The sequence below is a fragment of the Ostrinia nubilalis genome, chromosome 30 (genome assembly GCF_963855985.1).
Source record: "Ostrinia nubilalis chromosome 30, ilOstNubi1.1, whole genome shotgun sequence".
Taxonomy (NCBI): Eukaryota; Metazoa; Arthropoda; class Insecta; order Lepidoptera; family Crambidae; genus Ostrinia; species Ostrinia nubilalis.
In genome coordinates this window covers 1,036,814-1,166,669 of record NC_087117.1, presented here as the reverse complement: position 1 = coordinate 1,166,669, position 129,856 = coordinate 1,036,814, and the positions used below count along the sequence as shown (strand labels likewise).

Below are 129,856 nucleotides of genomic sequence, written 5' to 3'. Positions count from 1 at the left end.
TTTTTACATAGGCCGTTTCCACGTTCCAAAATACAGCTTGCCTTACCACCACTTCGAGCACGAAACCCCAAAAAAAAATTCCGTTTAATAAACTACATTATTTATCTTCCAGCCACCACTAGAAGCGGCGGTCTTAACATAACTGACACTCTGCTAGCCGCCATTAAAGACAACCATCTACTCCAAACCAAAGAACTACCCGCCATCTTGACATTAATACTCGAAACTGAAGACACTAGCGCCAAAAATACCTTCAAAACCGCATACAAAATATTATTGGACAACTATGAGTTGTACAACAAACAAATTATTCAAGAAATCATTGAGAAATTAATGAGAAATGTCCGAAAGAATAACACAGATCTGTCAAAATCCGTGAAGTTGTTCAAAGATAAAGTTAAAATGACTTTGGAATTCTTCAATAGTATGCCCAATTTTGATCGTGGTAAATTTTTTACGGTTATAAATACTCAAGAATGTAGTGAAAGAGAAATGTACTTTATAGCTGAAGCTGAGTTGTCTCTAACTGATGAAAAATTGGGAGAAATATTGAAACGTATTGATAGATTGGGAGTTAAATATGATGGCACTGATGAATTTGGTGTTGAAGCCATTTTGAAGTTCCTGTCTGTTTATGCTACTGAATTGATCGGGAAATTCAAAGAGGTTTGCTAACAGATTTTTTTTGTTTATTAGTAGCTTTTTTGGGAGAATAATGGTCGTGTAAAACCAGTGCTTACATATTTATTTGCTTATTCCATAATCCATTCTTACTATAAGGTCTGGCGCTTAACGCAGCCAGTGCTTGAGGAATGGGAGCGGCTCGGGAGGGGTGACATTGACACATTATGACGTGACAGGGCATACAAATTTAGTCTGAGCTTCTTGGCGGGAATCTGAATCGTCATGTTAGCGGTTTTGTTTTATTTTCTGAAATTCGTGTTTGGGCGACTAGTATTAATGTGTAATAATGGTGGATTATTAACCATTAAGTGTTCGTGAACGTGCATGAGTTTGGGCAAATGAAGCAAGACTGTGCATCGTGATTCTTCTGGTTCTCTCAAGTAGTTCATATGAGGTCTCAGTAAAGCACCACAACTTTACTGAGACTCAAAGGGTGGGAAGGGGTATCATCTATCATCCTTCATGAAATCATTACTTGATCTCATTTTGTAACTCGTATCACTTTAAACTTGAAAATGGCACAAATCAAGTCGACCTCGACGTGCATTGCCAACATCATCAAAAAAGAAGAAGAAGAAATCTAGTCTCACTGACTTTTGACCGTCACAAAGTCACCCTCCCGTGCCGCTTCCATACCTGAGGCATTGACCGAGTTTAGCATTATTTGTTTAAAATTTGAGTCTTACTTCTTAGAACATTTTAACAATTTCCTCTTTTTCAGCCATCTCTAAAACTAATAAAGAAAATCATCAGCAATATGCCACCAAAGTACATAATACACTTACAGAAACAATTCAACTCCTGTGTGAGCAAATACCACACAGTAATCGGAGAGCCGGACATTCTGATATCTTTCAAAGATTGGTACAAAAGATACGATATAAAAACCAAAACGGAAAATATAAATAAGGATAACATTCACAAAGAATATTCTTTAGACATAAAATCCTTAAAAATATACTCAGAATTGTTGAAAATACCAGCGTATATCTGCGATGATTCAATTTTGAATCTATGCGATACGGTTTTGGACATATACACCGAAAATGGAGAGAAATACATAGATATATACAAGGAATACCTGTCAGATATGTTAAATATATCTTTAAGACTGAAAATATTTGACGAAATAACGCAGCATATTGTCAAAAGTCACAACAAAACTGGTTTGAAGTTTATCAAGTATTTTGTAGATGTGTATTCTGTGTATTTTATAAAGAAACCGTATATTTTGATGGGGACTAGTAATGAAATATCGGCGGTTTTGGGAGATGTATTGAAAAGTTGTTTGAAAAAGAAAATGACTGTTGAAGACAGTGTTAAGGTGTTGGAGCTGATTGATACGGTAAGCATCATTTGTCATCAGGTAATTTAAGGTATAGTACGCAGAACTGACGGCCGATGGGGCAGCAAGGTTCTGGAGTGGAGGCCGCGTACCGGAAATAGCTGCGTGAGACGTCCACCCACAAGGTGGACCGACGACATCATAAAGGTAGCAGGAAGGCGCTGGACGCAGGCCGCTACCAATAGATCAACATGGAAAGCATTGGGGGAGGCCTATGTTCAGCAGTGGACGTCCTATGGCTGAGATGATGATGATGAATTTAAGGTCATAATACACTTATCAGGCCGGAAAGGGATCATCACGTTTCGCCTTTCGCCGTGACGCGAGGCGTTTACGTTACGATGCAGATAAGTGTGCTTTTAAGTACGGAGTTTCATACAAAGAATACTTACCGCCTTGAGTTGATACGGTTACGATCCGTTTCCGGGTTGATAAGTGTGTTTCGTCCTTTAGTCTCTACTACACAAGTACGTACCCTTCTAATTTACTAAAGGCAAATGGAGTATTTGGCTTACACTCCCCACGCTGGCAGGACACGTTTGTTAAACTTTAAAAGTGACGTTTCCCATACATTTTTTTGTCATTGACAGCACTTACCGCCAAAAGGACGCTATTTTACTAGCTAGTTTTCCGCCAAACACCCCCAATCTCTCTTAGATAATGCCCCCGAGTAACTTTCGCAGGATCAAAGGCCGAGCTACATGTTCATAAAACATAACAAAATTTTATTTTCATGTTTATTTAACCTTTAACATTTTTATATTTTATACATATTTAAACATTTAGTTAATAACGTTAAAAGCCATTTGAAAATCCTATGAGATCGTTTTCGACTTCTACGCGGACGAAGTCGCAGGCAAAAGCTAGTAATAAATCGTCGTGTTCCCAGATATGGCCCGTATACCAAGCGCAGTCCACCTTCGGGGACAAATGCTCTCTACTGTCCCATACAACCCGGCTGCCGGTGCGACTGGCCTGGGACACTGTCCCGATGCAGTTTGTGTCCCGGGCGATTGTGGGGGCGGGAGGAGAGAGACTGGTTGGGACGCTGCCAGGAGGGGACGAGTGCAGGTAAATATGAAGAATATGGACTACTAGATTTCCGCCCGCGGCTTCGCCCGCGTGGAATTTTGTCTGTCACAGAAAAACTTTGTCGCGCGCGTTCCTGTTTCAAAAACCGGAATAACATCTATCCTATGTCCTTTCCCGGGACTCAAACTATCTCTATGCCAAATTTAATCAAAATCGGTTCAGTGGTTTAGGCGTGAAAGAGACAGACAGACAGAGTTACTTTCGCATTTATAATATTAGTGTAGATTTCTAGGGTTAATTCAGGACATCCAAATGGCCAAAAAATCGACAACATAACGTTATTCCAACAAATGTAACACACAAAAAATTTTGGCTACTTTAGGTGTCACAAACTATTTGACGCTGTCTATACGATTACTTTGTTTTGTCGTCAATCTCACTGTAAACGAAAACCTCTGTAAATCGATGTTGTTATACGTATGTCATACAAAAATGATTTATTACGGCTACAAACTTATTTGCAGTAAAGCCTTGATCACACGTACCGAGTAAACGGGCGAGACAGTAAAATGTTTACTCGGTCGAGACAGTTGGGTGAGCGAGTCACATACTCGAGCGCTCGGTCGACCACTCATTAAAGCAATTAAAACTCATTAAAACTCATTTATTTCTGTAAATAGGCTTAAAAAAAGCACTTTTACACGTCCCAGTATTAACCCTACCACTGCTTCAGGACAATAAAATGTTCATACACACCGAGTACTCGGCCGAGAGCACTGTCTCGCCCGTTTTCTCGGTACGTGTGATCAAGGCTTTGCTTTTATTTTTCTGTCTTATTTTGAAATTCATCTTTTGACACATAAAATAATATAGTTATTGTACGTTTTGGAGGGCTCTTTGGGATTTCCAGTAGGCCTAGCGCTTAACTCAATCAGAGCCTGAGGTATGCGAGTGGCACGGGAGGATGTTGTTGTGACGTCAAACGTCAGCGAGATTTCAGATGTGCTTCAGATTTTTATGCTCTGTCACGTCATTATGTTATGTCACACCTCCCGTGCCGCTCCATAAATATGTTTGTACAGAATCCTCAACAAGCGAGTCTACCTCACACTTGGCTGGATGTATTTAAAACCCGGTTTATGATTCCCTTCCCAGTGCTGCCTACAAAACCTTCGCTTCCCGACTGCCTGCGAGACTGTCCGAGCTATCAGGCGCCTCGCAGTACGCCTTCCAAGCCATCCTGGACGCTTTCGCTTCGACCGCTGACGTCACGCTGCTGGACATCATAGCCAAGATGGCGGAATGTAAGTGTGACATCAAATGATAGACGAAGTGACGAAGACTTCTATTGTCTTCTATACATGGTGTTTAGATGTTGTTTCAGCAACCACCTGCTTCAGAAACCGCATCTGTGGTCTAGTGGTAAGACCACCTGCTTCAGACGCAGAGGTCCCGGGTTCGATTCCCAGTGGGGGCAGATTTTTCTGTTCGGTTTGGTTGGTGGTAGGGCTTGTTCTAAGTCCGACTGGCTAGCTACCACCATCTTACCTAAGTCTGTCGCCATAACAACAATGTTAACAGCATTGTTGTGTTCCGGCTGTTAGAGGTAAGATAGCCAGTTCCTCCGTGGTTGAGGATGATAAATGACAACAAATGGAGGTCTATTGCTCAATTAAGTCAGTGCTTGAGGTATGGGAACGGCACGGTAGGGTGTTTTTGTGACGTCATATTTACATCAGTGAGACTTCAGATGTGCCTTAGACTTGTATGTGTCACGTCATATATTATTAATTTATTTTTGGAAGACCAGGGTTTGCATAATTATCATAAATTAATTTACATGTTACCCCTCCCGTGCCACTCCGATACCTCAGGCACTGATTAGGTGACTAGACCAAAGGCTGGAGGTAAGGACTGGTAAATTAAGGGGTTGCACACTGGCCCATTTATTGTCCTGAAGCAATGGTAGTGTTAAGTAATACTGGGAAATCCAAGCGCTTTTTAAATGGCTCCTCACAATCATCATTTCAGTCATAGAACGGTTAGGACGTCCACCGCTGAACATAGGCCTCCCCCAATGATTTATATGTTGATCGATTGGTAGCGGCCTGCATTCAGCGCCTTCCTGCTACATTTATGAAGTCATAGAAGGTGGACCGACGACCTCAAAGTAATACTGGGACGAGTGAAGCCTATTTGCAGAGTAAATACAAATGAGTAGGTCATCTTCATAGAAACGCACCGAGCGCGGTTTGTATGTGAGCGCGCCAATACGTATGCGACGCGCACGCACACACTGACAAAATTCGGCGCAACTCCCCGCTAATCCCCGCAAAATTTTGTCAATGTGTGCGTGCGCGCCGCATACGTGTTGGCGCGCTCACATACAAACCGCGCCCGTGCGTTTCTATGAAGATGACCTACTCATTTGTATTTACTCTGCTATTTGTAGAAAATTAATGACTGATTGTACTGTCTTCAAGGCGACCAGTCCAAAGGCTGGTGGGAGGAGGAGATCGCATCCTCCTTGGCCTCCGTCGCGCGCCGCGGCGACTGTGGGTTACAGATGTGGCGCGACGGGCGTGTCATACACACGAGAGAGGTGAAGGTTATGACGTGAGTACACACACACAATAACTGCGAGTTGTTTCCAAACTATTAAGGCTATATTTCACCGGGACACCATGGCGGCGCAACCAGTCGCCGCTACCAACAAAATGTATACAGCTTTGCGCAACCAAACGGACACCAGGTGAGTAACTCTCTATAGAGCTGTATACATTTTGTTGGTAACGGCGACTGGTTGCGCCGCCATGGTGTCCCGGTGAAATATAGCCCTTAAGGTGAAGCGGAGCTGAGAAGTGTTTTGAATAACCATTATTTCCGCAAATTCTCTCCGCTCCGCTTCGGTGTCAATGGATCGCGCGGAGAAGAGTGAGACGGCGCAACGTGATGCGGAGCTGTGCGGAGCGGAGCAGAGCCGATCGTTGCGCAGCGGAGCCGTGCGCAGTTTGTTTACCTGTCTTAAATTGACAGCTACGCACAGCTTATACATCTCTTCGCTCCGCTTCGATGGAAATGGATCAAGCGGAGAAGAGAGGAGAAGTGTCGCGCGGACTAATTTTTGTCGAGCGGAGCTGTGCGGAGCGGAGCTGTGCCGAGTGTGTTTGCCTTTTATAGACACTAATAGACTGACAGCTGACAACTACGCACACCTCACACATTTCGTCTCGTCTCCGCTCCGCTTTAGCCTGCCAGCTTCGCCGCACGTCTCTCCTCTCCGCTCCGCTCCGCCTTGAGCCAAAGGCTGGTGGGAGGAGATCGCATCCTCCTTGGCCTCCGTCGCGCGCCGCGGCGACTGTGTGTTACAGATGTGGCGCGACGGGCGTGTCATACACACGAGGGCGGTGAAGGTTATGACGTGAGTACACACACACAATAACTGCGAGTTGTTTCCAAACTATTAAGGCTATATTTCGGAGAACCAAAGTAACCGACATAGCTCGCAGAATTTCTAAAATCAAGTGGCAGTGGGCGGGGCACATAGCTCGTAGAGACGATGGCCGTTGGGGCAGGAAAGTTCTCGAGTGGCGACCACGGGCTGGAAGACGTAGCGTGGGCAGGCCTCCTACTAGGTGGACCGACGATCTGGTGAAGGTCGCGGGAAGAGCCTGGATGCGGGCAGTGCAGGACCGTTCATTGTGGAAAACCTTGAGGGAGGCCTTTGTCCAGCAGTGGACGTCATTTGGCTGAAAACGAAGGCTATATTTCACCGGGACACCATGGCGGCGCAACCAGTCGCCGCTACCAACAAAATGTATAGAGCTTTGCGCAACCAAACGGACACCAGGTGAGTAACTCTCTATAGAGCTGTATACATTTTGTTGGTAGCCGGCGACTGGTTGCGCCGCCATGGTGTCCCGGTGAAATATAGCCCTTAAGGTGGAGCGGAGCTGAGAAGTGTTTCGAATAACCATTATTTCCGCAACTCCTCTCCGCTCCGCTTCAGTGTAAATGAATCGCGTGGAGAAGAGAGCGGGACGGCGCAACGTGATGCGGAGCTGTGCGGAGCGGAGCAGAGTAATGCGGAGCAGAGCCGATCGTTGCGCAGCGGAGCCGTTCGCAGTTTGTTTACCTGTCTTAAATTGACAGCTACGCACAGCTTATACATCTCTTCGCTCCGCTTCGATGGAAATGGATCAAGCGGAGAAGAGAGGAGAAGTGTCGCGCGGACTCATTTTTGTCGAGCGGAGCTGTGCGGAGCGGAGCGGTGCCGAGTGTGTTTGCCTTTTATAGACACTAATACACTGACAGCTGGCAACTACGCACAGCTCACACATTTCGTCTCGTCTCCGCTCCGCTTTGGCTTGCCAGCTTCGCCGCACATCTCTCGTCTCCGCTCCGCTCCGCCTTGAGCCAAAGGCTGGTGGGAGGAGGAGATCGCATCCTCCTTGGCCTCCGTCGCGCGCCGCGGGGACTGTGGGTTACAGATGTGGCGCGACGGGCGTGTCATACACACGAGGGAGGTAAAGGTTATGACGTGAGTACACACACACAATAACTGCGAGTTGTTTCCAAACTATTAAGGCTATATTTCACCGGGACACCGTGGCGGCGCAACCAGTCGCCGCTACCAACAAAATGTATAGAGCTTTGCGCAACCAAACGGACACCAGGTGAGTAACTCTCTATAGAGCTGTATACATTTTGTTGGTAACGGCGACTGGTTGCGCCGCCATGGTGTCCCGGTGAAATATAGCCCTTAAGGTGGAGCGGTGCTGAGAAGTGTTTCGAATAACCATTATTTCCGCAACTCCTCTCCGCTCCGCTTCAGTGTAAATGAATCTCGCGGAGAAGAGAGTGGGACGGCGCAACGTGATGCGGAGCTGTGCGGAACGGAGCAGAGCCAATCATTGCGGAGCGGAGCCGTGCGGAGTGTGTTTACCTGTCATAGATTGACAGCTACGCACAGCTTACACATGTCTCCGCTCCGCTTCGATGGAAATGGATCAAGCGGAGAAGAGAGGAGAAGTGTCGCGCGGACTCAATTTTGTCGAGCGGAGCTGTGCCGAATGTGTTTGCCTTTTATAGACACTAATAGACTGACAGCTGACAACTACGCACAGCTCACACATTTCGTCTCTTCTCCGCTCCGCTTTAGCCTGCCAGCTTCGCCGCACATCTCTCGTCTCCGCTCCGCTCCGCCTTGAGCCAAAGGCTGGTGGGAGGAGGAGATCGCATCCTCCTTGGCCTCAGTCGCGCGCCGCGGCGACTGTGGGTTACAGATGTGGCGCGACGGGCGTGTCATACACACGACGGAGGTGAAGGTTATGACGTGAGTACACACACACTAACTACAGGTTACGACGAAGCACATGATGTCGTGCCCTGCGTGCCCTAACAACTGCACGCAGGAAGATTTAATGAAGGCTACTGACAACGCCACTCTTGTGGCGGAGTTTTGGGCTGACGCTGTGTAGGTTTGTTGTCGACACGACAAGAAGAGACTGCAGGTTGCACCGTTTCAGCCAAATGACGCCCACAGCTGAACAAAGGCCTCCCCCAAGGATTTCCATACCGGTCCTGCGCTTCCTGCATCCAGGCTCTTCCTGCGACCTTCATGGGTTGCACCATCTTACTGTAACAAACGACAAAAGTGTCAAACTCCATACAAAAACCGTAATAAATTACTATATTGAACAGCGCCATCTCTCGAACGCACTTTCATTCTCGATCTCAACGTAAACACGTAAACAACGATCAATAACAATTATTGATAAACATGCCAAGCAATAAAAACTGCGGTGCGTGCGGAAAGTTCATGACGGCGGCAGGTGGCGCAACATGTTTGAAATGTAAGGGAATCTACCATAAGCAGTGCGTTGCCTTGGGAACAAATAGCCCTAAAGCATGGATTTGTCCTTGTTGCGCAGTTAAAACACCAAGGCAGGACAACACGGACACACCGGTGAAGGGCTTGAATGACGAAGGTTCTAATCCAGGCCAATCTAAGAGTCAAGAATACAGCCCCAGCGGTGATACGTCTGAAATAAACGTCAACTGGGGTAAAGAGTTGGTCGCAGCGATAAGTGCACTGCGGGACGAAACAAAGAACCTGCGTGAGGAAATATCCAACCTGCGTATCGAATTAGGAGAAATTAAAACTGAGCTTTCGACATGCAAGTCAAATGTAAGGGAAATCTCCAAATCCGTAGCTGCCTTGGACCAGCGAATAGGTGCCCTGGAGAACCAGCAAAAGCCTGAGGGCTCAAATGTGGGACTGGAACTGACAATCACTGAACTCAAAAACGAGATTAATAATCGGGATCAGCTGTTATTATCGAACGAACTCGAGATATCGGGAATTACAGAGAATGAACATGAAAGCCCGCTCCATATCGTGAAAACAATTGCTTCCAAGATTGGCGTTGACATACAAGACCAAGATGTGGCAGATGTGTTCCGGTCGGGTCCGCGACGCTTAATCGCCGATAGCAGCGATAACGCGCGGAGGCGCCCGCGCACACTCGTTGTGCGTCTCGTGAGGCGCTCGGTGCGCGACTGTCTGCTTCAGGCGGCTCGCGCGCGGCGATCTCTGTCTACAACCGATATGGGCTTGCCGGGCCCGCGGTCCAATATTTATTTGAATGAGCGTCTCACTAAATTAAATAAGAATTTGTTTCATCAAGCGAAGGAAGAGGCGCGGCGATTGCAGTGGAAGTATGTCTGGACAAAGAATGGTCAAATATTAGCCAGGAGAAGTGAAGGCGAAAATGTTCATCGAATTTCAACCATCCAAGATTTAAACCAGATATTTAATGAAAATGAAACTAGTATAAGTACACGTACTAAATGAATAGGTAGATTTATTTATTTCATTTTTTTTTTGTGTTTTAGGGGTAATTACTGGTACATACTGGAGTTATTTCTTTTTAGTGCTCGAACTACATAATATTATGTAAGTGGAGATTGCTAAGTACCTACGAGTAGCTATTATGAATGTAACGCCACAACTAATTTCTAAAAATGAATTTCTGAAGGAAGACACTGGAACTAAAGTACCTACCTACTTTCAATGAGTTATAATAATGTTATTACATAGTTCATATTACTTCAATGACTGTTTAAATTAATGTAAAATGTTTACCAATTTGATTAACTAAACTTTATGGCGGCATCATAAACTTAATTTTAAATATTGTTTGAATATATTTAGGGAAGTTATTAGGATTTTATTTTTTGAGATAACGTTGTATTAAAAGTTTTTTTCTACTTACAAAAGACTTAAAGCTACTTAAAAACGAAACTTTCAAAATTGCTATGTGTTATTTAATTTACAAAATATTTACAAAGTTATTGTTTGACTAATCATAGATATATTTTATTTTATTTTGTTTCCAGTGTCCAAATGTTTCAGGGCATTATCGGGTCTGTTAGCCTCTTTTAAATAGATAGGTACCTATTATAGATAATAATGTTACTAGATGTTTTGTGACTTTTTTATCTTTTTGTATGTATTCATTTTGGCATGCATCTCTCATCACACAGAAACACTAAAGAATAGTAAAATCTTTGTTTTTTTATTATTTTTTTTATTTCTACTACTGGGTGAAATTTAACACAATCTGTCTCATTTTCCTCCTCTACCGTCAAGCCAATGACTCGTAAGAGGCATTATAATTTAAAATTGGGACTACTAAATGTACGTTCACTTAATACGGGGAGGGATGAATTATTTGCGTGTGTTGATATGCATAAGCCTGATGTTCTGGCACTAAATGAAACCTGGCTCAAGGAAGGAGAAGATAAGTTTACCATAGTCTTACCAGACTACTCCTTGAAACACAAGTCAAGGTCGGGAGGTGCTAGGGGTGGAGGAGTTGGTTTCTTCATCAAAAAAGACCTACAAATAAGAATCCGATCCCATCCGGCATCGAGCCTGGAACAAATGTGGTTAGAGTTAAGACTACCAGGTGTTGGGAAAATAGCAATAGGCACGGCCTACCGACCAGAATCGATTCCATATAAAACAGCTTTGGAGGATTTGGGTGAGTCGGTTAACGCATTCAGATCCTGTAAACACATTTTTATTCTAACGGATTTTAACATTGACTTTTTGGGACGTGGAAGACAAACGGAAGATTTAAAAGAATTCTTTATTGGACATAACTTGACACAGATAGTTGGGGAACCTACCCGAGTAAATGATGCTTCTTCCACTCTTATAGATCTTGTAATTACGGATAGTCCACCTCTGGTCCAAAATTGTACTGTACATCACAATCCTCAACTCAGTGACCATGCTTTAGTAATGACAGAACTGAGGATATGTAAACCTAGGCCCGTTTCCAGATATGTATTGGCCCGTTCTCTGGCAGGTATAGATGAACGCTCGTTTATAACTGATCTCCACGACCTACCCTGGACAGATATTTATGATTGTGGAGATGTAAATGCGATGGTTAGCAAATTCAATGAGCTTATCACAATTTTATTCGATAAACATGCACCACTGCGTTACAAAAAATCAAATGCAAATAAAAATTGTCCTTGGATAACTCACAACATTAAGAAAATGATGACACTGCGAGATAAAGCTCTGACCAGGGCTCGTAAGACAGGGGAGGACTCTAAATGGGAGTATTATAGGACATTAAAAAATTTGGTTACCAGTACCTTGAGACGGGAAAAGGCTGCATTTTTCACTTACTATGTGAATAAAAACAGGAATAATCCAAATGAAATGTGGAAAAATTTAAAGAGTAATTCTCTATTGGGAGATGAGAGCTCGGTAATAATCCCAGGTGACCTACACAAACCTGACGAGATAAATAGGTTCTTCTTGAATGTACCGGGAAATTCTGACGTTGATCAGGACACTATGACGTTCTTCCAGAGAAATAAATTCGGTGAAGGTATTTTCAATATAAGTACTTGTTCTGAAATAGAAGTGAAAAATACTATAACTGGTATAAAAACAGGTGCTGCTGGTCATGATACAATATCAGTTCACATGTTACGTATGACTCTTCCAGTTACATTGCCTTTTATTACCCATGTAATTAATAAATCAATCACTACTGGAGTGTTTCCTGAGCCATGGAAGCTGGCCAAAATAAAACCCATAGCAAAAGGATCTTCAGTGCAGGAATATAAGGATTTGCGGCCAATTAGTATATTACCTGTTTTATCCAAAATTATAGAGAGGGTAGTATGCAAACAGATGACTAAATATTTAGAGCAAGAAAAAATTTTACCATCGGTCCAGTCCGGGTTCCGCAAGGGTCATAGTACGGCTACAGCGCTATTACAACTCACTGATGATATCATCTCGGCTTCCGATTTGGGAATGGGTAGTTTTCTGGTGCTCTTGGACTTTTCTCGAGCTTTCGACTGTCTGAGTGCTGAACTACTACTTGCCAAACTCAGGTTTTACGGTATTTCGGTGCCTGCATGTGACTGGTTCCACTCATACTTGACAAATAGGAGGCAGTTTGTTGAGTTGGAGGACAAAAATGGACTTTTGATCAGGTCAAATATTGAACAAGTGGAAAGAGGTACACCACAGGGCTCAATTCTGAGTCCAATTCTCTTCATCATCTTTACGGCGGACTTGCTGAATTGTGTGCAACATTCAAAGCTGCATCTCTATGCTGATGATACTCAGATTTACACATCTTTTAAACCAACTGACATCAGAGAAGCCGAATTAAAACTCAATGAGGATCTGGTCAGCATCTTTAAATGGGCAGCTAAAAACAATTTAGTACTCAACCCCACGAAATCAAAATTTATGGTCTTAGGTTCGAGACATCAGTGTAGGCAAATATGTCAAAATAATCCGGCTATCCTTATTAATGATGAGAGGTTGGAACGCGTAAATGTCGCAAGGAATCTGGGTCTAATGTTGGACTCAGAGATGAGGTTCGTCGAGCACGTTAGTGCTAAGATTCGTGGCGCGTTCTATCGCCTCAAAATGTTATACCACATTAGAGACTTTTTGGCCGTACGGATTAGGATTATACTGGTAGACTCCTTAATTCTTTCCCAGTTCAACTACTGTGACGTAGTCTATCACCCTCGCATTCTGGTTGTGACTGAGAAGGCCATTCAGCGTGTTCAAAACGCTTGCGCTAGATTCTGCTTCCAAATACCAAAACGTTCTCATGTTACACCTTACCTTAATAAGGAACGGGTTCTTAAGATGTCAGCACGACGAGAATTACATTTTATGACTCTTATGCATAAAATTGTCAAAAGTCATACACCTCATTACCTCTACGAGAAACTTGAGTGGACAAAGAACGCACATGGTCTGAACACTCGTGGCAGAGTGGGAGATAAATTGTGTATACCCATACACAGGACACAAGGCTTTAAAGGTTCTTTTAAATATGCGGCATCAAAGATCTGGAACAATCTTCCCCCACCCATGCGAAGCAAAGATTGTTTGCTAAGTTTTAAAGCTTCCATGAAGGAATCGCTTATTCAAAAACAATTAATTTTGAACGAAGTCGCATATAGGTAATGATTCTTCCTTTGTTTTTTATTTTGTTTTAAACGAGCTGACGGTGTGACGGTGTGGGAGAGGCTTAGTGACTGGTGATGAAAAATGTGTGGTTTTTTATTTTAATCTTGTTTCTCTTTTTTATATCACTGCACCTACCTATGTACGCTGTATTACTGTGCAGGAGACTGGCACCGGCTGAAAACCAGCGCTGCATGGACCTAGTGCCGTACAGCTTACGCTGAGCCGGATGCCCTTGTCACCTTAATTTTAATTGTTAAGCTGTGTTAAAGTTGTATTTTTTTTTGTTATGGTGACAATAAAGGTTTATTTATTTTATTTATTTAAAAACACCAGTGATAGTTACGGTTAAAGGAAAGTAGTGCAGGGTAAGAGTTTAAGGCCTGGTTTCTATCAAAGCGGAGCGGAGCGGAGACGAAAGGAGATGTGCAGCAAAGCTGGCAGGTTATTTCCACCAAAGTGGAGCGGAGAAAAGCAGAGAGCAGACAAGACGAGAGGAGATGTGTGAGCTGTGCGTACCTATCAGCTGTCAGTCTATTGCTGTCTATGAAAGGAAAACACACTTCGCTCAGCTCCGCTCCACGCCGTACCGTCGCCGCTGTCAAATGAAGAATGTTCACTAATTTTGTTTTTTAGCTTTCTGTATTCTCTGTTAAAAATAAAAAATACACGTGAAAGAATTATTTCGATACGTCAATTAGTTTCCAAGATATTGAATTTTAAAAGTGCGGGCGGCAGCCGGCCCGCCATTTTATGCGCGTGACGTCATATTACAGTGACCGGCTCATATTTGTATGGGTGGAATCTTGCAAGCTGAATTAAGACCCAGTTCCAGGCAACCGATTAAGCTGAAATTTCGCAAACACATGTGATTTGGATGACCATGTAATATTATGATGACATGGAGCTGATCTGATGATGGAGCTGGAAGGTGGCCATAGGAACTCTATAATAAAACGACTTAAATCCATCGAGTTTGGGCTCGTTCGTTTTGTATTGATGAGTACTTTAATTCTATATAGTAATCAGGGTCTAATGATGGAGTTGGAAGGTAATTCGCAATAAAACGACACAATCGCATCAAGTTTGGGTTTGGTTCAATTTTAATTTCTGTGATGGATCTGGGTGTTAATATGTATAATAAGTTTGTATTTACAAAAAAAATGTATTTAAGTATGTTTATATCCGTTTTCTAGTGAGCGGACACTGTGAATGTACGTCACGCGGGGTCACGTGACCGTCGGCGGGACTCAATATTTAAGCGAACTTTGAATGCCTATAAAATCATAACTACTGGGTATTTTTGAATGAAATAAAAACTAATGTATTTGTAAATGTAAAAGCCTAACTGTAACATAGGTTTCAAGTGATTTTGCATACCTAGTAACATTCTCAATTCTTTAAAAAATGAGTCCGCGCAATACTTCTCCTCTCATCTCGTCTCCTCTCCGCTCCGCTCCGCCTTGATGGAAACCGGGTCCAAATGCTAGTGGGAGCAGGAGATCGCATCTCCGCAGCCTCATGAGCCTCAGCCGGCATGAGTATACATACTAACTGCGGGTTGCACCATCTTATTTGCCGGGCTAGGATGCGCACTGTGATAAAATTTTATCGACGATTTTAGACGACAAATGTATGGGCTTATCGCGTAAAATCGATAAAATGGCGTGATAAATATTTATCGCGACGCGTATCCTAGACCTACAGGCCTGTGTACGCATTGAGAACAAAACACGCGGCGTACTAACCTGGGATGTTTAATTCACAAGGCATTCACGAACGAGTAGTGAGTGAGTGACGTAAGCGCGTGTATTCTTCTTCACCCATTGTAAAATTAAAAGCTATGGAAAAAAGAAAAAATACGCGTGTGGTGCACTAGATGGCGACACAATAGCTTCTTGTAGCTGTCAGCCCTTTCGCATCGGCACAGTACCGATCACTGACATAGGTAAACGAAACGGTACTAGACTTTGAGACAAGCTAAATTACATTTTTAGAAAATATAATAGACTAAGAGCTAGTGAACGCCAGACCTACGTCATTTTAGTAAAGCTGAAAGTTTGTCAACGTATGCTCCCAACAATATAGGATAGAATGTTGGTGAATCATGAAGTTTTGGTCATCGTGATTTAGTTGTTTCCACATCAGCCAGACAGTTTTGACAGTTCCAACTGCTTGCCAGACAGTTTTTTAGGATAGCTGCCAAAGTCACGATGACCAAAACTTCATGATTCACCAACATTCTATGTTGGGAGCATAGCAAACTTTCAGCTTTTATAAAATGACGTAGGTCTGGCGTTCACTAGCTCTTAGTCTATAACATTTGCGATTATTTGGACATAAATTATATTTTGTTACAGCATCGCCAATATCTTGTTCGAGAATCCTTCGCTGGCGGTCTGCAAACGACTGCTCGTGCCATTGCTCAGGTATGTAAATTATCAAATCAATCAGTGCTTTTCTTTAACAAAAATTTCAATACATATCTAAGATATAGACGTTACAGATCTCATGACGTCATTGGTCATGTTAGAACGACACACAGAGTCCCATACATCACATACATGTTACTATGGGCGAGTGACATTTGACGTCACGCTCAGCTATTTCCATACAAAGTTTAAACACTTGTAACGTTTTTGTTATTCTTTCTTGTTTCTAACATCAAAATAATGTTTAACAGATACTCAACCTCATCATTCTGCGAGCAATTCTTCTCTAACATAGTAAGCAAGCTACTAGCGACGCTTAGCAAGCGGAGCCGGGGCGAGAGCGATAGCTACGAGCTGAGGAAAATGTTGCGAGAACAGGCCAGGTGCTATACACTCGTCACTATGGCTTTTGAGAAGGTTAGTGTGAAAAAGTAACAATTTCTACGTTAGGACGTGAAAAAAGTAACAGCGCAAGAAACTCAGTCACTTTGGTCAGCCTCTTTCTCAAGGGCTTACAGTCTTTAAGATATACATCGTATTATACATTAATGTCAAGAGGGCGCTACTATCAATACTGCATTATTAGTTCCGTTATTTGCCACGTTGGAGAACCATAATATAGCCTGACCAGGAACATAAAAACCCTGGCATAGAGGCGCGTCAATTGCATTTGATAGTGCAACACTGAGTACAGTCGTACCTGTGTTAAATTAATAGGCTAACTTTATGTATCAGGATTCAGGATTACGGGCTAATTTGATATTTTCATAAATTAACGAAAAAATGTTATTATAGGTAACCTGGTTTAAATAAATTAAATGAAACCATCAATCGAGCTAGTAGGATTTATTTTATTATTCATCAATAATCAAATTCAGAACTTGAATATTCAACTGTAATGTTTGCTCATGAACGCTTCAAACTCGGTACTTCTTTCCCAATTCCTTAAAATTCAACACTTAGAAAGTGACAAAAATTTTCAAAATAGGTAGTTGAAACAAACCACAGCTAATTTTCATAGTGGACTGTACTATGCGATAAACATGTCAGTCAATTTGACAACCTTTGTCGGAAACATTATTCAATGAAAATATTGTCCGAACCCTTAGTATTTCTCTTCGACAAATACTTTAACACATTGTGAACCACTTTTCTTTCACGACTATAAAAAGATTTTAGCAATTTAATTCACAAATTCAATTGCGCACATTTAAAATAAAGTTTGTTTACACTTTGACAGCAATAGACTGACATGAAAGGTGACATGTCAATGAAGTTTTCAGTTACTGTTGCCATTAAAAGAAATTAGTACCATTTGTTTTCCGCAACATGGCGAGGGTTTTTATGTTCCTGGTCGGGCTATAATTATGAAATTTGCCGGAGGGCGCTACTATCTATGAGTTTGTTCCGGCGTTTCTTCTTAGCCCTTGCCATATTGTTTGTCTCGAAGCGCTGCACAGGTAAGGTCCAAAAGGTTTTTTTGGTTTGACGTTCATAAGTGCCAAAATATTCTTGATTTTGATTTTATCAATACTGGGTTGTTATTTTTATTATTTTTGCCATTTGACTTTTCAAAATCGTTTGACTATAGTTATAGTTTAACTGTCAAAAGAGTATAACCGCAACTTTTTTCAGATCCCGCTCGCCTCTCTCAAGTCTGAAGAGTCTCTCCTGTACCAGCATGTAGAGAAGTGTCTCCTGCAGCCGTCTCTGCTGATGAAGCGCGCCTGCGGACTCTGTGTGGCCTCCCGCGACAAGGCCTGCCCGCGGCCCGCCGCGCCCGAACTCAAGGATGCCTACCGGTTAGTCGCGTGAGGGCTCACCAGTTGGCGCCACTGTAGAACAAAGTCACTGTCACTTGCTAGTGGCGAAGACAGTGGCGCCAACTGGTGAGCGCTGAAGCTTTAGGAGGACTATCGCATTTAAACCAAGATGGCGCCACTTTAGAGTAAGGTCACTGTCATCACCAAGATGGCGCTACAGGGAGGCCTACAGGTCAGTCGCATAAGGGCTATGGTCTTACTGGTCGCTGTCACTTGCTAGTGGCGAAGACAGTGGTAGGACGACTATCGCATCTGCAGTCACTAGGATAGGAGGCCTACAGGTCAGTAATTTCTACGGCGCCACTGTAGATAAGGTCACTGTCATCACCAGAATAGCGCTACAGGGAGGCCTACAGGTCAGTAGCATGAGGGCGGTCTTAATGCTTGTCAGTTGGCCCCACTGTAGACCACGCTGCTTGGTTCACACTCTGCCTTCATTACAGTCTCAGACGTCACGATCGCCCGGTTTTTGACAGTGACTGTCAGTTATCTATGGCAAACTACTACTGGACGAAGCCGGGTAGATTCAAAAAGTGTCACAGACTTACCGGTCACCCATCCCCGAACTGGCCGCGCTTATAATTCCTTCAGAGTCCCGACTTAGGAAAACTACTATTCGCCACTACGCTGCCCGCGATAAAATTACCCAACTAGTCAAGTCTCTCTACCACAATGTAAAGCGGTCTCTCCTGCAGCCACCAGTCCATCGAGCAGAAAGAGAGACGCCCAGTATTAAAATGACGTGACAAAATTAGTCGTCTCTCTACCAGCGTGTAGAGAAGTGTCTCCTGCAGCCGTCTCTGCTGATGAAGCGCGCCTGCGGACTCTGTGTGGCCTCCCGCGACAAGGCCTGCCCGCGGCCCGCCGCGCCCGAACTCAAGGAGGCCTACAGGCTAGTTGCTATTGATACTGCTCCATACAGCGTCATTACAGCCAGTGAGAGACTACTACGGGACGGAACTATTCGCAGCAGTGTGCAACGGGACGAAAAAGCTACAACCGGATGTAAACTTTCCCCAAGAAATGCTATAGAGCACAATCTCTCGTTATTTTCAGCCGTTTTCTACAAGTCAGTAGCATGAGGGCACACCAGTTGGCGTTAGGTGCTGTAAGGTCACTGTCATTTGCTATAGTCTGGTCTGTGAGCACGTAGAATTTTGTCCAATGACTCCAAGCTACCCATCCTTATCGCTCGCGCGTAATTATGTTGCTATCGCGCTCGCACACTCACTGCGATAAAATTATGCGCGAGCGATAAGGATGGGTAGCTTGGGGTCATTAGACAAAATTCTACGTGCTCACGGACCGGGCTTTAGTGGCGAAGACAGTGGCACCAACTGAGCGCTGAAGCGGTAGGAGGACTGTGGCATTTGCAGTCACTATCTGCAGTCACTAAGATGGCGCCACTGTAGAGTAAGGTCACTGTCACTTGCTAGTGGTGCCAACTAGTGAGCGCTGAAGCGGCAGGAGGACTGTCACATTTGCAGTCACTAGGATGGCGCCACTGTAAAGTAAGTTAACTATTTCTCGCTTTTCGACTGCCAGCTATCTCCTTGAAGTCATCAGTCCATCGAGCAGAGAGAAATAGACGTCCAGTATTAGAATGACGCGACAAAATTAGTCGTCTCTCTACCAGCGTGTAGAGAAGTGTCTCCTGCAGCCGTCTCTGCTGATGAAGCGCGCCTGCGGGCTCTGCGCGGCCTCCCGCGACAAGGCCTGCCCGCGGCCCGCCGCGCCCGAACTCAAGGAGGCCTACAGGTTAGGGGGCATCCATTAATTACGTGAGACTTTTAGGGGGGAGAAGGGGTCAACAAAAACCTCACTAAATCTCACATGGGGGAGAGGGGGTGTCTCGGAAAATATCACGTATTTTTTTCCGCAAGAAATAGAGTAAAATTGACAGAAAATATCACGTGAGATTAGGGGGGTGGGGGAGGGGGTCAGGCAAAATCTCATCAAATCTCACCAAGGGGGGCGGGGGGGTTGAAAAATAGCCAAAATTGTCTCGCGTTATTAATGGACGCCCCCTTAGTTGCTATTGATACTGCTTCATATAGCATCATTGCCGCCAATGACAGACTGATAGGACCATCCCATCTCTCGTTCCCACCGCTACAACTGGACAAAAAAGCTACTGCTGGACGAAAAAACTACTACTGGACGAAATAGCTACTACTGGACGAAATAGCTACTACTGGACGAAATAGCTACTACTGGACGAAATAGCTACTACTGGACGAAATAGCTACTACTAGACGAAATAGGATTAGGATATGATTCACTAGGATGGCGCTACAGGGAGCCCTACTGACAGGTCAGTAGCTTGAGGGCTATCTCATTTACTGTGACTAGGATGGCGCTACTGTACAGTAAGATCTCTGTCAATTTTGCTAGTGGCGCCAACTAGTATTCACTGAAGCGGTAGACGAACTATCGCATTTGTAGTCACTAGGATTGCGCTACTGTAAAGTAAGTTAACTATCTCTCGCTTTTCGACTGCCAGCTATCTCCTTAAAGTCATCAGTCCATCGAGCAGAAAGAGAGACGCCCAGTATTAGAATGACGCGACAAAATTAGTCGTCTCTCTACCAGCGTGTAGAGAAGTGTCTCCTGCAGCCGTCTCTGCTGATGAAGCGCGCCTGCGGGCTCGGCGCGGCCTCCCGTGACAAGGCCTGCCCGCGGCCCGCCGCGCCCGAACTCAAGGAGGCCTACCGGTAGACGGGACTATTCCCACCTCTCGTTCCCACCGCTGCAACTCCTGTGTAGCCAGGATCTACAGCTTGACCGCCTCAAAAGCCCAACCAATGAGGCCTACAGGCTAGTTGCTGTTCATATTGCTTCATACAGCATCATTGCAGCCAACGAGAGATTACTACGGGACGGGATATTCCCACCTCTCTTTCCCACCGCTGCAACTCCTGTGTAGCCAGGATCTACAGCTTGACCGCCTCAAAAGCCCAACCAAGGAGGCCTACAGGTTAGTTGCTGTTCATACTGCTTCATACACCATCATTGCAGCCAATGAGAGACTACTACAGGACGGGACTATTCCCACCTCTCGTTCCCACCACTGCAACTCCTGTGTAGCCAGGATCTACAGCTTGACCGCCAATAACCCAACCAATGAGGCCTACAGGTTAGTTGCTGTTGATACTGCTTCATACAGCGTCATTACAGCCAGCGAGAGACTATTATGGGACGGAACTATTCCCACCTCTCGTTCCCAGCGCTGCAACTCCTGTGTAGCCAGGATCTACAGCTTGACCGCCTCAAAAGCCCAACCAATGAGGCCTGCAGGCTAGTTGCTGTTGATACTGCTTCATACAGCATCATTGCAGCCAGTGGTAGACTACTACGGGACGGGACTATTCCCACCTCTCGTTCCCACCGCTGCAACTCCTGTGTAGCCAGGATCTACAGCTTGACCGCCAATAACCCAACCAATAAGGCCTACAGGTTAGTTGCTATTGATACTGCTTCATACAGCGTCATTGCAGCCAATGAAAGACTACTACGGGACGGGAAAATTCCCACCTCTCGTTCCCACCGCTGCAACTCCTGTGTAGCCAGGATCTACAGCTTGACCGCCTCAAAAGCCCAACCAATGAGGCCTGCAGGTGAGTCGCTGTTGATACTGCTTCATACAGCATCATTCCAGCCAGTGGTAGACTATTATGGGACGGAACTATTCCCACCTCTCTTTCCCACCGCTGCAACTCCTGTGTAGAATAGAATAGAATAGAATAATCTTTATTGCCCAAAACTGTGTACAATTTGTGCTGGTCACAATGCAAAAAAAATAGTTACAACAGTGTTACCCATATCGGGCATGCAATAGTTAAAATACAGTAATAAAGTTAGAGTTTAATTATTTTTGGTACCAAAATATTCATTTAGACTATAAAAAACATTAATTGTTAACCATTTTTTAAGCTCAGATTTAAATTTAGGTTGCTTCAATGCTTTAATATGTGAAGGTAGATGGTTAAATATTTTAGTACCTGTATATACGAGGGCGGCACTGAAAATTTCGGGAATCAAGGAAGTGAAACAACATTACTATTTAAAAATGTATTTATTGCTTTTTAAAGTATTCTCCGCGAACTTTGACACATTTTTCCATACACGAAACCAATCATTGAAGCAACCATTGCATTCGGAAGTTTGGGTCTCCAAAATGGCCGTTTTGTAGGCTTCCACAGCTTCTTCAGGTGATGAAAATCTCTGACCACGCAATTTATTCTTAATTTTAGGGAAAGTATAGAAATCATTAGGGCTTAGGTCGGGGCTGTACGGCGGATGGACTAATAATTCTATGTTTTCTTGCTCTAAAAACTCTTTTGTTCAGTGCGCGGTGTGAGAACTCGCATTGTCGTGATGGAGGATGATGCGGCGGTTGCAGTTCTCTTTACGGAGTTCAGAAACGACCTGTGGCAAACAAATGCTAGCATACTAATCTGCATTAACCGTTCTTTGTCTCCTAAGAGGAATAGTCGCAACATGGCCGGTTTTGGAGACAAACGTGGCCACCATTTTTTTTGCAACACTCCGTGAACGAACAATTTTTGTTGGCTTTAATTCATTTTCGAACACCCAAACTCGTGACTGGTTTTTTGTTTCGGGTTCGTACGCATATATCCATGATTCGTCACCTGATACGATGTTGTATACAGCATTTGAGGATCCTGCATGTAATCTCCCGAGAGTTCTCACGCACCAAGTAACGCGAGCCGCTTTTTGATCTTCACAGAGCGAATGCGGTATCCATCGGGAAAACAACTTTTTTACACCTAATTGTTCATGCAAGATTATTTGTATTTGACTCATGCCAATGTCTAAAGTTGCCTGAATTTCGCGGTATATCACATGTCGATCTTCTTCAATCAGCTTACGCACAGCATCAACGTTTTCTTAGGTGACTGCAGTTTTTGGACGACCTTGACGGGGATCATCACTGAGCTTGACACGTCCACGTTGAAATTCAATAAACCAGCGATAAATTGTGGTTTTGGATGGGGCTTCATTACCAAATGCAGAAATCATCCGGTCAACACACTGTTTTTGTGTTAAACCACTTCAAAAGTCATAATAAATCATCGCTCTTGAATTTTCTCGAGTCAATTCCATTTTCTCAACGACTAAACAAGTTTGACAAGACCTTGTGATACGACCGAGAATCTTTTTTTAAATAAATAAATGGTATACGATTTTTAAAACCCTGGAGTTTGCAATTAAATAGATTTTAATATGACTGGAACAGTGGAAATATTCCATTCCCGATACTTTTAGTGCAGCCCTCGAAGCACACTTTTAGAGAAAATATAACTATTAACTGAAGGAATACAAATATCATTTATATATTTACTACGTAAGTTAGAACGAATGGAAGATTTACATTGAAACCACTCGGTATTCTGTTTTATGAAAACTGTAATTTCTAGAATATAGATATTCGTCAGCGTTAAGTATCCTTTATCCTTAAATACAGTTCTAAGTGTTTCATCAGAATACATGTTATAAATAATACGCAAGCATCTCTTTTGTAGGATAAATGTTGACTGAATATTAGTCGAGTTTCCCCAAAAAATAACACCATAAGTCAGCAGTGGGTACACATGACCAAAATAAGCTGCTCTAGTAACATTAGTGGAAGTAGTTTCAGCTAGGATCGATAAAGCGTAACAATAACTGGATATTTTTTTATTTATTTTATCGATATGTGCTTTCCAATTTAAGTTACAATCAATTTCTACACCTAGAAAATTTATGTTGTTTACTTCTTCTACTTTAGTGTTATTTGCTGTTATATTTAAATTAAGTGATTTTGTTTTATAGTTTTTGAATTGAATTATTTTAGTGTAGGCAGGATCTACAGCTTGACCGCCACAAAAACCCAACCAATGAGGCCTACAGGCTAGTTGCTATTCATACTGCTTCATACAGCATCATTGCAGCCAATGACAGACGGACGGGACTATTCCAACCTCTCGTTCCCACCGCTGCAACTCCTGTGTAGCCAGGATCTACAGCTTGACCGCCTCAAAAGCCCAACCAAGGAGGCCTACAGGTTAGTTGCTGTTGATACTGCTTCATACAGCATCATTACAGCCAACGAGAGACTATTACGGGACGGGACTATTCCCACCTCTCTTTCCCACCGCTGCAACTCCTGTGTAGCCAGGATCTACAGCTTGACCGCCTCAAAAGCCCAACCAATGAGGCCTGCAGGCTAGTTGCTGTTGATACTGCTTCATACAGCATCATTGCAGCCAATGAGAGACTACTACGGGACGGGACTATTCCCACCTCTCGTTCCCACCACTGCAACTCCTGTGTAGCCAGGATCTACAGCTTGACCGCCAATAACCCAACCAAAAAGGCCTACAGGTTAGTTGCTATTGATACTGCTTCATACAGGATCATTGCAGCCAATGAAAGACTACTATGGAACGGGACCATTCTCACCTCTCGTTCCCTCGTGCCTCTAGTAGTACCTTTTTTTCAAATGGACAAAAAGGTACTACTAGATGTAAACTTTCCCTGTAGATGTGACCCAAAGCACAATCTCCCGCCCTAAGGGCAGGGAGTCGCATGAGGGCTATGGTCTTACTGGTCGCTGTCACTTGCTAGTAGCAAAGACAGTGGCGCCAACTGGTGAGCGCTGAAGCTTTAGGAGGACTATCGCATTTAAACCAAGATGGCGCCACTTTTGAGCAAGGTCACTGTCACTTGCTAGTGGTGCCAACTAGTGAGCGCTGAAGCGGCAGGAGGACTATCACATTTGCAGTCACTAGGATGGCGCCACTGTAGAGTTAGGTCACTATCTCTCGCTTTTCGACTGCCAGCTATCTCCTTGAAGTCATCAGTCCATCGAGCAGAGAGAAATAGACGTCCAGTATTAGAATGACGCGACAAAATTAGTCGTCTCTTTACCAGCATGTAGAGAAGTGTCTCCTGCAGCCGTCTCTGCTGATGAAGCGCGCCGGCGGGCTCTGCGCGGCCTCCCGCGACAAGGCCTGCCCGCGGCCCGCCGCGCCCGAACTCAAGGAGGCCTACAGGTTGGTAGCAGACTCTCAGTCAGGGCTCCAGTAATGTAGGAACCCTACAAAACTGGTCTGGCGTGTGAATACACAAGTCTGTTTGACGCCCGTATTCACAAACGATGCTTGCTTAAGTAAAGCAGTAAATTGAGAGCTCTGTGATTGGTTCGTGTGTCACCCTGTGCGTCAACGCACACTGTGAGACCTCATAGTAATGTTTGTGAATACGGGCGTAAATTACACCATATTGGCGACTAGCTTTCCGCCCGCGGCTTCGCCCGCGTGGATTTTTTTCTGTCACAGAAAAACTTTATCGCGCTCGTCCCGCTGTTTCCAAAACCGGGATAAAAACTATCCTATGCTTTTTCCCAGGACTCAAACTATCTCTATGCCAAACATCAAAATCTGATCAGTGGTTTAGGCGTGAAAGCAAGACAGACAGACAGAGTTACTTTCGCTTAATAATATTAGTATAATATAGATTCTGTGAGTTTACACTCTGTATTTGTCCACAGACAATTCCAAGTGGCGAACTACAAGTGCCTCTGCGCAGCCATATTGATCATGCGGCCGGAGGCGAAGTTCTATCAGTTTCTGTTCAGCCGCAACGTATGGGAGAAGCTGTTCGATTGTGAACAACAGTGGAAGCTGCCTTTGAAGATGACTTGGGTAAGTGTGTACTCGTATAAGAGAAAGATCATGAATGGTGGTATATTACTTGGGTAAGTGTCTCGCCCGTATTCACAAACATTACTATGAGGTCTCACAGTGCGCGTGGACGCACAGGGTGACACACAAACCGATCACAGAGCTCTATTTAACGCTGTGCGTTCGATTTGCTGCTTCACTTAAGCAGGCAGCGTTTGTGGATACGGGCGTTTGTGTATGTGTTAGAGAGATATAGAGGGAGAGAAGTGATAGAGAGAGGGCAAAAAATGAGTGAGAGAGGAGATTGCATGCTCATTATTAGCACGAAAGCATGGTACTGTTGAGAAATTAATAGCATGTGTGTCGAACCACTACCACAGAATAATAATAAGTACTACGTACAGAAGTTTTACTTCGCGAAGGTATTTAAAAAAATGTATGCTCAATGTCATTAACAATATGGTGTAATTTAGCCAGTCTCAAGAGTCAAGCACCATTTTGTTGATAAACGTCAGTGATCGGCACTGCGCCGAAGCTATAGGGCTGACTTCGGTAAATTGATGTGACGTGAGGTGCCAAACTGCGGAAAATGGCGCAGGAAATACATGATTTAGCATGAATTATCATGAGTAATATTAACTACTTATTTACCTCTCAGTGTCTTGAGGCAACTTAAAAAAGTACATTCTATGTTTTTATTATTATTTAGGCAGTTAAATACTGCACAGTATTTAGTACACCATTTTCTTTATTTTCTTCCATCATACACAAGAATACGCGTGCGTGAGTCAATGTTCGCTCGTATGTGAGGCCTTGTCGAATAGTATCCTGTAGGTGGGCCATCGTGCGTGTTTTGTTTTCGATGTAAACTCGCGGAGATGAACAGGCCTGCCACTACTAATAATATGCATGCTCATAAGTATGACATTTTGTGAGCGTAACTACCTTAAGTGCCCTTAAAAGAGCTAACCTACTATAGGACTAGCGCTTAAATCGGTTCAGTGGTTGCCGTGAAAGCAAGACAGACAGACTAGAGTTACTTTCGCATTTATAATATTAGTATAGAAGTATAGATTTTAGTTCTTGAAAGTTTCCGCTATGGGCGCTGTAGAATTCGTCATATAATGTCACTTCTTTACGCAGTATACATCGAATGTGTTTGAAGTCAACTCACACTACGCTCCCTGTAATAAATAATTTTAATTCCATTCCAGTCGCAGCAAAAGACAATCCACACAGTGGTCGACAGTCCTACCGGTCGGACTAGCGCTACTAGTGCCAGTAGAACTACCAGAACTAGGATGTTTCTGAGGACTCTGTCAGAAAACCCACTGCAGTTCGATCTGATGGATACTGATGAGGAGCCTCCGGTGAGTCAGTTTTAAAGTAAATCATCATCATCATTTCAGCCACAGGACGTCCACTGCTGAACATAGGCCTCCCCCAATGATTTCCGTCTTGCCCGGTTGGTAGCGGCCTGCATCCAGCGCCTTCCTGCTACCTTTATGTGGTCGTCGGTGCACCTTGCGGGTGGACGTCACACGCTACGTTTTCTGATAAATGGCCTTCATTCCAGAGCCTTGTTGCCCTCAGTTCTGTGTACTATGTGCCCTGCCCATTGCCACTCCGACTTACTAAAGTAAATATTTGAATAAGGTTTTGTCCAAGCATGCAGTTAGCATAACTAATTTTACAAAGTTATTTTAATATTTTAGTAACAATACATTTGTTTAAGGACTAATTTTTCTACCGTATGACGTCGGATATCTTTTATCTCTGGAGTAAAATGGTCTTTGAAATATAACTTTTTTTTTTATGCATAACAAGGTATTTGACCACAATCGCACCTGGTGTTAAGTGGGATGCAGTCTAGGATGGTACATATCTGCCCTGTAAGTGAGAGTCATCGAAACGCTTAGTAACTGTCAATCTTTAGTTAAAAATTATTCAACGATTGGAAAATCGTCCCAAAGATGCATATTGACATCCAGTTTAAAATAACATCAACCATTTCTTCCAGGAAAACTCCCACGAAATCGAACTGGTAGACAACGAGTTGAACTCCCAAGAGTGTGCGGACACTGTGATGGGTCTACTACAACACGCGAGCTCTCTGCACCACACTGGATGGGTGACCGCGCTCGCTGAAGGATTAACAGGGAGCGCGCCGCTGGCTCAGGTAACACACTGATGACACGATGAGACATGTCAACACTAATGACACACCCCCAGCTTGCTACACTCCAATACTAGTGACACACTCCAACACTAGTGACTCATCCCAAGACTGATGACACACGCTGATACTAGTGACACACTCCAACACTAGTGACTCATCCCAAGACTGATGACACACGCTGATACTAGTGACACACTCCAACACTAGTGACTCATCCCAAGACTGATGACACACGCTGATACTAGTGACACACTCCAACACTAGTGACTCATCCCAAGACTGATGACACACGCTGATACTAGTGACACACTCCAACACTAGTGACTCATCCCAAGACTGATGACACACGCTGATACTAGTGACACACTCCAACACTAGTGACTCATCCCAAGACTGATGACACACGCTGATACTAGTGACACACTCCAACACTAGTGACTCATCCCAAGACTGATGACACACGCTGATACTAGTGACACACTCGAACACTAGTGACACACGCCAACACTAGTGACTCATCCCAAGACTGATGTCATACTCTAACACTAAGGACACTCCAACACGACACTCCAACACTAATGACACTCCAACACTAATGACACACCCTACAACTAGAGTGTGCGGACACTGTGATGGGTCTACTACAACACGCGAGCTCTCTGCACCACACTGGATGGGTGACCGCGCTCGCTGAAGGATTAACAGGGAGCGCGCCGCTGGCTCAGGTAATGACACGATGATACATGTCAACACTAATGACACATACCAATATTAGTGAACCACACCAACACTAGTGACACACTCCAACACTAGTGGCACTCCTGAACACTAGTGACATACCGCAACACTAGTGACATTGCAACACTAGTGACATTGCAACACTACTGGGGGTGTCCCAGTACTAGTGACACACTAACGCTAATAACACACTCCAACACTAGTGGCACTCCTGTTCACTAGTGACATACCGCAACACTAGTGACATTGCAACACTACTGGGGGTGTCCCAGTACTAGTGACACACTAACGCTCCACACTAGTGGCACTCCTGAACACTAATGACACTAACACTAATGATACACCCTACAACAAGAGTGTGCGGACACTGTGATGGGTCTACTACAACACGCGAGCTCTCTGCACCACACTGGATGGGTGACCGCGCTCGCTGAAGGATTAACAGGGAGCGCGCCGCTGGCTCAGGTAATGACACGATGATACATGTCAACATTGATGACAATGACACACTCCCAACACTAGTGAACCACGCCAACACTAGTGACACAACAACACTAGTGACACTCCAATACTAATAACACACCCCTACATCTAGTGACACTCTTGAACACTAGTGACACACACCAACACTAGTGACACACTCCAATACTAGTGACACACTCCAACACTAGTGACACACTCCAACACTAGTGACTCATCCCAACACTAGTGACTCATCCCAAGACTGATGACACACGCTGATACTAGTGACACACTCGAACACTAGTGACACACCCCAACACTAGTGACACACTCTAACGCTATTAACACACTCCAACACTAGTGCCACTCTTGAACACTGGTAACACACCTCAATACTAATGACGCATGCCAACACTTGTAACACACTCCAACACTAGTGGCACTCCTGAACACTAATGACACTAACACCAATGACACCCCAACACTAATGACACACCCTACAACTAGAGTGTGCTGACACTGTGATGGGTCTACTACAACACGCGAGCTCTCTGCACCACACTGGATGGGTGACCGCGCTCGCTGAAGGATTAACAGGGAGCGCGCCGCTGGCTCAGGTCTGTCGACACACCCTAGCACTGACACATGTCATCACTAATGACACATGCCAACACTAGTGACACATGCCAACACTAGTGACACGCTGCATCAATAGTGACACATTCCAAAATTAGTGGCACTCCAACACAAGTGACACACCTCCAACACTAGTGACACACTGCAACACTAATGACACACCCTACAACTAGAGTGTGCGGACACTGTGATGGGTCTACTACAACACGCGAGCTCTCTGCACCATACTGGATGGGTGACCGCGCTCGCTGAAGGATTAGCAGGAAGTGCGCCGCTGGCTCAGGTCTGCTGACACACCCTAGCACTGATGACCCATGTCAACACTAGTGACACACCTCTAACGCTAACGACACACTCTAACACTAGTGGTACTCCATCACTAATGACATATTCCGACACTAGTGACACACTCCAACACTAGTGACACACTCCAACACTAGCGGCACTCCTGAACAAATCAAATCAAATAAAAAATATATTATTTAATTTAGACCACAAGTGACACTTATGAACACTAGTGCCATACCCCAACACTAATAAATCACACACCCAAACATTGTGACACACCCCAACACTAATGACATACTTCAACACTAGTGACACACGCCAACACTAATGATGATCCCCAACACTAATAAATCACACCCAAACACTGACACGCGCCAACACTAATGACGTTTGGGCTGCGATGCTGCAGCCATGGTCACATCGCAGCCGAGACGTCAAGCCGTGAGTACATAATGTAACTCATAACAAACTTCGCGTTAAGACCCGTGTCTTACTATTTTAAAAGCTATATTGTACCTGCAGATGGTATGCAACTGCAGGGAAGCGTTGAAGCCTCACGCGGGCGTCCTCCGAAGCCCTCTCATAGAAGTGATGGCGACTACAGCGAGAGAGGACAACGGGAGGAAACTGGTCAACAGTCTGCATGTTGATATTGTGAGTTTTGTTTTATTTTTAAAGCAGGTATTTGACTACAATCGCACCTGATATTAGGGCAAAGTTGCACCACCTAACTTTGACCGTAACTATGACGATAACCAGTGTTTTTTGTATGTAGTTTGACAGATTTTTGACGTTTGTCAAAGTTAAAGTAGGATGGTGCAACCCAGCATAAGTGAGATGCAGTCTAGGATGGTTATGGATAGTTTTATAACCCACTTCAAAAGTCTTAAAGTCCTTTCCCAGGGCAGTTTGTGTGTTCACACATTTAATATCCCGTCTTGCAGGTACGGTTTTTTGCTGTACGAGTGATAGCAAAAAAGTCACAGCACTGGGAACACTTCTATTAAACAATACTTGTAATAGGGAAGATGACTGGGTAATGAAATCGAAATTCTATTTAGTCTGTCAGACAGATAATTAGAAAATATTAGACTCATTTATTTTTGAATTTTTTCCATAATCGAATAATTACAGTATTATATTGAGTTGAAATGTCGCGTGACGTCACTTTTGAGTAAAAATTCTACTCAAGCGTGACGTAACGCGCCATTTCATCTCGATGTAGCACTGTTATTATTTAATTATGAAAGAAAATAAAAAATATGAGTCTAATATTTTCTAATTATCTGTCTGACGGACGAATAATTGAAATTTTGTCATCTAGCGCACAACTCAGTCAGTGCCTGAGGTATTTGAGCAGCACAAGAGGATGTAGTTTTTACCCGACTACGGCAAAGCAAAAGGAGGGTTATGATTTTGACAGGCTATGTATGTATGTATGTATGTTCATGTGTTCCCTCGTAACTTCTAAACTACTTATCAGAATTCGACAAATGACATATCATTAGAAACGTCTTAATTGTCCGCTGGTTATAGGCTATATGGGGTTTCACAAAATCTAATGTGGCGCCCTCTAGCGGACAAAACATACAGAGTAAAAAAATAAAGTTAAGATAAATGTGCCGTGTTTGGCATCATTTGAAAGCGCTTTACTTGTCCATTTTGAATATATATATATTACTAGCATTTGCTTTTGACTTTACCTGTATTCATGGGCTGATTGCATATAATTCACATCTTCACGTTCGTAGCTTCTTTACTACTTATTAGTTCATCAATTTAACTTTTGTTAATATTATGCGCCACAAATACACTTTATCACCAAAATAGTACAAATAATAAAAAGTAAAAAGTTTTTTTATATGTCAAATGTCAGTGATATTCCGATTTGTATGCTCCGTCACGTCATAATATGTCAAAAATTACCCCTCCCGTGCCGCTCCCATATTTCAGGCACAGACTGAGTTAAGCGTTACGGATATAAACTGGATCTAAAAAGTGCATTTTTTCTTTTCAGCTAGAAACCCTTCTCCTTTGGAAAGATACACCAGACCTGCAACCATCGGAGCACCTGAACTCAGCCATAGAGTATCTAATAAACACGTGCATAGACAACCACGGCTATGCCAGCATGATGAACTGGCTGGCAAGTCTATTGGACAGGAGTCTGGAGGTCTATGGTAGATTGGTGGCAGTGCCGTGGAGGTGTTTTGAAAGTTTTCTCACTGGTAAGTCTGGTAGTGCAAGCAGCGCCGCGCTATCAACCGCGAGGCGAGGCGTTTACGTTACGGTGCGGATAAGTGTGCGTTGCAGTACTTAGTTTCGTGCAAAGAGTATTGACCGCCTCGAGTTGATACGGTTACGATTCGTTTTCGGGTTAAAAAGTTTAGTGTTCTTCGTCCTTTAGCAAGCTGAAATGGCAATGGACAGGGCACATAGCATGCAAAATTGACGGAGCACCTGAATTCGGCCATAGAGTATAATTTTTTTTATCCAAAACGAGGAAGCTCTTGGCCTGTATCTCACCTGATGGTAAGTGATGATCAGGCCGAAGGTGGAATCGAGCTTCACCCGGAATCCTCAACCACAGAAGAACTGGCTATCTTACCTCTAACTGCAGGAACACAACAATGCCGTTAACATTGTTGTTATGGCGACAGACTTAGGTAAGATGGTGGTAGCTAGCCAGGCGGACTTGGAACAAGCCCTACCACCAACCAAACCGAACAGAAAATTCTGCCCCCACTGAGAATCGAACCCGGGACCTCTGCGTCTGAAGCAGGTGGTCTAACCACTAGACCACAGAGGCGGTATCTCATCAACACGTGCATAGACAACCACGGCTATGCTAACATGATGAACTGGCTGGCAGGTCTATTGGACAGGAGTCTGGAAGTCTATGGTAGATTGGTGGCAGTGCCGTGGAGGTGCTTTGAGAGTTTTCTCACTGGTAAGTCTGGTAGTGCAAGCAGCGCCTTCCTGCTACCTTTATGAGGTCGTCGGTCCACCTTGTGACTTTTACTGGTAAGTGTATGCGTAAACGAAATAAACCATGATGGATTAAGGTCACTTACGCCTTTCGCGCGCTATCGCGAGGCGAGGCGTTTACGTTACGGTGCGGATAAGTGTGCGTTGCAGTACTTAGTTTCGTGCAAAGAATATTGACCGCCTCGAGTTGATACGGTTACGATTCGTTTTCGGGTTGAAAAGTTTAGTGTTCTTCGTCCTTTAGCAAGCTGAAATGGCAATGGACAGGGCACATAGCATGCAAAACTGACGGAGCACCTGAATTCGGCCATAGAGTATCTAATAAACACGTGCATAGACAACCACGGCTATGCCAGCATGATGAACTGGCTGGCAGGTCTATTGGACAGGGCTTTGGAAGTCTATGGTAGACTGATAGCAGTGCCGTGGAGGTGCTTTGAAAGTTTTCTTACTGGTAAGTCATATCATCATCTCAGCCACAGGACGTCCACTGCTGAACATAGGCCTCCCCCAATGATTTCCATAATGGCCGGTTGGTAGCGGCCTGCATCCAGCGCCTTCCTGCTACCTTTATGAGGTCATCGGTCCACCTTGTGACTGGTACTGGTTAGTATTGTAATTGAATTAGAAATGAGGAGATTCGTAAACGAACTACAGCCTGACCAAGTGTTGTAAGAAAATCGAGTCTTGGAGTCTTATTTAATAGAACTTGAGCTATTTTTGAAGACTCGAGTCTTTTAAATAAAGCTTAGAGCTCAAGTCCTTTAGAATTTTGAGTCTTTTGTAAAGGCTCAAGTTCTGTCTAAAAGAACTCAATGACTAAGTCTTTTTAAAAGAACTAATAACTAAGTCCTCTAAATCCATAACTGTAGTTTGAAATTATTTATTTCAAACTCGAAAGGACTCAGAAACCTTGGAAATAGACTCAAGTCTCGAAATCAAGACTAGAAGACTTGAGTTTCTTACAAATCTATAACTGTGTTATTAAAAATGTTCTATAAAATTATTGTCAAATGGTGTCAAATACAATTAATTTTATCTCCATTTCCAGTGCGCGAAAAACAAAAAGCAGTACTGCGCATTCTTCTAATTGTAACAAAACACAAAATACACATACCCGAGCTTCTACCCGCATTAATAGCATTGGAAGAAAGACATTGGCACGAGATAAAGTTGGCCGAACTGTTTGGCCAAGCGTTGGCGTGTGCGAGCGAGACGGAGCGACCGGTCTCTAAGTACAGACAGTTCATGGACAGACAGAGACAGAGGGAGGAGATTGATTCTTACGTTAAGTTGCTGTATTATGCGCAGATTGGCTATCCTATGATATGTGACGAGTATCATTTTAAGTAAGTGTATTGCATCCAAATTTCAGACTGCATAAGATTGGGAATTCATTTAGGTATGGGGAAATGTATTAAATTATTTAATAAATTACCACAAACTGTTGTAGAACTACCCATTCATAAATTCAAAGCACATATTAAAAGTACCTTGATGAAAAAGGGCTACTATAAAGTCGATGATTATTTAAAAGATAAAAATGTTTGCGATGCGTAACTGCCTAACTCGCATAAATATTTATAACTATGTATTTTGAAAACCTGTAAACCTTTGAAAAAGAGGCTGACAATAGTGTCTGAGTTTCTTGCGCTGCTTCTTCTCAGCACTGGCCCATTTATTGTCCTGAAGCAGTGGTAGGGTTAATACTGGGACGTGTAAAAGTGCTTTTTTAAAGCCTACTTACAGAAATAAATGAGTTTTATTTTATTTATTATTTATTTTCTTTACTGAGTTTTTTATTGAATATTGATCTAGCGCTTAACTTAGTGCATGTGGTATGGCAGCACAGGAAGAAGTGTTTTGTGACGTCAAACGTCAGCGAGACTTCAGTAGGTCTAGACAAGTAGCACTTTTTGATCGAATCCGTTAACGAAGCCATGTAACTCCAAACAAATAAACGGCCTTTCGCCGTCTTTCGACATTAAAAATGTCACGTTTTGCCACTTGTCTATGCGGCTAAGGTACTTCAGATTTGTATGCTTTGTCACGTCATAATATGTCAATAGGGATGATGACTGGGTAATGAAATCGAAATTCTATTTAGTCCGTCAGACAGATAATAAAAAAAAATTGGACACATTTATTTTTTATTTTTTTCATAATCGAATAATTGCAGTATTATATTGAGTTGAAATGTCGCGTGACGTCACTTTTGAGTAAAAAATCTACTTCAGCGTGACGTAACGCGCCATTTCAACTCGATGTAGCACTGTTATTATTTAATTATGAAAGAAAATAAAAATATGAGTCTAATATTTTCTAATTATCTGTCTGACGGACAAATAATTGAAATTTTGTCATCTAGCTTATTAGTCCGCACTTTTTAATAGTATATTTTTGTTTCTCTTCCAGAATGGTCCTGCAACTAACAGCTAGGGTAGTAGGCCACACGAAGTCCAAATGCCTCCGCATACTATCCACCTACATATCCCACACCGAACAGACGGAATTGCTGTCTACCCTCGACATCTGCAGTCTCCTCAGAGAACTGCCTCTAGAGAGTCTGAAGCTGGTGTCAGATGCGCGATGCTTGACAAGGGGGAGGGTGGGGAGACAGGTGATTAATTATTATTATTAATTACTAGCTTTCCGCCCGCGACTTCGCCCGCGTGGAATTTTGTCTGTCACAGAAAAACAATATCGCGCGCGTCTCTGTTTAAAAAACCGGGATAAAAACTATCCTATGTCCTTTCTCGGGACTCAAACTATCTCTATGCCAAATTTCATCAAAATCGCTTGAGTGGTTTAGGCGTGAAAGCGAGACAGACAGACAGGCAAAGTTACTTTCGCATTTATAATCTACTATATAAAAATAAGTCGGGTTTTCCTCCCTGACGATATAACTCCAGAACGCACGAACCGATTTCCACGGTTTTGCATTCGTTGGAAAGGTCTCGGGCTCCGTGAGGTTTATAGCAAATTCAGGAAAAATTTCAACAGAAAAGCGGGAAGGGGGTAAAACGGGATCCACGCGTACGAAGTCGCGGGCGGCCGCTAGTATTAGTATAGATTAAGATTTTAAACTTTCGCGTTCCATTTCAACTAAAATAGTAAGACACTGCGATGCTGCAGCCGCAGCCAAAACGTCAAGCCGTGAGTACATAATGTAACTCATTAATAAACGTCGCGTTAAGACCCGTGTCTTACTATTTTAATTAATTATTAATTTAATTTCAATTATTAAAAATAAACCGATACCTCAGTGCCTAAAGACGAAAGTCTTCAATCAGTGTGTGTTATCAGTGATGATATACGGCTCGGAAACGTGGCCTCTCAATATAGCGCGTGCAGATCGCCATCGCTGGCGTGATCATAGGGAAATGACTGGTCACGTGAACTGTCATGGATCGCGCGACCTGTCATTAAAACTCATAAAACTCGCGACCTGTCATCGGCCTATGATCGCGCCGGCGATGGCCATCACCACGCGTTGGTGTGGTTAAAGCTTTATAAAGCAGCTCAAAATTACGCAGCGTGCTATGGAGAGGGCTTTGCTAGGTGTTTCTTTACGAGATCGAATCAGAAATGAGGATCGCTGGATGCAGGCCGCTACCAACCGTGCGATGTGGAAGTCATTGGATGAGGCCTATGTTCAGCAGTGGACGTCCTGTGGCTGAAATGATGATGATGTGTATGTCTTTTGTTGCTAAATAAAATTGTTTTCTTTCTCAATTCTTTCTTTCTTTCTACAGGTGGTGGGAGGGGTGGTGACGTGTGTCAGTCACAGTGACAGGGCTGTCAGGGGACTAGCTGTGACGGTGATGTTGAACGTTTTTGAAGGTAAGTTATAATTGTTATCATTATCAGAAACCATAGGCTTTTCGCCTAACAGAGTCAGTGCCTGAGGTATGAGAGTGGCACGGGAGGGTGTTTTTGTAACATCAGCGAGACATTTGTCTCTCTGTGACGTCATAATATGTCAATGTCCCTCCCGCGTCGCTCTCACAGCTTGGGCACTGACTCAGTTATGTGTTAATACGGGACTATTCCCACCTCTCGTTCCCACCGCTGCAACTCCTGTGTAGCCAGGATCTACAGCTTGACCGCCACAAAAACCCAACCAGTGAAGGTCAGTTATGTGCTAACCTTTGCGAGTTTTTTGACCAAACGTCAATACATCCTGGCCATGTGTCCCAAAAAATAGTTCTGCAATGGTTCATAGCATCACCAGTATGTGGCTAATCACGATTTAAAAGCGTAATTGAATAAATCGCTTCAATATTAATTATACTATAGTCCGGTCCCTGAGAACCTAGGATTTTGTCCAATGACCCCAAGCTACCCATCCTTGACGTGACCTTTCTTTATAACATCTGCAATAGCAACATAGACAGCCTTAACCTTGCATCCAAAACGCTTACTTTTGGTGCTCCTCGCACCCGTACTAGACATACTAAGCTTTTTAGCAGTTCTTTGTCTCGCAGTAATTACTCCCAAAATTCTGTGGTATGCAGAATGCACCGCATTTATAACAAAAAGTTTAGTCAAGTCGATTTGTTTTGCACGTCCAGGCACTCTTTCAAGAGGGAGATTTGCGACTTATTAGGTAAATGAAAACACACGCACACGCCCTTACACACACATACACACGCACGCGCACACACACACGCACACACACACACACACACACAACCTGCATGCAAGCCTATGTTTCTTTTTTTTGCCCCTTTGACTGTTTTTTACGAGATTGTAATAATATACTCAACATCAAATAAACCGCACCTTCCGCGACGCGAACTTTAAAGATTTTTTTCTGACACAATCATGGTGCCCCAACAATATTGGTGTTATTTAAAAGCCCAATAAATATCCTTAAAGAAAAACACATTTAATTTCTTAATAAATGATTAACATATACCATAAATGTTACTTGAAAAAAGACCTCACTTCGGGCTCACCTCTGGGATCAATTAGACCAATTTTTATGGTTATAAAACCAAATAATGATCTCACGTGTCCTCTTTAACAAATGAATCGCGATTAATCCCAACTTAACAGTTTTATAGCCATAAAAGTTGGCTCAAGCTTAACTATTTTTTTAAGAAGTGACTCTGGATCCTTCTAGAGACACATTTTTGAGGTAAAAACCTTTCCTTTAATGAAATGAAGCTTAGAACTAGGCTTTCAAATGGTGCCAATATTGGTGGGAAGTGGGGATGCATACGTTTGAAAGTGCTTGTCGCGGGAGGTGCGATTTATTTGATGTCGAGTGTATATAGAATCCATTATTGGCTGTAAGAATAAAAATATCTGTTTGTATTATTATTATAAAGAGCTGTGGTTTTCTGAATAAAGAAAAATAAAATAAAATCCTTGTCGCTCGCGCGTAATTATGTTGCTGTCGCGCTCGCACACTGCGGCCGCCCGTCGCTTAGTCGCGAGTAGCTTGGGGCGCGCAGTAGCTTGGGGTCATTAGACAAAATTCTACGTGCTCCGCGACCAGACTTTAGTACGTGTAAAAGCGCTTTTAAAAAACAAATAACTCCTAGGCCGTGTAAAATTTAATTGAAAAAACTAAATAACAATATTCTTAACAGATCTTTTCGGCCCAAAATACGGTGAACCGTCAGCTAAGATCCCAAAATCACACCCAAGCAAAATACTACACAACATCGAGTCACCCGATACGTATACTAGCTCCGTTATTGAGAGCATATCACTGGCTGTGACTGATAGTGATGCGGGTATAGCTAGTAACGCGAGAGAAAGGGTAGCCAAGTGTTTGAATGGAGACGATATGAAGATCAGGTGAGTGGTGGTTTTTTTTTATCCACAACGAGGAAGCTCTTGGCCTGTATCTCACCTGATGGTAAGTGACGATCAGGCCGAAGGTGGAAGCGAGCTTCACACGGAATCCTCAACCACGGAGGTTCGTTCGTTTCAGCTAAATGACGTCCACTGCTGGACCAAGGCCTCCCACAAGGATTTCTACCATAGAGATATAGAGAGATGCCAACTAATACGCAGAGTTCGAAACTCAGTGTCGCTTTAGAAATTCACACACACAAAGAAATCAAAATATGTGCTCATTAACCACTGCGGTATCAGTACTCAACGTTAGATCTTTAGTTTTACGCAAGCAATGTAATCTTTTTTCTTTTCTTTATTAGGAAAACATACAGCTTATATTATGATACAGGTAGAATAAAAATAATAAGTCTTACACATTAATCTGTTTACATATGACGTCGCTGCTGTCATAATTGCTTTCGCGAGCAATGTGTTCTGTTTTTGGGCATATTGCTGCGACACCGGCCCCGCCCCCTTGTCACATCTCCCTTTAGTTTCTGTGATCTGTGATTTCTACGTGTACTAGCTCCATTATTGAGGGTATATCACTGGCTGTGACTGACAGTGATGTGGGTATAGCTTGTAACGCGAGAGAGAGGGTAGCCAAGTGTTTAAATGGAAACGATATGAAGATCAGGTGAGTTATGGTTTCTTTTCAGCTAAAAGACGTCCAGCTAGAACAGTGGTTCTTAACCTTTAAGTCATGAGGGACCATTTTACCAAATTTCTTTCTTGTCAGGGACCACCATCATAATCGGTCTAAACCAGTTTGCCTGCAAAAATCAGTTAAAAGTGGTTTTAACCAAGGTGTGCAAGTGCACTTCGTGGACCACTTGGGATGTCTCCAGGGACCACCAGTGGTCCGCGGACCACCGGTTAAGAACCACTGAGCTAGAAGAATTGTACGCAGAACTGACGGCCGAAGGGGCAAGGTTCTGGAGTGGAGGCCGCGTGCCAGAAAACGCAGCGTGGGACGTACACCCACAAGGTGGACCGTCGACATCATAAAGGTAGCAGGAAGGCGCTGGACGCAGGCCGCTACCAACCGGGCAACATGGAAAGCATTTTGGGGGAGGCCTATGTTCAGCAGTGGACATCCTATGGTTGAGATGATGATGATGAAAAGACGTCCACTGCTGGACAAAGGCCTCCCCAAGGATTTATACGTATACTAGCTCCGTTCGCTTCCCTGCTACCTTTACGATGTCGTCGGTCCACGATATAGGTCTTTACACGTTCACTATTGACTATAGGCTATTTCCCTAAAATGTTTTAGTCCGTCAATTATATTATCAAAATATTGGATACGTATTTTTTTATTTGTCAATCAAACAAGTAATTACGAAGTACTTCTTCTCAATCGATCAGAGTGATCTGGGGGATTATTGTGACTCACGATGAGTGATGTTCATTACGAAGTTATGATGCTTTAAAGTTCCGAGTGACGTCACGGGCCTCTTCTACCCAGGATACATCCCTATTATAGTAATTGACTTTCAGACTAGCAGAGAGCTTCCTCATATCGTTCTGCATGCCAGCCACTATGAATAAGAATCGAGAACCTTCTGTCTGTGCGTCGGCCTTCTTCGACCTGCTATTCAGAGGCCTGAGAGGCCAGGAGAGGTTTAAACTCGCTAAACTGAGGGAGGACGCCTTGGATTTCAGGTAAACTTGATTTTACTTTGTATATGACGTTTGAGTTTTGCCCGTGTCCTTTTCCTAAAAAAATTCGAAACGTTTGGACAGATTTTGACCGGATTTAACTAGCAGATAACCAATAGACAGATAAATAAACACATTACTGCTTTTTGGCTTGGAATTCCGTCTTCTGTAATTAAAACAGTCTGTTTCCACCATCAGGGATCCACTTTCGATGTCTTCAAAACTGGTAACCAACACAAGGACTTATCAAGGGTCGTTTTTGAGTACCATGGGAAAACGAGCTCGCGTTAAACTTGGTAAGACAGATTTTTGGAATTTGAACTTTATGCCATCTATGTAGGGCTGAAAATCTATAAATAGGGTTCACTAATAAATTTATTCTGTTTTCAGATGAAACTCAAAGTGGTATTAACGTTCAAATACCCATCGATGACATCTTAGGATCGTTTCTATCGTTTGCTAAGGTAAGATTTTATTATTTTGTAACACTTTGTGGACACGTCATGGTAGACAACGATACATACAAATCTTTGCATGTGTTAATGGTCTCAACTCTCGTTGAGCGACCTATAAATTTCATTGAGCCATGTCAGAACCTTAACTTCGAACTCCTCCTATGTTCTTCTGATTAATTTCGTTGCGGGTCCAATGACAGCTTAACCTTTCCCCGGGACAAACTTGACCTTCACTGGTTGGGTTATTGGCGGTCAAGCTGTACATCCTGGCTACACAGGAGTTGCAGCGGTGGGAACGAGAGATGGCAATAGTCCCGTTGTCAGTCCGACTACGCAAGAGTCGAACTGACAAGTGCTTTCTATCTCGCTTGCAGACATTTAACAAGAGCGAGGTAACTAGTGTAATGTATTGTTTTTGTTTTGTATTCAAACTAGCGATCCCCCCTGCTTCGCACAGGTACAATGTATTATACTTACTTAAAAACCTTCCTCTTGAATCACTCTATCTAATAAAAAACCGTATCAAAATCCGTTGCGTAGTTTTAAAGATTTAAGCATACATAGGGACAGACAGCGGAAAGTGACTTTGTTTTTACCCGACTGCGCCAGAAGGAGGGTTATGTTTTTCGAGTGTATGTATGTATATTTCTTTGGCACGGCCTACAGCCTAAACGGCTTGACCGATTTTAGCGTGAGTGGTGTCGTTAGGCGACATAATGTCTTAAAAAACATTTTTTTTCTCAAAACCTATCGAGTGGGGTATCCAAATAAAGGGTTTTTTAAGTAGCTTACAAAAATTTATGTTATTTAACTAAAAAGATTAAAATTTCATTCATTTTTACGCAGTTGGGTTTTTTTATACTATGTAATGATATTACAGCAGTGTGAGTACGTGTTAGCCTCAATTCTCGTTGAGCGACCTATAATTTATCTTTGTTTATTCCTCTTATATTCTAGGACAAGCCAGACGTGTCTCTCTCCCTCTGCGTCGAAGTATCCCGCATGATTCTGTCCAGCGGTCGCGGGTTCGACACCCGTCCAAGCCTGTCGCGACAGCTGTGCGACATGTTGGCATCGGTCGGCGATGGTACTCCAGTAGCGGTCGAGATGGCGAGGCTGATGGTGGATGATATGAAGACTGTCATTGAGTGAGTTCATCATCATCACCATTTCAGCCATAGGACGTCCACTGCTGAACATAGGCCTCCCCCAATGCTTTCCATGCTGCCCGGTTGGTAGCGGCCTGCGTCCAGCGCTTTCCTGCTACCTTTATGATGTCGTCGGTCCACCTTGTGGGTGGACGTCCTACGCTGCGTTTTCCGGTACGCGGCGAACCTTGCTGCCTCATCGGGTATCAGTTCTGCGTACTATGTGCCCTGCCCATTGCCACTTTAGCTTGCTAAATACAATTTGCTTGAACATATTTGTCGCGGTCGCGGGTTCGACACCCGCTCGAGCCTGTCGCGACAGCTGTGCGACATGCTGGCATCGGTCGGCGATGGTACTCCAGTAGCGGTCGAGATGGCGAGGTTAATGGTGGATAATATGAAGACTGTTATTGAGTGAGTTCATCATCATCATCATCTCATCATTTCAGCCATAGGACGTCCACTGCTGAACATAGGCCTCCCCCAATGCTTTCCATGTTGATCGATTGGTAGCGGCCTGCGTCCAGCGCTTCCCTGCTACCTTTACTGAGTACCTTTACTTTATTGAGTGAGTTGTTTATAGGTATAGTCTGGTCTGCGAGCACGTAGAATTTTGTCCAATGACCCCAAGCTACCCATCCTTATCGCTCGCGTGTAATTATGTTGCTGTCGCGCTCGCACACTCACTGCGGGCGCCCGTCGCACAGTCGCGACAGCAATATATACGCGCGAGCGATAAGGATGGGTAGCTTGGGGTCATTGGACAAAATTGTACGTGCTCACAGACCGGGCTTTAACTTAACTCAGTCAGTGCCTGAGTCAGGGCCGTCTTTAACATAGGGGCCCTGGGCACTTAAGGATCAAGGAGGGCCCTTATCATCTGGAAAAAAGTCTTTTGAGTCCTCGGTCGCGGGGCCCTGGACACGTGCCCAAAATGCCCAGTGGGAAAGAGCAACCTATAGATATGGAAGCGGCACGGGAGAGGTGACTTTGACATATTATGACGTCACAAAAACACCCTCCCGTGCCGCTCCCATACCTTAGACACTGGCTGAGTTAAGCGCCATTTTTTACTTTTTCCCGCGTGAATTCTATTCTGTCGCAGATCTGTTTTTTCCAATTTTGATTTGAGTAAAATCTTTGAACAGAAGCTGACAATAGTGACTGAGTTTCTTGCGCTGTTTCTTCTCAGCATTGACCCATATTACTGTCCCGAAGCAGTGGTAGGGTTGGGACGTGTAAAAGTGCTCTTGAAATTTGAATTTGATATTTTGTTTCAGATTTGAAACAGCTCTAGACAAACTGAAAGACGTAACAAAGTGCACCGAAGGCGAGGACCTGGTTCAGTTGTTATACGAGGAGTACCGCCTCAGAGCCGATCCGGATACGTTTGAGTTCGGGTGAGTTGTGACGTCATCATCATCATCATCATCATTTACTACACCTGTATTCACAAACGATGCTTGCTTATGTGAAGCAGCAAATGGAACGCACAGCGTTGAAGAGAGCTCTGAGATTGGTTCGTGTGTCACCCTGTGCGTCCACGCGCACTGTGAGACATCTTAGTAATGTTTGTGAATACGGGCGTAAGATTAGTTCGTGTGTCACCCTGTGCGTCCATGCGCACTGTGAGACCTCATAGTGATGTTTATGAATACGGGCGTTAGTCTCCACTGCAGATGCACAATCTTCAGAGGCAAATGAATTTGAAAAGTTAGAAAAAGTTTCTCAAGTGGCGACTACGGCCGCAAGACTTGATAAACCGACGATCTTGTGAAAGTCGCGGGAAGCACCTGTGGCCTTATTCACGTATTTTGTAAAAGTCAAAATGTCGTTAACGTTTAGAAGTTGTCCTATTGAAAATTAACAGTCTTAAATCCGTATTCACGTGTCATTTCGATAGAACGATTACTCGATCGGATCGCAACTCAGCGATTTGACATTTGACGTTTAATCACTGGCATCCGATCTAACCACACTTCAAAATAGGTAATAGGTGAATACTGCGGAGGCACGATTGAATACGCATACAAACGAAATCGAAACAAAATCGGGCGTTTAATACGTGAATACGAAAAGTGACTCCAGCGATCAAATCGCTTGCATGTAGTTGAAGTTTTGATACGTGAATTAGGCCACTGGTTGTGGGCAGCGCAGGACCGTTCGTGGAAATCCTTCGAGGAGGCCTATGTTCAGTGTCACAGCATTAGGTTGAAAGGAAGATCAATTATTATATTATAGAAATATTAACTTACATTTGTTTTGTCAATTTCAGTGTCAGTCTACCGCGTTTGACAGAGCAGAGGTCAGTAGAGTGTTAATGTCAACGTAAAATCATGAACTTCGTCAATTTATAATGTAACGCGTGAGTTTGCTAATCTAACAGTGGGTTAGATTGTAATATAACTACGCCAGATTATAATGTGACGGAATGCATAATTTTACGGTGACATAAATATCGCGTACGGCTTGCTTTTCTGTCTAACTCGCACTTGCTCGATTTTATTTTGTTGTTTGTTAACTGCTATCTATACAAACATTATGGAAAACTGCGTCAGCTATGTTAGCCAAGCTAAACTGACTGATCTTAGCTCTAGCACTGCAGGCTTCTTATGCTTACTACCTGTTTGCGCTAAGTTTGCCGGTCAGTGGAATGCACGTCCTCTCCCCCAACCGCGATTAAACGCAATTAATGTCTTATTTTTACGCAAATACACAATTTTAATCAATAATAATAAATAAAAAATATTTTAAATATAGTTTGTTATGGTTATAGACGCTTAACTTCGAGTGATGTCATATCGCCAGCGGCAAACTTAAAGCGAACGGATAGTATGTCGCTAGCTCGACTCCCATCGTCCGCTGGACTATTGTGGAAAACCTTTTTCTAACACAAGCATCTATTAGTTTCTTTGCTAGAGAGTTTCATGAAAATATAATTTGTAAAAAAGAGTCAGTTGTTTTTAAGCTTTGTGCCTTGTACTGCTACAGCTTTTAATAATATTGAATATTTATCAATAATTTGTTTTCAATAGATATTTAAAAATTATTATTTGTTTCAGTAGCATTTTCATGGAGTACGCCGAAACGGATTCAGATACTACTTTTGATGGTATGATATATTTGTTCATAGCAAAAGCAAAGTTGCAACAGTATTTTGAAACTTAATGCGTCATGTTAAGTTGTCTTTATAAATAAATAAATAAATATCTTTGGACAATCTCACACAGCGCCATCTAGCCCCAAAGTAAGCAATTAATATGCTTGTGTTATGGGTGCTAGCTTAACGGATATACTACTTATATACTTTTTTTTTAAATACATACATATTATACATAGTAACACCCAGACCCGTCACAGAAATTAAAATTCATCATTTCAATTTCTGCCCGGCCGGGAATCGAACCCGGGATCTCTCGGCATAGTAGTCCGTTCTGAACCACTACACCAAACGGCCGACATACTACAGTTGCAACAGTATTTTGAAACTTAATGCGGCATGTTAAGTTGTCTACTTAATTTAAACAAAAAATCAATCAAATCTTTCCTTTTTTTAATATTAGTATTACATTACAATAAGTGAGAGAAACCGTGGACAAAAGCTAGCTTATTATTAGTAGAATTATAGGTTATTATAGGCGCTTACGCTCAGTCAGTGCCTGAGATATATGAGCGGCACAGGAGGATATTTTTTTACGTCAAATGTCAGTGAGACTTCAGATTCGTATCCTGTCACGTCATTATATGTCAAAATAATCCCTCCCGTGCCGCTTCCATACCTTAGGCGCTAGACCTATAGTGTGAATAACCATAGCATGTTATTAACAGATATGACATCAGCATTCGGCAAGCTGTCCAATTGGGACACACTGACGATTCAGCAGAAGAACGAAGTCCAACGCGGAGGACTACCGCAGCTGTGGATGCCAGAAGACACTTTTAAGACCTGGCTGACCGAAGCAAATGGTAAGAAACAGTTATTTTAAACATTATTCTCGTTTTTACCCGACTCCGCCAGAAGGAGGGTTATGTTTTTCGAGTGTATGTATGTATATTTGGCACAGCCTACAGCCTTAACGGCTTGACCGATTTTAGCGTCAGAGGTGTCGTTAGATTCTTATTAATCGTGAGAGTGACACTGGCTATATTAAAATTGTAAAAAAATCAAAATGGCGGATTTTAAGCGCCATAATGTCTTCGAAAAAAATTTTTTTTTCTCAAAAGTTACCTCACTCGGTATCAAAATAGAGGACTTTTTAAGTAGCTTACAAAAATGTATGTTATTTAACTAGAAATAATAAAACAAATACATATCACCAACAAAAGAATTAGTCATTGATGCCTCCGACTGCATTTGTAAACACTGTGAGACTTGCTTCTATCTTTTTAGTTCATTTTTACGCAGTTGGGCTTTTGTTTATTCAATAATTGCCTATAGTAATAGAGGTTCCTCTGTTCGACAGTGGCGAACTCAAAATCCTGGTTCAACAAAATGTTGAGCTCGTACCGTGATGAGTGCAAGCAGGACAGCCTGCGATGGCTGAGAGAGACGGATAGATGGCCGAGGCGACACTTCGATATATCTGTGGTAAGGAAATATTTACTAGAGTAGATAAGCCCTGGTTATGCTTAAAGGGTGATGTACTATGTATAACAATATCATCCATGTATACCAAAAGTACTAATTACCTATAATTGAATTCTTTAACAGTTTTTGATGTCTGTAATACATTGCGAGGTTTCGTAATTCCAAAAAATGACAATCTACATACACAAAATATGTCAAAAATACCTTAATAATGGTTTAAACACAATTTATTTTAGGTAACAGAACTGATAGAAGGCAACGAGTGGAGCGAGCAAGAAATGAAGACGCGATGTGATATCAGGCCCTCAGACTGCTTGGTGGAGTGGGCAGCTAGGCTTATGGTCAGGTAAACAAACCAGAAACATAAATACGACTCTTTAAAAATAGAAATATCATCATCATTTCAGCCACAGGACGTCCACTGCTGAACATAGGCCTCCTCCAATGATTTCCACATCACACCATTGGTACCGGCCTACATCCAGCGCCTTCCTGCTAGTTTTATGAGGTTGTCGGACCACCTTGTGAGCTAAAATAGGAATAAGTTTGGTCATAATAATGCTTAATAGTTGCTAGTCTCTTAAACCATTTAAAAACTGTGTCATGTACAGAATGAAGATTTTTTTTTCATCTTTTTAAATCTTAAATTATGTTAGCAAAAAGTCAGCAAGTTTAAATTATATTTGACTCCCATACAACAGAAGAGCGCAAGTATCAGAGCAGGACGGAGAATCAGTTCCGTCTCGCTCGCACGAGCTGCTGTGGTGTAGGACAGCGAATGACAGAGGACTACCGCACCTGGCCATCAACTGTGCTGATTTAAACGCCCGGTGAGTTGGTAGGGTAGTTGAAAAACACCAATCAAATTCCCGAACATGAACAATTCAAAAATGGAAAAAAAACTAACCGAATTGAGAGAACCTCCTTTAAATTAATTAATTGGTTTATTTTTTTTAATTGTGTTTAATACTGTATCTCCTGTTGATAGCCCAATAAAATAAATAAATTTATTAATGGCAAATATTTCTAAACTTATTTTGATTTTCATTTTCAATTTAGATTGTCATTTTGTTTATATTTTAATGTATGGACTCATATCTGAAATAAATTTTATTTTATTTTATTTTTATTTTTCTTTATTCAGAAAACCACAGCTCTTTATAATAATAATACAAACAGGTATTTTTGTTCTTACAGCCAATAATGGATTCTATAAATGCAATTGATTTTAATTTCAAGGCAACTAAAAATCCATTTTTACAGCAAATACATACTAAAGGACGTAGCACATTTATAAAACCGGAAAGGGTTCGTAACCGTATCAACTCGAGGCGGTCAGTATTCTTTGTGTGAAACTCCAACTGCAACGCACACTTATCCGCACCGTAACGTAAACGCCTCGCCTCACAGTCAGCGCGCGAAAGGCGATACGGTGTTGATCCCTTTCCGAGTTGATAAGTCTGCTATGACCTTTAATCTCAGTAAAGACATGGTATTTTTCTTATTACTTTGAATTTATCTTTCAGTGCGGCAGAGGTCAGCGAACAACTATCGTGGCAGATCGAAAAGGCTCGTGCTATGAGGATTATCGGTTTGAACAGCAACAATGTTGATATGCTGGGCGACGCTTTGTCCTTACTTGGTGAGAAAATAACTTGACTTATTATCCTAAATGGGGCAGAGGGCGTCCACAACAGTCCTCCATCGTGTTCTTATACCGGTCCCGGTATCCGAACACGATGGAGGGACCGGAACTTTCTCATCACTCGTTTCCACTGCTGCAACTCCTGTGTAGCCAGGATCTACAGCTTGACCGCCAAAAACCCAACCAGTGAAGGTCATGTTTGTCTCGGTAGTAAGTCAACTGTTAATTGTCATTGAAATTAAACAAGAACATTGGAGGAGTTCGAAGTTAAGGTTCGACTTCTCTCCATTGAAAAGCGGATGACGTGAACAACAAAAGTTTAGTAACATTCTTTGCTTGTGTTGATCGCCTCAACCCTCGCTACGCAGCCTATACACGTTACCTAATTTTAATCTACCCTGGCATATTCCTATCGAAGCCATATTAAATAAAAAGCATAGAAATATAGAGTTGTGGCGTATTTTTTAAGGCTGGGTTGCACCACCTATCTTTAACCGTGTCCGTAACTATAACGATAACCGGAGCTTTTTGTATGGAGTTGACAGACTTTTGACGTTTGTAAAAGTTAAAGTAAGGTGGTACAACTCAGCTTAAGTCCACTAATTTAATATATTTCAGAATCAAAGAAGGATGCATTGAACGAGTCTTCAAGCAACGATATTATAATGTGGAACAGTCTAGCCGCCTCTCTGCATCAGGACCTAGGATGTGAGTACTTTAATGTATAGGTCTACGGGACTATTCCCACCTCTCGTTCCCACCGCTGCAACTCCTGTGTAGCCAGGATCTACAGCTTGACCGCCAATAACCCAACCAGTGAAGGTCAAGTTTGTCCCGGGGGAAAGTTAAACTGTCATTGGACCCGCAACGAAATTAATCAGAAGAACATAGGAGTGCGAAATTAAGGTTCGACTTCCCTCCATTGCAAAGCGGAGCCGGAGCGGTGACAAAAAATCAAAAAATCAAATCAAAATTATCTTTATTTGTTTAGACTAATTAAATTAGTTCTTGCAAATCGTCAAATGCTCTTAAGGAGCCTATACATGTCTCATTCTTTTTTTGCCCTACCAGCGCTTCGAGACAAACATTTGGCAAGTGCTGAGAAGAAGCGCCGCAACAAACTCAGTCACCACTGTCTGCCGGTTTAAAAATATAAAAAAGTAGGAAGTTACATACATTCAGAAGCAAGTTACTTACCACGCGCTCCCGTTGATAGAAGGTAGCCTTTAAGACGCCCATCTAGCACGAGACCGCGTGGCAGTTTTGAATATATTTCTTTAGTGCCGTGCTAATTTCTAGGTTAATTGTTGCGTTTTGATACATATATTTTATGTCAGGTATATCTTTCCTTGACCAGTCCCCGAAGGCAGCGCCTGTTCACAGACATGACGTGTGAACCAGCCATCGCTTCACTCGACCATATTATAGGGAATGTAACGACCCGCCTCACACGCCACTACCCCAGAGACATTTTAGTGAGCATGACAAGTCTAAGATATCCTTCTGGCTAAATGCCAGATATAAAACTATTTAGGAGACAAGGCAAGCAAACTCTAGAGAGAAAAGCAAGGCACCATAACAAAACCGTGTGGTAGTTTTAAATAAATTGTATATACTTATATTTAGTGCCGTGCCACTGTCTAAGTTGATTGTTAATTGTTATGTTAAAAAATCTAAGGTAGGTATATCTTGTCTTGACCAGTCCCCGAAGGCAGCGCCTGTTCACAGACATGACGTGTGAACCAGCCATCGCTTCACTCGACCATATTGTAGGGAATGTAGCGACCCGCCTCACACGCCACTACCCCAAAGACATTTTAGTGAGCATGACAAGTCCAAGATACCCTTCTGACTAAGTGCCAGATATAAAACTATTTAGTAGACAAGGTATGAAAACTCCAGACAGAAAAGCAAGGCACCATAATATAATAGAAAGAGATGGCAACTAATGTATCTATACAATTAATTAGGTACATTGTGAGAGCCTGAGAGACTTATTTCCAAGGTAATTTATCATTAAGGTAATCATTTGTAGTGTAATAAGCTTTTTTTAGTAAGTGTTCTTTAAATATACTTTTAAATTTATTAATGGGTAGTTTTTTATAGTCTTCAGGAACTTTGTTATAATAGTGAATACTCTGTCCCATAAAAGTACCATATACTTTTTGAAGTCTAAGATTAGGTATAGCTAATTTATTTTTGTTTCTCGTGTGACACTCTTGTTGACATTGACATATTATGACGTGACAGAGCATACAAATCTCGCTGACATTTGACGTCAACAAAAACACCCTCCCGTGCCGCTCCCATACCTCAGGCACTGACTGACTTATGCGCATATATGTCATAAATCCTTTATGCGCAAATTGACAAGTTTTAAAAATGTCTTTATATTACGGTTTTATATTTAAAAAAACCTTAACATTTTAATGATTAAAAGTTCTGCCAATTAATTACTTCACTTATTATTAAACCTAAACAACTGGACATTTTTAAAACTTGACAATTTGTGCATTTGACATTTTGCGAATTTGGTAGATTGCCACCGCGTGACAATTTGCGAATTTGACAATTTGCGCTTATAAATAGGCTATAAATGATCTGATGATGTTTCAGCGATAACCAAAGAGCAGCTGCAAGGATTTATATCAAACGCAGAGCAGGCATCGCGGCGCAGTGTCAAGCTCGACAAGCCCTCGCTATGCGCGCTGTACGAAATGGCTATTGGCTTCTACGACGATGTGTGGAGTGATGGTGAGAAGAATTTATCTTCTTGATATACTGCCGTTTAATTGGCCAACTTGGAATGCCTACGCCGATAGTTAATTGAACTAGATTTGCTCAACATTTGACAGCTTAGGCCCAGAACAGACGGTGAAACGCAACTGCAACTGCTAGTTACTTTTGAGTTGCATCTAAGTTTCTGCCATAGCGTCCGTTAAGAGACCACACACGACGCGACCAGTTTGAAATTTTCAGTTTCAGTTTCATTCATCAGAATCATCAGAAAGTTGCAGTTTCGTTGCAGTTGCGTTTCACCGTCTGTTCTGGGCCTTAGTGTTACAGTTCTGTGTTCATTGAGTTTGACACTTGGGTAGACAATTACCCTCAACCCATTCAAGCTAGATGCTTATAATCCGATTGAGCTAACTGCGCACCTCACTCGAATGCGACTCCCTCGCACTCGCCCGTCCATACCAGAGCGGCGATTGTGACGTCACTGCCTCCAAGTGCTCGGTTAACTCGATCGTGTTGTATTGTAGTGTCGAGTAAGGTCCTGTCCCGTGCTAGTGGCGCCAACTAGTGAGCGTTGGAGGTGCGTTTAGTCTTTGTCTACAAAAACTCACTGACGTTTGACGTCTCTAAAACACCCTCCCGTGCCGCTAGCATACCGCAGGCACTGAGTTAGCGTGACCCAACAAGAGTAATTATTAATCTCAGAATAAACTTGTCATTTTGACATATTTCCCATTTATTTATTTACTAGCTGACCCGGCGAACTTTGTTCCGCCTTAATGGCAATAAATAAACAGACTTTTTTTTAAATTTCGAACGGGATAAAAAGTATCCTATGTCCTTCTCCTGGCTCTAAACTACCTCCCTGACAATTTTCAGCTAAATCGGTTCAGCCGTTCTTGAGTTATAAGTGGAGTAACTAACACGACTTTCTTTTATATATATAGATTTTAGGAATTACAAGCAAATGTGTTACAGACATTAACTTATCTACTAGACTTATGTATTATTTATGTGGTAACACATCCCACTACGTAATCCACATATTGATATATGAAACCATGTAATATAGAGCGAGGCAATTAAAATTAAGGACTGAAACTGTCAATTTGCCAGTTATTCCAGGAGTTATTCAAATTCAAATTATTTTATTGCATGTCACATGGGTAAGGGTTGATAAGAACATAATTTTATATATGTGACGCCCAGTGAAGGCGTTGCAAAAACTTAAAAATAATAATTATTCCAGGAGTTATTCTCGGATAAAGTTTAGTCGAATCGGGCCTTAAGCGCTAAACTTATAGGTAGACTATTATTAGACCACAATTTCAGCGTTTGGATTTATTCACGCTAAAATAAAATTTATCTTGCATCCAGTTTATTCCAGCTTGTTGCATGACCATCTTTCAGGTGGCCTTACAATAACATGAAATTCATACGTTTCCAGAATCGTCCGACCAGAACGACCTCCTATCCAACATGGCGGACCTCCTCGGGCTAATAATAGAGCTGGATCTCTTCCAACGAGCCGAGCTGTTCCTGGCCGTCATACTGAACAAATTGGACGAGTTTACAGCGGAAATGAGCGAAGAAACAGCGAGGAATGTTTTGGAGAAGGTATGTTTAAATTAAGACGTAAGAGGTGTTACACAACATAGGTAGGTGCGCTCTTTTAAACTGCGATCAGATTATGGCAAAACCCTCTATTTAAGTGTAGGAGGTTTATAGTGCAGCAGTGGACTGTAAAAGGCTGTTGACGATGATGAAGATGAATATAGGCCTCCCTCTATGATTTCCACATCGCCCGGTTGGTAGCGGCCTGCATCCAGCGCCTTCCTTTTACCTTTTTGAGGTCGTCGATCCACCTTGTGGATGGAAAATGATCATCATCAAGTCATTTAGTAAACACATAAGACGATTACGGGAATATTGGAAATGGTTCTATTCTATTGTACCGGAACCAACCCATTCTATTCATTCGTTCTCCAGTGAAGTCAAATCTTAACTTCGAACTCCTCCTATGTTCTTCTGATTAATTTCGTTGCGGGTCCAATGACAGTTTAACTTTCCCCCGGGACAAACTTGACCTTCACTGGTTGGGTTATTGGAGGCCAAGCTGTAGATCCTGGCTACACAGGAGTTGCAGCGGTGGTAACGAAAGGTTGCATTAGCCGGTTTTTGAACTTTATAGCTTAGTGATGTAAACCACTTCTTTCCAGGTCTCCCTTCTTCCCCACCTAGACGACACATCCCTAGACCAGCTCAGGTCCCATGTTCCCCTCTTCCCCCCCATCCTACAGGACTTCCCCTCGCTATCGACTGCTCTGACGTCTGCAGACGACAGCTGGAAGAAACAGTTCCAACTGGTCTGCGACCTCCGATACTCACTGTTGAGGAGGTGTGAGGCGCTGAAGAGAGAGATTGGGGGTAAGTGTTTTAGGTTCCGTAACCAAATGGTGAAAACAGGATCCTGATATTAAGAGTCCACTGTACATCTGTTAACAGGCTGTATAGTACAAAGATTTTTAATGGTCAAGTGACAAAAATCAAAAACAAACAACTCAGCATTGATAGTAGGGATGTTATGGATATGTAGTTTCGGTTATGGATACGGTTACGGATATAGGAATAATATTATACCGGTTGCGGTTTCGGATATTTTTTTATTTCGGATATCCGAAAGTTTCGGTTACGGTTACGGATATCCATAACATCCCTGATTGATATCCCTCCTAATGTCACAATAGACTATTTGACACCATTCCCCAATAATTCGAAATCACAACTTTTTATAAGTCACTTCATTCAATTAATTTTAAATTACCTGTAAATTAAGATTTTTGGTTGCATTGTAATTGAAGAAAGTAGTAAAATTGACAAAATAGTGACGTCACCAAAATCTATTGGAAAGTATCGTTTTGACAGTTTTAGAAAGTACGTTTATTGATTGGTTGTGTCAAATATATCCCACAAAAAACATTCTGTAAAAAACTAGCCAAGTCTCGATGGAGCTGCTTGTTTATCTCTAAAAAGTAATGAAATCTACAAAGTAGTGCCAAGTCTATGGTTCCTTACTGCGACTTCTTTTTTATTATTGTTAATGTTGTTGTGCACTGCCGTGCCCCAATATTTTAATGGTTGTCCAACGTGGCAATAAACGGAACTAATGATCCAGCATTGATAGTAGCGCCCTCCTGACAGTTATAACTGGGACAGTTCAGTATCTCATGAACTGTGACAGCTAGAAAATTGAAATTTTCAACAAATACTAATAACAATAAAATTAATACTTTTTTAACCTATTTTTTGTGCACCCGCTACCAATCGTGGAAATGCTTGGCGGCCTTTGTCCAGCAGTGGACGTCATTTGGCTGAAACGAACCATATTTTTGTTGCAGATCCCACAAAATGGCAGAAATCTTTTGAGCTGCTGAAAGACAATATATTTGAGAATCCATACTCATTACAGAGTTCGGAATACAACGTGTTAGCCAAGTATAAGCAAGATCTGTACATGATAGAAGACTATGGTGAGTTTTTTTTTATCTAAATCTAAATATATACAGGGTGTTAGGTAAATGGGTATATGAGCCGACACTAGCCCATGTTAACATGGGCATATGAATGGTATGGTGAAGTTAGAAATTTGATATCATCATTTAATTTTTTTTAATTTTCATACAAAATAAATTTTATAAAATCCGATTTGTATGAAAATTAAAATGAAGATATCAATTTTCTGACTTCACCATACCATTTATATGGCCATGTTAACATGGGCTAGTGTCGGCTCATATACCCATTTACCTAACACCCTGTATATAAAAGGAGAAACTGACTGACTGACATATCAACGCACAGCCTAAACGGCTAAACGTAGGCACTTGAAATTTGGAAAGGACGTAGCTTAGGTACCGTAGAGGTGCACTAAGAAAGGAATTCCCGAAATTCCCACGGGAACGGGAATTAGCGGGAAAATCCTTTTGTATGAAAAATGTAAACCGCTTAAGTTAGACGCTTGAAAGGATAGTGCCAGGGTCTGGACCAAGTGTTGCCCAGAATCAACCCATAATGCATTTTGTTCCTCAGGCCTATACTAATGTGTAAACCGAAGCGCACTGAAATCTATGCCTGGAGTTTAGAGAAAAAAAGATTTTTGTTTTGAATTACTTACATACAAAATATCATCAATGTATACGTACTACGCATAAGATTTCGCGATTATAGCATTAAATAACACTCGCTATATTGAACTTAACCATACTACATCCGTACACGTTACTTTAGTGCGATTTAGACATTCTTTATAAACGATCTAGCGCTGTATTAATTGTTTAGTAAGTTGACAGAAATTCATTATTTCCAAAATGAAGCAAGATTAGTTCTCTATCCTTGCAAAAAAAAAATATTGGTGTATTACAATCGATTATTAAAGTTATTGTAAGCTAAAACTACTTGCTCCATTTTGGAAATAATTAATTTCTGTAAAGTAACCAAACTACTGCAACAGCGCTTGATCGCTCATAAAGAATGTCGAAGTTGTACTAAAGTAAGTTACGGATGCAGTATGGTTATGTTCAACATAGCAAGTGTTTTTTTATGCCACAATCGCGAAATCTTATGCGTAGTACGTATACATCGAGGATATTTTGTATGTAAATAATTCGAAACAAAACTCTTTTTTTCTCTTATCTCCAGGGATAGATTTCAGTGCGCTTCGGTTTACAAATTAGTATTGACCTGAGGAACAAAATGCACTATGGTTTCATTCTGGGCAGCACTTGGTCCAACTTCCATACATGGATTGGCACTGTCCTTTGGCATGCAGGTACCTTAGTAAATTTAAAGTTTAGTTACAATAGGATATTGCAAAATTCCCACGGGAACGGGAGTTAGCGGGAAAAAACATTTGTATGAAAAAATCTAAACCGCGTAAGATAGATGAAGGGGTAAAACGGGATCAACTTCTACGCGTACCAAGTCGCGGGCGGCCGCTAGTAGTTTAGAAAGGTCATTTATCAACTCGGAAACAACTGCACGCAGGCAGATTTAATTTAGGCGCAGACCACCGATTTTTAGTTGGCCGATAGTTGGGTCGGGCTGTTTATCAGTATGGGCATGTATGAAAGTTTATATTAAACCTTTAACGGGCATAACAAGTCCAAATATTTAATCGTTTTTGTGGAATTCAGTTCAAAATATGTATGTGGGAACTATGTTCCCACTCCCGTATAAAAGGTTGACAGAATTATTTTTTTAGATTCTACAGATACCCAGCAAAAGACGTTAGCACTAAACAAAATACTAAGCGAACTGTATAAAAAGCCAGCGAGAGCTACGCTCCGGCTGTCACAGCTGTGTCCCACTCTCGCTAAGCATACTTACTGTGGGAGCGAGCGGGATGCACAGATGTCAAGACTACTGGGACTCGGAAAGAAGGGTGTTGTCAAGTTTTATGAACAAGTAAGTTTTATACACAAAATTTATTTTTTTTGGCAGACTGACAGACTGAGGGAAGTCGAACCTTAACTTCGAACTCCTATGTTCTTCTGATTAATTTCGTTGCGGGTTCAATGACAGTTTAACCCCGGGACAAACTTGACCTTAACTGGTTGGGTTGAGCGGTCAAGCTGTAGATCCTGGCTACACAGGAGTTGCAGCGGTGGGAAAAAGAGGTGGGCACAGTCCCAAAACTGGATGATAAGAAAATATTGCATACGTATTTTTTTCTTTTTTTTTACATAATGAAATAATTATAGTACTAGTAAGTTTTCTTGAACGATTCTGAAACTTCAAGTGAAAAAAACTGATAACCTAAAAATTGTCGTTGTTATACTGAATAGTGACGTCACGCGACATTTCAACCGGGCAATCTGGAAATCTTTGGGGGAGGCCTATGTTCAGCAGTGGACGTCCTGTGGCTGAAATGAAGATGATGATTAACATTCGTTCGTTTTAGCCGAAAAACGTCCACTGCTGGACAAAGGCCTCCCCCAAGGATTTCCACAAAGACCGGTCCTGCGCCGCTCGCATCCAGGCACCTCCCGCGACCCTCACCAGATCGTCGGTTCACCTAGTGGGAGGCCTGCCCACGCTACGTCTTCCGGCTCGATATTAACATTATTATTATTATTCTTTCATCCAGGTGTCGGTCTTTACCGATGCTGTCAGCCGTCCAGCGGTGTTATCACTCTTGCTCACTGATGGGACTGTCCGTCGGTACATCCACAAAAGTGGTGATCGCTTGCAAGTGGAACGAGCGGCGCAGCGAGCGGCGGCGGCCGCGGCGACCTTAGTCAGAGGGACAAGGCTGCACTATGAGGTGAGCGGAGAAGCGGATAAATTTAGCGGAACGTAGCGGAGAAGCAAAATTTTGAAGCGGAGCGTATAAGCATCATTTTGAAGCGGAGCGTAGCGGATAAGCAACATTTAAAGCGGAGAGTCGCCTAGAAGCAACATATTGAAGCGGAGCGTAGCGGAGATGCAACATTTTGAAGCAGAGAAATAACATTTTAAAGCGGAGAAGCAATGTTTAGAAGCGGAGAGTAGCGGAGAAGGAACATTTTAAAACGGAGTGTAGCGAAGACGCAGAGTGTAGCGGAGAAGTTAACTGTTTAGCGAAGAAGGTTTTGAAGCGGAGAAGTAAAATTTTCAAGCGGAGCGTAGCGGATAAGCAACATTTTGAAGCTGATTGTAGCGAAGAAGCAAATTTTAGGAGCGGAGCGTGGCGGAGAGCCAGTTTTTAAGCGGCGAAGCTGAGGTCATGGTCATGGTGGTACATACTCTTGAAACGTGCGTAAGTATGACGTCACAAGTCTCACTGGTGGATCTTCCTTGTCATCATCAGTTCATTTAGTATCTATGAGTATTTAGTATACTAGCGGTGACGTCATAACTGGTGTCGTCATCAGGCCAGGTGTCGGTCTTCACTGACGCCGTCAGCCGTCCAGCGGTGTTATCACTCCTACTAACAGATGGGACTGTCCGTCGGTACATCCACAAAAGTGGTGATCGCTTGCAAGTGGAGCGAGCGGCGCAGCGAGCGGCGGCGGCCGCGGCGACGCTGGTGCGAGGGACAAGGCTGCGGTATGAGGTGAGCGGAGAAGCGGATAAATTTAGCGGAACGTAGCGGAGAAGCAAATTTTTGAAGGCGAATGTAGCGGAGAAGCAACATTTTTAGTGGAGTGTACCGGAGAAGCAACTTTTTTAAGCGGAGCGTAGCGGAGAAGCAACATTTTTAGTGGAGCGTAGCGGAGATGCAACATTTTGAAGCAGAGAAATAACATTTTAAAGCGGAGAAGCAACATTTTTAAGTGGAGCGTAGCGGAGAAGCAACATTTTGAAGCTGAGCTTAGCGGAGAAACAACATTTTATTATTAGATAATATTTTTTAGGGATAGTACATTAGTAGAGCTACTAGAGATGAGACGTATTTACTAGAACAGATCCACACACTAGGTATTTTACAGTACTAGGTGGCACCTATTCCAATTATTTAAATACTTGATCCACCTAGTATTTTATAAATTACACGATTTCCGACCCTATCATCAAAGTAATAGAGGTTATTATTGCGTAATCCGTAGTCGTGTATTACGCGCACCTAGTATTTCTCGCTACGCTTATGTGCGAACGTAGAGATTCACTCCGTCTCTGTCTGACCAAACAAATTTGAGCGCGACGAAGCAAACGCACACAAACGTAGTCAAACCATATTCATGTAAATTTATATAAAAAAGAAAAAAATAAGTAAATATTTTTATGAAATTGATATCTTTTAAATACGCCAACTTTTAAGTTGACAGTCTTTCCTAAGCCTGTTGAAGTATGAAGGGAGGAATTATTATTCAATTTCAAATTGCATTATTTTTTATTCATACTACGGTTGTATCTTTCAAAGAAAATTGTATTTTAAAGTCATATTACGTGGATTAGTCCGCACTAGTCGCGTCAAGTATGCTAAATTACTACGTACTAGGTGGAATAGGTATTTGGATCGAGTATTAATAAATACTAGGAATAGGTGCACCTAGTATCAAAGGATGATGGGCACAAATGTATGGAAAGTGGTACCCGCTCCAATAGCCATAACCAATATATATTTCAAAAGGCCTTTAGATGTAGAAAAATGTTTTCTATGGGGCCAGTTCTAATTCACGTTTTGAAAGCAGTAATTCCACTAAGTATTATTATGAAAGTATTACACAATCATCCATGTATACAGTATGTACTATGACTAGAATCTATTAATATAACTAAAATAAACATTGAAAAGGAAAGGATTATACCTACGATGAACTACCCAAGCTATTAGCCTTTTATTCGCTTTCATCATCATCATCATGATCATTTTAGCCATAGGACGTCTAGTTGAACATAGGCCTCCCCCAATGATTTCCACAATGGCCGGTTGGTGGCGGCCTGCATCCAGCGCCTTCCCGCTACCTTTATGAGGTCGTCGGTCAATCTTGTGGATGGACTTATTGGGTCTTGTGGGTTTATTCGCTTTAGCAACCCATAATAAAACCCATAAGAAGTAATAAAACTCCAACCCCTTTATTAATAAAAGTTACACCCTAGTTGAACTCTGGCTTAAATTGTCATTTGGTATGGAAATGTCATTTTAATCCAAGGTTCATCCTAGGTATAACTTTTTATTAATAAGGGGGTAGTAGTTCTTCAAATAAAAACATTTACTTCACAATTATCCCTCTCAATAATTATAGAGTTAAGGAAGGATGCTGCAGCAGTAAACCCTTCATGACTCGCATAACCTAAGTACCATACGATGGACACGTATGATACTTCGGTTACACAAAAAGTATGTTTATCTTCGAAAGCAACCAGATCTGAGGCTGGTGGCCATAGTAAATGTTGTTCGTTGGTAAGACCTTGCAAATGACACTACAAACATAACCATTGGAGCCGGGTACCATTTTGCAAAAAAGTATGTTTATCTTCGAACACAACCAGATCTGAGGCTAGTGGCCATAGTAAAAGTTGTTCGTCTTGATAAGACCTTTCAAACGACACTAGAAGCATGTCTATTGGAGCCGGGTACCATTTTGCCCATTGTCCTTTACCTAGTATAACCCATCTCTAAGAGCTACCTCCCCTATCAGTTTGATTCGCCAATTCTGGGACACCCTGTATGCTTTGACACGTCATAATTTGTCAATGTCACTCCTCCCGTACCGCTCACATACCCCAGGCACTGACTGAGTTATGCGCTAGAACTATATGTAGATTTAATATAATAGGGATGTTTCCTGGGTCAAAAAGCAAGAGTTTTAATTAGTCCGTCAGTTAACTTATCAAAAAATACTCTACAGTTCTACACGTATTTTTCACTTTTTCAAACTAATGAAAATTTAAAGAGATAAAGCGCGCCAAAGTTCATAATAAGAGGCCCGTGACGTCAATGCGTGCATAAAAGTGCCGCACGTTGTGACGTCGTGCGGAACTTCAACGCACCATAACTATGTAATTATTTGTTAGATTGACAAATAAAAATAAATATATGTCTCCAATATTTTTTGATATTAAACATTACGGACTAAAAAAATTTTTTTAGGAAACTAGCCTATTGTTAAGCTATAAATACCTTGCAGGTGACCCCACTCGGAGAGGACAGTGGGCTGATAGAGTTCGTCGAAGACTCCACCAGACTCCGCGATATGATCAACAGCGTGTATGATCTAGGTATGATTCATATCGTTCGTTCGTTTCAGCCAAATGACGTCCACTGCTGGACAAAGGCCTCCCCAAGGCTTTCCAACAACCGGTCCTACGCTGCCCGCATCCAGGTTCTTCCCGCGACCTTCACCAGATCGTCGGTCCACCTAGTAGGAGGCCTGCCCACGCACGCTACGTCTCCCGGCCCGTGGTCGCCACTCGAGAACTTTTCTGTCGTCGACGAAAAACCATACAAAAAGAGTCGAACTCAGGGAGTCATTCGAAATGGAGCCATTTCCAATTAAATTTCTCATATTTCCCACTTTAAGTAAGTAAGTAAGTAAGCATTTATTTGCTGCACACAAAGTCACATACATAGTTCGACAAAATAACATAATACAATATTTAACATTATTAAAACTTATAATCAATTATCTTTCCGCCCGCGGCTTCGCCCGCGTGGAATTTTGTCTGTCACAGAAAAATCTTATCGCGCTCATCCCTGTTTACAAAACCGGGATAAAAACTATCCTATGTCCTTTCCCGGGACTCAAATTATCTCTATGCCTTTCATCAAAATCGCTTCAGTGGTTTAGGCGTGAAACCGTAACAAACAGACAGACGGACAGACAGACAGTTATACTTTCGCATTTATAATATTAGTATACATTTTTACACCACGAAAGGGACCTTATTTTATAGTCGATAAAATGTGCGTGCATTTAAAAGCAAAGTTAATTACATAAAAATATAAACAAAAACTGATGTAGAAGTAAAAGTTGGTAAAATTGTGTGCCTTTTCTACCAGATCAAGTGGACATCGGCGCGAGAGCTGAAGATGAAGAGCTGATCCTGTCCTCAGCATCCTTGGAGCACTACCGCAACTTTTGCAGTCAAGTACCGGCCCACGCTCTGAGGTAAGAACACAGGCTTGAAAGAAAGAAAGAAAAGTCATTTATTTGGCACACATTAACCCCCTTACTAATAAAAAGTTACACAGTTGTTGAACACTGTTTTAAAATGACATTTTCATACTAAAACGTCACTGTTCAACGAGCGTGTAAGTTTTATTAGTAAGAGGGTAAGAATTCTCGGTGTTTCTTTACGAGATTGAATCAGAAATGATGATATCCGTAAACGAACTAAAGTCGCTGACATAGCCCGACGGATTAGCAAGCTGAAGTGGCAATGGGCAGGGCACATAGTACGCAGTGGAGGCCGCGTACCGGAAAACGCAGCGTGGGACGTCCACCCACAAGGTGGACCGACGACATCATTAAGGTAGCAGGAAAGCGCTGGACGCAGGCCGCTACCAACCGTGCAACATGGAAAGCATTGGGGGAGGCCTATGTTCAGCAGTGGATGTCATGTGGTTGAAATGATGATGATTTAAGAATTACATCTTGATCTTCATCTTGGAGCACCATCAATGCTCTGAGGTAGGAACACAGGCTTGATAGAAAGAAAGAAAGAAGAAATTTATTTGGCACACATCGGGTGCGTTTGGCGGATGGCAATCGCTAAGCAGTTAAGCACAAGATGTAAGTGATAAAGATGTAAAAACAGGCCAAGAGCTTCCTCGTTGGGGATAAAAAAAAAAAAAAAAAAAAAAAATTCTTAATGAGTAAGAATTACATCTTGAGCTTGATCATAATGATCATCGTCAGGTCATTTAGTCTCTAGTCTTACTGCAGGAGCGCGACCATCCTCATTTCATCATCATCATCATCATCATTTCAGCCACAGGACGTCCACTGCTGAACATAGGCCTCCCCCAATGATTTCCACATCGCCCGGCCGGTTGGTAGCGGCCTGCATCCAGCGCCTTCCTGCTACCTGCTACCTGCTACCTGCTGCTTTGTTTTTCTGTCGTCGTATATGTAACACAATGTTTCACGTATTTTTAAACTTGATTTTTGCCTCACAGGTCAGCCATCGAAGCGAACTGCTCGTCGACAGAAGATTTTATAAAGAAGAAGCACAAGTTCGTCGAAACGCTGAGCTTGCTTACTCTGCTGTGCTGGATATTCGGTAAGAAGTAGATCTTTTAAAACTGTGCCATTTAAAAAATACTATAGATCTAGCATTTAACTCTGTCAGTGCCTGAGGTATGTGAGCAGCACGGGGGGTGTTTTTGTTACGTCAGTGAGACTTTACATTTGTATGCTCTGTCGTACGTCATAATATGTCAATGTCACCCCTCTTGTTCTGCTCCCATACCTCAAGCACCGAGTCAGCTAAACGCTAAACCTATATCAAATCAAATCAAATATAATTTATTTGCATTAAATAGCGTTTCACAAAGTGGGTGTTATTACATTTTTAAGTTATTATACTTATGCCTATTTAGCCATACTTAATTTATTAGTCTAAACAAGTTAAGATACTTTTCAACCGACTTCAAAAAAAAGGAGGAGGTTCTCAATTCGACCCGTATGTTTTTTTTTTTTTTTTTTTTCTATGTTTGTTACGCGATAACTCCGCCAATTATGAACCGATTTGAACAAATCTTTTTTCGGCGTATAGGTAATACCTCAAGGGTGGTCCCATTTAAATTTAATAATAGAAAAAACAACCCCCAAGGGTGGAAAATTGGGGATGAACTTTTTTATACGCAATATCTCCGCCGATTATAAATCAATTTGAACGATTATTTTTTTGTTGAATAGGTATTATCAAAAGGGTGGTTTCATGCGAATTTGAAGAAAATATTTCACCCCCAAGGGTGGAAAATTGGGGATGAACTTTTTTATACGCAATTTTTAGTTTTTTTTGTGTTCACGCATTTGAAGTCGGTTTTATTTTTTTTAAAAGTTAATTATGATTGATGCTGATTAACTTAATGCAGTACTGAATGCGTGGCCTTTTTAGTAACTTTTTCTTTTGTTTATTAATTTGAGTATGAAAATCAATCAAAAATCAAAATCAAAAATATTTATTCAGTTTAGACCACAAGTGGCACTTATGAACGTCAAATATATTTAAAAAAAAAAGGTAGCCCTTATTGGGCACTTTACATGTCTCCTTATCTTTTGGGCCCTACCAGCGCTTCGAGACAAACATATGGCAAGTGCTGAGAAGAAACGCCGGAACAAACTCAGTCACCACTTATTGCCAGGAATTATCTAACGGTAAGAATAGCCAAATTTAAGTACATCAAATATGTGCAGACTGAACTGACCACGCATTCTTGTCATAATAATATGTGTCTCTTTTGAGCACTGGCCCATTTATTGTCCCGAAGCAGTGGTAGGGTTAATACTGGGACGTGTAAAAGTGATTTTAAAACTCCTACTTACAGAAATTTATGAGTTTTTATTCCAATATGTTGTATAAACCCCTAGGGCTAGGCGACCGTCATCTAGAGAATATGATGTATTCGCTCCGTTGCGGCGCGTTGTGGTGCGTCGATTGGGCGCCGTTGCTGCAGTGCGGCGCGCGAGAGCTGCCGCCTGCCAGGCTGACGAGGAGCCTGCGAGCCGTGGCCGACACTAGAGGTAGCTCCGACACTACAACACTAGTCCAATACTACAACACTAGGCCAAAACTACCTCAACACTAGTCCAACACTACACCCGGCGGGGCTGACGTGCTGACATGGGCTGACTGCCGTGGCCGACACTAAAGGTAGCTCCGACACTACAACACTAGCACAACACTACCTCAACACTAGTCCAACACAACAACACTAACTCAACACTAGTCTAACACTACCTCAACACTATTCCAACACTACAACACTAGTCCAACACTAATCCAGCACTACTGGCTCCAACACTACTATCTTCAGCACTATTAGCGCTAACGATACTATCTACAACACTACTTGCTCCAACATTATTCAAACACTATTGGCTCCAAGAATTTGAATGCTGCTGATAACGCCACTCTTGTGGTGAAGTTTTGGGCTGACACTGTGTAGGTTTTTTGTTGACACGAATTGAAGAAGAAGACTGGCTCCAACACTACTTCAACACTACTGGCTCCGTTGTTACTAGCTCCAACACTTACCTTCAACACTTTTAGCTTTAATAGTACTAGCTCCAACACTACTAGCTTCAATACTACTAATTCCAACACTACTTTCTGATATACTAGCACCTAGCACCAATGCGACTATGGTCAACACTACTAAGCTACTTGTTCTATAACATTACTAGCTGTATAAAAACAAGAGAAATTAAAAATTATTATAATGACAAAAAAAATTCAACAAATTGTATTCCATTCTAGTTTTAGAAGCGCGCCTGCAAAGTCTGCTGCAAGCGCTGCGAGACTCCAGCAAGCTGTTTCTACACGCTGTGAAGGGTTCCTTCAAGTGGATGGGACAGGAGTTTGACAGCAAGGTACGTTTATCATCATCATCATCATCATCATCATTTCAGCCATAGGACGTCTACTCCTGAACATAGCACCCTCCCAATGATTTCGTTTGACAGGAAGGCAGGTACGTTGACTATGCTTCATTCATCATCATCATTTCAGCCACAGGACGTCCACTGCTGAACATATACCTCCCTCAATGATTTCCACATCGCCCGGTTGGTAGCGGCCTGCATCCAGCGCTTTCCTGCTACCTTTATGAGGTCGTCGGTCCACCTTGTGGGTGGACGTCTTACACGCGGCCTCCACTCCAGAACCTTGCTGCCCCATCGGCCGTCAGTTCTGCGTACTATGTGCCCTGCCCATTGCCACTTCAGCTTGCTAATCCGTCGGGCTATGTCAGCGACTTTAGTTTATTTACGCCTACATAACTTACTACAGGTCTTATAAATAAGCTCAAAGTTGCACAGCGTGCTATGGAGAGGGCTATGCTCGGTGTTTCTTTAGGTAATCGAATCAGAAATGAGGAGATCCGTAAACGAACTACAGTTTCTAGTCTTGAATAGTTCGTTTTATATACTCGGCCGCGCCCCACCAATGTTTGGTCCCGGTCGCGTGGGGTGCGGGGAGTGTGGTCCGAGCAATCCGTAAGGCATTACTGTAGTGTGCGTGTGCACTCATGGAGCATTAGCGTGTACCGATAACACTCGAACATTAGCGGAAGAATGGTGGGGCGCGTCCGAGTGGATGAAACGATCTACACTGGTCATCACAAAAATCGACCCTCCCGCGACAAGCACTTTCAAACGTATGCATCCCCACTTCCCACCAATATTGGCACCATTTAAAAGCCTAGTTCTAAACTTCATTTCATTAAAGGAAAGGTTTTTACCCCAAAAATGTGTCTGTAGAAGAATCCAGAGTCACTTCTTCAAAAAATAGGTAGTTACGCTTGAGGCAACTTTTATGGCTATAGAACTGTTAAGTTGGGATTAATCGCTATCCATCTGTTAAAGAGGACACGAGAGAAGAGAAGATTATTTGGTTTTATAACCATAAAAATTGGTCTAATTGATCCCATAGGTGAGCCCAAAGTGAGGTCTTTTTTCAAGTCACATTTATTGTATACGAGTATAATGTTAATCATTTATTAAGAAATTAAATGTGTTTTTCTTTAAGGATATTTGCCGGGCTTTTAAATAACACCAATATAAATAAATAAATAAATAAATCTTTGGACAATTTCACACAGCGCCAGCTAGCCCCAAAGTAAGCAACTTAAGAGCCATTTTACATTTTCGTGCGAATTTCCAAGATTTTGGAAGCATGAATTACTATCTTAAGCAACACCCAGAGATTATTTAATAACTGCGAAAGATAGGTCAATCCTTGGTGTTGACCATTAATGAAACGGATTTACTAAAACTCTTTTGCTTAATTCACAGTGCCCCATCTCCCACAACCATTTTACGGAAAAATTGCCGCAGACTCATTTTCAAAGTCCTGTATCTATTATTTATGCTCATATAATAAGCTTGAAAATATATAGTAATCATCTGACATATATTCTTGTAGTCCATTAATGAAATAGATTCTTGAATTTCATTACCATTATTGAGTAAAATCTAAAAATAATTTGGCAAATTTGAAGATTAACGTCACATTTTGATCGTGGTTTTTGGTTTAAAAACACAGCAATAACTGCAATAAAAGTATCCCAAAATAAAGAATATTCATTGTAGAATTGATTTCTACAGTTATTGTTTAAATATTAGTAACCACTTTGTCAAAATATTGATGTGAATATCAGTATAAATTACAATACGCAAGCCGACATCGATTAGTATGGCGCGAGCGCCCGTCAAGGCAGGACCTGTGTCATTTTTCCCGCCGTGACGTTTACGTGCGTTCGTGTCGTGAAGCGGTGATTTGTACGGCGACCAAATGCATTTGATACTATGCCGAGAGGCTGTTTCGAGTCGGCCGGCCGAGCAGAAATTGAAATGATGAATTTTAATTTCTTTGACGGATCTGGGTGTAACTATGTATAATATGTAGGTACCATGTATTTAATTTAATAAATAAATTATAAAAAGTATATCCATTATGCTAACACCCTTAACACAAGCATATTGGTTGCCTACTTTTGGACTAGATGGCGCTGTGAAATTGTCCAAAGATTTGTTTATTTATTTATCCGCTTTGAGTTTTGTTTCGTGAAGAAGAAAAAGAAGCGTTTTGTTTCGAGAGGGAAGCTTTGTTGTTATATCTATACTAATAAAAGAGGAAAGATTTAATTGTTTGTTTGTTTGTTTGGAGGCAATAGGCTCCGAAAAAAAATTCTTTCACGATTTAGAATCCTAATTTTTTTCTATGTAGGCTATAAAATATTTTCAAAAACTTTAGTCCAAAATCTTTGATAAAATTCGACGTTTAATAAATAAATTAGATAACATATTTATTATTGATACTTTTTTTTCAGTACGATTTTAGTACTTGTTTTTCAGAAATTCTACGATTTAACTAAACTTCTTAAGTGTTTATATTTTATGCATAATTTATTAACTTCTAAAATATACATATATCCTATTGATAGATGACGTGCTTCGTATTTTATTAAAATTATTACCTGACTAGGTTAAAAAGGTGTGGAATGTTATTTTGGAGATAACTTGGTTCCATAGAAATATAGAGAGATGTAAGTAATGCGCTGAGTTCGAAACTCAGTGTCGTATTAGAAATTCACACACACAAAGAAATCAAATTATGTGCTCATTATCCACTGCGGTATCAGTATTCAACGTTCGAATAATCTTTAGTACTATGCAAGCAATATAAACTGTTTACATAATGACTTCGCTACTGTCATCATTGCTTTCACAAGCAATATGTTCCAATTTGTCCCTTGTCACATTTCCCTTTAGTTTCTGTGATCTGTGCTTGTTTCTAAGTTGATATCAATGAAATATTCCTTAGTACTTTTGATTTAAATTATTTTTTTTATTTTGACACGTGTTTGAAAAATCAAGGTCAGATAACAATAAAATAACAAGTGAAAACGTAACATTGCATTGCAACTCGCAATTTCGCAATATTGATGAGGAGATTCCATTGGAAAGTCTGTATTCATTCCTAGGATTCCCCTAACACCATCAAATTCAAGAGAATTCAAGAGAGTGCAGTTTCCCATCTCATGCTTATGGACCACGGTTTAAAATAGTGTGGTTGCATAGAGCCTGCAACGGGCAACCGCGTGCGCAGCTGCTCATACTAATTTTCGATACAAAAGTAAGTGTTGGCGCCCTCACGAGTTTTAGCGGAGTTCTATATGGTAGCGGGAGTAGACTTAATGGAAATCTATGCTTCTCCGACGACCAGTTGTATGTGGAATACTCCAGAGTATGCGCACACAATAGCCTGGTGATTTTAGCACCTGAAGGAAAAACAAAAAAACATTGTTTACAAAGAAATCTGCGGCAGGTGTAGTGTTTTAATTTTGTTTTAGAAAGATCTCATAATTTTGTAAGTATTCAAATATTTAAACATAATAATTTGTAGATTTTATATCAAAAAATATAATCATTTAACAAAATTAATTTTCTTAGAATATTTTTATTCTATTAGAACCATTTTCCACTTCATCGCAGAAGAAGTCGCGGGCAAAAAGCTAGTATGAAATATGTAGTATTGCCCGCGGCTTCACCCGCTTGAAATTTAGTTTGTCACAGATCGTCATAAATTATAGCCTATACATTGTTATTCTGGTCGACGCCAGGGATGGATGAGCGTCGCTGTCGCTGGCGACAGGGTCTTCTGGTTCAGGGTTCATGGCGTAGGTCTCAGTCAAAATGAAATCCACTCGTAGAAATTAATAAACTCAGTGTATTCACGAAAATGATTACACACAGCACTAGAGTCGTATCGGAACTGAGTGAACCAAAGGTCTTGCGATAGGAACGTCCGATCCGAGTAGGGATTGCAATCCGGTCCGGCGGATCCGGTAATCCGGCGGATCCGGTGTGTTTTTGGACCTACCGGATCCGGTGAGTCGGCGCCGGATCCGGTGGCGGATCCGGTAAAGCAAAAAATACGCGAACGTGAACTGGGAAAGTCAAGCGCGCTCGCATTTGCCAGATCGCTAGACGTGCCGCGACACTACACTGCATTTTCCTTTGCAAAAAATAAATGCTTCTTGTTTTATTGTTTCTTAGGAGTCAGATTATTTCTTAAAAAGAACTGAAGTTGAATTTATAAGTACAAATTTAAAAGACTGTTTTGTTGATTTAAGTCTGTCAGGTGTAAATTATTAATAAGAGTTTAATAGTATTATTACTTAAGTACTTTCAGATACATACAGCAATAAGTGAGAGTCAGACTGATTACTAACTTTATTTAGAATTTTCATAATTTTATTAGTACAAATAGTACGTACTTACCAAAAATTACAATTAATACCGAAAAATATAAATAAAAGTGACTTTATTTTCAATAAATACGTATTTTATTTTTCTTTTTATGTACTATTATCAAAACTAAAAATCACTAAATACTAGAACAAGTAACTTTGCAATCCCGGATTAGCGTCAATCCGGTGAAATCCGGCCGGATTGAAAATGATACCAGATTGCAATCCCTAGACCCGAGTGATAGTTGAACACAGACTGCCTAGTACTGCTGTACTGTACTGTAAAGTTTCATCAAAATCTGTTCAGTAGTTTTTGCGTGAAAGTGTAACAAACACCCAGACATCCACACAAACTTTCGTATTTATAATATTAGTAAGACTAGTAAGAAGTAAGATAGTAAGATGAATTATTTTAGTTATTTGTTTACTTATAATAATATTTATTTATTTATTTCTTAGCTCTGTCTGATAATGGATCTGGAGGAGATGCAATGGCCACCTCCTTAACAAAACAATAGAACCCTATGGAGTTTGGGCTTGTGTGATTCGCCTTGACGTATAGTTCGTATCCAGGGTCCGATGATGGAGCTGTAAGGGGGCAGATTTTTTTTTCACTATGTGACTGTCTTTATTTAGTACTTAATATATATTTTACATATTATACCTATTCGTGTTTCATTATTCGTATCCAGGGTCCGATGATGGAGCTGTAAGGGGGCAGATTTTTTTTTCACTATGTGACTGTCTTTATTTTGTACTTAATATATATTTTACATATTATACCTATTCGTGTTTCATTATGAATCGAAATATAAAAGACTTAATAAACTCTATTAAAAATTTAAATTAATTTATCAAGTTTGAATACCTCATTCTACCTTAAAATTAATAACTTAAATCAAGTCTTAATACGGTCACGGCTCAAGATTTTTTTGTCCATTTCAGCGTTCTTTTTACTCTTTTGACGTTGCGTTGACAGCTTTTACCTAAATTCGCGCGGAATATTTTTGTGAAATGGCTCTTAATGCTTGTGTTATGGGTGCTAGCTTAACGGATATACTACTTATATACTTTTTTTTTTTTAAATACATAAATATTATACATAGTCACACCCAGACCCGTCACAGAAATTAAAATTCATCATTTCAATTTCTGCCCGGCCGGGAATCGAACCCGGGACCTCTCGGCATAGTAGTCCGCTCTGAACCACTACACCAAACGGCCGACTATATACCGAATAAATATTGTTGGGGCACCATGATTGTGTCAGTAGAAACGAGTTTTCCTGTAAAACGTAGGTGGGCCGATTTTTGTGATGACCAGTATATAATAATGTATTTTGTTTCCAGTACCCCATAATAGAAAACTACGCGACCGGCCGTGCGACGTCACGCGAAGTGACCAAGCAAGCCGTGATGGCGTCCGACAGAGCCTACAAAGAAAGAATCGTCAGGCTACTTGATGATACCTTCAGCGATCTGGAGCAAAAGGAGGAGTACAGCGTGGTGGAACAGGTCAGTGGCATAATCATCATTAAGTCAACACTAGGTCATTTAGGCAGTGTCGTCAGTTCATCATCAGCATCAGTGATCTTTAGGATGATTCATCGTCATCATCATAGCGAACTACGTAACCGGTCGCTGCCTTAAAGTTAATACTATTCCTTCGGAATAAAGCAACAACCACGAGCTGTCAAACGAAACCGATTTTATGATGTCACAGGAATCCGAATGTCATTAGTGTGTCAGTTTTCAGGATTATTTCACTGATTTGTACATTAATCAATCACTGAACCAGTTAACACGTTTCTGACGCACACCTAAATATGTATAACTCAAAGGTGAGTGACTGACTGACATAGTGATCTATCAACGCACAGCCCAAACCACTGGACGGATCGGGCTGAAATTTGGCTTGCAGGTAGATGTTATGACGTAGGCATCCATAGACATAGGATTTTACGAAACTCCACCCCTAAGGGGGTAAAAAGTACGAAGTCGCGGGCGGCCGCTAGTTTCTCATAAGCATCCACGATTTCTTTCGCGTTAAATCTGAAAAAATCCCAGAGCTCAAATTTTCAGCGTGTCAGTGCTAATAAACTGTCAAATAGTTGCAAAAACGGTTCTTTTACGTCGTATCACGCATCTCTTTTTATCACACAGTGTCACTGCTAGTGACATCTTGCTCGCTCAGTCCTTTGTTGCTATATTCCGCTAGGTTTTAACTTTATGGTCGGACCACGTCGCGCGAAGTGACCAAGCAAGCCGTGATGGCGTCCGATAGAGCCTACAAAGAAAGAATCGTCAGGCTACTTGATGATACCTTCAGCGATCTGAGGTGGAATTGTGTAAAGCAATCGTAATCATTTGACAGTTCATATCGTACGATTGTTCTGTCAAACGCTTTGTTTAACTGACTTTATCGTACGATATGAACTGTCAAACGATTACGATTGATTTACACAATTCCACCTCTGGAGGAAAAAGAGGAGTACAGCGTGGTGGAACAGGTCAGTGGCATAATCATCATTAAGTCAACACTAGGTCATTTAGCCAGTGTCATCATCATCATCAGTAGCATCCGACAGACCTTACAAAGAGAGGATAGTCAGGCTGCTGGATACCTTCAGCGATCTTAATGATGAAACAAAAGCTGACCGTAACAGCAAATTCATCATCCTCATCATTTCAGCCATAGGACGTCCACTGCTGAACATAGGCCTCCCCCAATGATTTCCACCATGGCCGGTTGGTGGCGGCCTGTTACACTTGACACACAACAGCAAATTACACTTAAAATTTCGAGGGGTCATCCAGTGTCTAAGTAGCTCAGATGGAAGAGCAGTCGCCCGGCAAGCGGAAGGTCGTGGGTTCGATTCCCGCCTTAGGCAGTTTCTTTTTTTTAAGTTATTTTTAAAATCTCTTACGTTATGTACATTATGTTTGAAATTTGAATTTGAACCTGATTGAATCTGATTTCAACTGCCTAGCTCGCATCAATATTTATGACTTTGTATGTATATTTTAAAGACTGTTAACCCTCGAAAAGGAGGCTGACAATAGTGACTGGGTTTCTTGCGCTGCATCCTTCTCAGCACTGGCCCATATATTGTCCCGAAGCAGTGGTAGGGTTAATACTGGGACCTATTTGCAAAAATAAATGAGTTTTACGTTATCCACGGTAACATTGATTTCTTTATGTATGTTACGGTTAATGTAATAAATTAAAAATTATTAATAATAACCGGTTATTATGAATAATTACCGACAGTCGCGGTAAAAGTGATAAATTAATCACATTTAACAGTGATTATTTAATAATTCAACCTTAGTACTAACAAATTTCATAAAAGAGAACAACATCTTGTGTACGTGCTCGTGTACAACCAAACTTTTGAACGTTTTGATATCATATATTAATATAATTTGGCATAATGAGTTTGGAATGTTTCTTGCATAATATTACTTTTCTATGATGCCCATAACATAATGTTTTGATTTAAAGTGAAAAGCCGCCTATTTTGTTTTATACACACGTAAATGACCTCATATTAATCACATTTACCAAATCATGCGGTAATTATTCATAATAACCGGCGATTATTCATAATTTTCACATTTATCACTTTGACCGTAACATGTACATTCCCAGGTGACCTGCCTGCTGCGTCAATGCACCGACCCTCGAATCCTCAGCGTCACCCGTTCAGGCTGGGAGCCCTGGGTCTGATCATCATCAGGTCATTTAGTCTCCATTGCAGGAGCACGACCCTCTCTAATTTATCAGAGGCAATTGGAGACCTGAGCCTTATTCACGTAACAAAACTTCAACGACAACAAATCGCTGAATGCGATCCTATCGAGTTATCGTTCTATCAAAATGACCCTTGTGAATACGGATTTATAGCCTGACCAGGAACATAAAAACCCTCGCCATGTTGCGGAAAACTAATTGTACTAATTTCTTTTAATGGCAACAGTAACTGAAAACTTCATTGACATGTCACCTTGCATGTCAGTCTATTGCTGTCAAAGTGTAAACAAAGTTTATTTTAAATGTGCGCAATTGGTTTTATGAATTAAATTGCTAAAATATTTTTATAGTCGTGAAAGAAAAGTGGTTCACAATGTGTTAAAGTACTTGTCGAAGAGAAATACTAAGGGTTCGGACAATATTTTCATTGAATAATGTTTCCGACAAAGGTTGTCAAATTGACTGACATGTTTATCGTATAGTACAGTCCACTATGAAAATTAGCTGTGGTTTGTTTCAACTACCTATTTTAAAAATTTTGTCACTTTCTAAGTGTTGAATTTTATGGGATTGGGAAAGAAGTACCGAGTTTGAAGCGTTCATGAGCAGACATTGCAGTTGAATATTCAAGTTCTGAATTTGATTATTGATGAATAATAAAATAAATCTACTAGCTCGATTGATGGTTTCATTTAATTTATTTAAATCAGGTTACCTATAGTAATATTTTTTCGTTAATTTATGAAAATATCAAATTAGCCCGTAATCCTGAATTCTGATACATAAAGTTAGCCTATTAATTTAACACAGGTACGACTGTACTCAGTGTTGCACTATCAAATGCAATTGACGCGCCTCTATGCCAGGGTTTTTATGTTTCTGGTCAGGCTATAGAACTTTTTTTTTTTTTTTTTTTATTTGTGGCAACCAAACCTCTCTGGGAGGTTTATTTCTGCCAATGTCGAGTGAAAAATATTGACATAGTTATCAATAGAACGTGGGTGTTTCAGTTCTATTGATTTTTCATGGATTCCGTGGAGTTAAGTATGCCCGTAAGCAGGTTTCGAGACGCCACCGGGTCCAAAGCGGGTTGTTCATACGACAACCCACTCGACACTCGATGCGCGCTCAAATTCGAAGTATTTCAATGTTTTTTATAATTTATCACTTCACTGCACTTTAGAACACAAAATAACACCAAATTTGTACACTAAAGTCCATTAAATAATAAATTGAAACCATTAAAACAGATCGACCATGCTTCCCGTTCAACTACCCTCCACGGAATCCGGCTATAGAACTGTTTTTCAATGGGATGACTTCTGAACGTCAGCGAGATCTTGACTGTCAAAATACGTGAATTAGGCCACAGATACAGTCAGCGTGAAATTTTAATAGTTTGTGACACCCAAAGTAGCCAAGAAGTTCGCAACATGTCTTTGTTACTTACGGTTGAGTTGTCAATTTTTTGGGCACTTTGGGGGTTACGAACTATTTGACGCAGACTGTATAGATCGTTTCATCGAAGCGAGGGGTGCGGGGAGTGTGGTCCGAGCAATCCGTAAGGCATTACTGTAGTGTGCGTGTGCACTCATGGAGCATTTAGCGTGTACCGATAACACTCAAACATTCGCGGAAGAATGGTGGGGCGCGTCCGATTGGATGAAACGATCTGTAGCATTATTGGCAGATAGATGATGATTCTACATCGCAAGTTGCTATTTCACTTTTATTGTTGTTTTATAATTATTAATTAAAATAAAATCGTGGTTGTTTATAAAAATGATTTAAATTGTGATTAACAAACTGTGTGATAAACTATAGTACTTAAGCAATTGAAAATTTTAATGTTTCTTTACGTATTTATTCTTGTAATAAAATTATTCTTATAATATTTTGTTTAATTTATTTCACGTTATAGGTGTAGAGCTTAATTTGTAGACCACTCCATTCAGACAAGTAATGAATTGAGTGATCCGTTAAAACCGCCATTAATCTGCAAAATATGACATCCTAGCGAATTGGTAATTTCTTAAAAGATTTAAGAAATTCTTTATTAAATTCTAAAATAATAATTGTTATCACAGAGTAAGTACTTTCTGAGATTTAAAGCCTGGTCCGTGAGCACGTAGAATTTTGTCCAATGACCCCAAGCTACCCATCCTTATCGCTCGCGCGTAATTATATTGCTGTCGCAACTGTGCGACGAGCGCCCGCAGTGAGTGTGCGAGCAGCTTGGGGTGTAGCTTGGGGTCATTGGACAAAATTCTACGCGCTCAGAGACCGGGCTTTAGTAATTTCTATGGAAAAAATGTCACCGTAGCTTATTTAGTACTTAGTTATTCGCCAAAGCGACAGTTCGTGAATGCAAAGTCCCGTCTGTGACAGTTTTTTGAGCTGGTTTAAGATAAATCTATTTAGTAGCTATCATCAGTTCCCTGGTCTGAGAAAATAAAGTACTTGAATTTTGTACATTATCTATTTTAATTTAAAATTAATCCTAGGTTATGTTACTAATATATCTTACACCTGTCAAGCGTATTTGGTGAGCTAAGAGCAAGCGTAATATCATTTAAAATATATTTATTTAATAGAAAACATATTTCAAGTCCCCTGGGCGGGCCACACAACACCCAATCCAGTGGATATAAGGTCAGCTTTAAGTGATATAGAAATGTTATTTAGTAGGAAACACATTTTTGCCAGTCCCCTGGCAGGCCACACAACACTATCCAGGGGACGTAAGATCGCCGAACTTAGTAACGTAGAAATGATATATTTAGTAGAAAACACATCAGTCCCCTGAGCGGGCACACAACACTATCCAAAGGACGTAAGATCACTGAAGCTAGTGTCGTAGAAATCATTTATTTATTTAGGAACACCAGGGTTTTGCAGTGTATAATAACAAATTATTCAACAGGTAAACCACTTATAGGTTCCTACAGGTTATTTAGAAGCAAACACATTTATCAGTCCCCTGGGCGGGCCACACTACACTCTCTATCCAGGGGACATAGGGCCTGACTCGCGTGTACACGCCAGGCTGGCCGGTATTCCCGCACGCTCTGCCGAAAGAAGTCACTCCGATCACCTTGTGCATGCAGTTTACTCCTCTATACTCCACTTGGAGGGGGCCCCCGCTGTCCCCCTGAAAATAAAGAGAGCAGTGTACCAACAAGGTGGACCGACGACCTCGTAAAGGTAACAGGAAGGCGCTGGATGCAGGCCGCTACAAACCGGACGATGTGAAATGATGACGATGTTCACTCGTTCGTTTTAGCCAGATGACGTCCACTGCTGAACAAAGGCCTCTCCCAAGGATTTCTATAACGGCCGGTCTTGCGCTGCCCGCATCCAAAAAAGTGTCCGATATAGCCCGCAGAATTGCCAAAATCAAGTGGCAGTGAGCGACGCATATAGCTCGTAAAGCTGATGGCCGCTGGGGCAGTAAGTTCTCGAGTGGCGACTACGGGCCGGAAGACGTAGCGTGGGCAGGCCCCCCACTAGGAGGACCGACGATCTGGTGAAGGTCGCGGGAAGAACCTGGATGCGGGCAGCGCAGGACCAGTCGTTATGGAAAGCCTTTGTCCAGCAGTGGACGTCCTGTGGCTGAAATGATGATGATGATGATGAGGTCATCAAGCTCTCACCTTACACGTGTCCCGAGGTATCTGTCGGTGGCCGTAGCAGACTTGCGTGAAGTTGTCTAACCCGGTCTTCAGGAGACGATACGGTTTGTACAATGCCGAGCATTCTTCCGTCGAAAACTTGACGATATCCATCTGAAAATTAGTGAAAAAAACTAATAAGTACATCCAATCGCAATGAGGTATCGCATGATCCTGAAATCGATTTGGTATTCGAATGCTCCCATATATATCTTTATCTTTCTACTTCTAAGTTAGTAACTACCTAGCAAGTGATTATTTTATTTATTTAAGTCCCCTGCTGCGTTCTCCCTGCTGCCGGACTTGCGGTCTCCTTTCTCCTCTAGCATCTACGTTAGCAGGGGTACGCCGTGACAACAGAGGGCCCCCGCTGAAAATCAGTTTCAAGACAAGCCCTGGCGATCTTGATGTATGCTGAGACTTTTTGTTAGAGGGGAACAAGCAGTTATCTGTCCACTTTTGTATCTCTCTGTATGTCTTGCCTGCTTGTATACCTTTCTTTCAAATAAAAAAAATCTATTCTATTCTAATTTCACTTGGCTAGCTATTGTATCCAATCTATAAGTAGGTAGGTACTTGTGCTTGGGAATTTGGAATCGTGTTAAAGGATCCGGTACGAGGTCCATAGCAGACCACGTCTTGGAGACAAAGACCACAGAAAGACAGCTGCTGGTGGCTGTAAATTAGTTATCGGTTTTCGAAGGAAGCGAAGGAAATGTAGATAGGTATGTACCATTCTAGACTGCAATCTCACTTATCAGTTGTGACTGCAGTCAAATACTGATTTGTTCTGCACATTGGCGTATCTAGGCTTCTTATGATCAAGTATCATCTTGAAATCGGTAGACCATTCTGGGGGGGGGGGGGGGGGGGAGGTTGGTCACCAGACCATTTTGGGGGAAGGGGTCAACAGACAATTCTGGGGGGCGGGGGTCACCAGACCATTCTGGGGGGGGTCACCAGGCCATTTGGGGGAGGGGCTACTACTCACTACTCACTCTTTGCAGTACGTCAGCATTCGGCTCGCCATCGCCCAGCGCTCCCCAGCCGGTAGCGGACGCCATCTCCGCGTCGCTCTCGACGTCAGCATCGCCCGCGTCCAGGCACGCCGGGACTATGTGCTTGTTCAGGAACACTATCCTGGAAACAGCAAGGAAAAATTTCCATGCTTTTAAGCGATTTTGTGAAAAATATTATTGGCAGGTAAAGCCTGGTCCGTGAGCACGTAAATTCCGTCCAATGACCCCAAGCTACCCATCCTTATCGCTCTCGCGTAATTATATTGCTGTCGCGACTATGCGACGCGCGCCCGCAGTGAATATGCGAGCGCGACAGCAACATAATTAGTACGTGCGAGCGACAAGGATGGGCAGCTTGGGGTCATTGGACGGGATTCTACGTGCTCACGGACCAGGCAGGCCTCCTTAATTTAATTTATTGTCCGTGGTGCATAATCTTTTCTTAAAGATATTAAACCTTTGTTTGTCACCTGACATCCGCTTTGCAATGGAGGGAAGTCGAACCTTAATTTCGAACTCGTCCTATGTTCTTCTGATTAATTTCGTTGCGGGTCCAATGACAGTTTAACTTTCCCCCGGGACAAACTTGACCTTCATTGGTTGGGTTTTTGTGGCGGTCAAGCTGTAGATCCCGGCTACACAGGAGTTGCAGCGGTGGGAACGAGAGGTGGGAATAGTCTTTTTTTTATCCTGGAAACAGCAGTGACAGTGTGATATCGATTTTTTTATTAGCGAATTGAGTCGCTTCTCAAACTAAATTTTAAATAAACAACTTGAAAACATCGAACTGCCTAAGGCGGGACTCGAACCCACGACCTTCCGCTTGCCGGGCGACTGCTCTTCCAACTGAGCTACTTAGACACTGTATATAGTGTAATAAAGTAATAAAGTGGATTGCTGTACACAACCGGGTGTACATAGTACATAAGTAGCTTAGACTAGTTTTAAGTTTCTTAATGTAACTATGTATTAAATTTCAATTTATGAATAAATAAATAAATAAAACCTGTCGAAATTTTCAAGTATTATTCGCTGTTATGGCCGCGTTTTTATTTCATCAATGTTGGGTAGTACTACGTGGTACTACCCTTTAATGAAATTTGAATCATCTACATTGATGAAACCAGTGGACAATTTAGACGCTTCTAATGATATGTCATTTGTCGAATTCTGATAAGTAGTTTAGACGTTACGAGGGAACACATGAACATACATACATACATAGCCTGTCCAAATCATAACCCTCCTTTTGCTTTGCCGTAGTCGGGTAAAAAATCAATTTTTTTTTACCCACAACGACGAACCGCCATAGGAGGGCGCCATGGTTTGGCGCCTGGGACATACCCCGCTTTTGAAAGGTCTATTTCATTTTGATCAGCCAGGTGATCAAAGTGGACCATGTTCAACCGCCTCTGTGGTCTAGTGGTAAGACCACCTGCTTCAGAGGCAGAGGTCCCGGGTTTTATTCCCAGTGGGGGCAGATTTTTCTGTTCGATTTGGTTGGTGGTAGGGCTTGTTCTAAGTCCGCCTGGCTAGCTACCACCATCTTACCTAAGTCTGTCGCCATAACAACAATGTTAACAGCATTGTTGTGTTACGGCAGTTAGAGGTAAGATAGCCAGTTCCTCCGTGGTTGAGGATTACGGGTGAAGCTCGCTTCCACCTTCGGCCTGATCATCACTTACCATCAGGAGAGATACAGGCCAAGAGCTTCCTCGTTGTGGATAAAATAAAATTTATAAAATCTCCTAGAGGATCGAAGTGGACTTATTCGTGGGTGATCAAAGGACATAAAGTGTCGCATGGAGTCTTTGATCACCTAGGTGATCAAATCCAGGTGATCGAAGTGGAATAGACCTTTTGATATGGGTTGGCGGCTAACAACCTATTAGTCTCTATTTCGGTTAATCGTTCGTTCGTTCGTTTCAGCCAAATGACGTCCACTGCTGGACAAAGGCCTCCCCCAAGGTTTTCCACAATGAACGGTCCTGCGCTGCCCGCATCCAGTAAATTTCGGTTAATAAATTTTAACAAAAATTAAAACCGACTGCAAAAAAACATACACTAAAAGTATAACATGAAAGAATACAACTGTCGGTCTATTTGAACCTATAATATTTAAATAATTATTCTCCAACTCTCAAGTGTTAAGGAGTTGTACCTACCGTCACCAGTTCATCATGATGAGCTGATAACTACCTGCTGATGAAAACACTTGAATAACTTTAGAAACTATACTATCTTTAAAATTAAAAGAATAATCCTCCAACTCCTAAGCATTAAGAAGTTTTACCTTCTATCATCAGCTCATCAATATGAGATGATGATATCCAGTCGCAAATACTTAATTAACTTAAGAAAAAAATGAAAAACAATAAACATGCCCATAAAATTTGAGGGTTGCCCTCGATTTCCCTAGGTTCCATCATCAGACCCTGACTTTGGAAATACAGTGAAACTTGGTTAAGTGGGACCTGGATAAGTGAGAAACCTCCATAACTGAGACTCATGCTGAGGTCCCAACACTTTGGCACTGAATTACCTCTGTTAGTGGGACAAGGTAAGCCTTTATATCTGGGATTTGTTCTTTCGATTTATCATCATAGTTACCTCTATAACTGAGACAGCGAGTAAATTTTATATGCATGTGGCATAAACCTCTGTAACTGAGATAACATTGTTTGTTTACTCATTCTTAATCTACCCACAAATTCCACACGTAATTCCAAGTACGTAAGTTCAAATTTTGAGCTTCAATTACCTTCAGTTTTAGTTTCGCTTTACTATCATACAGATGTTTATTTGAAAAATGCCAAAACGAAAGCTACAATCGTTATCATTACGTGAAAAACTGAATTTAATATCCGTTTACGAAAGTGGGAAGACACGCGAAGAAGTTTGTGCCGAATTTAATGTGCCAAAATCTACTCTTTGTAGAATAATTTAATGATCGCACCTGTATAACTGAAATAACCTGTATTCTCACCTCTATTAATGGAACCCTCTGTAAATGAGACAGATATTTATTTATACCTGTATAAGACACTGGGTAAGTGGAATACCTCTATAAGTGAAACGACATTGCAGGTCCCTTGATGTCTCACTTAACCAGGTTTCACTGTAGCTTCATAATTGACTGAGTTCTGCGGTAATATACTTAGATACATACAAAAAAATACCTCTATAAGTGAAACGACATTGCAGGTCCCTTGATGTCTCACTTAACCAGGTTTCACTGTAGCACAAAATATAACAGAAGGTAAACTCATGTATGTACCTCGCTTTGCATACCTCTCTCGCTCGCACGCTCGGCCGTCGCGCTAGGGTTGTCTTGTCATGTGTTGCGTTTATTTCGTTATGATAGAAAAATGTTACTCTTAATACTATGGAAGAAAGACAATAACAGATATCCACGTATACTTGTACAGTTATATTTAGTACGTTATTATAGTAATAGTTTGCAAACAAATACACGAGAAGGAAGTAGTATTTAGTTGAGTGGTTGACACTATTATCCAATAATTCCTAAAACCTCTCTAAAACAATTCGATATTCCTAATAATTGAGTTGGCTTTCAATTTGTCAACGTTAAACGAACTATTGAAATACAAATAAATACTTTACTTACCTCCCGGAATCAACCGTTAGTTTCAAAAACGAAAATTTAGTGTTTAATGTTGAGTATAAGCAACCGTCTACTTAACAAATGTTATAATACCCCTTTTTTGTTGTTCACTAATTTTCGCACAAACAAAATAATTTTAGGAACGCGTGAGCAGCGTCACTCAAACGAACGCAGTCGCGCCTCGCATTCGTACAAGACAGTCTTAATAACGCGTACGTGAGCGGTGTCTATGTGTGCGTGGCTCGAGCGCGCTTAGTATGGAGTTTACCTTCTGTTATATTTTGTGACTGTAGCTTCATAATTGACTGAGTTCTGCGGTAATATACTTAGATACATACAAAAAAATACCTCTATAAGTGAAACGACATTGCAGGTCCCTTGATGTCTCACTTAACCAGGTTTCACTGTAGCTTCATAATTGACTGAGTTCTGCGGTAATATACTTAGATACATACAAAAAAATACCTCTATAAGTGAAACGACATTGCAGGTCCCTTGATGTCTCACCTTACCAGGTTTCACTGTAGCTTCATAATTGACGGAGTTCTGCGGTAATATACTTAGATACATACCACAAAAAAAAAACATACACTCGAATTGAGAATCTCCTCCTTTTTTGAACTCGGTTAAAAAAAGTATCGTACGAACCTCTTCTCAGTCTCTAGCAAAGCGATGTCATTGTACTTTGCAGGTGGCTTGTACTCCGGGTGCAGAAGGAACCTCTTGATCTTGTAATCCCGCGCCACCTTGTCAGGGTCTGACCTCTTCAGTATGCCCAGTCTTGCCAGCGATACTGGACCTCTGAAAACAATAGGTAGATAGATAGATAGATAGTTATTATTATGATAGTATTATGCTTCAACCACACCAACGTGTGCAGATCGCCATCGCCGGCGCGATCATAGGCCAATGACAGGTTGCGCGGACTGTCATGGGTCGCGCGACGTGACGCGGCATTTAATTATGATACACGCGAAATATAGTGTTGGTAGACGTTAGATAATGGCACATAATGAAAACAAAAAAAGAAGCCCGGTCTGTGAGTACGTAGAATTTGGTCCAATAACCCCAAGCTATCCATCCTTATCGCTCGCGCGTAATTATATTGCTTTCGCGAGTGTGTGACAGGCGCCCGCAGTGTGAGTGTGCGACCGCGACAGCAACAGAATTACGCGCGAGCGATAAGGATGGGTAGCTTGGGGTCATTGGACAAAATTCTACGTGCTCACAGACCGGGCTTTAGACAATATTGGAAAGTGTATTACCTACAGGGTGGAATTTTGTAATGCCACCTGGAGGGAAATCTTTGAATGTAAGTAGTTCTCTTTCATTTCAAAAATAAAGGAATGTTTTCTTTGACAACATTTTTCTATCTACAGTAGGTATTAAGACCTTCTTTCCCTTCAGGTGGCATTACAAAATTCCAATCTGTATATAGATGACCCACGCTGAACTGTCCCACCAAACTCGATGACAGGGGGGCGCTACCATCGTTCAACTATATGGTTTCCAACATGGCAAAAATCGGAACCAGCGATCCGGTATTGACGGTGGCGCCCCACTGTCAATGTCATCGATAGGACAGTTCACTATTTTGGAACTATATTGGTGACTCACAGCTGCTTGTGCGAGGTGCAGTGGCCAGCAGTCAAGATGAACTGCTCGCTAATGATGGTCCCTCCACACAGCCACTCCACCTCGCTCCCATCCTTGACGTAGCCGAGCAGTGCCTGAAAATTCAATAGAAGGAAAGAAATAGAAAAGCTTCAGATCCAGAGGCCACGGAAATGATCCCCAGTGGGGGCGATTTTTCTGTTCGGTTTGGTTGGTGATGTCCGTTTTCACCACCAATCCCTAATTTTTAAAAGTGACCCCTATGGTGATACATAACAGGAATTTAGTTTTCATTATGGTCACTTAAAATTTAGGGATTGATGGTAAAAACGGGCATAAAGTCCACGCTAGCAAGCTAGCTACCAACTTACCTTAGTCTGTCGCCATAACAAAGAAAGAAGCTCGCTTCCGGCTTCGGATTGATCATCCCTTTCCATCAGGTGAGATGCAGGCCAAGAGCTTCTTCGTTTATAGGGTGTCTTACCATGTGGGGGAATTGTCCTCTGCTAGCATCGACTCCGCTCGAGCCGATTACAAGAGAAGGAGGGTCGGAACAGCCATCGCGGCGGGTATAACGAGTCTGGGTTGAACCGTTAAATTGTGCGTAGTATGTGTATCCTACACACGGAAACTTTATCTGTTCTTGGTAGTCCACGCACTCTGGAAACCAATGAAGCCGTTAAAAACTAAATTTTAATTTAGTTTAATTACAAATTGATAAATATAGATCGTTTCATCCACGAAGACGCGCCCCACCATTCTTCCGCTAATGTTTGAGTGTTATCGGTACCTACATGCTAATTAATTATCCATGAGCACACTACAATAATGACGCTCGGATTGCTCGGATCAAACTCCCCGCACCCAGCGTTTCGATCGACTAACAGTTGGTGGGGCGCGTCTTCGTGGATGAAACGATCTATAATAATTTGCAGTGTGTTTGGCATACAGGCCGCTACCCGCTACCAACCGGGCGATGTGGAAATCATTGGGGGAGGCTTTCAGCAGTGGACATCCTGTGGCTGAAATGATGATGATAATATGTGCCTAAGAAGTAATATAGGGGTTTAGCTATAGGGTTGCCAGGTGTCTGGCTTTAGCCGGACATGTTTGGCTTTTTACGGTCTTGTCTGGTTAAATATTGTCGTGTCCGGCCTGCCCGGCTTTTGTTAGGCTTTTTATTTGGCTGCCGCGCCAGGCGAAAGTCGAGCCACAGAATGATATGAAGCGCACGCATCTGGATGTTGGGCAACCGATGATGACGGATGATACTAATTTACATTTACATGTCCGGCTTTTAGGGTAAAATGTCCGGCCAATGAAACACAAAGTCCGGCTTTTGTGGTTTTGGACCTGGCAACCCTAGGTGTAGAAGAAAGAAGGGAGACAGAATAATGCCCATGACTTACTATGGTAAGCAATTTTTCCTATTTTCATGTCTGGCCGACGAGGACTGGCCGGCTCGCAGGTATCAGTATTTCTGAAATATTGCATAAGTTAAACTCTGTACGAAATAAACTTTTTATAGGTCTAAGTAACTGGTCTAACTCAATCAGTGCCCGATGTATGGGAGCGACATGGGAGGGGTGATATTTATTTAATTATAGCGTGACAGTTATTACAAAAGTAAACGTAAGGAGTTTGAGAAAGGACAATGGGCAAAATGGTACCCGGCTCCAATAGATATGTGTCTAGTATCGTTTGAAAGGTCTTACCAAGATGAACAACTTTTACTATGACCACCAGCCTCAGATCTGGTTGTGTACGAAGATATATACGAGTATACTTTTTTGCAGAATGGTACCCGGCTCCAATAGTTATGTTTGTAGTGTCATTTGAAAGGTCTTACCAAGACGAACAACATTTACTATGGCCACCAGCCTCAGATCTGGTTGCGTTCGAAGATAAAGATACTTTTTGTGTAACCTAAGTATCATACAGTATGGAAGGCAGACGCGCTCGGGGCAGGGCACCGACGAGATGGTCGGACGCGGTGAGGAAGACGGTGGGTGGGAGTTTGCATCGTGCGGTCCACACAGCTTATGACCGCAGTCTGTGGAGGAACACTATCTGTGGTCACGATCCTCATCAGTGAGGGACCGAGGAAGAAGAAGAAGTATCATTACGTGTCCATCGTATGGTACTTAGGTTATGCGAGGCAGGAAGGGTTTACTGCTCCAGCATCCTTCCTTAACTCTATAATTATTGATGGGGATAATTGTGAAATAAATATTTTTATTTAAAGAAGTACTACCTGCCGTAGTAGTAGTAGTAGGATTAAAATGACATTTCCATACCAAATGTCAATTTAAGCTAGAGTTCAACTAGGGTGTAACTTTTATTAATAATTAGGGTTAAAGTTTTATTACTTCTTAAGGGTTTTATTATGGGTTGCTAAAGTGAATAAACCCACAAGACCCAATAAGTCCACCCACAAGATGGACCGACGACCTCATAAAGCGGGAAGGCGCTGGATGCAGGCCGCCACCAACCGGCCATTGTGGAAATCATTGGGGGAGGCCTATGTTCAACTGGACGTCCTATGGCTAAAATGATCATGATGATTATGATGAAAGCGAATAAAGGGCTAATAGCTTGGGTAGTTCATCGTAGGTATAATCCTTTCCTTTTCAATGCTTCTTTTAGTTATATTAATAGATTGTAGTCATAATACATACTCGTATACATGGATGATTGTGTTATACTTTCATTATAATACTTAGTGGAATTACTGCTTTCAAAACGTGAATTAGAACTGGCCCCATAGCAGACATTTTCCTACATCTAAAGGCCTTTTAAAATATATATTGGTTATGGCTATTGGAGCGGGTACCACTTTCCATACATTTGTGCCCATCATCCTTTGAGAATCCCTACTCTAGTCTATGTATACTCAACTTAAAACAACAAATACCTTAAGTCTTTCGTATTACAGCATATTATCGGGTCTTTTGCGCTGGAACCGCAGATCTGAAACCAAGTTTCATAATCATAATCATAATCATTTATTTATTGCTTCATAAGTGTACATAGGTGGTGATCTTAAACTTAGTCTCAACTTATGACCCTGTAAGGGTGTTGCAAATCTTGTATCATAGGTACATTACTAAATATTCTACAATAGTTAGTAATAATTAATATTGATAAATTATAAAATTAATTAGTTTACATAATTTTACATTACAATTAAAATACAATAATGTTTCTCCATACCTATTCATACATAATTTTCATCATCGCATCCTACTCAAATTATAGAACTCCTGAATACTATAAAGACATTTTGATATAAGGAACTCTTTTAGCTTGGCCAAGAATAATGAGTCTTTTTCAATATTTTTTAAATAGGTAGGCAGTTTATTATAGACTACTATGGACATGTGGTAGACTCCTGATCTTACCAGGTGAAGCTTAGTGTCGGGTAATGCTAATCTATCTTTGTATCTTAAGTTACGGGGTGCTGAATATTGTTCTTTTGCTTGAGAGTAAATAATTTTATTCTCTCTGACAAATTTACATAGACCTAGGATATAAATTGATGTTAGTGTTAATATTTTTAGTGATGTGAAATGCTTTCTACAGCTTTCAGTTTCAGTTATGTTTACTATTATTCTAACACATTTTTTTTGTAGAATGAAAAGGTCCTTGGCATCTGTGCTATTCCCCCATAGTATCACTCCATAGCTAAGCCAAGCATGCGCATAGGCATAATATGCAGATGTGGCTGTTTTTAGATCTGTGCATTTTTTTAATTCGTAAAGCGCATAAATAAATCTGGATAGCTTAGTCGAAATTTTATTTACATGTGGTTTCCAATTTAAGTAGGTATCAACCTCTACGCCCAGTAGGTTGCATGAATCAACTTCTTCTACGCATTTGCCATTAAATTTACATTTTATTATTAAAGGTTTTTTTCTGGTGAGGATGATATTGGATGAGTTTTGTTTTTGAAATGTTTAGTTTAAGATTGTGTTCATTTAACCAGTTCTCAATGTTTTGTAAATTAATATCTATTTTTTGTACTAGTTCCTCGCTGCTACTAGTTGGCACAATAATATTAATATCGTCAGCGTACAAAATACACTTCTCTGTTGTAATTTGTGGCAAATCATTTATGTATATCAAAAATAATATACATCCCAAGACGCTACCTTGAGGTATAGAGCAATTAGTTTTTATTTTTTGTGAATAATATCTACTTAATGTTTTTTTATTACTTTCAAAATACTCAATAGTAACTACTTGTTCCCTATTTTCCAGGTAGGTGGACAACCACTCATGGGCTTTACCCCGTATTCCAATACCAAATAGTTTTTTGAGCAATATCCTATGGTTAACCATATCATAGGCTTTGCTAAGATCAAGCAACAACGAGACTGCATATTTTTTATTATTCAGGATATTGAGAATCTCCTGTATGTAAGCAAAAAGCGCAGTTGTGGTTGATCTTTTCTTTCTAAAACCATTTTGACTACCTCTCAAGCGACATGCGGCGGGAGCAGACGCACATCACTAAGCTCTAAAGTGCTATGCGGCGGGAGCAGACGCAAATCACTTGTCCAAGTTCGGGACCTTGTCATTTAAAAAATATAGTTCTGTTTCTTTCGCTCGAAAGTAATAATGCTTAAGTATGAATGTGATAGCTATATTTTCTAGGCACTATGGTTGCTTTTCAACCAAATTTTTCTCAGTCTGTGTTTGAAGATGACGCGATCCGCGGTGCCCGTCTGGGTAGTGAAAAAGATGGATGTTTTTTATCGTTTAGATGCTTTGGAAGTGTGTTTTTCTTTATAAAAAACGTGTATAATGTGATTAACTTTGGAAATAAGTGTTAATAACGTAAGTGCGCCTATTAACGACCCCCCAAAATTTGTATTCTATTACCGCCCTATTTTTCTTTCTTTCATAAAATAAATAATAACAGGTTCCAGAAAACACGTTACCTAAAAAATATCTAGATATGTTTATTGACTATCAAAACGATTAAAGTTTGTGTTCGTAAATAACCAGTAAACGGAGTTATTTGACATTAAATGGGACGCGCCCGCAACGGACGCACTTTTCATACTGACGCTCTCCCAGCTACTTAAGGTGCACCTTGTTATTAATTAGCGATTTTAACACATTTAAAATGAGTATACCAACATGTTTTTGCATCAATATTAATTCGTACTTTAGTTTCCTTAATAAACCCTCAATATAGCCCTCTCGCTGTATTTTTGTGGCTTAAATACAATTTTAAATAAGGGCGGTAATAGAAACACTTTTCATAATTTGGTTCCTAATAACGACCCATGGCGTTGTTAGAATTTTGATAAAGTTTTTTATTTTAGTATTCATATCTTTAACTACGCATTTAACGTCCATTTTGTTGTCTTGATCGATTCATAAGAATATTTCACATAATTAAATCAATTAACGCCATACGTTAATTGTCATAGGTTTGGCATAAAACTGCAATGAACATTAAAGAATATCTCTAATAATGTATGATAATAGATTTTATAAAAACCTGTTTAATTCTAATTAGTACCTATTTGATATAAAATAAAACCTAATAAAAATGATACTTCACTGATCACGTCTACATTAAAGTAGATATTTTAGCTGGTTACTGTTTTTTTTTACGGTCGCTAATAGAATAAAGTAATGTTCATACTTAATTCTATTACCGCCTCATAACTATAACGCCACCTGCGAAGACTTATAAGCCTGTATTTTGTATATAACTAACATTTATGACATGACACTAAACCAAACATGCGTTATCACAACTACTATGTAACTTTTTAAGATATTTTGAATAATAAAAAAATATTTAAAATAATTATACAGACCGTGTCCATTGTCCATAGTTTAAATTAAAATACACAATTAAAATCAAAAACATAAGTCAAAAAGTAACTGAAAATTATAGTCAAAATAAAAATAAAAATAAAATATTAAATGAATATTTAATTTTATTAAAACTCAAATATAGTTTAAATAATGACCCCCACTATTCACTAGAACACCGGGTACTGCGTAATCAAGTATAATAGAGGAATTTATTATTCTACTATTTTTGCTTGATTTATTTATTTATTTTCGAGAAGCGTGTCTTTTCTCTTTTAATAATAAAAAAAAATTAAAAGACTTGAAAAAAAAAACAAATTTAACTAAAACTAAAAGCAAAACAAATTTAACGTCAAAAAATCAAGTGGTTCCCGAGCCTCTGAGCGGGAATCGAACCCGTGCCTCTTGGAATATACCCAATTGAAGAGCAATATTCTTAGCGGTCGGTAATAGAAACAGAAAAAACGTTAATAGAAACACACCTCGTCTATAGGTCGGTAATAGAAACAACTGCTTTTTCAGATTAAATTGCTATTTATTAATTATTGTGTGATTGAATACTAACTTTTACTACTTGAATTCAAAGATTACTTCATCATTGTTATAAATAAATTAAAGTGTCTTTTCTATCACCACGTCTTATATCTAATTTTCTAACGTTTATCCGAAGTGAGCTTAAACTGGCGGTAATAGACGCATTTACGTTATATAACATTGCTTCTAATTTTGAAGGTGAATCAAGTGCAATCACAAAAAGTGACAAAAATGACGAATCTGTTTTTTCAAGTAAGTGTTGTACCTAAAATATATATTTGTTAGCCTTAAAAGTTACACCAAAAGACGGGTAATTTTATCCAGATTCCAAAAATGTGACTCGATAGTATGTAACGGTAATAATGATAAGCTATTTTAGGGAAAATGCGCAACGGGAAATTTTTTTTTTTTTCCCGCGGGAAGTGGGGGGCACTTGACACAGTAGCGCCTTCCCGCCGCAGAGCGCGTGAGGGGTTATGAAAAATTGCGAATTTTTCACAAAAAGAGTTCAGTTGTTTTGCCATTGCTGATTCTAAAATTTTTGAAAACGTGGATAATAAAGCCACTGGACGATACTGGCTAGGTTGAGTCTGCATTTTTGTTTTTGGTATAGGTTTTATTATCGTAGTTTTGAGTAAATTTGGGAAAGTTGCTTCTAGAAATGATTGGTTTATTAAGTCGGTCAATGGTAAAATTAGTTCATCTTTACAATATTTTATTAATTTAGGAGGAAACTCATCAAATCCAAAGCTAGATTTATTTTTTAAGTATTTAATAAGATTTTCTACTTGGAGTGGGCTTACTGGGTTTAAATACATAGTACTGTCATTTGTTGCGATTACGGGCCTACCAATTGGCTCTTTGTCTATTGTTGGGTTGGAACCAATTGATGCAAAATATTTATTTAAAATGTTTGCGACCTCATTGGGTTCGTCTGTAGTATTTTTACTATTGTTCTTTTCTAATTTTATATTTTTAATATTTTTATTTACTTGTCTATTTGTTTTTTCCTTTATTACTTGCCACATAGTTTTGGAAATATTATTTGCTTTTCTCATGGTTTTTATGTAATGGTTTCTTTTTGATATTTGGACTACTTTCTTTAATAAATTTAAAGTTTATACAATCATCATCATCATTTCAGCCATAGGACGTCCACTGCTGAACATAGGCCTCCTCAATGATTTCCACATTGCCCGGTTGGTAGCGGCCTGCATCCAGCGCCTTCCTGCTACCTTTATGAGGTCGTCGTCTTGATAATACATAAAGGAAATAGTTAAAGAAGTATTAATCTAAATCAAAGGTGACTGACTGACTGACATAGTGATCTATCAACGCACAGCCCAAACCACTGGACGGCGGGCTGAAATTTGGCATGCAGGTAGATGTTATTACATAGGGATGCCTATAGAGAAAGGATTTTACGAAACTCCGCCCCTAAGGGGGTAAAACGGGATACACGCGTACGAAGTCGCGGGCGGCCGCTAGTTAATAATATAATACCTACATAAACTTTTTCCTCAACACATTATTAACCGCTTAATGCATGAGGTATGGGAGCGGCACGGGAGGAGTGACATTGACATATTATGACGTGCCAGTGGGTCTAGACAAAGTGCAAATTATAATCGCAAACCAGTCGAAAAGTGGTCGAAAAGCCCCTTTTTTGTATGGAGTTTTGACGGATTCGATTTTCGATTCGATCTAAAAGTGCGTTTTGTCTAGGGGGGCAGAGCATTCAAATCTGAAGCATATTTGAAGTCTCGCTAACTTTTGACGTCCCAAAAACACCCGTGCCGCCTCCATACCTCAGTGACTGAGACCATCCCCCCTAGACAAAACGCACTTTTTGATCGAATCGAAAATCGAATCCGTCAAAACTCCATACAATTAACTTTTTAAAAAAATAAAACCGACTTCAAATGCGTGAACACAAAAAAAAACTAAAAATTAAAAATATTGCGTACTAGCTTTCCGCCCGCGGCTTCGCCCGCGTGGAATTTTGTCTGTCACAGAAAAACTTTATCGCGCGCGTCCCTGTTTCAAAAACCGGGATAAAAACTATCCTATGTTCTTTCCCGGGACTCAAACTATCTCTATGCCAAATTTCATCAAAATCGGTTGCGAGGTTTAAGCGGGAAAGCGTAACAGACAGACAGACAGACAGACAGACAGACAGACAGACAGACAGACAGAGTTACTTTCGCATTTATAATATTAGTTGGGATAAAAAAGTTCATCCCCAATTTTCCACCCTTGGGGGTGAAATATTTTCTTCAAATTCGCCTGAAACCACCCTTTTGATAATACCTATTCAACAAAAAAATAATCGTTCAAATTGATTTATAATCGGCGGAGATATTGCGTATAAAAAAGTTCATCCCCAATTTTCCACCCTTGGGGGTTGTTTTTTCTATTATTAAATTTAAATGGGACCACCCTTGAGGTATCCCAACTTCCCAACTAATATTATAAATGCGAAAGTAACTCTGTCTGTCTGTCTGTCTGTTACGCTTTCCCGCTTAAACCTCGCAACCGATTTTGATGAAATTTGGCATAGAGATAGTTTGAGTCCCGGGAAAGAACATAGGATAGTTTTTATCCCGGTTTTTGAAACAGGGACGCGCGCGATAAAGTTTTTCTGTGACAGACAACATTCCACGCGGGCGAAGCCGCGGGCGGAAAGCTAGTTAGGTACCTATACGCCGAAAAAAGATTTGTTCAAATCGGTTCATAATTGGCGGAGTTATTGCGTAACAAACATAGAAAAAAAAACATACGGGTCGAATTGAGAACCTCCTCCTTTTTTGAAGTCGGTTGAAAAAGGGGCTTTTCGACCACTTTTCGACTGGTTTGCGATTATAATTTGCACTTTGTCTAGACCCACATAAGTAGGTACTATCCGTTCGCTTTAAGTTTGCCGCTGGCGATATGACGTCACTCGAAGGGAATCGTTTATAATCTTATCAAACTATATTTAAAATATTTTTTATTTATTATTATTGATAAAAATTGTGTTTTTGCCTAAAATATGACGTTTAATCGCGATTGGGGGGGGGACGCGCATTCCACGGACCGGCAAACTTAGCGCGAACGGGCAGTAAGTAAATGACCAAAGACCAAACTTACGTTAGAGTAGCGCTCTTTCTTGATGAATTCAATTTCTTTGCAGTGTCTGATCCTGACACATCTCCCTGAATTGCCGATAGAATCTGAGCACTCGGCGCCTATAAATGAAATCAAATTAAAACAAAATCAAAATTGGTCTGGATAGTCCCAGAGTTGAGGCACAACATTGGCTTTCAACAAGTCACATTATTTTATGGTAGCTACATTTTCACGGGATTATTCCCACCTCTCGGTGCCACCGCTGCAACTATTGTTTTATATGTACATATATTCAACAACTCTATTCGCACATTATTATTAGGTATATAATTTATTTTTAAACTGTTTTATATGCAGTTTAGGTTGGTGTCTGTGACTTCCACTCGGCATGGGGCATACTGAAAACCAGAGTCGTGGCCTTCCCCACCGTGGGCCACGCTGAGTGGAGACCCATTGCGATGGGCATCGCTGTTGCCACAGGGTGGCACTGCTCAGTTCACTTTTTATTTCCTTGTAATATTTATGTGCTATTTCTGTCTTATTTCCGTATACTTTCTTTGTTCTCTAAGTGATGTTCATCGTAATAAATATTTCTTTCTTTTCTTTCAACTCCTGTGTAGGATCTACAGCTTGACCCCCAATAACCCAACCAGTGGAGGTCAAGTTTGTCCCTTTTGTGCTTTGATTTATGGTATATGTAATGGTTTATTACGAAACATCACATTATAGGAAGGCACTTAGTATCAATATTTTCTATTTTAATTAAATTATCTTACCTTCAGACTTCTCATGTTGTGCTGCAACAACACACAAACACGACAATAATGTTATATATTTATACATTATTAAATATTTTGTACCTAATAGCACTATTATAGAAGCACTAATAAAATAATTTTCATTAAACTTTGTGTCATTGGAACACAAACGTATTGAAACATATTTATTTTATAAACAAAATTTTGAAGCGCTTAGTAACTCTAATACGATAGGTACTTATTCAACTTGAAAAATATCTATAATTAACTAGAAAAATATTGTTATAATACAATTTTGTATTGCAACAAAATACTTTAATATTAAATCACGAGACTGTTTTGTACCCGCGTTCTTCCTTAATGAATCGCGAATAAATAAAACACCATAACCTGTTTTGAAAACCAGTTAATTCAATATTACGATGGCTCCTACGTATAAGGGCGAAACTGCCGCTTACGCCTTTTTCCAATTATTTAAGCAATGATTTCACTTTGCTCTAATCTATAACATCAGTAAGAAAAAAAATTTTTTTTTCCATTAGATACAAAATAAAATTTTAGGCAAATAGGCGTATGTGCAAAACTACGCCACGTATAAAGCCCAATCATACGATTCGTCAATCTATACGAGTAGTTGCTTACATAAACATATATTTTTTATAATCCAAATCTTAAATAAAGCCATGAAAATATTTAGCAAATTGTTTTATTTATAAATTATGACACATTATATAGTTATTTAATTTTTAGCGTTAAGAGTCGCATCTCAAACTAATTTGAAAATTATAAATAACTTGAAAAAATCGAACTGCCTAAGGCATCGTGGGTTCAATTTCCGCCTTAGGCAATTCAATTTTTTCAAGTTATTTATATTTTTTAAAAATATGACACATTATGTTAAAAGACCTAACTAAATCTCGAGCACAGTATATGGGCGTATTTGCGTTAAAACGTAAAACGGTACATTAAACGACTTTTTCTAACTGATTTATTATTGATATAGCACATGATAACAATTAAAATAATTACATGCATAAATAAAGAGAGTAATCGCTTAAAATATTATATTTACGTTGTCATTTAAGTCTCTTTACGTTGAACAATATACATGAAATTATAGAAATATGCCGACGTAAAAGGGCAATGCGTAAAATCTCAAAATATATAAGAAAAATATAAAAATTGATAACAGCAGTAGCAAAGGCATTACATGTTAAGGCTAAATGTGAAATTTCATTAAATTCGTTTTAGTAGGTCAGAAGATATGACCCAAAAATATGGTTCTGGCCACTAAAATGGCTCTCCTGTAAAATTTACTTTTTTCACTTACGCCAGTATACGTAGGAGCCATCGAATTTAGGGTAATTGCAGACTTACGCCTGTATTCACAAACATTACTATGAGGTCTCACAGTGTGCGTTCGCACAGGGTGATACACGAACCAATCAGAAAGCTCTATTCAACGCTGTGCGTTCGATTTGCTGCTTCACGTAAGCAAGCATCGTTTGTGAATACGGGCGTAAGTTCCTGTTCCACGACAATCTGTCTTGCTTTCTCGCCTAAACCACTTAACCGATTTTGATGAAATTTGGCATAGAGATAGTTTGAGTCCCAGGAAAGGACATAGGATAGTTTTTATCCCGGTTTTTGCAAAACACGTCTACTAAAAGGGATCCTGCAAAAAATGGGATGTCTCAGTAGGAAAGAGCCATAAGTGTCTTCGTTCCCCTTCTGACCCACCGCACTACCAAACCACACTACCAGTAGTGTCGTGGGGAATATTTTTTCCCTTCTGCACTACCAAGCCAGTAGTGTCGTGGGTAACATACATCTTCATTCCCATCGACACTACTACCATAACTAAATGTAAAATTTGTAAAATTTTGGATTGTTTTGCAATAAATCCCTCGTAACTTCTAAACTACTTATCAGAATTCGACAAATGACATATCATTAGAAGCGTCTTAATTGTCCGCTGGTTATAGGCTATATGGGGTTTCACAAAATCTAATGTGGCGCCCTCTAGCGGACAAACCATACAGAGTAAAAAAATAAAGTTAAGATAAATGTGCCGTGTTTGGTATCATTTGAAAGTGCTTTACTTGTACATTTACCGTAACATGTACATAAGCCCTTTTAGGATATATTTTATTTTCAGTAAATTCCGTCAAACTGCAAAATTGCACAGAGGTTAGTGTTGCATTTAAACATAATTTATTACAAAACAATCCAAAATTTTACAAATTTTACATTTAGTTATGGTAGTAGTGTCGATGGGAATGAAGATGTATGGCCCTTAAAAATTACCCACGACACTACTGGCTTGGTAGTGTAGAAGGGAAAAAATATTCCCCACGACACTACTGGTAGTGTGGTTTGGTAGTGCGGTGGGTCAGAAGGGTCTTCGTTCGTTCGTTTACCAAAATGACGTCCACTGCTGGACAAAGGCCTCCCCCAAGGATTTCCACAAAGACCGGTCCTGTGCTGCCCGCATCCAGGCACTTCCCGCGACCTTCACCAGATCGTCGGTCCACCGGAAGGCTACGTCTTCCAGTTTTTTTTTGGAAACTTACAGTTTTGCCAATTTTTGGATACATCTTCCGGTCCGTGATCGCCACTTAGGTTAAATTTATTTTTACTGACAGTCTGTGGAAACCCTTATGATAAAACTAAGCTGATGTTTTGTATTTATTTTCCTCCTCATTGGAACTAAATACCTATATAACTATAAACTAGTATCTACTCTGTATAGCAAATTAACATCTGAAGTCTCTGACTACGTTATAGCAGCTGTGCCCGCGACTTCGTTCGCGTGGAAATAGTTTTCTTGAATAATATTTCCCGTTTTTGCAACATTTTTCTTTACTGCTCCGCCCCTATTGGCTGTAGGGTGATGTTATGCTTAAAGCCTTCCTAAAAAAGGAATATACCACACAAAAAGGTACTTCAAATCGGAGCATGAAACGCAACTGCAACGAAACTGCAACTTTGTGGTGATTCTGATGAATGAAACTGAAACAGAAAGTTTCAAACCGGTCGCGTCATGTGTGGTCTCTCAACGGACGCTATGGCAGAAACTTAGATGCAACTCAAAAGTAACTAGCAGTTGCAGTTTCGTTGCAGTTGCGTTTCACCGTCTGTTCTGGGCCTTATCCGCACCGCAACGTAAACGCCTCGCCTCGCGACGCAAAGCGATATGGTGTTGATCCCTTTTCGGGTTGATAAGTGTGCTATGACCTTTAAAGTGAGGTCAGTCGACGGAAGGCATAAGGGAAAACAGACGCAATAAAACACAATATACGGAAAGTACATTAAGCAGTTATTTATTTATGAAATCATAATAGTTAAAAAGACATTTACTTTCAGCAAATATTTTTTAAAGTGTTACATGTCCCATCTACCACTGCTTCGGGACAATAAATGGGCCAGTGCTGAGAAGAAGCAGCGCAAGAAACTCAGTCACTATTGTCAGCCTCTTTTTCAAGGGTTTACAATAATTAGGTGATACCTAGTTGTGAAATAATTAACAAAGTTTTCAAATATATTTTCTATCTAAGAGTTTCATGCTGTGGTACTTTATTTAATTTTGTCTTTTGCTTTCGGTGTCCAGAGTGTGTAGCAGTAGGTCTACCAGCCGAGATCTGTATTGAGAAAAAACATTAGTTATAATAATACCTAGTTCCACGAAGACGCGCCCGACCATTCTTCCGCTAATGTTTGAGTGTTATCGGTACACGCTAAAGTATCCATGAGTGCACACGCACACTACAATAATGCCGCTCGGATTGCTCGAACCAAACTCCCCGCACCCCGCGCGACCGAGACCTAACATTGGTGGGGCGTGTCCGAGTGGATGGCAGAATCATTAAAGTTTTTTTTTATCCACAACGAGGAAGGTCTTGGCCTGTACCTCACCTGATGGTAAGACGCCGAAGGTGGAAGCGAGCTTCACCCGGAATCCTCAACCACGAAGGAACTGGCTACCTCTAACTGCCGGAACACAACAATGCTGTTAACATTGTTGTTGTGGCGACAGAGGTAAGATGGTGGTAGTAGTAGGGAATTTAGTGCAAGAACCCCTCCACTTTGGTATAGAAGGCTCATTTTTGCAACAGTGGTTCTTTGGGTGCTCCTGAGTGGATTTCCGTCGGTAGACATCGGGAGCCCCCCCTGTGGTAGCAGGGGGAGGGGGGGCAAGTTTCCTTCCGCCGCGCTTAACTTTAAGGCCCATATCTTCAAAACTATGGGTATTAGGGCAAGTGTGGTATCATTTTCGGATAATTAAAGGATGGCGAATTCATTTCTAGAACAAACTTTTTGCCTTTTCATACAAAAACATTGAAATATTGAGTAAAATTCACAAAAATCAAAAAGTATTTTTTTAAATAAACGTCGTTTACTTTTAAACCACTGGAGATAATCTAATAAAAAAAATATGAACTGAAAGCTACATTTATCAGGATTATAAAAATATAACATTGTATGGTACTTTTTTCGCAAAAAGTAGGTGAAAAAAATTTTTTCTTCAGGACACAGCGGGCGAATTTTATTGCGCATCGGAAAAAAATATTTATTTTATCCATGAATTCATACTATTTGGTTCATAAGCAAGCAAGAATTATTATTTTAGAATTTATTTAGAGTTGCTGGCACATCAATCTACCATGATTTGTATTTTTTCGTCAATTGATTTTGAACTCTATGTGTGAGACATAAGGTTGAAAATAATTTAAATACATTTTAATATTGAAAATATCATAAGAAGAAAGCACTAAATAAAGAACTTTAATTTGTCTAAACGTCTTAATGATTATTATTATTTTAATTAACACTTTTATTTGTACATACTATTGTACCAGTGATTTAACGGAAAGGTAAGTGTGAGGAAAATGAGGTTTCACAATCATAGTACGGGAGATATTTTTAGCACAAAGGTTACAGCTGTGACCTTTTTAGTTGTTTTTTTCAGACAGCACCAGCTTCTGCACTACTTCTTGCACTTACATTACATCTCACCATTTCCAGGCAAGCCTCAGCAGCTACGGGCAAACCGGTCCATGTAGGCTCCATCTTGCTATCGGGTCTGGTCCACCCCCAACCAGTCGGGTAAAGGGAAGACTGAGTCGGTTGCTTGCAACTAATCCTATACGTGAACCCCTTGGATTGATCTAATAAGTAAGTGGATAGATCTTGAACAAGGGACGACTAGAAAAGAGGACCAAAATCCCAACAGAACAGCCTAATCTGGTTTACTGACAGCTCAAAGATGCAGTAAGATGCCGCCCCGGGTGCCAAGCATCAGAGGGTGACACATGTCGCACAGATTAGCACTCACTGGCGCATCTGCATAGCAAGTCTGCGGTCTATGTCATTGTCTTTCAATCTTGGAATCGGTAGGTAACCCCAAAATCGTGGGGGTCTACTGTAAACACTTCGAACATAGTAAACGCTTAAGGAGGTTTGCTACGTGTTTCAAGCTGAATTCTACGCTATAATATGTGTGCACTAAAGAACAGGGGTGTAAAAAACGCAATATTTACATCCTGATCCACAGCCAGGCAGCACTCAAACAAAAAGCCACCGCCTCAGTGAAGGTTGAGTCTAGAATTATTCTAGATGCAATCGTAAAGATGAACAAACTCGGAAGGCATGAAAGTGTCCCTGATGTGGGATACCTGGACATACACGGATCAAATGCAATGGGAGAGCCGTCAGTCTAGCGAAACTAGGGTCAGAGGCGATACCTATTGGGTCAGAACTGATACTTACCTTTATCTAACGGCATACCTATGGCCATATCCAAGAAGCACAGTGCTGAATGGGAAAGCTCCAACGATATAAGATAAGCATCTCCAAATCATTCCTAAAGGGAAACACAGGGTCATGGAGAAAACTCATTAAGCGGAAATAAAAGGTACCTAAGCCCAAACAATTACTGGTACGCAAACTGGGCATTATGGAAAGAACCACATGTCCCACAAAATGGGCCTGACAACAGAAGACAGCTCTTGAGCATGTGGAATACATGTGGGGTCCATGAATCAATACTGTAAGGATGGGTCTACTTGGGTCAGCATATCCGGCATCAGAAGACTTAGAAGGCTTTCACTCAGACGCTTAATTCACCTAAAGAATAGGATTTTTTTGGATGATAGGGAATAAAAAAATGGAGCATAAAGATCCTAATGGGTCGCTGTGGACTACGCTTAGACCTAGCTTAGCTTAACTTAGGCCCTACATAAGATAACCCAGACAGCAGCAGCAGCTTTGTATCAGCCTTGGCTACTGGCAGTATATCTAGGGATTCGCGTATAGGATCAGGTGCAAGCAACCGACTCGAGTCTTTCCTTTACCCGACTGGTTGGGGGTGGACCAGAGTCGATAGCAAGATGGAGCCTACATGGACCGGTTTGCCCGTAGCTGCCGAGGCTTGTCTGGAAATGGTGAGATGTAAGTGCAAGAAGTAGTGCAGAAGCTGGTGCTGTCTGAAAAAACCACTTAAAAGGTCACAGCCGTAACCTTTGTGCTAAAAATATCTCCCGTACTATGATTGTGAAACCTCATTTTCCTCACACTTACCTTTCCGTTAAATCACTGGTACAATAGTATGTAGAAATAAAGGTGTTAATTAAAATAATAATAATCAATAAAACGTTTAGACAAATTAAAGTTCTTTATTTAGTGCTTTCTTCTTATGATATTTTCAATATTAAAATGTATTTAAGCTATTTTCAACCTTATGTCTCACACATAGAGTTCAAAATCAATTGACGAAAAAATACAAATTATGGTAGATTGATGTGCCAGCAACTCTAAATAAATTCTAAAATAATAATCCTTGCTTGCTTATGAACCAAATAGTATGAATTCATGGATAAAATAAATATTTTTTTCCGATGCGCAATAAAATTCGCCCGCTGTGTCCTGAAGAAAACATTTTTTTCACCTACTTTTTGCGAAAAAAGTACCATACAATGTTATATTTTTATAATCCTGATAAATGTAGCTTTCAGGTCATATTTTTTTTATTAGATTATCTCCAATGGTTTAAAAGTAAACGACGTTTATTGAAAAAAATACTTTTTGGTTTTTGTGAATTTTACTCAATATTTCTAATTTTTTGTATGAAAAGGCAAAAAGTTTGTTTTAGAAATGAATTCGCCATCCTTTAATTATCCGAAAATGATACCACACTTGCCCTAATACCCATAGTTTTGAAGATATGGGCCTTAAAGTGAAGCGCGGCGGAAGGAAACTTGCCCCCCCTCCCCCTGCTACCACAGGGGGGGCTCCCGATGTCTACCGACGGAAATCCACTCAGGAGCACCCAAAGAACCACTGTTGCAAAAATGAGCCTTCTATACCAAAGTGGAGGGGTCTCCATACAAATCATTGCACTAAATTCCCTACTATAACGCGCGTTAATAGCGCAACGCGCGACAAAAAGTCGCCGTGGGCGAGGGCCCTAATACTACTTGTGTAATCAACTTGTGGGAGTCGCATCGTGTCAGCCGCCGTACTGCGAGATAGGCCGCGAAGAGGCGGCTTATAATTATAACCTCCGGCCGAGAGGTCCGAGAAGCTGTCTCGCTCGCACACCGCGGGAGCTCCGTGGATATAACCTACGCTCGAGAGGACAGATATTGCTGTCCCGCTTCCTTCCAGATACAGGAAGCGCGAGTGGTAGGTGTGCGAGCGAGACAGCTTCTCGGACCTCTCGGCCGGAGGTTATAAATATAAGCCGCCTCTTCGCGGCCTATCTCGCAGTACGGCGGCTGACACGATGCGACTCCCACAAACTGATAGTATTCATAGGCAGGTTTATCAATTTTTTTGAGCAGACGGGATGATTCTAAGTAAAGCATAAAGGCATTCGATTTTTTAACAAAAATTGTATTGAACAACACGTTATCTTCTCAGAATTAAAGTGTTTTGATAACATAGATAAATACACTAATTTATAACATTATGATTATTTGGTTAGTCGTTACTTACGACACTTACTCGTAATGATCTTATGCCGGGACAATCGGACGTCTGTAGTGTATTTCAGTATTCCATTTGTATTTATGAGGATCTATTCAGTGTAGTGAGTGAGGAATTCAAAACCACATTCCCACAGAAAAAGATCCGAATAAATTCTGTAAAATGTAAATTTGATGACTGGGCTACAACCGGCATTCACAAGAGTAGAAATAAAATGTATGAATTATATAGTCTTAAAGCCGATACGCAGGATCTGAATGTTATAGAATATGTTAAAAATTACTCAAAAATATTTAAAAGGGTTTGTGTGGCTGCTAAATCAAATCATCTTCGAGACATGATATTAAATTCTAATAATAAAGCTAAGGCTACGTGGAACATAATAAATAAACAAACATGTAAAAATAAATCGAAGGATAACACTTTCTCACTGAAAATCGGAAACGAAATTATAAATTCCGATACAGACGTTGCAACCACATTTGAGACATTCTTCTCCAATATTGCGTCTGAAACAACTAAAGAACTGAATTCGTCACCAATTCTTGCAGAGTCTCTTTTAAAATCTAATGTCACCGAGTGCCAGTGTCTGCTCCAGTTCAGGCATATAGATTGTAATACAATAATTAAAACCTTTAGAGAATTAAATATGAAAAAAACTGAGGACCTTTGGGGAATCTCCGTCAATATAATTGGAACAATTATTGACAACATAGCTCCTCACCTTGCATTCATTTTTAATACATGTATTGATCAAGGTTGCTTTCCTAGCTTAATGAAGTTAAGTAAAATAATTCCATTATTCAAGGCTGGCGATAAATGTGACCCCTCTAATTTTCGACCGATTTCTATTCTACCAGTACTTAGTAAAATTTTTGAGAAAATTATATTTTACCAACTTCTATCTCACTTTATTTTTAACAAATTATTACACAATAAACAATTTGGTTTTACGAAAGGTAGAAGCACTACTGACGCTGGGGTAGCACTATTGAAACACGTCTTTGATGCTTGGGAGAGTAAAAAGGACGCTGTTGGTATTTTCTGTGATCTTTCAAAAGCGTTTGATTGTGTAGACCACCAAACCTTACTAAACAAATTGCGACATTATGGTGTTTCGAATAAGTCACTTGATCTGCTGAACTCGTATCTCACAGGCAGAAAACAAAAAGTTTGTATTAACGGAACTGAGTCTTCTGGAGCACCTCTTACTATAGGTGTGCCGCAGGGATCAATATTGGGACCTTTGCTATTTCTTATTTATATTAATGACCTTCCTTACTTTGTAAAAGATCTGTGTGATATTGTGTTATTTGCTGATGACACATCTCTCATTTTCAAAGTTGATAGAGGTAAAGTAAATTTTGACGATATTAATGATACACTCTCACAGGTTCTACATTGGTTCACTGTTAACAACTTATTGTTAAATGCAAATAAAACTAAGTGCATTAAATTTAGCTTACCTAATGTGAGGCAGGTTTCCACGCAATTAATGGTGAAGAATGAACCATTAAATAGCATAAATTCCACAACATTCTTGGGAATCACTTTAGATGCTAAACTTCAGTGGGGTCCTCATATTGAAACTTTGTCAAAAAGGCTCAGTTCGGCTGCTTTTGCAGTGAGAAAGATAAGGCAATTAACTGACATTGAAACGGCAAGGCTAGTATATTTTAGCTATTTTCACAGTATAATGTCATATGGCATATTGTTGTGGGGCTCAGCCGCGGACATTGAAACTGTGTTTGTTCTGCAGAAGAGAGCAGTGCGGGCCATTTATAACCTTGGACCCCGATTTTCCTTGAAAGAATTTTTTAAGGAAATTAACATACTGACAGTAGCTTCACAGTTCATTTATGAAAACCTTTTATATGTTCGCAAAAATATAGAGCAATTCACGAAAAAGAGCGATTTGCATAACTTTAATACAAGAAACAAAAATAAACTTGCCGTTCCAAATTTCAGACTGCATAAGATTGGGAATTCATTTATGGGGAAATGTATTAAATTATTTAATAAATTACCACAAACTGTTGTAGAACTACCCATTCATAAATTCAAAGCACATATTAAAAGTACCTTAATGAAAAAGGGCTACTATAAAGTCGATGATTATTTAAAAGATAAAAATGTTTGGGATGCGTAACTGCCTAGCTCGCATAAATATTTATAACTATGTATTTTAAAAACCTGTAAACCTTTGAAAAAGAGGCTGACAATAGTGTCTGAGTTTCTTGCGCTGCCGCTGCTTCTTCTCAGCACTGGCCCATTTATTGTCCTGAAGCAGTGGTAGGGTTAATACTGGGACGTGTAAAAGTGCTTTTTTAAAGCCTACTTACAGAAATAAATGAGTTTTATGAGTTTTATCAACTAAAATTGTCATATTATTCCGGGAATTTTTAACATTGTCAGTATATTCAAGTAGTGTATTCATGTCTGAGGAGATAACCTCAAAAAACAATCGTTTTATATAATGAACAGTGTTTTTGTCCATCTATTCGTTTAATTAAGTGATCCATGGAACTTATAAATGCGAAAGTAGGTAACTCTTTCATTCAAGGAGTCAATTTTGATCAATTCTGGTATAACACTAAGGCCCAGAACACACGGTGAAACGCAACTGCAACGAAACTGCAACTGCTAGTTACTTTTGAGTTGCATCTAAGTTTCTGCCATAGCGTCCGTTGAGAGACCACACATGACGCAACCATTTCAAACCGGTTTCAAACTGGTCGCGTCATGTGTGGTCTAAAAGTAAAAATTTTACTCAAGCGTGACGTATCGCGCCATTTCAACTCGATGTAGCACTGTTATTATTTAATTATGAAAGAAAATAAAAAATATGTATCTAATATTTTCTAATTATCTGTCTGACGGACAAATAATTGAAATTTTGTCATCTAGCCTATTGTAACAAAGACGTGTTGCGAACTTTTTGGCTACTTTGGGTGTCACGAGCTATTTGACGCTGACTACATTAATGATGATGATGACTCACCAACGTTGACGTCCAGGGCCGCAGCCGACTTGTCTGTGGTCGGGTCGCTGACCAGCAGGACTTTGAGGTGGTTTGACAGCACCAGGCCTCTGGAGAAAGAACATTCATATTACAAGTCAACTATAGATCTTATTCGTTACGCTCTTGGCAGAGCAGTCGTGATCACGTTGAGGCGTTGTTCACATCGGTTGTAGAGGCGAGACTCTCCGCACAATCTCCCGCTATCTCTCTCTATTGGCAGACTGTCTGGTGCAGTCACACACGCCGTCTCCCACTGCCGATTTCACTTGGTCGGTCCAGCGCATAGGTGACCTGCCACGCGATCGGGTTCCACTATAGATAGTGTACATACTATATGAGCAATAACTTTATAGATAGTGCGTTGATTAATGTATTTATAGTATTCTTCATGAGTGGAAACCTGTTGAAACCCATCAGGTTTCGTTCTCTGAAAATTATATGCTCCTAAATACATACGGGTACCTACCTTTTGTTTCTTCTTCAGGGTATATGCATGGAGGATATCTAAAATACTGATTTGATCTGATAATGATGAACAATCTTTGTAGAAACGGACCTACAACCAAACGGCTAGTTTTTAAAATCAGATTATAGTAACAAGAACATCATGTTCGAAGTGTGGTCCGTTTAAATCGAGAACATTCACTGGTTTTACAAATGCTACTAGGCCTAGTTCATCAACCTAGTGACTGAGTTTCTTGCGCTGCTTCTTCTCAGCACTGGCCCATTTATTGTCCTGAAGCAGTGGTAGGGTTAATACTGGGACGTGTAGGTGCTTTTTAAAAGCCTACTTGCAAAAATAAATGAGCCTGCTGCCTAGGAGCCTCCCAATGATTTCCACATCGCCCAGTTGGCCTATGTCAGGGATGGCGAACCTTTATGTAGCAACGTGCCACTTTTCAAAAACAATTTTGATGTAGTCGTAGACGTGCCACTTAAAATGATATCAATGAGGGACCATCGTACAATTGGCTCCACTGGCGAATGACAGCATTATAGCACCTTACTCTACAATGGCGCCAACTGATGTGGCACAATACAATAGATGAGGGAGGGTTCAAAACAATTATTTGCTATTTTATTTCATAGACTAGTGAATTTTGGGGTCATTGGTGGAGTGTCCTAAATATTGTGGCGCGTGCCACCAATGGCACGCGTGCCATTGGTTCGTCATCTCTGGCCTATGTTATGAAACTTTCAATATTACCAATGACGTACCTGTATTCCCGCTTATCCTCCTGCGACTTGACGATATCGTCGTATCTCTTCAGGATCGCGGGCGCGGCGGGCGGGGGGCGAGGTTCGCTCCGCCCCGGCGGGTGCCGCGGCGAGCACTGCGGTGACGTCATGTTGGAGTGCCAACGGCGGTTGAGGCTGGGGACAACGGGTTTGTAGTACAGTAGAATCTGGATTAATCAAACATCGATAATCCGAACTCAATCTTCACGGTCCGTGAGGAGATCTGTAGGAGAACCAGAGTGACTGACATAGCCCGCAGAATCGCTCAAATCAAGTGGCAGTGGGCGGGGCACATAACTCGTAGAGCTGATGGCCGCTGGGGCAGGAAATTTCTCGAGTGGCGACCACGAGCCGGAAGACGTAGCGTGGGCAGGCCTTCCACTAGGTAGACCGACGATCTGGTGAAGGTCGCGGGAGGTGCCTGGATGCGAGCGGCGCAGGACCGGTCTTTGTGGAAATCCTTGGGGGAGGCCTTTGTCCAGCAGTGTGGAGTTGTGGACGTCTTTCGGCTGAAACGAACGAACGAACGATTCTTCACGGCTCTAATTACCAATTTAGGGCCTGGACCCATCAATACGGTACGGCGCCGCCACCCTAATACAGCTCATTGTTTCGTTATAATCCTTTTATGATGGGCACTGTCAAATGCTTTGGAATTATTTTGGATTATTCCAAAGCATTAGACAGTAAAACGCCCTCTGTCCCCAGCCTAAACGACGGTTTAGGCTGGGGACAGAGGGCGTTTGAGCAAGGGACTGACAATGTGTTCTTATTATTATAAAGCTGAAGAGTTTGTTTATTTAGACGCGCTAAACTCAAGAACTACTGGTCTGATTAGAAAAATTGTTTTTGTGTTGGATAGCCCATTTATAGAGGAAGGCTTAGGCTGTAAACACGGGAAATATTATTCAAACTGTTTACACGCGTACGAAGTCGCGGGCATATCTAGTAAGAAATAAGACATTGTAAACCGAAAATCGTTTTGTTTGACTCGTTTGGCTCAGTGACGTAATGTTGGAGTGCCAACGACGGTTTAAACTGGAGACAACAGGCGTTTGAACTATTAAATTTAATATTGCGTTGCTAAAGAAATGAAACAACACATGATTTTAGTACAGGCACTGCGGTGAAGTCATATTGGAGTGCCAACAACAGTTGAGGCTGGGGACAACGGGCGTTTGAAGTACTAAATTGAATATTGCAATGCTAAAGAAATGATACAAGTGAAATTATATTATTATCTTGAGTTTCTTATTTTTAAATCTTTGAAGCACAAGTCTTCAAAAGACCTGTGATGTTATTAACTGACTTCAAAAAAAGAAGAAGATTCTTAATTCAAGTGTAGGTATGTTTATTTTTATCTTTCGACTCAAATTAATAAATGAATAATTCCTGATTATAATGTAACTTACTAAAATCCTATTTCTTTAATTAACTGAAACCCATATGGTCTTTCAGGAATAATATTAAGTGTATTCAAAAGCGTTCAACCTTGGAACTAGAAGCAACGCAGTTAAAATTAGAACCATATTTCATCACTTTGATGGAAAAATCAATACTTGATAGAAAATTAATGGTTTACTTACTGAAAACCACTAAAGCTTTCATTTAGAGGGACATAAGAGCTTTCAAACTTAATTTAAAAGGACAAAAAAGCTTTTTAATTTGGTACAGAGACAAAAACAATGAAATAAAAATGTTTACCTTTTTATTGATAATGGCTCTCAACAGGTGAACACTGATAGTGTATTGATTTGGAATAGAAGATGGTGACTGAACCAAAATCAAATGCATGCAACTGTCAAAGTGAATCTTGAATATGATGTATCAGCACATAACTGAAGTGAGCCACAAACATGTTTGGTTAAAGTTAACTTAACTATTTTACAATGTTAACACAACACAAACACAACTGTTTTTTGGTTTATATTTGCCTTAGACCCTATAATAACTTGCGTGAATTTAACAAAGGAAATTAAGTGAGTTTATTCTCAAAATTAAAGAGAACATAGAATATTGTAAATGTTAGATGTTATTACTGCAGTTGTAGGAATAGAAATAGGAAAGGGTTGGCCTTACCTCAAATTTTAAACACTAGGGTGAATAGTCTACGAGCACAGAACGCACTAAAGTACTAAAAGCACACAAAAGATTTAAAAAGTTATACTTTTTCAAACTTGAAACATAAATCCTAACCTATTAAATGGAGCGCGATACGACAACGTCGGAGAAAAGCTGTGGATGCCCACGAAAAGTATCCTTCTTGATGCCAGCTTGGATAATTTATTATCTAGTCACAATTTTAAATAATCTAATTTCGATTAAATTTTGTAAATGAATGACGAATTATTTCTGACGAATTGACATTTCATTGACAGCGTTGACTGACAGCGACAATGAGTTAACAAAATGTATTGATCATTGCGTTGCTACAGAAATGAATGAATGGTGCTACTTTTAAATTCGGTAGCATTATACGTGTCCGTCGTGTCGTTCAACGCATGTTACGTTTTGAAATCTTTATGGCCTTGGAGATGTTACTTATCGTAATCTTCATTTCCCACCGTGTTTTTTCTTTGTTTCTTGTTGTATGTACGCACAAGCTAAAAATCACCATTACTATAATTTTGAATAAGCAAATAATAATGAAAATCATTTTCAATTTATAAACTAGGGGCTGTACATTTATGGACGACTTGTCCAAATCTGTAACTTTCATATAAAAAAATGCAACTGTCAAATTTGTGATTGCAGATGACCGGTGTTTTGTTTGTTTGTGCAAAATAATTTGAATTTACTATTGTTTCTGCGCTAAGTTTTCACTTGTATTTGTGGTCCATAAAAAGTGTTGATTTTAAAACATTATTACCCATGTGAGTAGTTATGGAAACATGTTTCAACTAACATGAAAATATTTTAAACTTCTAACACAAGTTTCAACTTGTTCTTAGCATTAAAATTACTTGTATTACAGAGTAATTAAGTTATCCAGCACTTATTGATATTATTATGCGGGTAGGTAAATTAAAAGATTACTTTTTGTTACATTAGACAATTTAAAAAGTATGTAGGTAGGTATTTGTAGTTTGTATATTACTGGTCTCAATGTTATTTTTTTTAATTCACAGTTTTGTCCTTTAGAAATAGGCGCTCCGTAGTTCCAAAATATGGAGGAGTGGGAACGACTAGTAGACGGGTATCCGAAGAATCCGGACGTCAAGCTCTTCATCAAAGTGCTGAAGACTGCAGAGGTCGCGTTGAAAGAAGACCTGGCTCCGTTTGAATTGGGTTGGTACCAATATATTTTTAAATAGTTTATTTGACCCTTAACCACTCGGGAGTCTCTCAGACTCCGCAAATTTATTTCTTGTTGTAATTAGTTGCATTGCTGTAAGAGATTTAGTTTTTACTGTTTTATATATTTTTTTAAATAGTTGTTGTTAAAAAGAATTCATTTTTTTAACTTAATTTACCTTTTGACAACTAAGTCTGAGAGACTCCAGGTATGTAATCATGTGACTGAAATAAGAGGTAGGTGGTTAAAGGTTAAGGATGGATGAACATTGAACACTTGGAATACAGTCAACCAAACATCCAACAAGACATTTTTGCTGTTAAATTCTATTTTTTTAATAATTTTATCACCGGACAACCTTCTAATTCCACTGTCCACCGTGTCTCTCTAAACACTCGACATTGGCAAAACCAGTGTGCTTCAAATTTGCACCATTAGACAGAATAATAATTAATAATTGGGCTATACAATTTGTATAAATATCTGTAAAATAAATATTTTGTTTTCAGATTGGGTGACCAGCACACTATTCTTCAAGCCAGTTTCGCTGTTCGATACCATATCTGCTAAACGTAACGATGCAGCTTGGAGCAAGCCTATAAGCGATGCCTTCAAGCTAATTGGTGAAATTGTTGACAAGTGTCAGCCAGAGCATCTGTTTGAAAACATTGTCACGGTAAGTGTACAGGTTCAAATAATGTATTTGAAATAAAATACTCAAATGCATAATTATAAATCACATAATTCACACTGGCGCCATTCCGTGCAGTGCATGTTGTGTCCTTGTGTTACAGCCGTGTCTCCTTATGTTACAGCTGTGTCAACTTGTGTTACAGCTGTGTCTCTCTTGTGTTACACTTATGTCTCCTTGTGTTTCAGCTGTATCTTGCTGTGTTACAGTTGTGTCTTGTTGTGTTAAACTTGTGTTTCTTTGTGTTACACTTGTGTCCACTGTGTCTCTTTGTGTTAGATCTCATTCTCCTTATGTTACACTTGTGTCTCCTTGTGTTACAGCTCTGTCTTCTCTCCTACACGCCAAACATCCGCAAGGACGCGCTGTCGTGCTTGGCGCGCGTTGCACGTCAATCGGCGGAGGGAGCGCGTGACGCGCAACTACTTATCACAGAACTGCAAGACTCGAGCACTAGCAAGACACAGCTGGCTGTGCTTGTGGGTACGTAATGCCTGTTTTCACCATCAATCCTTTTAAGCGACCCCAATGGTAAAACATAACAGGAATTTTGTATATACAGGGTGTTAGGTAAATGGGTATATGAGCCGACACTAGCCCATGTTAACATGGCCATATAAATGGTATGGTGAAGTCAGAAAATTGATATCTTCATTTTAACTATTTTAATTTTCATACAAATCGGATTTTGTAAAATTTATTTTGTATGAAAATTAAAAAAAATTAAATCATGATGTCAAATTTCTGACTTCACCATACCATTTATATGCCTATGTTAACATGGGCTAGTGTCGGCTCATATACCCATTTACCTAACACCCTGTATAATTTGGGGGTCACTTAAAAATTAGGGATTGGTGGTGAAAACGGGCATAAGGCATCCATACTTTAGCTAAGTGATTTCCCAATGACAGTTTATCTTTCCCCCGGAACAAACTTGACTTTCACTGGTTGAGTTATTGGCGGTCAAGCTGTAGATCCTGGCTACACAGGAGTTGCAGCGGTGGGAACGAGAGGTGGGAATAGTCCCGTTTCCTCTATAATGTTAAGATTTCTGTAGGAGGATGCTAACTGCATACAGTATAACTTAGTATGTTAATTACAGGTGTAATAGCAGAATTCCACCCTGAGCTGGTGACGGAGTCAGCAACGAGGATATGGAGGATATACCTAAACTTACTGGAGTCCAACAAGAACACGGTACGTTACATCATTATCATATCGACCGAATCTATACTCTATACTTACTAATATTATAAATGCGAAAGTAACTCTGTCTGTCTGTCTCTCTTTCACGCCTAAACCACTGAACCGATTTTGATGAAATATGGCATAGAGATAGTTTGAGTCCCGGGAAAGGACATAGGATAGTTTTTATTCCGGTTTTTGAAACAGGGACGCGCGCGATAAAGTTTTTCTGTGACAGACAAAATTCCACGCGAGCGAAGCCGCGGGCGGAAAGCTAGTTGATAAATAATCGATTAATTTGTTATTTTAGGTCCCTTGGAAGCCGACCAAACTATCGGCCCACTAAAGCGTTTGTCACTGCGTTCTGCGGTCTACAGTCATGTCATATGAACGCAACCTGCAACTGTCAGTTTGAGTTCTTTGATCGTGCCCAAACGGTCAGATCGCATCAATACAAAATGTATAGAGACCGACAAGTTTGTTCATACATGATGTGGGCTGCGTTCACTTTGACCTGACAGACCACAGAACGTATGCAGTGTGGCAAATCCTTAACAGTCTTTAGTCTACGCTACGGTCTTATGCTGAGTCGCACCACCTGACTTTAACTGTCACTTTAACCACAACCGGTAATTTTTGTGTTTGGAATTTGGAATTTTGGAATTTGACAGAATTTTGACGCTTGTTAAATTTAAAGTTATACACCACTACATTTTTATCACCGAAAAAAAAATCTGGGTAATGAGTTATTGATACTGATCCTATTTATGCAAAAAAAAAGTTAAATAAAGTTACTCAAAATTTCATCCCAAAATTGGTAATTTATGGACACACGCGTCGCTAGCACTATTTACGTAAGATAATGTAACACTTATTAGAACTCAAAGTTACTTGAAATGTTGCATTAAAATGGTCTAGGTTAGCTAAGTAAGTAATAATAACACTAGAAGCATGGTCGAGGCGTGAGCGAGACAGACAGATCGGGGCAATGTGCGAACGTACGGCTATGCGGAGTGCCCCAGCTGTGACGCGTAAAATACGGACTAAAGAAAATAAAAAAATCAACTTAATGAAAAAAAATTTTTTTTTTAGTAATTTTTCACACATTTCTACATAACCTGTTAAAATTTTTTCGGTGATAAAAATGTAGTGGTGTATAATGGTGCAACCCAGCCTTAAGTCTATACAAATAAAGGTATTTTTGACTTTAACGATATACGTAATTTTATTACAGGATACAGTAATAAACTCAGTGCTGCAAGGCCTGTTAGGCCTCTTCAAACACTTTGGGGTGGACCTGCCCATCATAGAGTTTAGAGATCTCTATGAAAGGATCTCTAAAGAATACATTTTCAAGAGCAAATGTGAAGAGGGTGGGTACAAATGTTTTGTAATATGACGATAATTATGTATTTGATTTATTTTTGTTATGTGAAAAAGTTTCAAGTCTAAACTTCTCTTACCTGTTTTTAAAAAAGCTTAATATTTTTTCAGTCATTTCTTTTTCAATCATGTGCCCTTGATAAATTATTATACTTGCTACATTTTAGCAAAATGAGGAATTAGTTATTTTCATATAACATTTTCTCTTGAAATATTTTACAATTTTAGTATGTAATTTAACTCTAACACTGAAAATCAGTACATCCATCTTCACTTAATATTTATTTTCACTTTGTAAAGCTAGATTTATAACGTCGTCTTCGTCTCTCTCCCCAGTGTGCCATTCAATATTGGAGCATCACGCCGACCTATTCAAGGAGCTACTGGCCAAAGACCCTCGGCTAAGACTACAGCTGTGGGCCTCACAGGCCTCGGCGGCCTTACGGGCTGTATATGCTGCTATTGCCACCGCAGTCACTAGGGAACAGATGATGGTGAGTATATTTTTATTATTTAAAGAGTTATTGGCTAAAGAGACTTGTCTTAGACTACAGTTGTGGGCCTCACAGGCCTCGGTGGCTTTGCGGTCCGTATACGCTGCTATAGCAACCGCAGTTACTAAGGAACAGATGATGGTAAGTCTTTATCATTATTCAAAGAGTTATTGGCTAAAGAGACTCGGCTAAGACTACAGTTGTGGGCCTCACAGGCCTCAGCGGCTTTGCGGTCAATATACGCTGCTATAGCAACAGCAGTCACTAGAGAACAGATGATGGTAAGTGTTTATCAGTATTCAAAAAGTTATTGGCTAAAGAGGCTTGTCTTAGACTACAGTTGTGGGCCTCACAGGCCTCGGTAGCTTTGCGGCCCGTATACGCTGCTATAGCAACCACAGTTACTAGAGAACAGATGATGGTGAGTCTATTATCATTATTCAAAGAGTTATTGGCTAAAGAGACGTATCTTAGGCTACAGCTGTGGGCCTCACAGGCTCCAGTATCCTTGCGGAATAAAAATATTATTGCTAAACTATGTATAGGTTTAGCGCTTAACTCAGTGCCTGAGGTATGGGAGCGCCAAAGGACATATTGTGACGTAATATAACAGAGCATTTAAATCTGTCTCGCCGACATTTGACGTCACAAAAACACCCTCCCGTGCCGCTCCCATACCTCAGGCACTGACTGAGTTAAGCCAAAGTAAATACAAATGAGTAGGTCATCTTCATAGAAACGCCCGAGCGCGGTTTGTATGTGAGCGCGCCAATACGTATGCGGCGCGCACGCACACACTGACAAAATTCGGGACAACTCACCGCTAAATTTTGTCAGTGTGTGCGTGCGCGCCGCATACGTATTGGCGCGCTCACATACAAACCGCGCTCGGGCGTTTCTATGAAGATGACCTACTCATTTGTATTTACTTTGCCTATAACCAACAAATATTTCTTTCCAGAAAATTTTATCATCCGAAGTCTACCCACGCGTGCAATCAGTGCAGATCCGAACTAAATACATCGCTCTTCGTATACTAAAGTACTGTTCTATGACTAATGAGACTAGTAATGACGTCATAGCTGGGACTATTAGTGACGTCACAGCTGGGACTAGTGGTGACAGTGCGGCTTCTGAATGCGACTGCTGCGCGTTGGCGTATGAAGTGAAGCGAGGGGGCGTGTCCATAGACAAGGCTGATGCGGTGAGTGTTTTACCCGACTATTTAAAAGAAGGTGCTGTGTTTAGTACCTTATTGTATGTACAGAAGACATCAAACTACACAAAATCTAGTATAATCTAGTAGACAAGGCTGATGTGAGTTAGTGCTGTGACTAAAGCCCGGTCCGTGAGCACGTAGAATTTTGTCCAATGACCCCAAGCTACCCATCCTTATCGCTCGCGCGTAATTATGTTGCTATCGCGCTCCCACACTCACTGCGGGCGCCCGTCGCACAGTCGCGACAGAAATATAATTACGCGCGAGCGATAAGGATGGGTAGCTTGGGGTCATTGGACAAAATTCTACGTGCTCACAGACCGGGCTTTAGACAAGGTTGATGTGAGTTAGTGCTGTGACTAGTACATTTTTGGCGCTAGTAAGATGGAATGCGACTGATGCGCGTCATATTTTTTTAAGACTCACCAATACAATGGCACGTGAATTGACTCTTATTGTGATAATAAGAAATTTTGCGTGCTGGTAATGTAAAACAGAAATAGTTTGTGACACCCAAAGTGGCCAAAAAGTTGACAACACAACTTTATTCCAATTGTAACAAAGACGTGTTTCGAACTTTTGGCTACTTTGGGTGTCACGAACTATATGACGCTGACTGTACCTATAACTGAACGCTTAATTGTAAACGTTTAAAAATTAATCTTTAGATATTTTTTTATTCACAACGAGGAAGCTTTTGGCCTGTATCTTACCTGATGGTAAGTGACGATCAGGCCGAAGGTGGAAGCGAGCTTCACCCGGAATCCTCAACCACGGAGATTATTGTGCTTAAACTTTGCTAATAAATAAATTTGACTGTGACAATATGTATTAAATGTTTCTTTCTTTCAGATCCACTGGTGCCTAGATTCATCAGCTCCCGGCAGCGACAAGCTCCTCCAGACTTGTCTGCTGTTCCACCACAACATACCCTCGTCTAAGAGGCGAGATATATCCGTGCATGGACTGCTGAACGCTCACGAGGATGTTAGGACTGTACGTATAACTACGGCACTATTCCTACCTCTCGTTCCCACCGCTGCAACTCCTGTGTAGCCAGGATCTACAGCTTGACCGCCAATAACCCAACCAGCGAAGGTCAAGTTTGTCCCGGGGGAAAGTTAAACTGTCATTGGACTCGCAACAAAATTAATCAGAACAACATAGGAGGATTTCGAAGTTAAGCTTTATATGATCAAAATCAAAATCAAAAATATTTATTCAGTTTGGACCACAAGTGGCACTTATGAACGTCAATAGAAAATAATAAAAAAAGAAAAGGTAGCCCTTATGGGGCACTTTACATGTCTCCTTATCTTTTGGGCCCTACCAGCGCTTCGAGACAAACTATCACGTCATAATGGTCAACATATGGTCTATCACGTCATAATATATCAATGTTTCACCACAACATACCCTCGTCCAAGAGAAGAGATATATCCGTGCATGGACTGCTGAACGCTCACGAGGATGTTAGGACTGTAAGTGTAATTTACTAGGTCTGCCGATTTACTCAGTCGGTGCCTAATGGCCAAGAACCCTCGGCTAAGACTACAGCTGTGGGCCTCACAGGCCTCGGCGGCTCTGCGGTCCGTATACGCTGCCATAGCAACCGCAGTCAATAAGGAACAGATGGTGGACATGGTGGTGAGTCTATATCATCATTATTCGAAAAGTTAGAAGCCAAAGAGGCCTCGGTGGCCTTACGAATTAAATAAAACGATTACAACTAAACTATATGTAGATATAATAGTCTATAGATATAATAGAAATACCGCAGTGTCTCAAGACAAAAGTCTTTGACCAGTGTGTGTTGCCAGTGATGGTATACGGATCTGAGACGTGGTCGCTTACTATGATGGGCCTCATAAGAAGGCTTAAGGTCACACAAACGGCGATGGGCTATGCTCGAAGTTTCCCTGTGTGATCGAATCAGAAATAAGGAGACCCACAGGAGAACCAAAGTGACGTATAATCTACTAGGGGACTATTCCCACCTCTCGTTCCCACCGCTGCAACTCCTGTGTAGCCAGGATCTACAGCTTGACCGCCAACAACCCAACCAATTGTCAAGTTTATTCTGGAGAAAGTTAAACTAGCTTTTATTCTACTAGCTTTTGCCAGCGACTTCTCAGCCACAGGATGTCCAATGCTGGACAAAGACCTCCCCCAAGGATTTCCACAACGACCGTTCCATCTTTAGTCCAATAAAAATGTATTAACTCCTAACTTATTTATGTCCTTTTTTCAGACGGCAGTATCACTTCTAATAAACGAATCGACGTCACAACCCATAGAGGAATCCATAGACAAGTTCTTGCCTCTATGGAAGGAGATATTTGACTCTAAGAATGGCACAGACTCCGTCGTTTTGACGAAATCCAGGCTGGTATTTGAAGATATAATGGAGTATTTGTTCGTGGTTATGGAAGCCGTGATAGAGGAAGATTTGGAGGTATGTGTAATGTTCTTTTTTATTGGATTCTTGCCATTTCATTTTCTGACTGCTTTGGGTATCGCGATGTCCTTATCTTGCGAAGCCCCTTCCTCTTACGAAATCCACGGAAAATTGATTCATTTGGTCAACACAAATTAATTTAATTTAATTAAAGATTATTGAACCATCTTTGTTGTATTCTGCTCCTTTTTAGAACTGTTTACACTGAGCTCTCTGCTTTTTTACATCGCTGCGGCACACTTACACCATAGCACAGGATTTTCTTTTTTTATTGCTTGTAATGTCACTATTTTTCTATTTGTCACTCTTTTAAACTTTTTGCTTATTGTGTGTCAATGTGTTTTGCAAATAATTCTTTTATCTATCCATCATTTTGATTGTTACAGCAACTCCCAGACAAACTAAGCTCCCTCCTAACCCTAACCTACCACGTCCTAACCATCCACCCTTGTGAGGACTACACCGAGCTGTCTTGCGGTCGCTTACTAGCACTGTTACCGCGGCTGCCGGTCCACAGTTCGGTGCTTAGTGTGGCCACGGCTGCTGGCAACCATTTGGGAGGCGGTCTGGAAGAGATTTGTAAGGTGAGAGTTTTGTATTGTTGTTTGTAACTCGGTCATACACCGCCCTTATTCACAAACATTACTATGAGGTCTCACAGTGCGCGTGGACGTACAGGGTGACACACGAACCAATCACAGAGCTTTATTCAATGATGCAAGTTCTGGGAACGGCCGCTGGGAACATTTGGGAGGTGGTTTTTAAGAGATTTGTAAGGTGAGATTATGTTTTTTATTATTTGTAGCTGACACTTTCACAAACGATGCTTGCCTAAGTGAAGCAGCAACGCTATGCGAAGTTTAACGCACAGCTCTATGATTGGTTCGTGTATGTCACTCCGCCACTCAAATATTGTCTATGAATAGGTATTCGGACCCTGTGCGTCCACGCGCACTTTGAGATCTCATAGTAATGTTTCTGAATACGGCTGTCAGCCTTACTCGTAGGCCTCCCGCCTACTCAATTTTACTCTGTCCGCCCACAAGGTGGACGGACGACCCCATGAAGGTATCAGGAAGGCGCTGGATGCAGCGTACCCAACTTATGGCCTGCCGTTGCACTTGGAATGGAATTTGACAGATTTTTGACATTTGTCAAAGTTAAAGTAAGATGGTCCGCGGCTTTTTTGTCATACACACTCATGCGATTTGAGGATACCACAAATAAGGCAGCGAAGGTGGAATCGCTTCCTTCCGTCCATTTGTTACCATCTTGGTTTTCTACTTATACCAGGCAGGGTAAAAAACTTCGACACCGCGATGCAGGTTTGTAGGGTAGGTGTCAGCGCCATCTATTTGGCGATGACTGTAGTTGCGTGTCACACTACACAAAGACACCAGAGGGGCTACTCTGAAAAACGTTATCCGAAGTTTCGAATGTTGCCATCCCTCTCACGCAAAGCGAGATGCCGGTATGAGCGACGGTGACAGCAGACCTGGCACTACGTAAATAGCGTTTTGGAGTAGCCCCCCAGTTGTCTTGCGGTCGCTTACTGGGCCTGTTACCGCGGCTGCCGGTCCATAGTTCGGTGCTCAGTGTAGCCACGGTCGCTGGGAACCATTTGGGAGGCGGTTTGGAAGAGATTTGTAAGGTGAGATTATGTTTTTTTGTTAATTGATTGACATTCGTATTCACAAACATTACTATGAGGTCTCACAGTGCGCGTGGACGTACAGGGTGACACACGAACCAATCACAGAGTTCTATTCAACGCTGTGAGTTCGATTTTCTGATTTAAAGCAAGCACCGTTTGTGAATACAGGCGTTAGGCTCCGCCTACTCACTTCTATCCACAAGGTGGACCGACGACCTCATGAAGGTAGTAAGAAGGCGCTGGATACAGGCCGCTACCAACCTGGCGATGTGAAAATCATTGGGGGAAGCTTATGTTTAGCAGTGGACGTCCTGTGGCTGAAATGATAATGATGACTCAGTTTCCGTCCGGTCAATCAATCGGTCTCAGTCAATTCGGAATTTTGCGAAGAAAAATAAATCAAAAATCAAAATCAAATCAAAATCATTTATTCAGTTTAGACCACAAGTGGCACTTATGAACGTCAAAAAAAATAAAAAAATAAAAGGTAGCCCTTATGGGGCACTTTACATGTCTCCCTATCTTTTGGGCCCTACCAGCGCTTCGAGACAAACATATGGCAAGTGCTGAGAAGAAACGCCGAAACAAACTCAGTCACCACTTATTGCCAGGAATTGTCTAATAATACCTTGTAATACAGCAAATTACAAATTCAAGATTATATTCGTATTTCAAGTTATATGCAATCAGCAACGTATCTATATGGCGCCCCCTGTAATCCGACATGTCTACTTGTCGGATTACAGGGGGCGCCAGATTAAGGTCATAGCAGATTTATCAACTAGGTACAGATGGATCAACACCGTGTCGCCTTTTTCGAGCTGTCATCGCCTTTCGCGTGCTGCCAACCGCGAGGCGTTTACGTTACGATGCGGATAAGTGTGCGTTGCAGTATAGAGTTTCATACAAAGAATACTGACCGCCTCAGAGTTGAGACACTACCTTGTATGCTGTTACCATATTATTTTCAACTTTATTGCCCTGCGTTAAGGTCACAATTTGAACTGACTTGTCATTAACACGTTCGCAGTCGATCCGAGTGGACAAGTGCCAAGATGAAGCGACGCTGTGCGAGGCTTGCTTCATGCTGGTGCACGCGCCTACAGAAGACGTTGAGATCGACAGCGCACTGGCGGCTATTGAGGTTTGCTTATTTATTATTAGCCTTAGACCGAGTTATTACAGTTAGTAAAGTAATGAATAAATATCCTTGGGCATTATACACAAACACAAATTAATATTTGTACCGCGCGGGAATCGAATCCGCGAACTCTGGTGTAAGAGTACGTTATGAACCACTACAGCACACGCCGAGGAAAGAAAGTAAAGTATAGTAGACAAAAAGACGATCTAGGACTGAGCTTCCTGGTGGAGCGCCGGCGGATGAAATAAAAAAGCGATCATGTAAAGAAGCCTTACCCCAAGTTATTGCCCGCTTAGTATATCACAAATTCACAATTTCGTAGGATTTATCTCTCCATTTTCGTTTTTATTACAGCATAATAAAAGTTAATATCTCTTATTAATTTCCTCGCTTCTAGTTTTGCCATCGTAACAATATGTAATTTCCCAAAGCCTTAAGTATCTTTTGACAGTCAGTTACTTTCGTATTATAATTTTTTTTATTATTACTATGAACTAAGCTCATAAAAAGAAAAGAGAAAATTGAACTTCACTCTTCTTCATTATTTATTTCTTTTATTTGCTTACAGATTTTATTCACGCGAAGCGACGTAGAGCCCAAAGTGCTGTTATTATTTATTTTATTTACAGATTTTATTCACAAGAAGCGATGTCGAGCCCAAAGTGCTGACTCAAGCGCTCCAAAGACTAGAGAATATCATCAACGACAATCCAGATTTAGACGCCAAAAAACTTGACCACGTGAGTACGAAAATTATGAACGACTCCAATGGATTTTGTACTTTATAGCTTAGAGCTGAAAATTAAGAGTTGAGGTATTTTTTTAAATAGTGTACTTTAACCTATTACTTTTATCTTTGCTATAGGTAGTTTGTCTCTCATTTCGGAATTAACTTTGAGGTTCCACCGGTAGAACAAAATGTATTTATTTTCTTTACTCCTAATAGTAAGTTGGCGTCACTTCCCAGTGTTCCTGTTCCCTTTGACAGTGGCGCCAACTGAGTATTAATGAGAAAATTCGCTGACCAGTTAGCGCCACTGGTTAATATAGTCCAGCAAGGCGCAAAATTTATGCATACGTTTACCCTCATTAATAAAAATTCTAAACAATCAACGGGCGACGCGCGCCCGCAGTGAGTGTGCGAGCGCGACAGCAACATAATTACGCGCGAGCGATAAGGATGGGTAGCTTGGGGTCATTGGACAAAATTCTACGTGTTCACAGACCGGGCTTTAGCTACTTCACTGGTTTTGATAGTTTAATGAATGTATGTATTTTTCCACAGCTGTTATACTTGGTAGAAAAACTACGAACTCGCAAACACGCGGCAGACAAGGAATCGAGGATACTACACAGAAACGTCATTATATTCATTGGTAAGTTACCCTTCAATTTATTACTTCAGCTACAATAAAATAGAAAAAAAAGATAATTAGTCTATTTATAGGTCTACCGCATAATTCAGCCAGTGCCTGAGGTATGGGAGGGTGTTTTGTTGACGTCAAACGTTAGCTAGACTTTAGAGGGCTTAGTGTGAGTTTACAAATCCGTCACTAGCGAGCGCGTTAAAAAATATAATTATGAATATTTTAGTTCTTGCCGTTCCAAATCTCAGACTACATAAAGTAGGTAGGTCATTCTTGGGGAATAGTGTTAAAATGTTTAATAAAATACCACAATCTCTTATAGAACTACCTATTCATAAATTCAAAGTACAGGTTAACAAAGTCCTCATGAAAAAAGGATAGGTACTATAAAGTTAACTATTATTTTAATGACAAGAGTGCGTGGATTTTAAACTATAAATTACTGTATTTTATGAAAAAGAGGCTGACAAAGGTGACTGAGTTTCTTCCGCCACTTCTTCTCAGCACCAGCCCATGTTGTCCCGAAGTGGTGGTAGGGCGAGCTATATTTGGGACGTGTATATGTGCCCTGGAAAGGGCCTATGTACTGAATAAAATATTTGAATTTGAATTTAAAAACTTGAAAGCTTCCGCTAGGGGCGCTGTACAACCCGTCATACATTTAATGTCACTTTTTTACGTACGACATCGAATGCGTTTGACGTAAACTCACACTACGCCCCCATATAATATGCATGTAAACCCCTCTGCTTGTACTTGTGTCTGTCTTGTTGGTTGTCCTAAATAAACAAAATAAAATAAATAAATATGTGCTTCAGATTTGTGTGCTCTGTCACGTCATAATATGTCAATGTCACCCCTTCTATGACGCTTCCATACCTCAGGCACTGACGCTATAGTCTGGTCGCCGAGCACATAGAATTTCTTCCAATGACCCCTAGCTACCCATCCTTATCGCTCGCGCGTAATTATATTGCTGTCGCGACTGTGCGACGGGCGCCCGCAGTGAGTGTGCGAGCGCGACAGCAACATAATTACGCGCGAGCGATAAGGATGGGTAGCTTGGGGTCATTGGACGAAATTCTACGTGCTCGGCGACCGGGCTTTAGACGCTAAGCCTATAGACGCCTATTTTTTGTATTATGTTGTATAATTTGTTTTATTTCTAGGTAAATATGGCAACAACAACTACATAACAAACAATGAAAATGAAAATACAATAGCTCAACTAAAGGACAAGCTGTCTTTGAATATACCGAATCCTGATGAAGGTACTTCTTATAAGGTAAATAATAAATCCTTCGACATTTTACACTGCCCATCTAGTACAAAATTAAGCAAAGCTCATCAAATAGTTCTTGACACCCAAAGTAGCCAAAAAGTTCACAACACGTCTTTGTTACAATAGACAATTTGACACCATTCCCCAAAAATTCGAAATCACATCTTTTCTAAAAAGACACTTCATTCTGGTCTTAAAAAAATTTTACGCGAGGTCCAAATGCTGCTTTTGGATTTTGACATAATCTGTCAATGTCATGTCAAAAATAACCAATCATGCAGCATTTGGACCTCGCGTCTACGTATTGCCATCTGGCGGATTTTTCAATCGCGAAAACCCTCATTACCTGTAAATTACGAATTGATTGTAATTGAAAAAAGTAGTTTGAGTTGACAAAATAGTGACGCCACTTGCTTGTAGTGCCATACAAAATCTATGGGAGAGTTTCGTTTTGACAGTTAAAAAGTACGTCAATTGATTGGTGGTGTCAACACGTCTATTGGAATAAGGTTAGAGAGACAAAAAGATGACAACACAGTCAACTTTTTGACCACTTTGGGTGTCACGAACTATTGGACGCTGACTGTAGTAGGCGATGAATATAAACAAACTGAAATAGATTTTTGATACAAAAGAAGAGTGTAGGCCAAATCAAAACTATCTTTATTTGCATAGACTAATGCCCGTTTTCACCATCAATACCTAATTTTAAGTGACCCCTATGAAAATAAAATTCATACTGTTACCATAGGGGTCACTTAAAAATTAAAGTAAGGTAGTGAAAACAGTCATAGTTGAATTAGTAATTACAAATCGTCAAATGCTCTTAAGATGTCTTTTTATTTTTTGCCCTAGGTAAAGGGGCTTTTTCCCATGGAGATATCCCGTTTTATTCAGGAACTGTTTTTTACAGTATCCTGTTTAGTAGTATACGTGTTTGCACGAACATCCCGTTTGCAGTGTCCCTTAAAAAACCGATCCGCTAGAATTTGGAGACGAAATTCAAACACACTTGTGGGTTCACAAGACAGTCCAGTTTTGCGGGATTCTGGATTACTGGATCCCTCAAAAACAGGATGGCTGTGGGATAGAGCCCTAAAGGGTCGTGCTCCTGCAATGGAGACTAACGTCCGTATTCACAAACATTACTATGAGGTCTCACAGTGCGCGTGGACGCACAGGGTGACACGAACCAATCACAGAGCTCTATTCAACGTTGTGCGTTCGATTTGCTGCTTCACTTAAGCAAGCATCGTTTGTGAATACGGGCGTAAATGACCTAAACTTGATGGTTACAAAAATGATGAATTATTATTTGTTTACAGATGAATCTACAAAAGATATTGCAGTTGGCAATAATCCATGAGAACCCTGAAGCCTTGCAGAGGCTGTTAAGCATCATGTGTGCTAGCTGTGAGTATTAAATATACATTTATACTAGCTACAAGTACATTGCTCATAATGAGATAGGTCCCCTTAATTGATATTTATTGTCCGTGGTGCATATCTTTTCTTAAAGGTTACTAAACCTTTGTTTGTCACCTGTCATCCGCTTTGCAATGGAGGGAAGTCGAACCTTAATTTCGATCTCCTCCTATGTTCTTCTGATTAATTTCGTTGCGGGTCCAATGACAGCTTAACTTTCCCCCGGGACAAAAGTTATTGGCGGTCGAGCTGTAGATCCTGGCTACACAGGAGTTGCAGCGGTGGGAACGAGAGGTGGGAATAGTCCCATATGTACTCACGGCTTGACGTTTCGGCTTGTGACCACGGCTGCAGCATAGCAGTCGAAACGTCAAGCCGTGAGAACATAATGTAACTCATTAATAAACGTCGCGTTAAGACCCGTGTCTTTCTATTTTAACCCAAATGAGATGTACTTAATTTTTACTACACTCGGCATCAAATAAATCACACCTCGCTCGACAAACACTTATCAAACGTATGCATCCCCACTTCTCACCAACATTGGTACCAATTGAAAGCCTAGTTCAATGGTCTTCATTTAATTAAAGGAAAGGTTTTTGTCCCAAAAATGTGTCTTTAGAAGGATTCAGAGTCACTTCTTCAAAAAATAGGTAGTTACGTTTGAGCGAACTTTTATGGCTATAAAACTGTTAAATTGGGATTAATCGCTATCCATCTGTTAAAGAGGACACGTGAGATCATTATTTGGTTTTATAACCATAAAAATTTGGTGTAATTGATCCCAGAGGTGAGCCCAAAGTGAGGTCTTTTTTCAAGTCACATTTATGGTATATGTTAATCATTTATTATGAAATTAAATGTGTTTTTCTTTAAGGATATTTATTGGGCTTTCAAATAACACCAATATTGTTGGGGCACCATGATTGTGTCAGAAGAAAATCCTTAAAGTTCGCGGAAGGTGCGGTTTATTTGATGTTGAGTATATTTTAACCCAAATGAGATGTCATTTTCACTATTTTGATTCCAGTATCAGCAAGCAAAGACCCGACTCTCCAGCTATCTCTAACGCTAGTGATCCGAGCATTATGCAGGGCCCATTCTCACACTTCTAACGTGGACGCGGCCAGCGTTCAACAAGCGGTGTTGCTGTGTGACTCGGTGCCTTGCCTCACAGCTCTGTTAAAGGTGAGACACTCCCCTAAAGTATCTAGCTACGTACCCTCATGCGCTAGACTATGGTCCTAAATACTCCCTCCTACTCGCCAGCCTAGAATGCCTCCCCTAAAAAGCTGCCACCTGCCCAGAACACCTACCCCCCCCCCCCCCTTACGCCGCCTAGAACCCCCTTCTAATACCCCCCTCCCTCCAATTCAGAGTGCTTCCTACAAACTTAAGACATATTACACACACTTCTAATGTGGACGCGACCAGCGTGCAACAGGCTGTCTTACTGTGTGATTCGGTGCCTTGCCTCACTGCCTTGTTGAGGGTAAGTCTCTTGCCTAATAAGCTTCCAAACCTCCCTTAAACTTAGCCCAGAATGCCCCTCAAGTAGCCCAGAATGACTCCCTCACCTAACTCAAAAGGCCCGTCAACTAGCCCAGATTGTCCCCATGTAGCCCAGAATGTCCCCATCTAGCCCAGAATGCCCCCATCTAGCCTAGAATGCCCCCATCTAGCCCAGAATGCCCCCATCTAGCCTAGAATACTCTCATCTATCCCAGAATGCCCCCATTTAGCCCAGAATGCTTCTTACAAACTTCAGGCATTACTACCCCCCTATCTCTATCGCTAGTGATCCAAGCGCTATGTCGCGCGCACTCACACACTTCTAACGTGGACGCGGCCAGCGTGCAACAGGCTGTCTTATTGTGTGATTCGGTGCCTTGCCTAACTGCTCTGTTGAAGGTGAGATACACCCCCTAAAGTCTCTAGCTACGTACCCTCATGGGCTAGACTATAGTCCTAAATACTCCCTCCTACTCGCCAGCCCAGAATGCCTCCCCTAAAAAGCCGCCACCTGCCCAGAGCACCTAAAAACCCCCATCACGCCGCCTATAACCTCCTCATAATACCCCCATCCAGTTCAGAATGCTTCCTACAATCTAAGACATTACCCACCTATCTCTAACGCTAGTGATCCGAGCGTTATGCAGGGCCCATTCTCACACTTCTAACGTGGACGCGGCTAGCGTTCAACAGGCTGTCTTATTGTGTGATTCGGTGCCTTGTCTAACTGCTCTGTTGAAGGTGAGATACACCCCCTAAAGTCTCTAGCTACGTACCCTCATTGGCTAGACTATAGTCCTAAATATCCATCTGTGTTACATTTTTACATTAAATAACCGGTAAATAAGTGTTGTTGATACGCGAAGACTATTGCAAAGTGGGCATAAAGTGCTTATATTCGTCATAATATAATTGAAGTTGCAGTTTATTGTTGAATTAAAGTGAATTAACTTAAAAACATTTTTGTGCTACAAAACCGTAGTGTCTGGCGATTGTGAGTTGCTAAGACGCGTAAGCGACGGGCTCCGCACGGCGCTTAGGACCTTTTGGACGCGACCTTTCGCTGGCCAGGTGAACGCTGCGAAGTAGCGGACGTTGTTTACATCTTTAAATTGAACAAGCTTTATTGTCTACCTTCATCATGGATTGTAAGACTTGTAATGGAGCTTTAAAGGCGGAGGACATAATTAAATGTGCAGCATGTAATAATTCCTACCATTATGTATGCGTGGGATTGAGCGAAGTTGACTTTAAGAAAATATTACCTATGAATAAGATTAAATGGAAATGTCCGTCGTGTAAACCTGGAAAGAAAAAGATGAACACCGGCAGTCCCAGTGCCCCTGGCACCCCTAGCTCGGAGTGTGGCACGTCGCATTCAATGATAAACATTGATGCGAATGCTATTATGGAGCATTTTGATAGCCGATTTAACGCCCTGCAGTTAGCTATCAACTCCCTAAAAACGGACGTTAATGACCAACTAATGAAACTTTCGGCCACTGTTAATTCATGGGAGGCTAAGATAAACAGTTTTTCATCATCCATAGCAGATATAAACGTGCAGATCTCGGATCTTAAGGACGAGAATAACAAACTAAATCAAGAGCTCGATCAATTGCGCTCCAAATTGAAAGACATTTCTGACAACAATCAACGCAATGACCAGTGGGTTCGCCGTTCAAATATACAAATCAACGGGATCCCTGAAAAAAAGGGTGAAAATCTTTTGAATCTGGTGAGGTCCCTAGCCCAAAAGTGTGGTTTTTCCATCAGCGTGGACAGTGATGTAGACTTCGTAACCCGAGTGGCGGTTAAGAATGACGCCGATAACAAGACGCCGAAGCCTATTATCCTGAAAATGCATTCGAGATATAAAAAAGATGATTTTTTAACATTACTACGTAAAATTAAGAACTGTACCGCACGGGATATCGGTATCACAGGGGCACAGAGTGGTAATAGAATATTTTTCAATGACCATCTTTCTGCAAGGAACAAATATCTACTTAATCAAGCTAAAAAGTTGGCAAGAGAGAAGGGCTACGTGTACTGCTGGGTCCGTAACTGTACGGTCATGGTGCGCCGCAACGACCAGTCGCCGATTATTCATATTTCATCCGAACAATCTTTAAACAAAATTGTATAAGAGTTATAGCCGTTCAAATTTTTTTTCTTCTACTGCTTTTAGCATTTACTGTTATTGATGGTTTAATTTTTATAATGATTAACAGTCACGTTATCAGTATTATACGTACAAATTGTCAACTTACTTCTTTTAACAATAATATCGTAATATATGTCATAGTGTTGTTGCAAGACGAAATATCTTACTATTGCTTTTTAAAATTGCGTCTAATAGCGTCGGAGCCGACAAGGGGCATGCACCCTGGGTTACTGAGACAGACTTGGAACGTTGCATTCTCACAGAGTTTTTTAGTTGAATCAAATATTTGCATTCACTCTTAACATTTATTATCAGAATGTCAGGGGTCTGAGAACGAAGGTAAAAATGTTTTACAGAAATATTCTAAACTCCGTTTATGATATTATATGTATAACTGAAACCTGGCTCTTACCGGGAATTTGTGACGCCGAGTTGTTCGATTCTCGATATTGCGTGTACCGCACTGATCGTGACTATGATAACTTATCCGTTAAAAAGGGTGGTGGTACCTTGGTTGCAGTTCGTCGTGGGATCAGCGTGAGTATGCAGGGATTACGTAAGTTACCTTTTATGCATGACGCAGACGTAACATGTGTTAATATCTTGTTAAATCAGGCTCCTACAACATCTTTGCTAAGATTATTCTGTTGCTACTTTCCACAAAATGATAACCAATCGATAGCGGAACAATCGCTTTATGATTATATTTCTGATCTAAAAATTGACTACCCTCATGATAAGTTTTTGCTTGTAGGTGACTTTAATATAACAATTGCTAGGTGGAACTCAACTCCACATACTTCTGATAGTAAACTGTGTCTTGAAAATCCACAAGATAATGTACTAACTTCTCAAATATATGCGTTTTTAAACTTTAACGACTTATCTCAATATAATCACGTTGATAATATGAACAGTAGGAAATTAGATTTAGTAATATCCGACTTGAACTGTACAGTACAACGAGCCACGCCGTTGTCACTGCCTGAAGATGGTCATCATCCTCCTTTGTGTATCGACATAATTATTAATTATACATCAAGTCTGTGTCCTGCCCCTCGGGTAGTGCGACAATTTCACGCGGCGGACTATATTAAAATTAATTATGAACTGTCAAATATTGATTGGGAGAATCATCTAGACCCAAACGACATTTTAACTGCTGTGAATAGCTTTTATAAGGTTGTCAATGATCTAATAAATAAGTTTGTTCCTCAAAAGATTGTTAAAGACAACAATAGGTACCCTGTTTGGTTTGATAAACGTCTAATTAAACTTCTAAATAAAAAACTTAAACTTCATAAAAAATGGAAAATTTATGGTAGACAGTGTGACTATGAGAACTACTCTAATGCACGTCGTGATGTTAAAAAGTATGAAATTTTGTGTTATGATCAATATATTGCTCGCGCTGAGGGAAATATCCAGATCAATACCAAGTACTTCTGGTCTTTCATAAAATCAAAGCGAGATAACAGTAGTATACCTGACAGTTTATATCTAGGGGATATGCATGCATCTGAGGGTCGAACGATTGCTGACCTTTTTAACACATTCTTTCAGTCTGTTTTTGAGCCCCCCTGTAGCAATACCTCGGATTGTGATGTAACATACAATGCCTGTATTATTAATTCTGTGGACATTGATAGCGTCACTGTCGAAAAATATTTAAAGAATCTTGACGTCACCAAGGGAGCTGGCCCTGATGGTATACACCCAATATTTCTCAGGCAATGTAATAAGCTTATGGCAGTTCCTTTATCTTTGCTATTTAATATGTCTCTAAAACAGGGTGTGATGCCCTCGATCTGGAAGCAATCTATTATTGTGCCCATACATAAGAACGGTGACAAACATAATATCGCTAACTACCGTGGCATCTCCAAATTGTCTGTAATACCAAAACTCTTTGAAAAAATAATTTATGATTCTCTTTTCCCCGCAATTAAACCGTTAATTATCCCAAATCAACATGGTTTTATACCTCGACGTTCCACAGAATCTAATCTATGTGAATTTTTGGATTTAACATTGCAAGCTATGGAGGATGGCTTCCAGGTGGATGCTGTGTATACGGATTTTTCGAAAGCGTTTGACAAAATTTCCCATAACTTATTGATTAGCAAAATCGGAAGGGTAGGTATACACGGCGATCTCCTGAGATGGTTGACCTCATACTTGCGCGAAAGATCCCAGGCAGTTGCGATAAAGGGCTATACTTCTAGCTTTGTTCCTATCACATCTGGCGTGCCTCAGGGCTCTCATCTCGGCCCTCTTCTCTTTAATATATTTATTAATGACGTCATGAATTGTTTTCTTCATTCCAAAGCATTATTATACGCCGACGATACTAAAATTTTTACATTCATTAAATCTGTTGAAGAATCATTGCTATTTCAAAACGATTTGAATAATTTTTATGATTATTGCTCAGCTAATAATCTAAAATTAAATATTGATAAATGTCATACTATTACCTTTTCACGCAAAAAACGTCCGATTAATTATAATTATACATTTAATAACATTCTGATTAAAAGAGTGGCCGAGGTGAGAGACCTGGGAGTATATCTAGATAATGAACTTAACTTGGCGTCTCATATTGATAGAGTTACTGCGAAATCTTATAAAATGTTGGGTTTTGTCTTTCGTCAATGTAAAGATTTTAAAAATATAAACACCTATATAATGTTGTATAACTCCTTAGTAAGAAGTCATCTCGAATATGCATCAACAGTATGGAACCCAATTTATGCCACTTATATTGATCGGATGGAAAGGATACAAAACAAATTCTTAAAAAGACTTAAATACTTGTTTAGGGATCATTCAGCGCAGCTTCAGTCATTAGAATTAAGACGTGAACATAGGGATCAAGTATTTTTGTTTAAAATTTTAAATGACTACATAGATTCATCCTTCCTTCTCAGCCGAGTGTCATTCAGGTGCCCCAGGCTCAGTGCCCGCTCCAATGCAGTTTTCTCTGTTCCTATTTGTAGAACTAATTATTCAAAGAATAGATTTCTTGTTCGTGCTTGCAACACACATAATGTTCGATACAGTCACATTGATATATTCAATTGTTCTCTGCGTGTTTTTA

At 40.8% G+C, this 129,856-nt stretch overlaps 3 protein-coding genes, 1 long non-coding RNA gene and 1 other non-coding gene across 5 annotated transcripts; 2 read left to right on the top strand and 3 right to left on the bottom strand.

Moving 5' to 3' along the window:
* Nucleotides 1–24,541: 24,541 nt before the first annotated feature.
* Nucleotides 24,542–74,836, top strand: LOC135085888 (uncharacterized). The gene is made up of 38 exons (XM_063980673.1): nt 24,542–24,562; nt 24,781–24,902; nt 25,400–25,553; nt 26,747–26,902; nt 27,553–27,711; nt 28,329–28,436; nt 28,807–28,914; nt 29,723–29,830; nt 30,358–30,489; nt 31,853–32,063; nt 33,875–34,172; nt 35,239–35,443; nt 36,579–36,666; nt 38,424–38,634; nt 40,177–40,341; nt 40,537–40,634; nt 40,729–40,802; nt 41,751–41,941; nt 43,222–43,341; nt 45,004–45,053; nt 45,770–45,907; nt 46,405–46,529; nt 46,766–46,875; nt 47,231–47,359; nt 48,056–48,171; nt 48,793–48,882; nt 50,791–50,928; nt 52,358–52,527; nt 53,130–53,337; nt 54,309–54,440; nt 57,822–58,003; nt 60,522–60,612; nt 61,394–61,502; nt 62,513–62,616; nt 63,930–64,082; nt 64,819–64,931; nt 70,663–70,827; nt 72,965–74,836. Exons 1-38 carry the CDS (start codon nt 24,542–24,544, stop codon nt 73,040–73,042), a joined length of 5,130 nt encoding a protein of 1,709 aa, XP_063836743.1. The 3' UTR covers nt 73,043–74,836.
* A 690-nt stretch (nt 74,837–75,526) lies between these two features.
* On the bottom strand, nt 75,527–93,564 carry LOC135086023 (serine protease snake-like). The gene is made up of 10 exons (XM_063980795.1): nt 93,249–93,564; nt 92,494–92,591; nt 85,910–85,965; nt 84,405–84,475; nt 83,480–83,655; nt 82,999–83,111; nt 82,030–82,182; nt 77,736–77,877; nt 76,720–76,851; nt 75,527–76,217 (listed from the first exon to the last, which is right to left on the bottom strand). The coding sequence occupies exons 1-10, from the start codon at nt 93,313–93,315 to the stop codon at nt 76,020–76,022; spliced, it is 1,206 nt and encodes a 401-aa protein (XP_063836865.1). The 5' UTR covers nt 93,316–93,564; the 3' UTR covers nt 75,527–76,019.
* On the bottom strand, nt 78,545–78,617 carry Trnaa-ggc (transfer RNA alanine (anticodon GGC)). The gene has a single exon. It is a non-coding gene; the product is annotated as a tRNA-Ala (tRNA).
* A 10,658-nt stretch (nt 93,565–104,222) lies between the features above and the next one.
* Nucleotides 104,223–107,845, bottom strand: LOC135086137 (uncharacterized). Its single transcript, XR_010260309.1, has 3 exons — nt 107,557–107,845; nt 105,457–105,612; nt 104,223–104,306 (listed from the first exon to the last, which is right to left on the bottom strand). It is a non-coding gene; the product is annotated as an uncharacterized LOC135086137 (long non-coding RNA).
* Nucleotides 107,846–108,263: 418 nt separating this feature from the next.
* LOC135085887 (uncharacterized) lies at nt 108,264–114,803 on the top strand. Its single transcript, XM_063980672.1, has 9 exons — nt 108,264–108,350; nt 108,619–108,765; nt 109,282–109,448; nt 109,787–109,946; nt 110,569–110,663; nt 111,886–112,024; nt 112,371–112,528; nt 113,490–113,732; nt 114,600–114,803. The coding sequence occupies exons 2-9, from the start codon at nt 108,645–108,647 to the stop codon at nt 114,801–114,803; spliced, it is 1,287 nt and encodes a 428-aa protein (XP_063836742.1). The 5' UTR covers nt 108,264–108,350; nt 108,619–108,644.
* Nucleotides 114,804–129,856: the final 15,053 nt, after the last annotated feature.

Excerpts from the sequence above, each read along its gene's own strand:
- LOC135086023 (XM_063980795.1), bottom strand. The coding sequence starts at position 93,315 with ATGTATAAATATATAACATTATTGTCGTGTTTGTGTGTTGTTGCAGCA. Across the intron at positions 92,592-93,248 it reads ACAACATGAGAAGTCTGAAG|GCGCCGAGTGCTCAGATTCT; the intron begins GTAAGATAATTT and ends TTTCATTTATAG. Across the intron at positions 76,852-77,735 it reads ATGCTGACGTACTGCAAAGA|ATGGATATCGTCAAGTTTTC; the intron begins GTGAGTAGTGAG and ends ACTAATTTTCAG.
- LOC135085887 (XM_063980672.1), top strand. The coding sequence starts at position 108,645 with ATGGAGGAGTGGGAACGACTAGTAGACGGGTATCCGAAGAATCCGGAC. Across the intron at positions 108,766-109,281 it reads CCTGGCTCCGTTTGAATTGG|ATTGGGTGACCAGCACACTA; the intron begins GTTGGTACCAAT and ends TTTTGTTTTCAG. Across the intron at positions 113,733-114,599 it reads CCATAGACAAGGCTGATGCG|ATCCACTGGTGCCTAGATTC; the intron begins GTGAGTGTTTTA and ends TCTTTCTTTCAG.
- LOC135085888 (XM_063980673.1), top strand. The coding sequence starts at position 24,542 with ATGGCGCCACTTTTGAGCAAG. Across the intron at positions 47,360-48,055 it reads TGTGCTGATTTAAACGCCCG|TGCGGCAGAGGTCAGCGAAC; the intron begins GTGAGTTGGTAG and ends TTTATCTTTCAG. Across the intron at positions 50,929-52,357 it reads CGACGATGTGTGGAGTGATG|AATCGTCCGACCAGAACGAC; the intron begins GTGAGAAGAATT and ends ATACGTTTCCAG.